At 37.6% G+C, this 143,515-nt stretch overlaps 13 protein-coding genes across 20 annotated transcripts; 6 read left to right on the top strand and 7 right to left on the bottom strand.

The window, feature by feature from the left end:
• Positions 1–35,649: 35,649 nt before the first annotated feature.
• Positions 35,650–37,913, top strand: LOC129246859 (O-phosphoseryl-tRNA(Sec) selenium transferase). Its single transcript, XM_054885542.1, has 4 exons — positions 35,650–35,969; positions 36,054–36,183; positions 36,247–37,263; positions 37,520–37,913. Exons 1-4 carry the CDS (start codon positions 35,772–35,774, stop codon positions 37,663–37,665), a joined length of 1,491 nt encoding a protein of 496 aa, XP_054741517.1. The 5' UTR covers positions 35,650–35,771; the 3' UTR covers positions 37,666–37,913.
• A 41-nt stretch (positions 37,914–37,954) lies between these two features.
• Positions 37,955–44,223, bottom strand: LOC129246857 (golgin subfamily A member 6-like protein 24). The gene is made up of 6 exons (XM_054885527.1): positions 43,988–44,223; positions 43,107–43,913; positions 41,933–43,048; positions 41,042–41,875; positions 38,273–38,398; positions 37,955–38,205 (listed from the first exon to the last, which is right to left on the bottom strand). Exons 1-6 carry the CDS (start codon positions 44,087–44,089, stop codon positions 38,131–38,133), a joined length of 3,060 nt encoding a protein of 1,019 aa, XP_054741502.1. The 5' UTR covers positions 44,090–44,223; the 3' UTR covers positions 37,955–38,130.
• Positions 44,224–46,774: 2,551 nt separating this feature from the next.
• Positions 46,775–48,585, top strand: LOC129253064 (putative nuclease HARBI1). Its single transcript, XM_054891306.1, has 2 exons — positions 46,775–47,017; positions 47,782–48,585. The coding sequence occupies exons 1-2, from the start codon at positions 46,775–46,777 to the stop codon at positions 48,583–48,585; spliced, it is 1,047 nt and encodes a 348-aa protein (XP_054747281.1).
• Positions 48,586–56,236: 7,651 nt separating this feature from the next.
• LOC129247528 (regulator of gene activity) lies at positions 56,237–67,869 on the bottom strand. 2 transcript variants are annotated; one of them, XM_054886692.1, is made up of 9 exons: positions 67,336–67,869; positions 66,965–67,272; positions 63,758–63,893; positions 62,619–62,782; positions 62,336–62,552; positions 58,815–59,123; positions 57,054–57,258; positions 56,774–56,938; positions 56,237–56,530 (listed from the first exon to the last, which is right to left on the bottom strand). In XM_054886692.1, the coding sequence occupies exons 3-9, from the start codon at positions 63,888–63,890 to the stop codon at positions 56,332–56,334; spliced, it is 1,392 nt and encodes a 463-aa protein (XP_054742667.1). In that variant the 5' UTR covers positions 63,891–63,893; positions 66,965–67,272; positions 67,336–67,869; the 3' UTR covers positions 56,237–56,331. The 2 variants fall into 2 exon arrangements, with proteins under 2 accessions (XP_054742667.1, XP_054742659.1); XM_054886684.1 differs by having other exon boundaries at positions 62,318–62,552; positions 67,336–67,866.
• Positions 67,870–69,883: 2,014 nt separating this feature from the next.
• Positions 69,884–72,764, top strand: LOC129240052 (V-type proton ATPase subunit E). 2 transcript variants are annotated; one of them, XM_054875530.1, is made up of 5 exons: positions 69,884–69,992; positions 70,103–70,220; positions 71,110–71,322; positions 71,410–71,736; positions 72,457–72,764. In XM_054875530.1, exons 2-5 carry the CDS (start codon positions 70,188–70,190, stop codon positions 72,562–72,564), a joined length of 681 nt encoding a protein of 226 aa, XP_054731505.1. In that variant the 5' UTR covers positions 69,884–69,992; positions 70,103–70,187; the 3' UTR covers positions 72,565–72,764. The 2 variants fall into 2 exon arrangements, with proteins under 2 accessions (XP_054731505.1, XP_054731499.1); XM_054875524.1 differs by having other exon boundaries at positions 69,911–69,998; positions 70,105–70,220.
• A 2,700-nt stretch (positions 72,765–75,464) lies between these two features.
• Positions 75,465–78,237, bottom strand: LOC129240036 (copper homeostasis protein cutC homolog). Its single transcript, XM_054875523.1, has one exon. It carries the CDS (start codon positions 78,130–78,132, stop codon positions 77,362–77,364), a length of 771 nt encoding a protein of 256 aa, XP_054731498.1. The 5' UTR covers positions 78,133–78,237; the 3' UTR covers positions 75,465–77,361.
• Positions 78,238–78,806: 569 nt separating this feature from the next.
• LOC129248045 (dihydroorotate dehydrogenase (quinone), mitochondrial) lies at positions 78,807–80,503 on the top strand. The gene is made up of 3 exons (XM_054887461.1): positions 78,807–78,978; positions 79,159–79,368; positions 79,428–80,503. The coding sequence occupies exons 1-3, from the start codon at positions 78,916–78,918 to the stop codon at positions 80,385–80,387; spliced, it is 1,233 nt and encodes a 410-aa protein (XP_054743436.1). The 5' UTR covers positions 78,807–78,915; the 3' UTR covers positions 80,388–80,503.
• On the bottom strand, positions 80,449–80,839 carry LOC129248059 (SRA stem-loop-interacting RNA-binding protein, mitochondrial). The gene has a single exon (XM_054887485.1). It carries the CDS (start codon positions 80,837–80,839, stop codon positions 80,579–80,581), a length of 261 nt encoding a protein of 86 aa, XP_054743460.1. The 3' UTR covers positions 80,449–80,578.
• A 52-nt stretch (positions 80,840–80,891) lies between these two features.
• LOC129248050 (histone-arginine methyltransferase METTL23) lies at positions 80,892–81,966 on the bottom strand. Its single transcript, XM_054887473.1, has 2 exons — positions 81,595–81,966; positions 80,892–81,482 (listed from the first exon to the last, which is right to left on the bottom strand). Exons 1-2 carry the CDS (start codon positions 81,832–81,834, stop codon positions 80,892–80,894), a joined length of 831 nt encoding a protein of 276 aa, XP_054743448.1. The 5' UTR covers positions 81,835–81,966.
• Positions 81,967–82,025: 59 nt separating this feature from the next.
• On the top strand, positions 82,026–101,967 carry LOC129248018 (probable ATP-dependent RNA helicase spindle-E). Its single transcript, XM_054887426.1, has 18 exons — positions 82,026–82,365; positions 82,442–82,711; positions 93,948–94,097; positions 94,159–94,398; positions 94,460–94,576; positions 94,646–94,863; positions 94,919–95,073; positions 95,146–95,312; positions 95,373–95,703; positions 95,772–95,911; positions 95,970–96,571; positions 96,635–96,785; positions 96,847–97,071; positions 97,350–97,691; positions 97,764–98,333; positions 98,424–98,545; positions 101,250–101,468; positions 101,543–101,967. Exons 1-18 carry the CDS (start codon positions 82,174–82,176, stop codon positions 101,676–101,678), a joined length of 4,347 nt encoding a protein of 1,448 aa, XP_054743401.1. The 5' UTR covers positions 82,026–82,173; the 3' UTR covers positions 101,679–101,967.
• Positions 83,082–84,962, bottom strand: LOC129248036 (snRNA-activating protein complex subunit 1). Its single transcript, XM_054887448.1, has 2 exons — positions 83,802–84,962; positions 83,082–83,744 (listed from the first exon to the last, which is right to left on the bottom strand). The coding sequence occupies exons 1-2, from the start codon at positions 84,850–84,852 to the stop codon at positions 83,581–83,583; spliced, it is 1,215 nt and encodes a 404-aa protein (XP_054743423.1). The 5' UTR covers positions 84,853–84,962; the 3' UTR covers positions 83,082–83,580.
• Positions 101,957–142,467, bottom strand: LOC129247982 (uncharacterized). 6 transcript variants are annotated; one of them, XM_054887374.1, is made up of 20 exons: positions 142,160–142,467; positions 141,783–142,026; positions 141,070–141,281; positions 128,028–128,255; positions 127,659–127,969; positions 127,064–127,590; positions 126,861–126,995; positions 125,511–125,683; positions 125,219–125,436; positions 124,013–124,232; positions 123,721–123,949; positions 123,168–123,664; positions 122,989–123,104; positions 122,796–122,922; positions 119,656–119,874; positions 108,939–109,082; positions 108,704–108,880; positions 102,839–103,088; positions 102,397–102,754; positions 101,957–102,319 (listed from the first exon to the last, which is right to left on the bottom strand). In XM_054887374.1, exons 2-20 carry the CDS (start codon positions 141,811–141,813, stop codon positions 102,136–102,138), a joined length of 4,356 nt encoding a protein of 1,451 aa, XP_054743349.1. In that variant the 5' UTR covers positions 141,814–142,026; positions 142,160–142,467; the 3' UTR covers positions 101,957–102,135. The 6 variants fall into 6 exon arrangements, with proteins under 6 accessions (XP_054743349.1, XP_054743356.1, XP_054743364.1 ...); XM_054887381.1 differs by having other exon boundaries at positions 142,268–142,467; XM_054887389.1 differs by having other exon boundaries at positions 141,783–142,279; positions 142,370–142,467.
• Positions 115,981–118,057, top strand: LOC129248026 (arginine kinase). Its single transcript, XM_054887437.1, has 4 exons — positions 115,981–116,287; positions 116,369–116,619; positions 116,682–117,418; positions 117,486–118,057. Exons 1-4 carry the CDS (start codon positions 116,279–116,281, stop codon positions 117,857–117,859), a joined length of 1,371 nt encoding a protein of 456 aa, XP_054743412.1. The 5' UTR covers positions 115,981–116,278; the 3' UTR covers positions 117,860–118,057.
• Positions 142,468–143,515: the final 1,048 nt, after the last annotated feature.

Raw genomic sequence — 143,515 nt, 5'->3', positions numbered from 1 at the left:
ACGTTGGCACAAGTGCATAATATCTCATGGGGATTACTTTGAAGTTGGCAAAATAAATATTAATGAATAAATAAATAATTTTGAAAAAAAAAAACAAAAAAAGTGTATGACAATTAAATTTTTCTTGAAATTGGTAATAATAAATGTAAAAGCATATTAAATACATACAAAGGTGGCGCAAAATTAAGCACCCTATCGGACGATTTATTTTTGCAGATGGCGTCGTATGTCAATCATATAGACAGTAGCAGTATACAGCCAGACAAACAATGGAGCGTGCAAAGTCAAAATAAAGATTTCCATCGCTCAAAATCATTTGTTATCTAGTAAAAAAGTTATTCAAATACAATAGTGGAGGATTAATTTTGCGCTAGCAGTTATAAGCACGCAAGAATCATAAATAAAGCTCCCACCTTTTACAAGTCTTACGGCTTAGCAAACTCTGTAAGCCTGCATTTCGGATTAATGAAGCGTTCACAGTTCTATGTAAAAGACAAGGGGGGAACATTTTTGTGGAATATTTTAGCTCTCTACCACCTGAATAGGTACGCCTTTTTTACCTCTTTTGTGGGGTAGGCCAAAAACTAATCCTAACCGAGGGATATAACGGGTTAAAACGTACTCCAAAGTTATTTTTCATAAAATTCAACTTAAACTCCAGGAAAAAGTCAAAATGGAAAATGCGTTTAAGGGTCAATTTACTAGGTTGTTCAATAAGTTTTGCGATTCGACAAGAGAAACACGATTTTATAGTTTGAAATTCATTTTATTATTCAGGTAAGTCTCCCTGAATATCAATGCACTTGTTCCGACGATATTTCATTATATGAATTCCATCCCTGAAGTGAGATTCTGTAAGGGCTGCAAAATACGGTTCTGCAAATGTTATGACCTCATCATTTGATGAAAAACGGTTTCCACGCATGCATTTTTTTAGGTCTGGAAACAGATGGAAGTCTCTAGGGGCAGATCTAATGAATATGGTGGATGCTCCAACAATTTGAACTTTAATTCTTGGATTTTAGCCATTGTCAAAATGCTCCTGAGACATGGTGCGTTGTGCTGATGAAAAAGAGTTTTTTCTGCATACTGGGTATTTTTTCATTTATCTTCTTCTTTCCTTCGCTTGGTCTAAAAGTTTATAATATTATAATATTCAGAATTTATTGTTTTACCCGTTCGCAAGTAATCCATAAACGAAATTCTTTTCGCATCCTAAGAAAACCTTCTTGGCCCATTTCTGGCCTCGAATTCATTTCGGTGACGAAGAATCAGGTTCACACCATTCTTTAGTCTCTTGCTTTGATTTAGGATCTTGAGACCCAAGTCTCATAGTGGTGAATCGAAGCACAAAATCCACTTTATCCTTCCGAAAACCCTCTATATGTTGCTGAAAGTCGTATCCGAATGTGTTTTTGTTCCATTGTTAGCGAATGCTTTCTGAAAGCTAATACTTCAGTTAAAATATTGCTTACACTGCCCAATGAGATGGGTAAAGCTTCCACTGAATCTCTTTTAGTCACTCGACGACTTTGCAATACGATATTCTCTATTTTTTCTACGAATTCTGGTGTTGCTACTGTTTTTGGACGTCCTTAACATGGATCATCTTCAAGACTTGTACGACCATATTTAAGACCAGCAGCCTATCTCTCTACTGTACTAATTGATGGCGAAAAGTCCATACACACTTTCAATATTCATTAATAAATTTTCTTCGCATTTAAACGTTTCAAAAATAAAAATTCAATCACTGCACGATACTTGATTTTTTCCATTGTAGAAAATACTGTGACACGTCGATACTAAATGGCTTGTAAACAAGGAATTAATTGACAGATTGAAAAGAAACTTCACATATGTTTCTATGGAGAGTGTGCCAACGTAATAAAAAAAATGTAGGCTATTAGTAACGCGTCTGCCTTATCGAACCGCTAAACTTATTGAACAACCTAGTAGATAGCATATATTGAAAAAATCGTCAGGAATTTTTGGCTAGTGTAATCCTGGATCATCTTCTATGTCACTGTTCGGCTCTCTCGAAAGCTAGACTATGCTACTTGGGTGCTCTCAATTTTGAAAGACTACAATCTCTCCCAGAACTTTAGCTTCAGAGACTCCTAAAATTCACGAGCAACAGGCGAACCTTGAGTGATGCATATTTTTACTCTAATATGGTATCGCTGTGGACCAAACTGGTCTCCGCGTAGCTTCGGCCAGCTAATATAACCTAGCCTAACTTTTGGCTAATACAAGTAAAGTTACAAAGCACTGAAAAAAGTTAGTGTTAAGTTTTTAGTAATAAAGTGAAATGGAATTGTAATGCCTTCCTTCGTTCATTGCATAATTGCCGACGTCGTAGAATCCCATGAAACTAGTCACTTGGGCGACGATTATTCTTTGCTCCTCTTTATCCTACCTTTGCTCAGCTGCCACTTCATTCTGTCAATCAAAAAATTTCAATAATTTCAAAAAATCCATAATATCCAACTGAATTCTTCATACCGAAATATGTAGGCCACATTTAGAAAAGATTCAAATTAGAATTATTTGCAAATGTAGTTGCGATTTTTTCGTACGAGAAATCTCATTGGAGCAAAATCAGCACTTATGATTTGCTGAGAATATTTTTATGCAAATTTACCTGCCGGAAACTGCAATCTTTATTATTTCGAAGCCATCTGCGCGCCAACATTCACACATACACACAAGCGCATACATACATACATATGTATGTATATATGTACATACATTTCATGTAGATAAACTAGTAGATCTTTTTGTGCCAACTTTCTTTGAAACAGAAAAGGATCCGTTTGAACAATAGGCCGGGCAAACACGTTCCATTGTATTTGCAAAATTGAGAATTTTTGTAATTTCAAATTTTGTTGTACGCAGGATTATGCTTATTCAAAAAAAAACATAAAAAGAAAAACAGTCTCCAGCTTAGCAGTCCAACTTAATTCCTGTAGAGCGAGAAATGCAAATTTTAAGCAAAATCCATACAAAGAGAGGTTCAGGCGTTCAGCATTGCCATTTCAGCGGCAGATGTGCAAACGTATCAAGATCCTTTTGTGCCATTGGCTTACTGCTGCTCCTTCATTTAACCCTCTAAGGCACAAGTACGCAGATTTTGGGCATTCGTTTAAACTGTACCAGTAATTGTAACTTTAAAAATTTTATTTTATTTTTGAAGTTCACTTCTAGTAACAAAACGAAAACAATTTGTACAATTTAGGTAAAAAATTGCGAAATTATTTTCAGTAGAGTGCCACTATGCACAAGGAAAATTGCTGAGCGAATTGTTTCTTGGTTCCAGATTTCAAAAACCATATTTCTAACAGCTGTAATTCAATATTATTTCACCGGTATTTCAATATCAATTAGTAGAAAAAAATTCAATGGGTTCAGGCTTAATTCAGGCAATCTCACTTGGCGGTTAAGCCAAATGGAGGACCTAGTTTCTTTTTCAATCAAAGTTTATTCTGAGACTGGCAGCTATTTAGCACCAACTCAGTATCTACGCTTGAAAAATGTTTCGAAATGTTAACAATTCATTTCGCAAAAACTTTTTGTACGAGGCGTCTTTTCATCTGGGTGCCTATCTTACGTCTAAAGTAAATAAAGAAATAATTGGCGCCTACACTTCTGTTAAGTGTTTGGCCGGGCTCCTCCTCCTATTTGTGGAGTGCGTCTTGATGTTGATCCACAAATGGCACCAGAATTCGCACGGAAATGTTAGGAAACCAATTCATCTGCAGAGAGTACCGGTTGATGTTCCCCGTTTGGTCCGGGAATATCTGGCTTTCCTTTCGATAGAAACTGATTGCTTTAAAATTGGGCCCACTTGGGTATCTGGTCACAGGACCGTAGCGGGAAACTGTTGGGTAGATAAACTAGGTAGGTAAGGAGACCGTAATGTGGCTTCCCCACTTGGGATCTCTTAACTACCTATGGTTTTCTCCCAGAAAGCGAGCACTGGGCAAGTACAACCACTTGTAAGGCCGCAAGTTGATCGAAGGTGCTCGAGAGAGGTCCTAAGGTTAACAAAGTCGCCGTTCACGAGTTTTGTCGGTACCCTTATCGGACATTGTTTGTATTTCGACTACGGCAGCTGTCGAGAAGATGAGTTGAAATTATGTTAGCTAGTTCTACTAAGCTGTCTAGCTCTCACGGCGCTGAGATTTAAACATATTCGCTTTCACTTCTTTGCTACGTCTATGGATATAGCAGGTCATTATATTCCCCCTTGATGGATTTCATCAGTAGCATCGCACAACCGTGATTAGTCATTGTTCGGTCTTTTGTTTTTAATAACCCGCAATCTCTACAGACTCACCCTATCCTCTTTTCTACCATTCTTTTGCTACAAGGGCTTCACAAGGGACGAGAATGAAATTTCGTCTAAGTGGGTCCGTTCATGAGCAGCCATATAAACTAACCTAACAGTTTAATGCAGCTTTTTTTTTGCGAAAATGCTGCTGGAAATACCAACTCGATTTTTACCGACTTTTTGTTGGGTGAATATGAAGACATGAATTTGAAGGACGATTTTCAATTCCTGCATAATCGTACACCCCTTCACACAGCTAATTAAGCAATCGATATTTTGGGCACTATGTCCGACCATCTTCTTTCCAATGGTTATGGCCATGCCGATCGGCCGTATCGGAGCTACGATTTGACACGGCGGAACTTTGTTTGTGTCGATAAAAATCTATATTATGCGCTTAATCTCGAAACGATGTAGACGAGATTTAGACGAATATCTGGGAGCCACTCCTGAGATAGAGCTAGAAGCCATCATCACTACCACAGGTTATCCATCTCTTCTCATAATATACCTATGTATATCGCAGATTCGAAATTCTAATTTGAATTTCTTGTGTCAGAAATAGCCAAGAAAAGAATTATTTACAGTAGTTTAAATTTGTTGTTTGCAGTTTAGAGGGTTAAACGCAGTCGTGTTGTTGTGTTACCTGTTTATTGTTCACCTTTTTGCATAGCTCGTTCGTGTTGTTATTAGTTTGACGGTTATGGCTCCATTGTGTTGATGCTTGGCCTTTGCAATCATTCATTTGAGCGAAGCAACAGTATGTAGAGTAGTGAAACCTGGCATTGATCTTGTCATGGCTGTGGAAGTGCTGCGAATTATTGAACTAACTTTGTCGGAGCAGTGAAATTTTGAAAATGTCCCGCGCACACAGCGTGTGTGCCTAGTCATGTGCTCGTATGTATGTATGTATATACATACATATACGTATGTATGTATCTAAGTATATCCAACGTTATCTATTTTCATGTAAGCTACTTTCTAATCGCCTGCGGCTCTCTTTTCCTATTAGTATGTCCTAATAGTATTCCTGCAGCTAATCTCCCATTATCCTGGCCGGTCCATTCTACCTGTACTGCTGGCAAAAACATTAAGTAAGCAATATGCGAATTTGGAGAAGCATTTTTCACACTTAGTTTTGGTTTGGATCGAAACATTACATTATAAGCATGTGTATGTGTCAATAAACCGGTTTCGAGAGCAGGACACGCTAACTAAAATTCTAAACCTGTCTGACATGAATTCTTTGAAGTTTTATGCATATTCGTTTTTTTTCTTTTTGGCAAGAAACGTGGAAACACGTTAAGTGTACAAAATTCAAAACCTCCAAACAAGGAAAACAAATGAGATGAGTTTTAAGCATCTGTGTATGAACATTTTTAATATACATACATACATATCTCACTATACATACATAAGTATGTATGTAAGTACTTGTACTTTGCCTAAACGAAAACAAAGTAAGCAAGTAGCCAAAAAAATATCGAGTTTCGAAATGAATGCCACAGGCACAGGAAGCCTATACAGAATTGATAGAGACTTGCAACTCAAAATGATACTTCTGCACACACTTACAGACATACATATACATACATACAAGTGTACATACATATATAGCAGTATGTATAAGTACAAGTACATAGTTTGGCAGGATTCATTTACTTTCGAATCGCAAGTACATTCGTCATTCACCGAGTTTTCTACAAAAATTTTTATAAGTATATACTTTATAATTTTTCTAATATAATATATAATTTATAATACCACACTGTAATATTTGCTGTATTCTTTTGCACCCAAGGTAAAAAAGGAACACCCAAAATCGGTTATATTTCACATTTACTCACAGTAACTCAATTTGTTTCATTTTATTCGTGCATCCTGTAGTTGGACTTTTGGTTTTATTCAAGACGTATGTATATAGTATATACATACCAGGTGATGGCAGTACTACAAAACCCAAGTTCGCCTGTTTTTTCACTATTTTTGTTTTTGTAATTTGTTGGCTTGAATGTCAAAATTTCAAAAAGAAATGCAGTTCACTTTGACTATCAACTAAAGGGTGTTTTTTTTAGAGGTTAGGTTTTCAAGTTGGCACTACTTTTTTCGTAGATGGTCTTTTTGACAGCTGTCACTTGATTTATGCTCAGTTTGGTTTGCCATTTCATAATGAATAGACTTACACCTGAACAACGTTTGCAAATTTATTACGAAAATAATGGTTCGGTTCGCGCGACGCATCACAAGAAAATTTTGTTCAGCGATGAAGCTCACTTTTGGTTGAATGGGTATGTCAATAAGCAAAATTGTCGCATTTGGAGTGAACATAATCCACAAGCCATTGCTGAGACGCCGTTACATCCTCAAAAAGTCACTGTTTGGTGTGCTCTATGGGCAGAGGGAATCATTGGTCCATATTTCTTTAAAAATGAAGCCGGCCATAATGTTACAGTCAATGGAGAGCGCTATAGAGCCATGATTAATGACTTTTTCGTGCCTGAATTGGACGATGTTGATGTGGACGACCTTTGGTTCCAACAAGACGGCGCTACATGCCATACAGCCAACGCAACAATCGATTTATTGAAGGAAACTTTTGGTGAGCGCATTATCTCGCGCCGTGGACCTGTGGCGTGGCCTCCAAGATCGTGCGATATAACACCGCTGGACTATTTCTTGTGGGGCTATGTGAAGTCGCTTGTCTACGCAGATAAGCCCGAGACGATTGACGTCTTGGAAGAGAATATTCGGCGCGTTATTGCTGACATACGGCCCCAATTGCTGCAAAAAGTGGTCGAAAATTGGGCCTCTCGGCTGGAATTTATTCGAGCCAGCCGCGGCGGCCACTTGCCCGAAATCATTTTTAAAACATAATGGCAAACCCTTATCTTTATAATAAAGCTAAATTCTTGGCCATAACATTAAATTATATACGTTTTATTTCATCTTGAAAACCTAACCTCTAAAAAAAACACCCTTTAGTATGCATACGCCTCGGTTTTATGTGTGTATCCAGTAGTTTGAAGCTTAGTTGGAATTTCCCAAGTATGTATATTTCGGCGGCCTATGCACAATAGTCTTTTTTTTGTACTTAACAGAATATACAGATATAAATCAGGTCGTAAATAAAGAAGCCTTCAAAAGACGCGCCTAGATATTGTTTTAAAATAAAACATGTAGAAATTTAGATTCTTTCAGGTTTTACTATTTTTACTCAAGATATAGTACACTTGATACTTAACAACTATACATACAGGGTTCAGCACTCGAAATGTAACCAATTAAAAAGATCATAAATTTAGTTTGGAAAATTACTTTTATACAATTCAAATTAAAAAATGCGTAAAAATAATACAAAATTAAGAATCAATTTACTTTTGCTCAATATGACCACCTTTTGCCTTGAGACGGTTCAGAAACGAATCGCAAGCTGCCCGAATTTAATTTGCAGGTATTTTGGCCGACTCGCGGACAACGACTTTTTTCAGCGCCTCGAGACTGGTGAATCTTTTAGTTCCGACCTTGCTCTCCAAAATGGCCCAAAGAGAATAATCCACTGGACTCGCATCTGGTGAATTTGAGAGCCATTGTGTGGACGTTATGAAGTTCGGAACGTTGTTTTTTAGACATTCTTGGTGCGCTCGAGTTTTGTGAGGCGGTGTCGAGTCCTGTTTGTCTGCCCACGGCTTCAAAAGCAACTTCCAAAATACTTTCGCGATAATATTTCCCATTCACCTTGACGCCAGGCTCGATTAAAACGATTGGAGAGCGCCCATCTGCGGTCACAGCAGTCCAAACTATTGCCTGTGCCGGGTGCTGCCTCTTGGCGGCCAATCAATGACTAAAATTCTCGGATGAAAGGTCGGTCAAATAAACTCTATCGTTTTGGGAGTTTACGAATTGCTCAATTTTAAAAATTTTTTCGTCAGAAAACACAATGTTCGGAAATTGATCGCTTTCGGCCAAGCGAAGTAATTCCTTCGCTCTCTCAAGTCTGACTTGTTGCTGCTTTGGTGTGATCATGCGCCTTTTAGATCTTGTAAGGCTTGACTTTGATATCATTTTTTAGTATGCGGCGGATGCTATGGTCAGATATATAGTATTCAGTTCTTTCACCATTTGATTGGCACTTCGTCGGGGATTTCGCTCAAGTCGTTTCTTTTCGAACCATTTCACGTGACGTTGGAGTCTTTTGATGACCACCTCCATGACGTTTCGCGATGATACCAGTATCATTGTAACGAGTAATGGTGCGAACAATAAAAACTTTATTTACTTTAAGGTGCTCGAGCTCACAAACAATCGCTGGTTGCGATTTTTCAGCCAAATATATTGCAATCACACTATCACGTTTGAAATCCATTACTGATTTTCTTTTTTCGCGTTTACTCTCGGCAAAATGCTTCCTCGGGTTTATAAACAATATTCTGGACTGTCATTTAGACAACTAACAGACAGCGTATGCACGGGCGCGAGCGGTCTGAAGTTGGTTAAAAAAAATAAAAAATAGTTTAAAAAAACTAAAAAACACGCTTTTATTGCTAATCGAACTAAAAAGTAGAAAATAAATTTTAATGACAAAGAGACTTATAATGAAGTAATAGCAAATCGAACGATCAGTCATAGTCAACTACCTCAGAACAGAATTATAAAAAAAATTAAGATACAAATAGAGTAATTCAAACTAGAGTTAAAAGCGTGGGATGCTTGATATAGTAAATATTACAATCATTCTAATGGCAACTACCTATGTACAGAGGGTTATGAAAGTGAAGCAAAGTGCATCCCACGCTTTTAACTCTAATTTGAATTACTCTATTTGTATCTTAATTTTTGTTATAATATATATTATAATTCTAATATATATATTATAATTCTGTTCTGAGGTAGTTGACTATGACTGATCGTTCGATTTGCTATTACTTCATTATAGGTCTCTTTGTCATTAAAATTTATTTTCTACTTTTTAGTTCGATTAGCAATAAAAGCGTGTTTTTTAGTTTTTTTAAACTATTTTTTATTTTAAACTAGTTTTTATTTTCTACTTTTTAGTTCGATTAGCAAAAAAGCGTGTTTTTTAGTTTCTTTAAACATTTTTTGTTTATTATGAATGAAAATTATTGTTATCATTGCAGTCAGTGAATAAATGATTCGACATATTCATGTTATATTATATTTAATTAATTAATTAATAATTCTTATCGACTGTGAGTCTAAAGCTATGCAGTTATCGGCCGTGATAAAGAAGTAATCGGGATGAAGAACTTATTTCGTGGAGGGAGCCTGAGAAACTGATTTACAAGAATAAAAAAAGATTTTTCATTTTACAACCAAATTCACCTTACTTTTTGCCCACAGGTAAAAAAAAGAAAATATTAATCCTGGCAATCCTAATAAGGATAATGGAAAACTTTTATCAAATTATTGCATTGTCATCGGTCCTTGATAGGTGTGCAAAATTTCAAGTCGATCAGATTTTTAGAAGCCAGTGAAAATTAAGCTCAAAGATTCCGTTACATGCATACATACATACGTACATACATACATACATACATACAACCCGACCTAATAAAAGTGTGTTAAAAAAGATTTTTCATTTTACAACCAAATTCACCTTACTTTTTTCCCACAGGTAAAAAAAGAAAATATTAATCCTGGCAATCCTAATAAGGATAATGGAAAACTTTTATCAAATTATTGCATTGTCATCGGTCCTTGATAGGTGTGCAAAATTTCAAGTCGATCAGATTTTTAGAAGCCAGTGAAAATTAAGCTCAAAGATTCCGTTACATACATACATACATACATACATACAACCCGACCTAATAAAAGTGTGTTAAAAAGTTATGAATCCCTGCATAAATTCTGTTACAAGTTAAATCCGTAATAGATATGAAATTATAATACTTTTTTTTTTAATGATTTTGGTTTTATTTAATCATGTCAATATAAAAAAAATTAAATTTTCGTCCGAAATGTTCACCATTTGCTTTTACACAAACCTTCTGTCAAGTCTAATTTTCTTTAAGCCCATTGTCAAAAGATGACCAGTTGACCAAAGTCCGTCGGACTTTCATGTGGAGATCATCTCTAATCACTCTTGACACGGATCTGGTCGATACATTCATTTTGCTGAATATGATTTTCTGCTTTCTAAGGGGATTTCTGTGTGTTTCTCGAACGGCGTTTATGGCTGCACTGGTTCCAACCACACGAGGATGACCACGTTTTTTTCTGTCTGTCACTTAAGACGTTTGAGAAAAACGATTGATCGTGCGGCAAACGAACATTCTCGAAATATTAATTCAATATTTTCTCATCAATTCGTAAATCTCTCTTACACTTTTACCACATTTTTGAATTGCAATCACTGCAATGCGATTTTCCTAACTCCCCACTCCAGTGTTAACATGCGCAATTTGCCACGAAACTGAGTAAAATTTATGAATACATAGACGATGCATACGAATAAAAAACCAAAAATAACGGAACTTTTTTCTGCGAATTTATTCTCGCTGTATGCATTGTAAAATTTGTCACAGAATTTATGGCAAGACTAAGTACATATATAGTATGTGAAAACTAGCATCATTTAAATGTCCACCAAAAGCATGTCTGCATATAAAATCCGCCAAACAGTCGATTCATGAATGTCTAATTGTTGAGAACGTCGAGATATCGATGTTGAAGGTTGTTCGGCAACACTTTGCGCTACAGCAGAAATATTTTCAACAAAACGTCCAGTTTTTTGGTTTGCCAGTCGTTTTTCTATCCTCGACAGAACCAGTTTCTTGAAATTTTTTCATCAACCTTTAAATTGTCGACTTATTTAGACTGGACGATGATGAATTTAGCGATATGTTGTTCTTAAAGATCGACTATTTTGATAACGTTTAAAGTTCTCATAAAGTATTTGCAAAGAGTTTCAATAATTTTACAGCGTTATTCTATTGTGTAAATTTCAAAATTTGTCCCCTTGACAAATGTCAATCACAAAGATAACATAAAAGAAGGTACCGTCTAGGAAATTACTGCCCACTGACATCTAGGCATCACTTTAAATCGACACTTTACATACAAATATTCATTTGCCCTTACTTTTGAAGCTTCCGTAAATGTTATTATTCATAATTATATACATATCGCACCATAAATACAAAAGGGTCACAACTCAAAATTTTCCACACTCGAGCTTGACTTGTTTACAGTAGCACAGAAAAAAAACTATGTGACATATCACGTTGAAATTTGCCATGTAAGCTTATAACAGTCCTACCAAAAAACAAAAAATTTATTTTTGCCATATGTCATCCGCGGACCGTTTTATTGATAACGTCTCATTCATATTTGAGCAGAAGTACATTTTGAGTTGTGACTCTTTTGTATTTAGGGTGCGATATGTATATATGTATGTTCATAAATATATGCTTCAAACATAACTCATTTTAATTATTTCTTGTAATTTCTTGCTTGTTTTGTTTTTCGCAATCTATATTTATTTTTCCACTGCTTCACTGCCGTTTATTGATTTTATTGGTTACTGTACATACTTTTTAAATTTAGGTTAAATATTTACCTCGATCATGAGTAGTGTAAAACAATAAAAACGGTCTCCTTGTAACCAACAATGGAATTTGCTTGGACACGCAGCAAACAAAACTAAGTGAATATATACAATAGTGATTAAAAAAATAGCAGTATATCAACACAACTAAGATAAAATCATGATGTTTCGTAAAAAAATTATGTAATATAATATATACATATATATAGAGGGCGAAAATAATTAATCACCCTATCAGAAGATTTATGTTTTTTGCAAATGACGTCGTACAGCAAGCGTATTTGACACTTGGAAACTAGACAGCTGCAGCATGCAAACAGACAAGTAATGGAACAATGAGGATTTCTGTCACCCAAACTAGTTTTTTTTTAGTAAAAAAAATAGGATGCAAATATTTTGCACCACATGTGAATAGCTGTAGAACTGCACAAGAATCTGGGTGTTGTTAAAAAAATTTAGTATGCAGTTTTATAGCTATAGTTTAAAGTTTCTAAAAAACACCGCTGATATTTTATTATTTTTTCCCTTGATGGTGTGGCATATTCAATTATTGGGTTACCGTACACTTTTCCCAATCCATTTTTCCCAAAAGTCATTTTTCCCAAAACTTTTCTTCCCAATAAAATAACTCCCAAACCAATTTTCCCAAAACCATTTTTCCCAATTCAATTAAAATCCTATTTTTCCCAAAGCGTATTTTTGCGTAGAACTCCTTTTCGCGTGGGCGGCCTTCGGCCGCGCCTCAAAAAAATAACCCTCATCAGTCCAACTCCGGCTACGCAATCTACCGTATTTTTGCGTAGAACTCCTCTAAAGAATTTATTTTATTGGGAACAAAAGTTTTGGGAAAAATGACTTTTGGGAAAAAAGTCTTGGGAAAAAAAGTTTGGATGAAAAAATTTGGGAACATTTGCCTTTGGGAAAAGTAAGCATTGGGAAAAAAGTTTTGGGAAAAATGGATTGGGAAAACTGGTCGGCAACGAATTGTTGTCTCCAGAGTCTTATTAGAAATTTTTGAACTTCAAATACAGTACAAAGATGGAAATCAGCTAGGGTTTCTCAAAGTACTGTATAAGTTTGGCACAAATAATACATATTTTGGAAATACGTATTTATGATTTCTACTTTGTTCGGAATGTAAGGTTTTACCAAGAAATCATCCAAGTTGTAAAAATTAGTACAAACTACAAAGCGTTGGAAATTTTGTCTTTCAAGAATCAGCAGGAAAAATATCCAAATTCATAAGCGTCATGTCTTTTTATTCTTATAAAATACTAATCGACTATTTGATGTCTGCGTGGCCCTTAGTTCCCTTCTGAATACTAAGAAATATATTAATTTAAATATTTTTAAATGCGCTACCTCGGTGGAAAAATATATTGCAGCAGCTGAACGATTAAGATGCTATGCATGTTTTTTTTTTTTTGTGGAAAAAAGGCGACGATGCTACGTAATAATACGTTCAAATATATGGTAAGTAGATGCTCTACTTTTTCGCGCTTTACTCAAAATCCGTAATTAAAAAGCGCGATTTTCCATACAAAATTTCTTTCCCAAAATCTGAGATTATAAAATAATCCTAGATAATAACGATACTTTTCGACATACAACCCTGTGTTTCTATGTTATCGATAATTATTATTACGAATGTAAGGAGAAACATCAAAATAAAAACTAAATGAAATGTATGCCGGCAAAGAAAACAGGTCTGTAAACATAATTCTAATACAATTTTTGTTAAATATTACGTGTGCCCATAATCGTTTTGTCCTCTTATTACTTATTATAAAATGTAATAAAGAATATCCCATCTGGCATAATTTTTTGCAACCTCAGTAAACGTCGCATACGGATTTCGTCCAACTGTTTATTATTAGCAGCCAATTAATTGCGCAATTAAATTAGCTATTCTTTCTCCTTGTATTTTCTTCATATCGTTAATAATAATTAAAGAAACCAAAAACACCGAAATCTTCCACCAAAACAATTTCTGTGAAGAAAAACCTCCGTTGTAAGGTGGAATGAGGTTGGGCTTATGGCGAAGTGCTGGGACACTGTCGGTTTCAAAGCAACGAACTGGCTGAAGAATTGACGAAATGCGATTCTTTAGAGGGTATTGACAAATGGAAAATGACCAAGTGTTTTCTGAAAAAGCCTGATAGGGTGGTAACAAAATTCCTTCTCAGGCAAAGGAGGAGTGAGCTGCCAGTCCTATAGCGCCAATTATGCTACATAATCGATGGATACGACATATGGTCACTATTGGCATCATCAACGATCCACTGTGTACATCTTATTTGGAGGATGAAGCGGCGTTTTCTTTGCCGCTGTTCGACTTTCGCCAGTCCTATGTATACATTTTAGGGTCTTATGTGTTGAGGATGGACGAGTTACATTCCCTTTCTCTCGATAATTTGTTAAGATTCACACAAAATCTGGAGACTTTCATGAGGAATAATGAATCCCCATCCCACTCCACCTGTGTCTCCATAATCTTTATAATCCTATCTCTTGATATAAGTGTAATGGGCAATATTATCTCAGTGCTGGGCTATACCCAATTCTATTCTATTCATGCAGAAATTAGCACGAGATGCTGTTTTATGCTGTGTGATATGTTTGTGAAAAAATGTATGACGGTATCTATTAAAATTATCCCCTTAGATAGAAATATATCTTTACTTTCTTTCACTTGGGAAGAATTGGAATAAATTGAAAGCTTTAAAGCCATTTTCGGTGTAGTTTTGAGTAGGACATGCATTCATTTAAAACACAAATTCATAACAAAAGTAAAATTGAAAACTTCTATAGTCTGGATTATTTAAAAGCAAATTTGCTTTAAGTTTTATGCCTCACAATGGGCTAAACCATTTCATTGATTTTTCTGTACATTTGTGTGTACACCTACATGCATACATAAAGCTCCTTCTGCATTATCTCCCACTCGTTCATTGAGTTCACACGCTCGTCCGAGATCACAACTTGCGTGATAAAAAAGGAAACATGCACATTTTACATTTGCTGCTGCGGCTGTCGATCGGCAGACATCCGCGTATTTTGGCAATCGTTTGTATCTCCAAAAAACAAAAATAAATAAAATGAAGAGAAACAACTTAAAACCAAGTTTATGACCAACAATGATCATTAGTTACCCAACAGAATCCTCTTTGACGACCAGTGAACTTCCGCAGACAATCAACGCAGAGCCAATGGAAAGGTAACATGTGTAGCAGATTACTGGATGCGATCGGCAGAAGCAGACGCCGGCAAAAGGACATGTACATATAAGTACAATACAGGGACACATATATACATATATACACACATACGTACTTATGTACAGCCATAATAACCCAGCAAAAAATTTACGACTTACCTTAACAGCCGAGTTCTCTTCGATTATTCGCTGTTAAGAAAATAAAAATGTCGCTTGAACGTTCTGGATTTTTGGGTGGATGGTTCGTTTTTAAAAGTGTAGTAAAATAAGCCCGACAGATACGGCTAGATGTAGACGGTTGTCCTGTGGGACACACTCAGGCTCATAGCCCATTGTGATGCCGCGTGGGGAGCTTTCCCCAGTTCTCCTAAAACCAGTGTGCTTTTCAAAAATTTTAGAATGCCTCCTATTTTTGCAGAAGATTGTCTTTTCATCTTCCTCATCAAGACAACTTCTACAGAAGTCATGTGTTTGCACACCCATCTTTTGGGCGTGTCTACCTATTATGCAGTGCCCCATTATGACTGAAATCAGTGTGCTAAGACTGGACTTATTTTGGCTTAGCCAAGATTCTGTGCCTATAGCATTGGCTCATGAAGTGTAGGCGGGAGTGCATAGTCCACCAATCCGGGAACCTCCGAAGTGCCAGCCAGGATTTTGCCGTGACCGTAGCTCTTATGACCACTTACTTAGAGTGTTCAGCCTTATTGCCGCACTACGTGCGATATTTTTTACCTGCAGATCTACCGGCAAGAAGTTTAATGTCGCATATAATGTTTTCGATGGTGTGGTTGACATCGCGCCAGTTATGAGAACAGATGCTAGTCTTTGAACCTTGTCAAGTTTTTTTAAGCTCACACTCTTCTGAAGGACATTCCACCATATTGCAATACCATAGTGGAGCATAGGCCTAGCCACTGCTGTGTACAGCCAGTATATCATTCTGGGTTCCAATCCCCATTTCTTTCCAAATAGCCTTCCGCAGGAGTACAACGCCATCATAGATTTGCGATTTTGCTAAATAGTATCAGATCCGTTTTTTCCGGATTTAAACGTCAGTTAGCCGCATAAGTAAAATATAATATCTTAAAAAATACGCGCCTAGATGTTGTTTTCAAATAAAATAGTTATGTACAAGTTTAGATTCTTTAAGGTTACAAAATGTGTATTCAGAATACATTTTATTCATTCTTAACAATTATATGTAGGAAATTGCATCATTTAAATGTCCACCAAACAGTCGATTCATGAATGCCTAATTGTTGAGAACGTCGAGATATCGATGGTGATGGTTGTTCAGCAACAATTTGCACTACAGCAGTAATATTCTCAACAGAACATACATTTATTTGACTATCCTCGACAGAACCAGTTCCTTGAAATTTTTCCACCAACCTTTGGATTATCGACTCATTCGAACGATTATTTCCACCAAAAAAAATCACGAGTAGATGGCTAAGAGTAGAAGGCATGCCTCTATCTATCTACATATTCATCTATCCAGGTCAGTGCTGGTCTGCCTCTGCGGCGGCTGCCTTGAGTCGATTGCGCTGCGCGTAATGTCGACTTGGCTGCTTCTTAACACGTACCCGAGCTAGTCCCATTTCAGGATTTCCAGGCGCATTGGGGTCTGGTTACAAGGATTCCAACGGTCAGTGTTTGAGAACGTATCGCTTATTATTAGGCCTACTCTGCTGCAGTTTGTGCTGTCAGCGTTAATTTTTTTGACATGTCTGTAGTACTGTAGGTTGTGAGAATTGTCTGAGGAGACGCTTAAACGTGGGAGTGTGCTAAACTTTCTAAATTGTCTCAAGTTGGAGATATACTATCGAAAATAATTTATTGAGAGAAGATAGTGGCGTTTTCTTGATGGTAAAAAGCGTCTCCGATATATCAAAAGCGCTGGAGTGAAAATTTAAAGTTTGATAGAAGGATCGAAATGGTTCACTTAATGACTTAACTTCGTATTTGTTTTACTTGATTTAAAAAATAAGGGGTCTAAAAATCCTTGATATATCCGAGAGGGGGCATCAATATTAACTAGAATTCGACTCTGTAAGCAGTTCAAACAATAAATACTATTCCTGTCAGTTTTCTACTACTAGCAAGAATGGCAAGATTGATCAGCTTTGGACGACTATTGTATGAGGGAATGCTTTGTATGTACGAGTTTGTCATACTTTTTGCATGGCACATATGTATATATATATAATTTTTTACGATATTATATAGATATTTTTTTAAGAGGAGCTTTTTCATGGCATAAATACACTCGGAGGTTTGTCATTGCCTGCCGAGGGGCGACCGCTATTAGAAAAAACGTTTTCTTCATTTTGGTCTTTCAACGAGATTCGAACGTACGTTCTCTTTGAATTACGATGGTAGTCACGCTCCAACCCATTCGGTTACAGCGGCCGCCATAGCACATAGAGTGCTCAAAGGTTACTCACCCGTTGATGCAATTTACTGCTGGGAAAATATTGACAAAGTAGAGTTTTGTGATCAGACACATGTTGCAAATGGTAAATCGCAATGCCGAAAATTGGCAGATGCGTTTCCTCGCTTACAAATGCAACAGAAGTGATGCAAAGATGGAGGAAATTGGAGAAATCGAAGGAAGGAAGCATTAAAGGAACGAAAATGAAGAAAAGGATTGTGATGCGTCAACGCATCAAACAACTGGCTTTTGAAGTCTTACTTATTTTACTTTTTCTGCCGAAGAATAAATTTGTGCGACAGGTGTTTAACTTATTATACTGCAGTACACATGCTCGAGTATGGGTATACTCATGCACAAGCATTTAAGCTGTTGCACGAATACCGATTTTTGGCTACAAAGTTAACAATTCGTCGAAAATCGTTGCCTTTGTAGTGATAAGAAGAAAACGATGAAAAGCTTTAAACGAAATTAATAATGCAATCGAATAAAATAAAAAAATCCCTCTAACCATATGTACGAATATACCGCTCTTACAATAAATTATAAGTATCAACGCGAAAGGGGTTGTTGGCTACCGTTTTAATAAATAAGAAGAAAATATTTTATTGAAAATGATGGATTACACAATGCGACACTAAAATGATGATACGCTCGTTGTATAGGGAAGTGAAATTTCAGTACTGTGATTGACGCTGTATTTTGGCCTCTAAGCATAATTTATCTCAACCGTCGTAATCTTTTTAAGTTTTATCAAGTAACTGGCATACACATACATACATACATACATATGTACCTTTAAGGGCTAACAGCATCTGTTCAGTTAGAAATCAGTTTCCATCCAATTAAAATTGGAGCAAAGCTGCATTGTGATAATATAGGGTGACCCGATAAAAACGATAAGAAAAAAATTTAAATAAAAAGCAATGGTGTGAGACATCAAATTGCTTTATTTTGAAACTATTATTATTACCATGAGGAGATTTAGCACTGCGATCTGAAAGATCTAGCGGAATAAGTTGTGAGCGACTGCTGTTCGGTACTGTCCGAGTTTAAACCTTTGGGCAAAACACACCAAATGAAAGAAACAGTTGTTTCTAATAGCGGTCGCCCCACAGCAGACAATGGCAAACCTCCGAGTGTATTTCTGTCATCAAAAATAAAAGTCCTCATAAAAAACCATTTGCCGTTCAGAGGCGACATAAAACTGTAGGTTCCTCCATTTGTGGAACAACACCAATGCGCAGTCTACAAATTGGAGGCGGAGCTCGGCCACACACCCAATAAAAGAGTATAAGCGGTAAGGCTAATAAGGTGATAATTCAATCAACAATGGCCTGTTAGAACTCCTGTGATGATTCCAAAACTATTCTTATTTAATTCCATACAATCTTTTAAACGGTTAAAATTTGCTATCATTGATTTTGATTGCGATAGACTCGCTAGACTGTCACAGTATGATATTCTTTGTCTTTCCTCTACTGCCCAAATAAGAGAAGAGAAGTCACCATTTCCAAGGTCAAAAAATGGTTCTGAGCCTATAAACGGGAAGGCCGTTTCTTTCCTGACTAATTTATTTGTCATTTTGTTCCTAGCGATTTCTATATGCTCTGGAACTCATACGATACATAAATGGTTATTCTGGCCTAATATTCAGCCGTAATACCGGGCGCCCTTCGGCAGGCAATAGCAAATCTCCGAGTGTGTTTCTGCCATAGAAAAGCTCCAAATAAAAACCATTTGCCATTCGGAGTCGGCTTAATTATTAATAGCCAAATTAATTATTAATAAGCTAAAGTATTAATTGCTGTCTAGATATCAGTAGGACTGGCTATTTTTCTTTTTTTATAGTTCCTTTCAACGTTAAAGTGAGTGCGTCCGAATATCTTTTCACCGGTCCACAGATACCAGCCCCTGCACCTTCCCCGGTTTAATTTGTAGACTTTAGATAACCCCCCAATGCCTTTAATTGCCCAGTTCAGTCTTGAAGCGTTTGACAAAACTGAACATCGATAGCATCGTGTTCAATAGCTCAGGGTTAGTTCAGCAAGAATATCAAACTTCTTGCGATTTTGATGAGCACCTGAGCCAGAGGTCCTCCTCGATGGAATTGAATATCATATGAAGATGTGTGCACCATAGAAGAAGCTCCATTGATGCCGTGAAATACGTACGCATGACTTCTGTTATGGGACCAGAGAGGTGGAATCTTCTAAAGATATGTATGAGCCGGCTCATATGCATTCTCGATTCATATGCAACATACCCCAGCTCGTTTTTGAGCCAAGATGCGCTAGTGCCTACGGACGAAACCCCCCTATCGCCTCTGTGTTCTGCTCTTTCGCCTCGGTACTACCAATTAAGATATTCCTTCGAGGGGGCAGGATGTGATTATCGCGCTTTTTGCCTGTGTTCATTATCATCGTGTCCCAGCCTTCGCTTAATTGGTGAGCGTAAGTTACAACCATAGTTCCATGATTCTTTGTAACTTTGTTAGTCTTTGTAATCTTGTCAGTGTGTTTATTACTGTTTTCCTGATTTGTTTTGTCGTGCAGTTCTCTCAGACTACAGTCCCGTTAGAAATCATAGGTCTTACTATAGCTGTGTAGATCCGTCACAATAATTTTCGTGTACATCTTTTCCCTGCATTCGGTTTACATGTCATGAGTACAATAATTCCCTTTCTCGCCATCTCTTCTATATGTGCCTCCATAGTAATTTTTGGTCAAATGTTATATCCAAGAATTTTAGTTCTTAGCTGAAGCTACATTCATGCGATTGATGACCTCGGTGCAATATTTGCGGTGTTATTTTAAGGTGGAGCTCCGAATGTTAGTGATTGGCAAAGGTTACACAATTCATTTTCCGCTTTTAATTTTCAATACACTCACACTTTTTCACTAACACTCTATTATTTTACTACTTGATTGAGCAACTGGCATTGAGAATTGAAACATTGAGATCCTTTCAAATGAGTTTCAATTTTGTTTTCAATTGAAGAAGAAAACAACAGCATTCTTTTCTCGAATTACATGCATCCTATAGCTTTCGATTTTGACGACTTTTGGACAATAAAAAGAGGTGAGAAAATTTAAAGGCAAAATTAATAGTGTGGGATCAACATAAAGTAAGGAATTGAAGTTTATTTAAGGAAAATAATCCAATGGAGTCAAATCACATGTTCGCGCCGGCCAATTAATGAACGATCCTTCATCAATTTCACAACTTCACACGACGCGTATGGCATGTATCGCCGTCTTGTTGAATCCTCAGATATATCGACATTGTCGAGCTCTAACTACAGTTCTATATTCTATGCAGCAATGGTGTCTCCTTCCCCATTTCGAGAAAAAAGGAAAATTCAATATTCGTTGATGTGGCCATGCTATAAACCGCACCAAAAAATTAATATTTGTGGATTCAGTTATGCTTGGTCGAATCTTATGGATACGAGGGGTGCCTTTTATTTGGCAGGATTTGGCAACCCTGGTGTTGCAATTTGGCAACTGACAGCTGTATCGTAAAGTTTGACATTTTTTGGCTTTTACGTACTCAGAACGTTTTGAAATACCAGCGCTATTTGTGTTGTTTACAGTAACTTAAAAGATTCATCTCGGTCCAAAAATGGAATTAAATCGTGAACATTTTCGTGCGATTATTTTTTACAACTTTCGACGTGGATTAACTCAGCAACATTGCATGGATGAACTTAATTCATTTTTTGGCGATGAAGCTCCATCAAGGACCAGTGTTTATCGATGGTATGGTGAATTCAATCGTGGTCGTAGTTCACTCCAAGACGAATTTCGTGAAGGTCGTCCAAAATCAGTTGTTGTTCCGAAAACCATTGATGCTGTGCGCGAACTGTTATTGGAAGATCGTCATGTGACCTATCGTGAGATTGAGACAATCTTAGGCATTAGTGGGACCAGCATACATTCAATATTACATAAACATTTGACTGTGAAAAAAATTTGTTCGCGTTGGATCCCACACAATTTGTCAATCGCTCAAAAAAAGGCTCGTGCCGATTGGTCGAAGGAAATGCTCAAAAAATACGATAGCGGGGCTTCGAAACACGTCTATGACATCGTGACAGGTGATGAATCATGGATTTACCCGTATGAGCCCGAAAGTAAGCAGCAGTCGACTGTATGGGTGTTTCAAGATGAGCCATATCCAACAAAAGTTGTTCGCGCACGAAGCACTTTCAACCAAATGGTCACCTGTTTTTTCGGAAAAACTGGACATGTCGCAACCGTACCACTAGAACAACGCAGAACAGTAAATTTTTTGTTCTCTAATCCCCTCGTAGTATTCGATCCAATATAACAGATAAACAATCTTATATGTAATTACAATCAATTATTTCTCTGTTTCTTCCAAATGCAAATGTTTCACACTTAACCCAGTACGGCCATAGGACAACAGAAAGGTTAAGGTGAGGTTTAACTGCCTATGTAATTATCAGCTGCGTTTTTGTTGTCTTGCCATACATTTATTGCATTCGATGGCTAACATTTGCTGTTACAGATGTTGTACCAGTATGTATGTGTGTATAAATAATACATTATGTATTAGGGGTGTACTTCAGTTTGATTAGAACTCCTCAGTTTTGTTGTAAACAACCCGCCGTCACATCTTCTGTTACCAATTCTCTGAGAGCCGGTTAACTGTCTGATATTGCCTTTCGAAGGCAGCATAAAACTGTAGGTCCCTCCATTCGGGAAACAACATCAAGACGCACACCACAAATTAGATTAGAAACTCGACGTTAGGACTAACCGATTTAGATAAAATGCTGTTTTCTTTAGCCAATTTTCAGTTCCTGTGAAGCCAAGTCGTTGACGATTTACTGCATTTGCTCACTAACTATAGCATCCGCTGTAAAGGATATGCGAATAACGTTGTAATCACAACAAAAGGTAAGTTCGAAAATATCCTTTGTGATAAAATGGAAAGATTACCTGAGGGATCTGGCTACCGACTCCTTTCGTTTAACCGACCAATCCCCAGAAACTCCAACACACATCTTCTTCTCAAATACGATGTTATAGCGAGAAGAAGGAGTAGACTTACCGGTCTGGTATGGCCAGAAAAAAGGCATAACATAGCTATATTTTAGGTTAGGTTAGGTTAGCCAGGTTGCTTGTCTAAGTCAAGACACTCAGTGGCCCTAAGGCATATTGCGATACTTGCATTTTATTTTCAATTGATTAAACCACTTAAACCTTTTTAAGAAGGAAACTAGTCTCTCCAGTGAGACATTTTGCAAATTTCCCAGGTCTTCAAAGAAAAAACCGACAAGATATTTGGCACAGCTTCTTTGAAGTGCAGAACATTCACAGAGGAGGTACAAAACCGACTCAATTTCTTCTTCTCCTCCACAACTACAGCAAAAGTCATTGTGCCAGCTCCACTGGGTAGGGTGCCAATAGTGCAGTGACCCGTTTTAACCCCTATGAGGATGCTGGTAGTTTGTTTAAGCAGAGATTTTGGCCCCTTAAGATTCAGTTTTGGCCAGAGCGTTTTGTAGACCCTGCAGTTAGTAGTCAGAGACCACCGTTTATTGGTCATTCGTTTAGAGGAATGCTTATGTCCTCTACCACTCGCTGAGCTCAGAGCCTTTCCTTACCCATTCATCCGCTCTCTCATTTTCCTCCACTCCAGAGGGGCCGGGGACCCAAACAAGCGTGGTTATGAGTTGTGGGATAAGCTAGAGCAACCTCCTGCATCCTTTAACATATCCGGTATTGATGCGCGTTGAAGCCAGTAACTTGATCGCAGCTAGACTATCAACAAAAATAGTAAGGCTTGTGGAAGGTAAATTAATCAGTCTTATCGTTTTTGCGGCTTTGTCTATAACGTTGATCTCAGCTTGGAACACGTTACACCAGTTTGGGAGCTTAAAGGAGCAATTTAGGAATAAGTGATCCGAAATTGCTGTTGTTGTTGATCCAGTTCGTTGTCCATCTTTGAGTCGTCAGTATATATATGCCCACTATCATCTGATATGACTGTGTTCTGCCAATCCTTTCTGTTGGGTATTCGTATTTTATAGTGTTTGTTCAGATCTATCTGGCCAACCAGATAGTCTGTTTTCGATGTATCTTGCAAGTGTTCCACAGTTAGTAGAACTGACGCATGACCATGCGTGTTTTCTCTTAAGATGCCTGTTACTTTTATCCCGGAATCAGATTTGGTCGCTATACGTTTAACATATACATCAATGCATGGAATATGTAGGATCACTTCCAGCGCCACCTAAGGCGTCGATCGGAGCGCTCCTGTTATTCTTATACAAGCTAATCGTTGGACTTTTATGATATTCTTTAGGTATAGATTTATTGAGGAACTTGAGGGAACATCAAGTGCAGTGATATGTTGAAGGCGCAAAAGATCTTTAGGTCGAAGGGCTAACCTTCTTTTGTTCTATTATATACTATAGAATGTTGTATTTGTTTACTTCCATTTTGGAATGATATAACAAACAACTGGCTTTAAACAACACAAATCTTTAAATCGCTAAAAACTTCTACCGAAAGCATTGATTGTTACTTCTATTGTATTTGTCGCCATAGTCGAATGGGTGGATACGTAACTACTATTCCAAGCCCGGGGCACGAACCTCCAATTGATAGAAAATTTTTTTATAATAGCGATCGCTCCTCGGCAGGCAATGGCAAGCCTCCGAGTATATTTCTGCCATCAAAAATAAAGGTCCTCATAAAAAACCCTCAATTTGTAGAAAACATCAAGACGCACACCACAAATGGAAGGAGGGAATGCGTCAAGCATCCAATATGCTTATATGTGTACATACTCGTATACCTATATTGTATAGGTTGTTTCTTTATCACTACTATCAATTTTGCCCCGTGTTTATGTTTTTTGACGTGATAACGTCTTATAATTCGATTTAGCCGGCTGCACGCACGAAAAAATGTGTCGTTACCTTGCTCATTAGTGTTACCTTGCTCATTAGTGTTACCTTGCTCATTAGTGTTACCTTGCTCATTTGTCGTTACCTTGCTCATTGCCGTTACCTTGAATGAACTGCAAGCGAAAGCGCGGAACGAACAAAGCAAACGAACGGCAACGTTCGACATCTTGCTCTCTCCTACTTAAGTGAGCGTATATATGTATGTATATGCGCATATGTACATATATAAATTCACGTATTTGTATTTGCATATGCCTTCTTATTGATTATTATTAATTTGATTTACTTGAAGAATTTAAAATAAAACCAAGCGTGTTAATAATACCTGTTGTTTTAATGTTATTATTTCTAATTTTTTATTATATATGAAGGAAAAAATTTATGGTAATATTTACCATATACTTATAAGATATGTTGTATGCTAATAACGCGTTTTTCAATAGGTGCACTTCAACTTTTTTTCGATAGGGAGGGCGAACGACGCAATATTTTTTATTTTTCGCTTGTCATTTGTAAACTTCATTAGTATACATTTCATCATGGAACGCTACACACTTGAGCAACGATTGCAAATCGTGCAAATTTTTTATGAAAATAATCGTGCAAATTTTTTATGAAAATTTATAAATTTTCCAAAAAATCATCTTCAGTGATGAAGCTCACTTTTGGCTCAACGGTTTTGTCAACAAGCAAAATATGCGTTACTCGGCAGAAAGCAATCCACACGTGATTCATGAGGCACCGTTGCATCCCGAAAAAATCACTATTGCGGTTTACATGCCGGCGGCGTAATTGGCCCATATATTTTCGTTGACGAGAACGATCGCCACGTTACTGTGAATGGAAATCGATACCGCGACATGATTAACGATTATTTTTGGCCGCAATTGAATGGTATGGACTTAGACGACATGTGGTTTCAACAGGACGGGGCCACAAGCCACACAGCACACGCTACAATTGATTTGTTGAGGAGTAAGTTCGATGAGCGCATTATTTCCAGAAATGGACCGTTCGAATGGCCGCCCCGCTCGTGTGATTTGACGCCTCTAGACTATTTTCTTTGGGGTTATGTGAAGTCATTGGTCTACAGTAACAAGCCGGCGACGATTTGTGAGCTCAGAGCCAATATTGAACGCGAAATTGCTGGAATTTCGGCCGATTTATGCAAAAGAGTGGTCGAAAATTGGGTTCAACGATTGGACTTCGTAAAACGTGCACGCGGTGGTCATGCAAAAGAAATCGAATTTCATTCTTAAATGTATATGTTCAAACTCGATAATAAAAAAAAAATAGTTAAAAAAGTCAAACCGTTTGTGTTTTATTCAAAAAAAAAGTTGAAGCGCTCTTACTGAAAAACGCTTTATATGTATATAAACATGCATATACATATGTATACAATTTCGCGCAATTTTCAAAAAGAACAAATCTATATGTAAAGATGCATACAAATCATATGGACATATCAAATATACGAATCTATTCCGTATGCAAGCAAATGTAAGCTAATGTGCTTGAACTGCAAGCGAGAGCGCGGAACGAACGGCAAAGAGCACAATCGGCCCCCGCGGGTGGCCACGTTCGGCATCTGGCTCTGTCCTACTTGAGTGAGCATATTTATGTATGTATATGTATGTATGTATATGCGCATTTGTATATAAATTCACATATTTGTATTTGCATATTCCTTCTTCCTGTGTGCATGGTAATGAACCATTTCTCTGTTGAGAATAGGGCGATGATAGAAAAAGTAGGAAATGAAAGGGAGTGTTTCGAGTGTAAAGTGTCTTGAAAAAGGCAAATTGATGATGGTGCCACTTAGTGTTGTTGACTTATTAACATCTGATGCACAATCGAAATTGAAGATATCTTTCATGAATTTGATAAATGTTTCATCATTTTTCACGTTTGGGTAAATGTAACTTGACCTATTCCATTGCAATTCTATTTACCTCCTCCTCTATATCCATACAAAATATCTATCAAATAAATAAAATTAAAATTTTGTTTTGAAAATTGCAACCCTTACATCAGTATTTTCTTATGACGTTGTCACGTTAAACTATCCTCAGTAAACCGACTTTACAGACAACCTCTTTTTTAGCAACATAACGCACCCATTAATAGTGGCTAAAAGCTTATCTTCACTAACCTACCTACTGTAACTTGGAATCATAAGGACCAAGAGAAATATTTATGTATGTATGTAAATGCAGCAAGTTCTTACCACTAGCACTGACCGACAGACTCTGGCACTTATTTAGTGGTTTGTTTGTTCTATTCATCTGCTCGAGTTTGACAACGCACTTTAGTTTACTTTTGTGGTTTCATTTTGCGTTGAGTTATTGGTTTAGAAAATATCCTCATTACTCATTAAATAAAATAAATTAATAAACATATTTATTTTTTCTTAATATTACAATAAGTAAATTTCAAACTTTGTATATTTTACTTTATTTGCAATAAATACTACTATTACTACTACTACAAGACAGTCGTCATAGACTTTCAGCATAAACCATCCACAAAGGCGCTGACTCCATATGCTTTGACGCGACCTGTTGCATCTGCCTTATGTGTCCTTTTTTTTTAGTCCCTTTTCTTTTTCAACCACTGAGAGTTACACATTTTTTGGCAGGTGCCTTGTCAATTAGTATAAGTTAATTTATCAATTGGTGGTCTGTGTAGCGAGCTAATATTCATTATTTCGTGTTATCTTCCATGCGACGTAAGTGTTACTATTGGAAAGCAAGTAAAGACGTGTTCAGGTTCGGGCGGAAATTTCAAAGCCAAAGTAAGGGAGTAGTGATGTAAGCCTTAGGCAAATTACAAATTTTAACCCTTTTATGTAAGTTCTGCACGATTCTGCTAAAATTAAAATCATTGGCGAAATATTGCCCGTTTATCAGAGTTTCTATAAAATAACATAATTTTATTTAAAATTTTTGAGAAGCCTCTCAAAAGTGGTGAAAATTTACCGAAATCAAGTTCTGAAATTGGTTAAATGGGCTGGTCCAACTTATTATATATAAATAAAAGTGCATTAGGCCCAAGTGCAAGCAGATTGAATAAATGTTTTTTTGCTAGTAAATACTGAAGCTTTGAAACTCGTTGGAAACCACGGTTCGGTTTTTTCGAAAAACTGTCATATTTCTTAGTTCTCATCCTCGGCTTTGTTTGTGTTTTCATTGGGAGGGGAAGGTTTTTATGTGGCGGATCGCAACCCAGCACACAACCAGCTATCCTGGGATGCTTTGCCTTCTCACGTTGGCTCGCTCCCGAACGGATGTTCGCAAGTTACCCAGAGGATACTTGGGCTAGTCAATGAAGTTGTAAGCTGCTTGAACCATATGCAGAAGAATCGTCCTGGCCACTCCCAAGTGAATGGCGATCAGTAACTTTTCCCACTTGCGTGGACTTCTACATATGGAACCATCGTCCAAAGCAAATGGGTCTGGTGGTGAACGAGGACAAAACGAAGTACCTCCTGTCATCAAACAAACAGTCGACGCACTCGCGTATCGTTATGTTATAATTATGATTTCGAGGTTGTGAAAGCCTGCGTTTATTTAGGAACCAACATTAACACCGATAACAATGTCAGCCTTGAAATCCAACGTAAAATCTTGCCCACAAATGCTACTTTGGACTAAGTAGGCAATTGAAGTCATCTCCCGATGAACAAAACTAACACTCTATAAGGATCTCATCATCCCCTTCCTAGCGTGATCGATGACAAGATCCGATGAAGCGTTGCTTGGAGTGTTTGAGAGAACGATTTTGCGCAAGATGTTTGGCAAATTGTAAGAGCTTTACGACGACATATACATAGCGCACCAAATAAAGATCCAGCGGCTACGTTGGCTGGGTCATGTCGTCCGAATGGACACAATCGCTCCGGCTATGAAAATATTCGGTGCGGTACCAGCTGGTGGTAGCAGAGGAAGAGGGAAACCTTCTCTGCGTTGGAAAGATCAGGTGGAGAAGGACTTGGCTTCCCTTGGAGTGTCCACCTGGCGCCGGTTAGCACGAGAAAGAAACGATTGGAGCGCTTTGTTAAACTCGGCCAAAATCGCGTAAGCGGTTATCGCGCCAATTAAGAAGAAGAAGATCACATTTCTTAATTATGTTATTAGGATTTGAGATATAAATGTAACTTTCTTTTACTTCAATAGAATGCCAATTTTTAAAAATCAAGTGATTTTAATTTGGAACTAGGACTATTTTGTTTCTTGGACTGTAGACTATAAAAAATTCAGGCCACTTTTTGCAACTTTTTGGACTCTTGGCTATTTAATTAAAAATCCGAAGCCAGTTTTGTTTGTCTTGTATCGCCTGCAGTTCGCCCACATCAAATATATGTAGTTTCCAAGGTCTACAACAAGAAGATAGTAATACTATTTTTGGAACCTTTTCTAATTTTTAAGTAATTTACTTTTTTAATAGATTTTTCTTAATTTTATTTATTCTTTATTTCAACTTTATACATTTTTTTAAACTCTTTTTTTACATTTTTTTTTTTTTACTTTCTTGTATGTATTTTTTTATACATTTTTTTATTATAATTTTTTTAATTTTTACTCTTTTTTTAATATTTTAGAATTTAGAAAACTAACTTCGGATTCCTAACGAGTGGCCCCAAAATCCCTATATTAGCAATTAGTAATTCTTTATTTATTTATAAATATTGCATCTTACATTTCAATAATTTATATTTACAATACTTCATTTAAATATATAAATACATAAAGAAAGAAATAATAAATTTGTGGCAATAACAATGTTGTCTGTCACAGCTCAAAAATTAATCAAAAATTAAACTCTGCAAAAAGAAATTCTCTATAGCGTATTCCTTATATACGAAGTTTAATTATTGCAAAATGCGAGTATTGTTTTTAAAATGTATATTGCTTATATTTATATTATTTATCAAATTTATATTATTTATTAAATTATTATATTTATAAATTTTTTTTATTAAATTTATTCTCCAATTTTCAGTCGTTTTTATATATTTTTCTCTTTATACATTTTTTTAAATTCTTTTTATTTTTAATTTTTGTTTTTTTTTAATTTCTTGTATATACATTTCTTTAAATATTTTAGAACTTTTAAAAACTAACTTCAAATTCGTAACAAACTACCCCAAAGTCCACCTATACGAAATTTATTTAAAGTACGATAATTATTTTTAATTAAACGGCGGCCGCCGTAGCCGAATGAGTTGGTGCGTGATTACCATTCGGAATTCACAGAGAGAACGTTGAATCTCGGTGAAACACCAAAATTAAGAAAAACATTTTTCTAATAGCGGTCGCCCCTCGGCAGGCAATGGCAAACCTCCGAGAGTATTTCTGCCATGAAAAAGCTCCTCGTGAAAATATCTGCCATTCGGAGTCGGCTTGAAACTGTAGGTCCCTCCATTAGTGGAACAACATCAAGACACACACCACAAATAGGAGGAGGAGCTCGGCCAAACACCCAGAAAAGGTGTACGCGCCAATTATATACCAAAATTTTACAAAAAATATTGAAAATTGAAACAACTTAAATGATGCAGAATTTTTGCAATCTTCTCTTCTATTCTGAATCTTTTACGCTACGATGCGGAATTGCCTACCAAAAGTTAAATGTCACCTTCCGCGAGTTTACGTCTGGTCACTCTAAACGTGAAGTAAACAGCTGTTCAAGTGTAAACAATTCAACTCGAAATGCATTATATAGATAACGGTGTGGGAACACAGATGAAAGTGTCGTACGGGAACACACCTATACCTATCAGTGTGGCCACACTGATTTCATTATTCATTATTCATTTTTATTCACTATTCAACTGAATTTAACGTCGTTATGGATTCGAAGAATTAGATCATTCGAGAAGCGTTCTTGAAAACGACAGGACATATAAAATTAGAGTTCTTTTACAAGTTTTATATTTCATCGTAATCATAGAAAATAAAGCTTGTTAATTTTAATATATAAGTATAGGTGGAGTTTTATTCCCCCACATAATTGGTGACCCCTACAATTTACCAACACGCATCATGGAAACAGGGCAAACAGACGTTGAGAAAACTGGCGATACTGACCCCGTCGTACACAGCGGAGCGTCCAACGAGGAATTTTTCGAGGCAATTAATACCTCCCAGCTACAAACACCCTTGGCCGCACACATTGACCATTTCGAACGATTGGAGCTGCCACCGTTTTGGAGCCAACAAGTCCAATTATGGTTTGCCGCAATCGAGGCGCAGTTCCAGCTCAGGAAGATCACAGCGGACGCAACGGAATACTATGCAGTAGTCGCCCGCCTTGACCAAGACGCGCTTATGATTGTGGAAAACATCGTTGCGAACCCACCCTCATCAGATAAGTATATTGCGTTAAAGGAGGCTCTGGTCAACCAAATTCCGCAGGAGCGCCGGTTCAAGATGCTGCTGTCTGGAGTTGAGTTGCGGGAACGACGCCCTACTGAACTGTTGGCAGAAATTAATAGGCTAGGAGGGAACAATCTGGACCCAGCATTCGTCCGCTCGATGTGGCTGGATCGACTTCCTCTACAGATTCAATTAGCACTCACCGCCACTGGTGAACAGGACAATGCTAAGCTCGCACAGACAGCAAACAGGCTTATGGCAATTCAGCGTGACTCCGAAAACCACTGCGTAAAGCCAATCGCCCGAGAGACTGTCGCCAGCAGTGTTATACAGAAGCAACTGGACGAGCTAGCTAAACAGATCGAGAAACTATCACAGAAACTTAGCAGATCGACAGTGCGCGAAGACAGCCAGAAACGCTTCAACAACTCGACAAACGTATCTCGCAGCACCACCGACAATACCTCAACATCCACGTGCTATTATCATCGGAGATTCGGCGAACGTGCCAAAAAGTGCACGCAGCCTTGTGCTTTTCAGGGAAACGCCAGTCGCCCCCAGTAGACACGGCGGATACTGGTGGCAAGTCAATTCCTCGTCGATTATTTGTATACGACCGTACAACAGGTACGAAATTCCTCGTCGATACCGGCGCGGATATTTCGGTTACCCCACCTTCGCGCCAAGACCAAACAACACCAACACAGTTTCGACTTCAAGCTGCAAACGGCAACAAAATAGAAACGTATGGTGAGAAGGTCATCGTGCTCAATATCGGCTTACAGCGACCGATCCGTTGGATTTTCCGCATCGCTAAGGTGCCTTATCCGATCATAGGTGCAGATCTCATTCACGCTCTCGGGCTAATAGTGGACCTCAAGCGCGGTCACTTAATAGACCCCAACTCAGACTCGCACAGCATAGGATCGTACGCTACGGCTCCGGTAACGGCCATCACAGCGCTTACTCAAACCAACAAATTTACAGCCATCCTCAAGGCTTTTCCGGAATTGCTGGGTAATCCGTCCAACCTCACGGCATCCAAGCATTCCGTCAAACACTTTATACCAACCACTGGGCCACCGTGCGTACAACGCGTCCGACAGTTATGCCCGGAGCGCCTCAAAGTGGCCAAGAGGGAATTTGAACTAATGGTCGAGTTGGGGCATGCTAGACCGTCAAACAGCCCTTGGGCTAGCCCACTGCACATGGCTAAAAAGAAGAACGGGGACTGGAGACCATGCGGCGACTACCGTAGGCTTAATGAGAAAACCATTCCCGACCGGTACCCGATAGCGCTCCTCAATGACTATTCAACGATTTTAGCAGGGAAAGTCATATTCTCCACCATCGACCTTCGGCGGGCATTCCATCATATCCCGGTAGCAGAGGAAGATATACCAAAAACCGCTGTAATAACCCCGTTTGGCTTGTTCGAATTCGTTAGCATGCCTTTCGGACTACGCAACGCAGCACAATCGTTTCAACGTTTCATTAACGAAGCGCTCACTGGACTCGACTTCGTCTATGCATACATCGACGACTTGCTCGTAGCATCGAGTGATGAACAGCAACACATACAACACCTCCGATTAGTATTTCAACGGCTCAGCAAATACGGCCTTTGCATTAATGCGGAAAAGTGTGTGTTGGGAGCTGCTGAAGTAGATTTTTTGGGTTATCGGGTAACAGCGCTCGGGTCAGCATCACTTCCGACCCGAGTCCAAGCACTACGTGACTTTCCCAAGCCTAAAACGATTATTGAACTAAGGAGATTCATCGGAGCAATAAACTTCTACAGGCGACACATTAGAAATGCCGCTACGACACAGGCGCCTCTCAACGAATTTCTGAAAAATTCAAAGAAGAATGATCGGAGGCCAGTACCATGGACAGCAGAGGCAGACAAAGCGTTCGCATCTATCAAGGATCAACTCGCAACCGCAACTTTACTGGCACACCCTTCACCATCCGCTGAACTTCGTATCACTTGCGACGCATCCAGCACCGCTTTAGGGGCGGTATTAGAGCAAAATAACAATAACGTTTGGCAGCCGCTTGGATTTTTCTCTAAGAAGTTATCACCCGCGCAGATTAACTACAGCACGTATGATAGGGAGTTGACGGCTGTGTACGAGGCCATCAAAAATTTTCGCCATTGGGTCGAAGGCCGCGAGTTCGTTGTGAGAACGGATCACAAACCCCTCATTTTCGCCTTCCGACAGCAATCAGACAAATCATCTCCTCGCCAAATCAGACAGCTGGGATTCATAAGCCAATTCACCACCAACTTCGAGTACATTTCCGGTTCAAACAACAATGTAGCAGACACGTTTTCTCGCGTGGAGACTATGCACATGCCAGCAGTGATCGACTACGACGAACTATCGCACGCCCAGGCTGCGGACGAAGAGTTACAGTACCTGTTGACTCACAATGAAACATCGCTTAAACTGCAATCACCGATTTTTGGTCCTAATAGTCAGACTGTGTTCTGTGACGTCTCAACCAACAACATCAGACCATTCGTGCCAACATCGCTACGCCGAAAGATCTTTGAAGCCTTACACAACCTCGCACACCCCAGCGGCAGGATAACAGTAAAAATCATAGCTCAACGGTATGTGTGGCCATGCATGAATAAGGATGTAACTCAGTGGGCTCGCGAGTGTGTTCCATGCCAGCGCTCCAAAGTAGGTCGCCACGTACATCCGACTCCTGCCGAATTTCCTAGCCCAGACGAGAGATTCGACCACGTCCATCTGGATTTGGTTGGACCTTTGCCGGAATCTCAGGGGTACAGATACTGCATGACTATGGTCGACCGATTCACGAAATGGCCCGAAGCAGTACCCATTAGAGACATCACGGCAAACACGGTTGCCAATACATTCTACGGTAGCTGGATTGCTCGATACGGATGCCCCAAGCTGCTCACCACTGATCAAGGCACACAATTTGAAAGTGCGCTCTTTACGGCCCTATCTCGCTTAGTGGGTGGAAAACGCATTCGTACCACGGCATACCACCCTGCAGCAAACGGGTTGGTAGAAAGATGGCACCGCACTCTTAAGGCGTCAATCATGTGCCACCAGATTCCACAGTGGACTCAGGTTCTACCATCGGTACTTTTAGGCCTAAGGACCTGCTATAAAGAAGACCTTAAAGCTTCACCCGCGGAGTACCTCTACGGAACAACCCTCCGAGTGCCAGGTGAGTTTTTTTCAGACGGAGACCCACCAGTGGATTCCCAGTTTTTCCTCGAAGATTTCCGCACACATATGAGAAGAATCAGGCCAGCTCCAACAACACACCACGGTCGACAGAAAACGTTCTATTTCAAAGAGTTGTCCGCGTGCACACACGTATTTTTGAGAGTCGATGCAAACAAACGACCTCTCGAGCCACCGTACTCAGGTCCGCATAAAGTTATCAAGAGATTGGATGAACGGGTCTTCACCATAGAAGTGAATGGCAGAGAAATAAACGTAAACATCGAACGCCTCAAGCCAGCCCATCTAGCCAGCAGCGAAGTTTTCGACTCTACATCCCACCGACGAGTTCTCATCAGACCAGGGAGTTTGCAGCCTTGCACCTCAACGAGCCTACCCGTACAACACTAGGTGGAAACCCGCTTCACGGGTTAATCATGAGCATTAAACTCAACCTTATCGGTTCCCAGATAAGGCTTTCATTTGGGGGGAGTTGTGTGGGAACACAGATGAAAGTGTCGTACGGGAACACACCTATACCTATCAGTGTGGCCACACTGATTTCATTATTCATTATTCATTTTTATTCACTATTCAACTGAATTTAACGTCGTTAAGCTAAATACACACCAGGCAACCGTTGAAGCAACGGTTGCAGCAACGTGTTGCCTTTGTTTAAGAAACACGTTGCAACCGTTGCTTCAATCTCAGTATTGTGTATAACTGTGGTGCAGGAAAGGTACAAGCGGAAGATACGTAAAATTAAATTTTTTAAATGATCGACGAAATGCGTAAAATTACTTCTCTTATTATAATTGACGAACTTTTGTACGAAAATGAGGAAGAAGAGATGCAATAAAAGAAGAGAAAAAAAATCTGGTCCAAAAATTGGCTTTTAAAAAAATCGAATTTTCGAACGAGAGGCTGCTGAAAGAACTGAAGGAAAATGAGCCAGCGGACTATAAAAATTACATGAGGATGGACGAAGCCCTGTTTAGAAAATTGTTGGACTTCGTAAAGCCCAAAATAACGATACAAGACACCATAATGAGAAAGGCAATATCAGCAGAAATTAGACTGGCAATAACTTTGCGGTATCTTGCAACAGGAAACACTTTTGCGGACTTGAAATTTTTATCAATTTTATTGTATTCATTTTTTAATTGTTCGTATGCTTTTTTTCTAAAATTTTTATTTTTATATTTTTCACTACTTATATCCCACAGCTCTCTCAAATTTTTATATTCGTTAATAAAATTAACATAATTTTCATTATTTTCAATTGCCATTTTTTCCTTTTTCACTTTATTTTACTCCACACGAACCTTCTTCTTTACTTGTGTTCAACGAACTGAACGAGTAAAAGCAGTAAACAATGATACACACGAAGCAACGGTTGCAGCAACCTATCCCAAAAATCAAATTTATTTGATATTTCAGGCAACGGTTGCAGCAACACGAAAATCATTTGGCAACACAGCTACACACGAGGCAACGGTTGCTTCAACATGGCCGAGTTGCTGCAACGGTTGCCTGGTGTGTATTTAGCTTTATGGATTCGAAGAATTAGATCATTCGAGAAGCGTTCTTGAAAACGACAGGACATATAAAATTAGAGTTCTTTTACAAGTTTTATATTTCATCGTAATCATAGAAAATAAAGCTTGTTAATTTTAATATATAAGTATATGTGGAGTTTTATTCCCCCACAACGGCATAATAGAAAAGAAACAAGCCTGGGTGCAGTAGAAAAATACCTACTGCAGTTTTCAATGGATTTAAAAAACTTAAATATCAGTGAAAAGCTAGTACCTCCAAATAACCTCCGTTTGGCGGAAGATGCTCAAAAAGTTAAGGAAAGAGAGCGGCAGGAGCTGTTCCAGAAGGTAAGATAAATAAGATTTGGAAGGTAGATATGCAATTTCTTTAATATCTAAAGTGACTCATGAAAAAACATTTATATTTAACAGCGTAAGTTGCCAGTGCACGGTTGGACGGATAAACACATCGAAGAGCTGGTGCAGCAGCTGTCAGCGCTGGACAGTAACAATTTTCCCAAGAAGGCAGGAGTGGGTGAACGCGAAGCACGCATAGTATGCCGTGAGTTAGCAACTTTTTAAATAATTGACTTTTAAAATATTTAAATAATATGCCATTACTTAGCGCTTGTGGCACGACGCCATTATAATTTCGGCCATGGCATTGGACGTTCGGGAGATTTGTTGGAAGCGCAACCAAAAGCGGCTGGATCAACACTAATGGCTAATTTAACAAACGCACTGCTTCTTGATCTCATACATGAAATGGGTGTGCGTAGCTGCCGCAGTTGTTTCCTCGCCCCGCTTGCTACTGGTATGTCACTGCTATTGTGCCTACTCACACTGGGTAAACAGCGACCAAAAGCCAAATATGTGTTATGGTCACGCATCGATCAGAAATCATGCTTTAAAAGCATAATAACAGCAGGTCTCACACCATTGATTGTCGAGCCGAAACTCCACAACGACGGTGCGCTTTCCACCGATTTGAACGCATTCGAGCAGAAAGTGGACGACGTAGGAGCAGAGAATATACTTTGTTTTTGCACAACAACCAGTTGTTTTGCACCACGTAATTGTGATGATATCATTGAAGTGGCAAAATTGGCTGCGCGCCATGCAGTGCCACATCTAGTAAATAATGCATATGGCTTGCAAAGTACATTTCTCACACATCAGCTGGAGCAAGCACAGCGCTTGGGTCGCCTGGATTTGTTTGTGCAGAGCACAGATAAAAACTTATTGGTGCCTGTTGGCGGTGCAATCATTGCTGGTTTTAATGAACAACTGGTGCGCAGTGTCGCAAAGGCCTACCCAGGACGTGCTTCATCGGCGCAAACGCTTGATGTATTGATGACACTGTTGTCACTGGGTCGTGAGGGTTATATGAAGCTAGTGAAAGAGCGAAAAATAAATTTTGGTTATCTGCGAATGTGTCTATTCGAATTTGCCGAGAGGCATGGAGAACAGGTGATTGAAACGAAAGGCAACCCAATTTCGCTGGCTTTAAGCTTAAAACAATTGCAAGACGCTGGTGCTGAACTAACCAAGTTCGGCTCAATGTTATATATACGAGGTATTTCCGGTGCACGCGTTGTAGCTGTAGGTGATAGGCGCGAAATTGAAGGGCATACATTTGTGAGTAAGTAAAATGGCTAACGAATAAGTTCTTGACTTAATAATAATAATAACTGTTGATGCTTACACCCTCTATTGGGTATTTGGCCGAGCTCTGCCTCCGGTTTGTGACGTGAATCGTGATTTTTTTCCACAAATCGAAAAACGTCAAGTTTTATGCCGCCACCGAACAGCAGATGATTTTTTATGATGAACTTTTCTATGGAAGTTCTTGGTTTACCTTTCATATTAATTTAAAACATTTTTGGTTTTTTTCGTAGATTGGGGCACACACCACTCAAATACTCCAACTGCCTACTTAACAATGGCCGCAGGTTTGGGCATTACAAAGTCAGAAATCGATGATTGCCTCGAAAAATTAAATGAGTGCTGGAAAACATTTTTGCATCAAAAATTAAAAAAATAACAAATATGCATATAAATAAGTTATTAAGTACTCAGTAGGTTGTTGTTTTAGCAGCATAAACATTCCCCATACATATACGAGGAACGCTGCTGAAGTGGCAGTCCTTGGCCGGATATAAATCCGGATCGTTCCTGTTACGTACAACCAACTGTCGTGGAAACGTATTACTTAGTAGCTCTTACGATTAAAAACGATGTTAAAGTTGAAATGAGCATAATTACAATATAAAATTCTATACTAAAAGCTGAGTCATAAAAGTTTTGCACTTATAAATTCAATAAATTGTTGATTAATTATACAAGTTTTCTTTATATTATATTTTCCTTTCTTTTCTCTAAATAAATTGCAGTCAATTTCGTAAATCTATAACAAATTAACAAACCGGTAGATTCACCTAACATACAAGTAAAATTATTAATAAACGTACGATATATGATTTTCGTATCCATTGCCTTAAAGAACAAATTAGTTTTTCCTTTTGTTTTCTTTGTCATAGCCTAATTCGTGCCGTTTCTCAATCGATGCAATAGCGTCTTTCATCTGCAAAAAAATATGTACATATATCCTATTTTGGTTAATTTAATTGATCTTCAGTAGCGGTATCTACCTCTCGACTTTTTACCTCCAATGCCTCCCTCATGCGGTTTTCGATCTTGGCCACTGAAGCATCATATTCGGATTTAAGGCGATCGTATTCGCGCAGCATGTGCGCTTCCTTGTCTTCCGCATAGCGCTGCATAGGAAGAAATAAATAAATATAATAATATATTAAAATATGAATGGCAGGTTGGCTATTACTTCGGCAGTTTGGGGGTCGAACCTAATTTATCGGTCAAGAAAAATTTAATTTTATAGAAAAATTAACCAATGCAAACCACAAAACCGAAACCAAACCACAAAACCGAAACCGAAGCTACTATACATTTTAAATTTGTGCTAAATCGGACAATAAATACGAGTTTTAGCGGCAGGCATACGAAAATTCTACGATTTTTTTTCTAATTTACAAGACAAACTTATGCGAAAAGACGCCCGAATTTTTCTATATAAGATTGCAATATTTTTTTTTTTTACAAGTTTTGCGGTTTAAAGAGAAGAATAAGGAACGTACGGCGGTGTACTAAAGATTTTGGACAAAACTGATGTTACCCATCGTGTCCGACCGTCTGTCGCAGATCCTCCTGTAATTAAGCAGAAGGGGCTGCAGGCAGATGGTTGGACTGATGACGGGTCACTTTCTATGGGCGAAGCACATGGACAAGGTAGGCATCTCAGACAGTGCACTGTACCCAGAATGTGAAGAGGAGGATGAGACAGCGGTGCACTTTCCGTGCGTCTGCTCGGCATTCACTCGAATCAGGCTTGAGGTTTGTTTGTTTGTTAACAGTAATAGTAGGCCTTTGGCACTGATGTGTTCAGAAGCAACCACCTTGGTTCCTTGGCACCACAAGATCTCCTCAGATTTCTTCGGAGGTCGGGTAGCTTTAAAGAAAATTTAAAAGGGAACCCGAGTTCAGTACGATGGACTTAATGTTGTCTGAGTGCCGAACTTGCTAGTCTGTCCCGACAAAACAACACAAAAAACCATGCACGGCGTCCGCCGTAAGCGAATAAGTGGATGCGTGACTATCATTCCGAAGAATGTAGGTTCGAATTTCCATGCGTGAAACACCAAAGTGATAGAAAACGCTTTTCTAACAGCGGTCGCCCCCCTCAGGCAATGGGAAACCTTATGTACGAAGCGCCTTTAACAGCTTACGATGGAGAGACATTATAAGGGCACTACGAGAAAGGTTTCGAATACCTGCATACCTGCTAAGGATTCTCCAGAGCTACCTGAGTGAGCGTAAACTGTTGTACGGCACACCAGATGGGCAGGAAACAAAACGGTAACGTCTGGCACTGCCCAAGGATCTATACTCGGTCCCGATCTCTGGAATCTGAGCTACGACGAGATCTAGTTAGATATTTAGTGGGACACGCTTACGATATAGCGGAGGGCATACCAGCCCGGGACGCTAGGAGGAAGCTGAACCAAGTTATGATAAGGACGCAAATATGGCTTGAGGACAAAGGGTCGGAACTCGCCAAACATAAGACCAAAGATATCGTGATGACACGAGGTTACATGCCACTCGAGGTCAGCATGCCGTTGAACGACACGTCCCTAATGACCCGAAAAGTAGTGATATATTGGGGTATTCAACTTGACTGCAGGCTTATTTTCTGGGCCCAGATACGGCATGCAGCTACCAAAGCGGCAAATCATGGGCAAAAATCGGTGGGCCAACACAGAGCAAAAGTATTCTAATCAAACTCAATTCTTCTGTGCGGCAGCAGAGTGTGGAGAGATGCGCTAAACCACAAAGCACTGGAGACTGTGCAACGAACAACGGCACTTAGAGTTGTCTCAGCGTACCGCACTGTCTCTGGCGTTGCAGTCTTTGTGATCAGCGGGAAGATACCCGTCGACCTCATGGCTCGGGAACGAATGGATGTGTGGGACTCCAAGAATAAACACGTCGTCACTAGCGTCGCGGAACAGAGATGCCAAACCATACTGCAGTGGCAAAGCCGATGAGACACTGAACCGAGTAACAGATGGACGGTAAAACTCATTTCATCAATTTGGTCCACATCATCATTTGGGTCCAAAGGAACTTCGGGGAAGTGAATTACTGCTACTGCTAAATTCAGTTCCTCCTGGAGATACCTTTACGGGATGGGCAAGGTAAGCGATCCCAAATGCATATACTGCGAAGCGCCAAGCGATGACGCTGAATACACGTTTTTTAGTTACGACAGATGGCTCGCGGAAAAGAGAAGCTCTGAGGAAGCAGATTGGCGACATCGCGCCGAGCAACATTATCAGCAAAACGCTCGAGCGCGAAGACACCTGGAACGCGGTAAAGAGATACATCGAAGACATACTACGGAAAAAAAGATAGACCTCGACACAGTACAACAAAGCGAAGCCGCACAAATAGAGACACAAGAAGACCAGCTTATAGTATGAAAGCTTGCTACAAATACGGTGGACCCAGACGTGGTCCTTTGTGGACGCCGTTCTGTGCCCTCCCGAAGTAATGCAGAAAGTAGTCCCAAAAAGAGGGATTGTTTAAATGGCCACATCACTTGACGAACACTCACCAGTACATGCTGTAACTGCGTTTCGAACTCTACCTCATCCACAAAAACAAAAACAAAAAAAGCAAACCGTTCGAAATCGACTTAAATCTGTAGATCCCCCCATTTGTTGAACAACATCAAGGCGCACACACAAATAGGAGGAGGAGCTCGGCTAAACACCCAAAAAGAGTTTAAGCGTCAATTATATATATATATTTATTTTGCTTCGTTTTTAAATCTAAATTACCTTGTAATTCGCCGCCGTATGCTTGGCCGAGTTGTATTTCTTTTGCCACGCTGCCAAAGCTTTCTCATGTGTACGCGCCAACGACTCCACTTTATCTTTCCATTCACTCTCAATAGCATCTGCATGTTTACGTTGCTCTTCCCATTGGCTCATCACCGCTTTCATAGATTTCCGCTCAGCTTCAATTTGCACTTGGCGCTCTTCCAGCTCCTTGGACAATTGTCCTACACGCTGATTCTTTGCCAATAGTTCTTCGCGACATTTATGTAATATTGCTGTTTGTTTTTCAATCATTTCGTGTGCTGCCGCATCCTTCTGCTTTAGTATTTCCTCCACATGTTCGCGCTCCGCCAAAATGGCTTGCTTCAGCAACTCCACTTCGGTTTGACTTTGCTGCAAATCATTAGTCGTAAGTTGGTATTCGCGTTGCAGGCACAGATTTTTCTCTTCAGTTTGGTGCATTTTTATTTGGAAACGCTTTATTTCGCTAGCAAACAGCTTAGCCATTTCATCACGTATACGTGATTCAATTTGTTTTACCTCGTTACTGGGTAGGCGTTTGCATTCTTCCGTATTGACACCCTTTTCATCGCTAGACGTTTGTTTTCGTGGTGACGGTTCAGACGCGCTGCTTTGACTCTTTACATATTCCTCGAAGCGTGCTGCTTTGGCTTTGAGCTCACCTATGAGTGCCTCTTGCTGTTCGGTGAGCTTCAGTTTTTCATTTAGCTCCGCAATTATAGCTTTGGACTCATTCAATTGTTGTGTGAGATCATCGATTTCCTTTTTGTTAATGGAATTAATGTTGCTTAACTTAAGATTTTGTATTTCGAACTACAAAAAAAAACATTCAAAAATTTATATAACATTTTTGTTTAATATTTTGCTTACTTTCGTTATTTCAGACATGTAATCAATGCATTTGCTGCAGTTGTTCGAGTGGTCTGCCTTTGCTGCTTGGAGGTTTGCGGCCTTTTCTTTTTCGAAGCGCTCCTTCAACTCCTTCACATCGCGCTCATGACACACTTTTTCAGTTTCAAGTATCTTCGCTAATTCGGAAGATTTCACTTCGGCCAGTTGCAGTGCTCGCTGTAGATTTGCTACCTTCTCGCGTTGCTCTTGCAGCTCTTTCATGTTATCCGTATGGCGTAATTTTTCCACCTCATACCTCAACGCCTCCTTAGCATTTGAAATTTCAATATAGAGATTTTTCAAGCGATCACATTCGGCCTGTGCGTCTTTTAGCAGAAATTTGTGCTTTTCTAAATCCAATCGCATTTTATCCGCCGTTGCGCGACTGCGCAAATTCTGATTCTCTTTCATAATTTGCTCATAATTCATTTTCATGCTTTCGTGTTCTTGCTTTAGCTCCTCCAAATCCACTTCAACATTACGCAATTGCAAATCCAACTTTTTACGCTCTATCTCGTGATTTTTACACTCCGTTTCCAAACGTTCGCACTGTTCGCGAAGCGCTTGTTTCTCGATTTTCAATTGTTGTTGCAACGCCTCAATATCTGCTCTGTGGCTGGTGTTATTTAAATTGGCCATTGATTTGTGCTGCAACTCCTCGTACTCTTGTTCAAGAAGCTTAAGCCGGTTCTCCAGTCGCGCATTTGTTTCTTTAAGCGTTGTAATTTGCACCAGCGCCTTATTCTCTTCCTCTCTCAGCGCTCGGTTTTCGGTAGTCTTTTCATCGAGGCTTTGCTGCAGACGTCGGATTTCCTCTCGCTTGCCTTTTATGTTTGCCAATGCTCGATATAGTTCTTCTTTAAGGCTGCCCAAACGGTCGGTGGTAGTCAAAGGCGTACTACCGACAACTTTACCCTGTGTCTGACTGAGTCGGCTTGGCGTATCTTCAAGATTATGATGGTGCAGCACACTATCCATCACATCCAGTTCAGCAGTAGTATACTCCAAACGCTCATTTAGTGAAGCTATAGTTTTTTCCATACTTTTAATTTGCTCTTGTAAACTGGCAATAAACTTTTGCAAACGCATATTTTCCTAAAAATGTAAAAAGTAATACTTTTCTAATTAAAATGTTTGTAATTTCCAAATCTACCTGTTCATAATCATGACGTGCCCTAAATTCTTCACACGTCCGCTGCGCCTCAGACAATGCATTATTTAAATCATTTATTTTACTGGCCTTCTCCACCAACATATTTTCGTGACTACTTTGTAATGCTTGATAGCGCGCATGCATACTTTCCAGCTCACTAACTTTCCTGTCAAACTTGCAGGACAATTGCTCCATTTGCTGTTGCATTACTTCAATTTCTGCGCGATGTCGTTCTTGCATATGTTTCCGTTGAAGCTCCGCATTGCGTTGACTATTTTTACCTAGATTCCGCTCTACCATATCATACTTTGCCTGCACATCACCCAGAAGCATTTGTGCTGTTTCCAACTTGCCCAACACTATATTATGTTCGTTCTCCAAGAATTTCTTCTCCTCACGCAATTTACTTATATTATTTTCCAGGTTCGAACATTTCTCTTTGCACTCTACCAGCAACTCGTGTGTGCTCTTCTTACTTGCCAATGCGCGATCCAACTCTGCTTCAGCTATACACAAGCGCTTTTGCAGTTCATCACGTTTATTTTGCTCCTCGCTGGCCAACTTCTTAAAATGTTCCGATTCACGGGTTTGTGACTCAAGCAACATTTTCAATCGGTGTATTTCCGCCTCGAAAGCGGCTGGCGGCAAATGTGTAGGATGTCCGTTGTTTGTTGGCATCTGATGAATCCCATGCGTTGGTTGTGGCGGATGTTCATCACTCAGATGCGTTTGAAAATTAGTAGTTGAATCAACGGTGGTCTCGTCAGCCTCCAAATCATCAAAGGCATTTTGCAACAAATTACATAACTGAAAACAATTTCCAAATTAGTATCGCTAACCGAATATGAAACTGAATTTTTGCAAGAAATGTCTGTACAAACCTCTTCCTTGTGGCGCCTTTGATCTGCTAATGCCTCCTCTTCAGCAGCACGATCAATACTTGTGTTTACTTGGATACTTTCCCCTCCTTGAAATAAACTCATTTTTGTTGATTTATATATTTATTACAGTCCTTTCTGTACATATTTTGCACTTTAAATGGGAATATTTTGAATAAATTGAATTATTAACCGACTATTGTATCTACCGCGCCGGCGCTGTTGTTTTTATTATAATTAATTTGACACTTGCTGCCTACGAATTATGGTAGCGCTACCTGGTGCTGGGTAGCTAAAGATAAAGGCGTGTATGCGGTACAAATTTTAAGGTGCCTACACAGTTTATGTCTTTATACGATAACATGTATCGATATAACAAAGGGTAAACTGAGTGATTGAATGAACTGTATATTTTTAGAGATATCATAATTTTTAAAATAATAGTAATGTATATGTTTTTTTAGGCTTAGAACTAAATACAGATATTTAAAGCAGGAGCTCCATAATATGTCATAAAAGAAAACTCATTAGAAATTATAAAAAGATTTTGGTGTTTCTCAAAACCGTTTTTTTTAATTTCTGAATAATTTTTTTTCGTAACAGGATTAAATAGTTATTTTATATATCTTCGAGGCACGAATTAAATTTAACGATTTTTTTTTTAATTTCTGAATATTTTTTTTCGTAACAGGATTAAATAATTAAATGAATAATAATGAAATACCAAAAACTTCAAAGTTACTACTAAACTTATTTGTGCTAAGCAAAAATGATGGTGAATATTATGGTTAAGGAAAGTGATTTGCGAAAATTTTAAAAAAGAAACAACAGTTTTCTACCCTTATATAATAAGTACATATTAAAACATTACTTTTTTTACATTTTAATTTCTGTACAAAGAACCACGATTCATCGAAAACCGATTTTTTGGAAACGGCGCCATCCCTAACCTCCACAAGCGTGATTTGAAAAGTTCAGAACGTTGGAAATAGTTAAATTTTATATTTTTTACTGGGGTTCGAGCCTCTAGTAACAAACAAGTGTTTCGAATATTGGTTATTTTCCGAGTGAGTTCGAAATCGATAACTCTTCCTACAATTTGCAAGAAAAATTGTTAATATGTTACTATGTACTTGAAAATGGTCTTACGATACAATAATATTATTATAATTATTTGAAATAAAGAGTTTTGTTTCTTATTTTTATTCTTTTTAACTTAACCTACTGTTATTCTCTACTACTTAGTCGATAAATTACTTGTCTGAAAATTCTTCTCTTAACTTTTGTGTTTTGGTCGTATGCATTCATTTCGGAGATTTATGCACTGTAGTACTAGATTAAATTGTCAAACAACTCTTAATTGAATGGTGAAAAAAAAACTTTGAACAAAGTTCGTCGGCAGCCAATTTTCAGTAATTCAACTTTTTTTCGTGCAACTCTGGTTTCTTTTATATTGTAGACTATAAAACAATTAGCAATAAATCCACAAAATTAATTTACTCGTCCGCATATGGCAGATTACCTGCAAAATTGGCAATACTGTTGTGAAATGTTTTTCTTCATAGAAATTATTTTGATGAAATATTTCGGTGATTTTGGTTTGTTTAATTATTACTAACAATATGAAAAAAATGCAAGGCGAATGAATAGCTAATTTAATTGTGCAATTTGCTGTTGAAATAGACAATTGAAGGAAATCCATAAACGACGTCTACTGAGGTTACAAAGAGTTTTAGCAGCAATATGCATGCGAAATTCGATATTATATTTCATAATAAGCAATAACAGTATTTAATAATACGTTCAGATATAAGTAGATGTTCTACTTTTTCGCGCTTTACTCAAAATCCGTAATTAAAAAGCGCGATTTCCCATACAAAATTTCTCTCCCAAAATCTGAGATTATAAAATAATCCTAGATAATAACGATACTTTTCGACATACAACCCTGTGTTTTCTACATATGTTATCGATAATTATTATTACGAATGTAAGGAGAAACGTCAAAATAAAAACTAAATGAAATGGATGCCGGCAAAGCAAACAGGTCTGTAAACATAATTCTAATAAAATTTTTGTTTAATATTATTATTTAGGGATTCATTTTACAGAAAAAAGAATGTGCCCATAAACGTTTTGTCCTCTTATTAGTTATTATAAAATGTAATAAAGAATATCCCATCTGGCATAATTTTTTGCAACCTCAGTAAACGTCGTTTACGGATTTCCTCCAACTGTTTATTATTAGCAGCCAATTGTGCAATTAAATTAGCTATTCCTTCTCCTTGTATTTTCTTCAGAAGAAAAACCTCTCAAAGCAGTATTGACAGCTGATTGTAGATTTTGCAGGTAATCTGCCATATGTGAACGGGTAAATTAATTTTGTGGATTTATAGGTAATTAATGCATATGTGAACGTATTATTACAAAGAATTTTGGCAGCAATATGCATGCTATATAGTTACGTACTAATTGGCCTCTGGCGACGGTCCAGCATTGCTTGACAAGCACTTTATATGTGTGCGTGTCGGGTGCTTGTCGTTTGCCCGGTAACGTTCAAAACAAAAAGCAATCAATCCACAGTTGTATTTAGAAGTAAATATGTCTTCATCGGATGTTGAATTTTTATTACTTGCAACTATTGCAGTTTTGTTAAAAAAAAAGAAGAAATGAGATAAAAAAAAAGTGTGGATGAAAAGCCTGTACGCAAAACGTAAAAAGTTTACTCATGAGCATCTTTTAAGTGAATTAAAATTATCATGTAAAGGCGAATTTAAAAATTTTATGCGAATGGACTCGGAAACATTTGAAGAGCTTTTGGGCATCGTGGCGCCATTAATAGCAAAACAAAATACATGTATGCGAGATGCAATAACACCCAACATGCGCTTATCATCAACATTAAGGTATTTGGCGACTGGAGAAAAGTTTGAAGATCTGAAGTTTTTAACTGTAATTTCTCCACGATCCCTGGGAGTGATTGTTATAGAAACTTGTGAGGCTATTATTTCATGTCTTTCAAATGCTATTAAGGTAAGTACATTTAAGCAAGTAAAAAAATTAGTTTTGAAAAAAGCAAAGAGGAATGTAAAAATTGATTAACTACTTTTTTTCTTTTTTCAAAAAAATTCAACTTTTATTCCAATATACATATGTATATATATATATAATAAAAAATGTATTTTTACCAAATTATAAATATTTAACTGAAAATAATTCAAAAATATTACTGTTTTTATGACTATTGGCCGGCTTAACATTAAAATGAGGATATGACTACTATAATATTTAAGAATCGGTAAATGTGGAGAAGAATTGTCAAATCGATTCTGAAGATTCACTGTCATTGTTTAAACTATTGCTGCTATGGCTGTGGAATTCCAGTGGTGTGGAAGTATTGCTTCTGGATGTTGGTGTTGGTGCGCCCGTGTGGCTGATTGCTGAGGGTATTGGATGGTATCCTGCATTTATTTGTAGGGAATTTCTGTGTAATGTTCCCATCTGGCCCTCAAACAGTACGTCCTCTACGAATTTTTCACAGAGAATTCTTTGATTAGGAGCCATCCGCTCTAATTTTACTGCCCATGAATCCGTAATAACTGTTGTTTTATTTCTATCATTTGATGAAAACCGCTTTGTGGCGATTTCCACCAAGGCTTCAGCAGCATCTGGCTTCCTCTTTGCTTTTTTTCTTATCGTGGCCGTTAATAGATTCTGAAATAAAAATAAAACATATACTTTGAATGAAAAGTACAATACAATAATATTTTTTTTTATTGATTTTGAAATATTTTCAGGTGCCGCAGTCTGAAATTGAATGGAAAGCTATAGCCGATGGATTTGAAGAAATTTGGAACTTCCCAAATTGCCTTGGAGCGATCGATGGCAAACATATTGCCATCAAAAGACCACCCAACTCTGGCGCACTATACTACAATTATAAAAAATTTTATAGCATTGTTCTCATGGCTACTGTGAATGCAAACTATGAGTTCATAGTAGCGGATGTTGGCACAAATGGTCGTGTATCAGATGGTGGTGTCATAAAAAATACGGAATTTGGGAAAGCTATCTACAACAAAACTTTACCACTACCTGGTCCATCGCAGTTGCCGAAAAGCGATAAAGTACTGCCGTACGTTTTTGTTGCTGACAATGCTTTCCAAATGCAGGGACATTTAATTAAACCATATCCTGGGACAAACCTAACAAACACACAAAGAATTTTCAACTATAGATTAAGTAGAGCACGCAGAATTGTTGAGAATGTTTTTGGAATTTTAGTGTCACGATTCGGAGTTCTACAAACGACTATTCAGTTGGCCCCAGAAAAGGCTCAAATAATAGTGCTGGCTTGCTGCTATTTGCACAATTTTTTACGTAAGAAAAAGTCGTATTCATTCAGCCACTTAATTGACCAAGAAGATGAAAACTCTGGAAGTATAGCTCAAGGAGCATGGCGAAGGGAATCACATCTTAATGTATTGGAAAGTGCACATTTAAGAAACTCTTCGAACAAAGCGAAAGAAATTCGGAACAATTTTGCAGAGTACTTTATAAATGAAGGAGCTGTTTCCTGGCAACAAAAGTACTTACGTTAATATGAATAATATTGCTGTACATAATTAAATAACAAACACTTTTAAATCGTAAAAATAAGCTTATGTTTCATTTGGGGAGTGTAAAGTATGAGGGAATGGGCGATAATGTTCAATTTTGTAAAAAAAATTTGTTTTCATTTTTACACAACAACAAAAACTGGCCAACTATTTCACACATGCACTAGGATTTTTTTGCACGCATTTACAAATACAAAAGGGAAATACAAAAAATTGTCGCATTCCCTTTATTAATTTTTGTATAATATATTTATGTGTATATACATACATACATATACATATGTATGTGCATTGTTCATGCAACACAATTGCAAATGTCCACTCACTTGAAAAGAAAATTGGGACATACAAACGTATATATATGCATATATATACCTATATATATATATATATATATATATATATATATATGTATATGTACATACGCATACATTTAAAAAGGCTGCTTACTGTACTTACCTTACTACCAGTGCTACTCTTTGATGAGCATGGGGTTTCCATGTCGCTTAAGAACTCCATTTCATTATAGTAAAAAAGATTTCTCTCCAGTGATTCCTCGGAACCTGCGCCATTTCTGCTTATTTCAGCAAGACGTTGTTTTTCACGCCGAAAATTTGTCCGCAAAACATACATTTTTTTTTTTACATCTTCTACTGTTGCATTCGGGTACCGCTCTTTGTATATTTCCAATAAAATTTCATACTGTTTCGCCTTTTCCTCGCGATCACAGTATGCTTCTACTTTTACATTCCATAATGCTGGTAAACATTGATAATTTTCAATGAATTTCAATATGAATTGCTTATCTTCGGTGCACTTGTCCATTTCGAATATCAACACAAACTAAATACTATAGATAATAAGATGTGAAACTTAAGCGCGCCCATGAGGACGTTTCAAAACTTGGCAGCACTCACACATTATGGGATTTTGAACAGCTGATAGGCGAAATGGCAGGCTGCCAGAAGAAACGCGCCAAAAATAACTGACGAAAACAGTTCATTTTTCCTTAATGGAGAAATGACGTGTTGAAATGTTTATAATTACATATTTATCTTAAAATTAATTCAATTGAAATGTAATGATTTGAATTGAAGTGAGTTTATAAACTTCAAAGCTCGTTATATCCTTTTCGACTTCTACTTTTAATTAGTCTTATGTACATAATGTAATTTTATTGAAAACTGTGTGTTGGCTTATGTAAATTTGTATATACGTAATTATTCTATGGCTGAAAAGCGTAGGTAAGGGAATTAAATTTGAGTTTGGGATATTTTACAAAAATTAAAGGTAATCTGCTTTAACTTATTCTGTTAGTTGTTTGAGAATTTTTTTGTTACCCATTTTCTGTGTTATATTAAAAAATCGTAATAAGTCATGTTTTTAATTATAACTTACGTTTTTCGGGTTCATAACTTTATTATTATTAAATTACTTATGTATATCAGTTTTAAATAATTTCATTTACATATAAATTTTTAAATTTTTTGCTTATTTATGTACATATTTCATACGGATTGTGCTTATTTTTAGTATATGTAGGTATTTACTAGTAATATGCTATTGGGCAACCGAACACTAAATACTAACCTCAATGCTAAATACAACCCTGCTGTTTTGTCCATCAGACTCCGACACGATCAAAAAAGTAAGCGTCAAACGAAAATATCAAAAATTTTTGATTTTCATCAAGCATCGTACGTGTAGCCGACAACAAATACGTGTGTCACGACGACACCCGACTGCACTAACACACACAAAGCGCAGGCAAGCATGCTGGACCGTCACCAGAGGCCAAATGCTCCCACTACCAACAACAAACACTTCTTTACTCATTCTCTCCTTACGTCTCGTACTTATATTCTCACATCTTTTCTTCACGTTTCTTAATTTGCTCCCTTATTAACTGATCTTTAACATTATCTAAACCAATCTCTTCTTACGCAACAACAACAACGTTTTGCACTCTCTCCCACCATTAGTTTTAAAGCTCTTCCTTTTTAACTTAGTTGTAAGAATTGTGCAATATTTGAATTAATTAATAAAGTTACCGTCAAAAGGAACGGATCATTATTATATTATAATTCATAATAAGCAATAACAGTATTTAACCCTGTCTTTTCTTTGTTATCGATAAATATTATAACAAATCTAGTTAGAGACGGCAAAGAAACAACTAAACAAAATGGACGACAGCAAAGAAAAGAGGTTTGTTAACATATTTTTAATAAATAGTTTAATAAATATTATTAATTATGCATTCATGTTGCAGGAAAAACCGATCGCAATGGCACAAAGAAGCAGTCGAATTTCTTTTGAATTTATGGCCGAAGAAGTTGCCACAACTACATGGCTGCAAAAAGAACAAGTATATGCAGACATGACAGTGGAAATGGCCACAAACGGCTTTGTGTTTTCATCAAGTGAAATCAAAGTGAAAATACACAGTTTAACTAGTAAATAAATGTAATAAATTTTCTTTCAATATCAAAATGTAGGTACTTTTCATGATTCAATTATACAAGGTTAAGTAAAGTTTGACAACTGATTTCGGATGCTACTTAATCCATTGATGCAATTTGGAAGCAAGGGAAAAAAGGGCATAAGTTTATCCCCTTTCTGAAAATGTAGTAAAAAATTGAAAAAGGTCGTTGTAAGCCATAGAATAATTTTATGTTATTTTATAAGTGTTACTTAATTATTTATATTTTTAACTTAACTATTCCCATGGGTTTGTGTCATATATGTATGTATTTTGACCATGCATCGGATTGGAATCTATATGTGCCATTTGTAAACCTACACTGAAGTAATAAATAAAACAACTTGAGAATAGTGGAAACTCTTAACGAGGAAAAACCATTTTTATTTCGTTACGTCCGCTAATCATATATTTGATTTTTTAACGAGATTACCTGCAAAGTTAGAAGTATAAAATCTGTGCTAAAAAAAGATAAATTTATATACAGTCACTCACATTCAAAGTCGGGCAGATGCATACGAAAACTTCTAGACATAATATCTATGTTTTGATGAAAGAAAACACGTTCTACCTTTTTCTGTTTTTTCACAAAAATTGTTTTATTTAAAAACAACAAAAAAAAATATATTCCAAGTTGCTTTATAAAATGTTAATGTATAAAAAACTGAAAAAGGCCACTTCTCTGTCTCACATTTAAAGTCGGGCAAACCATGTTTTGCAAATATGCATACCGTTATTTCTAAATTTTCTATACTTGTATTAAAAGTTATTGTTCATTGTTGCCTTGTCAATCATTGGGTGAGTTTATAAAAGTATTTTGCAAAATGCCGCGTAATGGTAAACGGTGTACATTGGAGGAACGCAAAATAGTAGTTCAACTGCACTTAGACGGAAAATCTGAGCGAGCAATATCGAAATTGATAAAAAAAAAGCAAGTCAACAGTGCACGATATTATTGCTAGATACAATGAAAATGGTTTCATTGCAAATAAGCATCGTGGAACCCGCCCAAAGTAGCTTTCCTCCAAAGATGATAGCATGGTGCTAAGGGAAGTGAAGAAAAATCCATTCATTTCTGCTCCAAAATTAACTGCGATGGTTAAAGAAGCTTCTGGGGTGGAGGTAAATCCCGAAACAATAAGAAGACTTCTTCGAAAAAATGATTTTCACGGCCGAGTTGCGCGGAAGAAGCCCCTAATAAGCAAGAAAAACCAAAATGACCGGCTTGTTTTTGCTCGCCAATATATGGCTAAGGATTTCGATTTTTGGAGCACTGTAAGTGGGGGAAAAAATAACAATTTCATGATTTTAATATTCATTCTTTAGGTATTATTTACTGACTTTCGTCAGTCAATTTAATTTATTTGGATGTGATGGAAGGGGTAAAGTGTGGCGCAAACCGAACAAGGAGCTGGAAGGCAAGAATTTAAGAAAAACGGTTAAACACGGTGGTGGATCTGTAATGGTTTGGGGATGCATGGCGGCGTCAGGAGTTGGAAAATTGCATTTCATTGATGGAATAATGAATAAACACGTTTATTTAACAATTTTGAAACAAAATTTGAAAGAAAGCGTGAGAAAACTAGGCATCGAAAGTAATTTTCAATTCTACCAGGACAACGATCCCAAACATTCCTCATATGACGTCAAGAGCTGGTTGTTATATAACTATCCAAAGGTAATAAAAACCCCTGCACAAAGTCCCGACCTCAATGCCATTGAGCATTTGTGGGATGAATTAGGTCGCCGGATGCAGGAAAGGCAGTGTACATCAATTCAACTCTTGAAAATTGCTCTGCAGGAAGAATGGAATAAAATAAGCCCTGATGTTTGCAAAAAGTTAGTGGAATCGATGCCAAGCCGGCTACAAGCTGTTGAAAAGCAAAAAGGTGGAGCAACGAAGTATTAATTTTGCGTTGTGTACAAATTTTTTCACACCTGTGTATGTAAATTTTAAGCAGTTATTAACAAAAAATCAGATTGATAATCTGCAACAAAAGACTTACCTAAATGTGGCTATTTAGCAGCTATTTATCAATGTAATTTTCACAGAACTTTCAATAGAATTGAAAGATGCGAAAGTCTAAGCAAAATGGAATAGGCAAAACAATATTGCCTGCTAACTTTTTCAGCAAAAATTTTAATTTCTACGCTTTTGAGTACTTTTTCTTTAGAATTTGCTCTGAAATAAAAAGTAGCTTTTCCAAGAGGACAACACGGATTTATTAAGAAGCTTCAAGATGGCTAACACAGGGTGAAAATTAGGCTACTTACATCACCTTTAATTATTGCTTCATGGGTACTTTTAAAATAGGGTTCTTGTTTCTCGTCCATCTATGTGGGAGTAGTATAATAAAGTCCACCAGGTCCTCGACGAGTACAAATCTTTTAATTTGGAAGCAATGGCAGAGGAGAGTGTACGCCGTAAGACTATAATCGTATGCCCACATTTACTGTTCATCATTTTCTGATTTATTACAGCTAAGCAATCGCATTAAGTTTATCTAAAGGGATCCATTTTCTAAACCTTGCAATTCGTTCGTAAAAGGGCAAAGCATTGCTGGCGCAACATAAAGCCCTGCTTAAGAACTGGTCGGTGCTTCGCCTACAATACTCTGATATGTTGCGTTGATGAAAATATGATTTTTATAATTATGCAAAATATCCATTTCTTTTAGTTCAGTTCAGTTCTATTTCTTCATTTTTTTTATTATCTGATCGGATTATAGGCCACTGCGATTATTGTTGGCATTGGTTATGATTCGAGTGTTAAGCAGGTCACAGACGGGCAAGCAAATCGAAACAATCGACTGAAACTCATTTCGCCACACACGTGTGAAAAAGAAATTATATGCGGATACTCATCTCATCTTTTTAACCATACATGGCAATCATTTTTTTCGCGTTCCATGTTCCCTTAAAAACTAACAACGGGAAACTAAAGTCGTCAACAAATCCACACGTGAGGAATCAACAGATTGTTTTGATTTGTTTACCCTCTGTGGCCTGCGTTATTTTGTTCTTTTTCAAGTTTGTTTTTCTTCTTCTTCTCTAATGAAGCTTACCTAAAGTAGGGTACAGATGACGAACATGCTCGCTGTCGTTTGCCACAAACGGCGAGCGGCTCAAATGTGATTTTACCTATTTATACCTGTTTAAAAAAAGTGGCAGAAAGCAAAACGCAGAAAAGTAAAGAAAAAAAAAAGCTATTAAATCGTTTTTAATTGTCGGATTCTAGATTATAAAAACTTATAACTAAGTTTTCGAATTGGTAACGCCTGCAATTGTTAAAAAAAAAATTAAATTTTTATGCGAGGCGCGATTACGCCAAACGAGAGGTTATCCGCTTTGCTTAGATTCCTTGCCTCAGGGTTGCCTGAGGACTTCAAATTCTGGAGTTCAGTTCTTTGGCTTAATAGTAGTATAAACATGTCCAGCAATTATTTCTGCACTAAAACCTTTTAATCTTATCCCATGTTCAAGTTTTTTCGATTTTTTTTTAATATTTTTATTATTAATTTTTTATTTGCCATAAGTGCCTAGTTCGTTTTTTAGGCACTCAATTAACTGCACTTTTAATTGTTGGCTCAAGCTCATTTTGTTTACCACCGATGTGCACATTTCAAACGTCAATACAAAATTAAATAGTTTTTTTTTTTTGTTTTCAAATGTTTGCGCACCTCATCACACCACAAATAATGAACATGTGCGCGAGCAGCTCGCTGAAAATCAATTTTATTTTTATTTTTGGCGAACATGGAGCGGGGCGTGAGAAGAATTTTATTCGAGAATTACTCGTACTACTTTCAATAACTCTGCAACTCAAATTGTTCTAAAATTAAAACAAAATTCGACTCGAGGAAACTCCAAATATTTAAAATAAGTCACTTGAAAAAAAAAACGTTAACCCTCCTATTATAACTAACGACTTGAGCTTCAAGTTAAGTTCCTAAAATTTAATTTTCTATCAATTTATAGTCATTACCTTTTAAAAAGGATCCTCGACAAGGGCGAAAAAGGCCAGACCCGAGTGCCCAGCCGAAGGTTTTTAAAAAGGTATCCAAAGGAGGGTTAAAAACTTGAGGAATCCAATGCTAGATTTAGTGGCATCTTCTGCGCATTTTATTATAGAACTATGTATACTAAGTAGAAGCAAATGCCCAAAGCACTTCACTAAGTATTCTCTCATGCCTCATGGATACCAACAATTCAAGTAGAAATAAAAAGTGGGTGTAGCGTAGTACACATAACAGAAGTGAAACTTTCAAGGCAGACAAAGAAAGAGGGAGAGACCCGAGAGAACGAAAGAATATATATCTAAATAAATTCACAACATTTGCAGAGAATACAGACAAAATTTATAAAAAAAACGGAGAAGGGTCGACCGTGGCAAAAACGCGCACTACTCCGAGCGTTTATCACCCGCACAAACGCAGCGATTCCAGAACCGCAGCAACGGCACAAATTACCGCAAGGCAATACCAATAAATCCGACGCCGGAATGGATAGCACTTTATAGTACGCACAAGCACTAGCCAGGAAACGGAAATGGGCGCCAAAAAGTAGGCACCAAAAAAAAAAACGCCAAAAAAATTGGGACCAAAAACTCGCCAAACAGTAGGCAAGGAAATATAACGCCAAAAAGTAGGCACCAAAAATATATTTCCTACAAGTTTGCACCAACAAAGAAGCGCCAAAAAGTAGGCAGTGTTATTCGCCACTAGCAATTAGCAACCACAAGGGAAAACTCAGTAAAAATAGCCTAAAGTGTATCCAAGATTTATATAAGATATAGCTCTCTCTCTCCTTTTCCTCAACGTTATATGTTTTTCCTCTCTCGCGGAACGAAAATGCCCAAAACGTTGCATGGCCTTGAAATTTTACTCTCCATTCTCGCTCGTTCATCGACGTCTAAGAAGTTTCACTTCAAAAATATATGTGTAAAATTACACTTCAAAATCTAACCTATAGCAAGTTATTTACTTTTTACATAAAAAATAAGTAGCAAATTGTGGCAGTTTTATAAATGACGCGATTATTTTCGGTCCCTCGTTTTAATATCGGCGAAGCTGTTGATTATATGTTTGAACAAAAAAAATTATTGTCATCCCATTTTAACAAAAGTAATGTAAGCATAACTCAACGAATAACTTAAATTTCTTAATATGTTCTTTTATTTTTCATTGTGATTTTTACCTTATTCTCAAAAAAAGATTTTTTCGTTTTTTTTGTATATTTTATTAATATTATACAGACTGTCCATTCATGTTCACTAACGCAGATATATTGGGACATTTATCTAATTTCTCGGCGTCGATTTGGAAATCCTTGGACATACGTTTCCAACTTTGCGCATCGAAGTAGTAGAATTTTCCTTGATTATTTCCAGGAATTCGAGTAATCCATATTTTCTCTTCTATGTGAAATCTCCAATCGCGGCCATAACTATAAAACATAACAAATAAATAAATAAAAGAATTAATATTTTCGAATAGGTCGAATTGTGTCGAAATACAATTGAGTAAAATATGGCTAAATTTTTCAACAAAAATTTCATTTTTTTAATTATAAAATTAAGCTCTTCTAAAATTTGTATTTATTATTTTTAGCTCAAAACTTTTTAGCACTCCACACTTTTGAACTCAATTATATTTCTTCATTAAATTGTGGTCATTAAATTATTCTTACAGTTCCGCAGCGGCCATCATTTGCCAAATGTCGCCGATATTCGTGTAAAACAAGAAAAATAGCAGATCTTCTTGCAGCTTATTCAGTAACGGTGCGGACAGTTTATCCTTTATCGCATAATTGATCAGATATTCGGTTGGCACGTTGCATTCAACGTCTTGTACTCTGCAAATAAATCAAATATTCACGATTAGTAAAAAACATACATACATACATGGCATCGGAAATTAGTTTCTGGTTTACTACCAAGGATGGTATTTGGTTTATTATAGGTACATACCTGCAGGGGTGATCCGCAAACGGTCCAGCGAATGTAGGATGTAAACTTTCCTGTGAATTCAAATTCAGACCGAGGCCGGTAAGATCATTTCCTAACGCTAACGTCACCAAATTTGGATCCGATTCCGCCGCTCGTATGAATGTAAGGAGACCCACCATGCCGAATTGGTTATTCACCATACTCGCTGGGATGTTTGTGACCTTGCCTAAAGGTGGAAAAGTGGTAAATAGTAAAAATTCAATGTTAATAATGAGGAATAATTTAACGTTAATACAATTGCCTCATATATGTATGTACATACGTAGATACTTTGATGTGCATGGGTACTGTAGAGATGGGAATAGAGAAAGCAGCAATGTACTTATGAATAACAATTTTTTGAAACAAAAACAACGATAAATGAGGTAATTTTACACATTAAAATTGCAAAAGAAAATTTATTATTTAATGGAACGATGCTGTTGCATGTAAACTTCGATTTGATTTGAAATGAAATGAATTTTTGCGTTAAACTTTAAAAGTTAATTGTTTTTATACGCTACATTTATATTCTATCAAACGATACAAAAAACGCGCTTCGGAGGCAGGCTCGATGAATAAACTAATCAAATAAATCGATAACTTACAATAAAATAATAATTTTCTACTTTCATTGTCGTTAGTAAGAGAGAGTTCTCGTAAAATGGAAATACATAACTCATGACACACTATTAACTATCAATACATAAATATCGATAAATAGAAATCGAGCAATAGAGCATTGAACAATTTATTGTTGGTTAGGTAGGTAGGTGAAATGGCTGAAGTACCACACTGGCTGATTGTTGGTTCTTCTTTTCAAGAAATTATTAAGTTCCCATAATTTTCCCGCACGGCTTGTATAATATTATGTTCGTTAAAGGCTTGCAATAATATATTAGGGGTATTCGTTTAAACGCTAAAATTCCTCGTACATCGTTCATAAATTTACCAGCTCGTAAAATCTCGTCAAAGTCTGTCAAAACTTGTATGGAAACTTCTTTACGCAGTCGTGGATTTTGGCTCGTAAACGGGTTGGTAAACTGACGAGCCAGGCAATACAACCATGCCAATTGTAAATTGTTATTGTCAAACAGCTGGTAAGCAAAGTTTAGACAGATATTTGGCAGATGCGTTCATATAACAGCACTTGTAAATATACAAGTAAAGCCGTTTTCGAACAGACACGACTATCGCCTACTCAAAAACAAGACATTAGTGTAAATTTTGTCGTTTTTTCATAGACTTTTTCCAAGAAAACTATCTATCTTCATAATTGAGGTGAATAGGCTTTTTGATTTTTACATATTTCGAAATACTAAAGTTTCTCGGGGAAAATGTGACGACTTAATTTAGTACGAGAACTAAACTCTAGCTAAACTGGTAGGTTCACTAATCCGGCTTATTTTTTTAGTAGTTTTTTCCGTTTTTTAGGCAGGTCACGGTTGATTCGATTAAATAATTTTGTAAAGCTATAGCAAACAAATATCATAAAATATGATTAAATAAAAATATCTGTTGCTGATTCAGGTATTTTTTTTTTCAATTTGTTATAATGCATACACAAAAAATAATAAATGACAAAATACACTGAAACGTTCTCATCACTCCCATCTCCAACATTTTTTTACAAGTTATTTTCTTTTTAAGCAAGTATTTGTGTGCGTGAGTGCATTTTGCGAGAACCAAAACAATTGAAAAACAAAAAAAAAAATCAAATATGAGAGACGCTTAAAAATTTACCATCAGGTGAAGTTTGCACTCCGCTTTTCACAAGCTTATCATTGCTGGAATTATCGTGCTGATGGTCGATTCCTCTACCACTACTGCCGCCACCACTACTACCGCTAACGCCAACGCCACTCCCAACGGCACCTAACCCACTGCCGCCCACAATTGAGTTCATCGCCTTCTCCGCACCGTCCAAATTGTTCTCCGTGATGCCCGAGTTCGTTGTACCGTCGGAGATTTGAGTACCCGGTAACGCAGGGAAATCTTCATTCGACATGGTGAATTCCGATTGTTCCGACGTTGGTTGTTTCACCATGCCGACTGTATAATGTACATCCATACAAGTATACAGATATATATATGATGTGTGCATCAGGGTGTAGAATGACGGATTGATCGGTTTTACGTACGGGAACGACGTACATAAATCGAGACGAAAACGAGAACAAGAAAACAGAAACGGAAAACCCCATTATGAGGAGAGCGTTGCCACATAACATTGACTATTGTCTATATAATATTGTATCTAAATAGTTACTTGGTATTTTTTTGTTTTGTTTTTTGTTATGCATGACACTTTGGATTAATTATTGCTGTGTTTTTATGATATTATTTACGAATACAGAGAATGTTATCCAGTTACATATGCCCTGGAGTTGGCTACGCCACAACCACAATGTGTTTTTGCGCTAACAGGATCCCCTCTACACATAGAGCATATTTGTATGTATGTATGTAAATGAGTTTAATGTTTGATTAGAAAATCCAAACATACATCAGTATTAAGTATACGAATGTATTGAAAAAAGTCAAAAGAAAATATGTATTAATACAACAGTATATAATTTTGTTTTTGTGTTCATAATAATAGCAACGCCTATGTATTACATGGATAATTTCGAATCAACTTATGTTTACATATAAATAATTACCGCAAGTACATTCCGACAATCAATCTATCCGTTCATAAAATTAGATTTAATGCAATATAGATAATAAGCTGACAAGATTTTTTGTCTTTTTATTGGTACTGAACTGAGTTAAATATAAATAATGGCATGAAAAAATATTAAAACAAGCAGTAATTAATTTTATTGCACATTAACGCCCGCAGTTATCAAGGAATATTCATTAACTATTCTATTGGAGCACATTTCCAATATCGTCTCCTAGCCGAAGTTCATTTTTGGAAAGAGGAAAATTTTCAAGATTCTGCTATAAATAAATAAAAAAAAATTATAATAATAATTGTCGCGTACCCTTATGTTAGGTGTTTGCCCGAGCTCCCCCTATTTATGGCGTGCATCTTGGAGGGATTTTTGTGAGTTTCTCCTATACTTCGCTAAAATAATCGACAAAAAAGGATTGTACATAGAAAATTATCACTATCATCCTAGGTAAAATTGTGGCCCTAAATAACCGAGGAACAATTCTGTACAAACTGCACTTATCGTCATACTACATAACAGTGCGTTTATATTTTTCTTTTACGTTTTCCGACAAACAAAAAAATGTAGTTACACTTTTGAAGAATATGTATGTGTGTACGTAACAGTACGGAGAAATATTCAAAGTTTATTGTTTCAGTCAAATGTATTTTAAAGCCGATAGTGTCAATGGCCTTTGGTATACGCTTAACTACCGTTAAACAAACAGCGTATTTAAATGCTCAAATTCCGATGCAGTTAAGCTCGTACTCTCTTTCAAAACGGAGCTGAGTAAACTTTTCTGACTTAACAGAATATGTTATGTTAACAGTACAGTCATATCCCTTTTTTCAGATACAGGTAGACCCGTAACTATTCCAACAAAAGAGGGATTATTAATAAAGTTTTGTGTAGTAGAATATTCATAGAAGAGAAATTGTTTTTATTTAATTTTTAGCATAAATATAGATTTTACCTAGGTAATAGAAATGACAAATGTTAAGCAAGTAAAGCAACAATATGAAACTTGCAAAATAACCTCTTCACCCGCTGGTAGCCAAAAAGTCAATAAACCGCAAATGTAAACAAAAATAAGCTGGTCATCACAAAAAAAAAAAACAAAAAAATTAAATCTTAACTGCAGTTAAATTTGTGGAAATTGATGGAAATAGGTTATTAATTCGATCTAAATTGAAATCAAACGGTATTCCCGATAATGTGCTTCACAATCTATTTTAATAAGTAAAACGATTTTTTTATAAAAAATCCTTTCTAATTTATATAAATATTTTTTACAAAGGTAAATGTTGAATATTTTTTTTTAATAAAATCTGTATATTAACCACAAATCGTTTATAAATGGCGCGATAAAATTGTATAACAAAATTAAAGATAACAACCGAATACTGCTACAACAACAACAACAACAACATAACAACCGAAAAGTCTTCCTTAATTTTTTTGTGTTACATATTAGTATTTTTTGCAACACATATTTGGCTTGCATCTGTCTATATTTCTCATGATTCCATTAGAGTGTACAAACAAATATTATGTAACAAAACTGTTATGTAGTAAAGTAAAAAAAAGGCAATTCTATATTGTCGTTTCACGCCGCATCGCACAAAAATCGTTGCATTAAAAAATTGTTCCGCTATTTTTGCATACTTTTAGGAGGGCATAGGTTGGAGCAAAACACTCATGTGGAGTTTTTCCAAAACCCATTAGTTTGTATATTTAAATTTGATTTTATTTTTAAATAGGTGAAACAAAAAAATGTGTTAATGAATTAAGCGTCACTATTGTTATGAACACAACTAAATGAGTATCAATAGAAAAAACAAGAGATATGACTAATTGTATACGAAAGAGGAACAGAAGCAGCGGCCAAACGTGCGCATGCGCCTTTAAAATATCTAAAAAAAAAATTTTTTTAACCTACTAATATTGCTCCAGCACCGCCACCTTAATGAATAAACAGAATGCTCAATGTATACGATATTCGGTATGTGCATAATAACTACATACATATTGTTTTTTTTAAATAATAGCACTCAAACTCTCTACATCAATGAAGATTAGTGAGGCAACTGTATGTATGTATATCTGATATTTTATTAATTTGATTTACCTTTTTCTTAAATGCGTACATTTTAAGGAAACAAAATTAGACAAACGATTAAACAATTTATTGGTTTGTTGAATTTCTATCAATATTTAATTATGTTCAACGGTGTAATAGATTTGTACCGACTGAAAATGATTTTTTTTTACTTAAAAAGGAGTAACTTTTCTTTGGTAAGTTATAGTGAAAACATATTCGTAACAGAAGAACAATTTTTAATGGCACAGATATGTGCATAATTAATAAAATTGGAAATTTCATATTAAATGTTTATTGTTTTACTATTTTTGTAGTTTCCAATTATTTGATATTAAATGCGTTTCGATGTTGTAAATAATGTAAAAATAGTTTTTGTTATTGTACACAACTTTTCATACACATAGAGCAAACTTGTATCACTTAAATTAAATTGATTTAAGTATAATAAAGAAAAATTGTTGAAAGGATATCGTTGAAGAACTCACAAGAGGTAAAGAAATTACCATAAGGTTTGCTTCCCGGTGGCTGGAGGGGATTCGTCTGAGGCAGTGATTGATCATTCTGGCCACGCACATTCGTCAACGATGGAAATTCCGTTGGATCGAGCAGCGCGGGCGTTGCCGTATCTCCACTGCCACCAAAAACAGTGGGAAAACCACTTGCACCGCCTCCACTACCATAGCCACCCCGTCCCGATTGCATGAAGCTGCCCATGTTTGACTGAAATACAAATTAGTTTATTTATGAGCCACAGATTTCATTGATAAAGAGTATTTTTCAACTTACCATAGGGCCGCCACCTAACGCCTGCATTGCTCGCCGCTCGAAGGTTTGTTGACCAAATATATTCGCGCGACCGCCTCTCGATAACGCCGGACCGCCCACCGACAATTGTGCATTGCGATTCGGTGAGAGTTGAGGTTGTTGCGTTTGTCCATAATTTGCACCGCCTAAAGAAATGCGATAAATGATATATATATTATTGGAATATTTAAATAAAATGCAATGAAGTGGACTTGGTATAATGAAAGTTTGCAATTTATTGCGCTGCATGAGTGGCAGAAAGGTTTTTTAAGTAACACATCTACTGTTGAGCACTTTCCCTGCAAATGTCCGGCTCTGGCGGCTAGGCGCTTAAGATTCCTTAGCGTGCCCTTTGGGGATCCCTCAGTCGGGATCCCCTCTGGATGGCTGTAGACGGCTTTGTCTTCCCTAAATTTTTTCGCAGGTAGTGGTCCACATTACGGCACGTAAGTGCTATTTGTAGTGTACATGGGGTACTCTTGCCATCTAACCTACCTACCTAACACATCTGCTACGGATTTTTGTTCTACAACATTACAAGGATCAATGCTAATATAATACTAATATTAGGAGTAATATCAAATGAACTTCTCCATATTGATTTGATGGAAAGTAATTCTTTTACCCATACTTGCTAACCATTGGCCACAAACGCAACCGAAATGATACTGTGATGTGTAAGAATGTGGAAAGCGAATAACGCGAAACCCCATTCGCCCATTTCTTACAGCTCTCGTATACCCGTATGGCTTATTCAAACACATTTCCTGGATATAAACTTATCGGTTCATTAGTCGTAGTTTGGATCTGTGAGCAATTTGCACCTGTATCGCCAATACTTGCAGAAAAGGCATCTGACTAATGTTAAGTTCGAATGAAACTTGCGCTAGCAAACGCAGACGAAATTATCTGTTGATCCAGGGTTAGGCTCAACGCAAGCTCGCATCCGATAAATACGAAAGTACGATATTCCATTAATCGTGTGACGAAAACCTATCGTTAAATCGCTGAAACGACCGTCATAATTTATTTTGATATATAGCAACGATCGCTTTGAAAGTGTTCAATATGTTACTAGGACTTCTGTGAGCAACTTTAAAACAACATAAAAACAAACTTACCCGTTGGAAACATGCCAGACGTAGGTGTTATATGACCGGAAAGTGAACTACCACCAAATCCAGCTGTAGTTCGCCCCGTCATTGAGGCGTTTGCTAAACTTCTCGGAGGTTGTTGAAAATTTAAATTCGCCATGGTCTGTAATATACATATATTTTTATTAAATGCTTATTTTTTGTATATGTATTTATGTACATAAGTATATAGTAATACTTTTTATTGTATGAAAAAATTGTTTGCCCTGCAAGATCAGAGAATGGCAGATTTTTATACCACAAAATGCTTTATACTCAAAAAAAAGTGTAATAGTACATACACGCCTGCGCGTATATGGGAATTCGCGAACACTTCGGAACACTAATATTCTTCCAGTAAAGAGCAGTCTCACTGGTTCAAAACGGATTCAAAGAGCAATAGTGAACTCGCAATACCTATCAGCGGATATGTTGTCGACTAAGTTTAATATATCGCACTTGTTAGGTTAAAGCGTAACAACTCAAAATTTCCAAATTTTAGTTTTTTGCAAGAAAACAATGTACAGTGGTCATCTCTACCCACTGTAAAAATCGTTCAGTAGTTTGTCTAGTCTTTAGTTAAAAAACCGTTATGACTCTCTCTTTGTTTTCAGAATGGCTTCTTTTGTCTCAACTAAAGAGTTACATTTTTAGTTGTCTCCAAGTGTTTGAACAAATTTGTGTCACATAAAGTGTAACATTTTGAATTGTGCCTGTTTACAAGCAAACGGTTTGTTTAAGTTTGTTTAAGTTAAACAGAGACAACTCAAAATAACACCACTAAGTGTATAAAAAAATTTCAGGAAAAGAGTAACAACTCAAAAATTTGTTATTTTAGCGCAACTACTAAACAAATAAGAATGAAACAACCGTTATATTGTTTTTAATGATATTTTCGTGCAATTACATATTTTTTTCCTTGTAATATATTATTAATATTTACGGAAACAGTTTTACGTCTCTACTGAAAATGTTCAGATTTTTAGTTGTTACGCTTTAACGTAACAAGTGCGATATGGTAGTTAAAGTAATGAGCATGAACCAACTTATAATCAACTAATAAAATTATTATCGCTTACACAGAAAATCAAGAATTTGTAAAGTTCGCCCTAGTATTGCTCCAGTCCGATTTTCTACAGGTATCTTATTGCAAACCTTGCAGACATAAAAATGTACACTCACTCTCACACCTACCAATAACATTAACAACAAAATGCAAGCGAATATCGTAAGTGGCAACGAAACTGCAAAACAAAATGGTTTAGAATGAAAGAAGCAACGAAATGAAAAGCTAACTGCTATTCAGCAAGCTCAATACATAGATGGATGTTACATACATAGAAAATAAAGGAAGTGAAGACGTTTGGACGCTCTTTTTTTTTTTTTGTTGTTTGATTCAATTTTGTTCCAATACATTAAATATTTTGAAAATGGTAATTTTCCAATTAAAAAAAGGTACTTGAAAATGTTTTATACCAGTTCTCTTATAAGTGGGGCAAGTTTATATTTTGTACGTAGACATCACATATACATAGCTGTACTAATTCCACTCACATAACCAAAATTGTACAAATCTCACTATGCTAAAAGCATTCCTGGACAAGCTTTTACAATCGAACCGTTTTTGTTTTTAGCCTACACTCTTATAATCGATCTTTGTGGACAAACATTTAATCATTCTTATAAATATTTTATCCATCTTCCTGGTTGTGCACGGATTACGAGCCAAAAAAAGTATTCTCTTAACTATTAGTATTATTATTTAAACTTTTCACAAGGATGTAAACCACTTTTACGTTTATACCCTCTTTCCATCAATGATCGGCTCAAACAGATGTATGCGTACCGCAGGTGTTGTTGTTGTCGTAATAGCATAAGCATTCACCATTAATGGTTGGGGAATGCTGCTAAAGTTCCTGATCGTTCCGGTAACGAACCGGCTGTCGAGGAAACTTTGTATTCGATAGTGAACGCCTTTGATAGTTTTAACACGTAATGTAATACGCCTAGCTGATTCTTCCAAATTAGTTTCGACCTAAGAATATTTGGCTTTCACGTCACCTTAGATTATCGTCAGACATCGAGAATGGAAATATTTGTTGGTGTTACAACAGCTGCAATAATAATAATATTATAACCAATAACAAGAACAAGACATATTGGTAGTTTTGATTCACTCAAGAAGGTGCAGCCGTCCTAGTAGCTCCCTATCGATACCGGATTTTAGCTTGAAGTAACTAATCGTATGCTCTTACGAAACGACAACACTAATAACAAAATTTCCCTCGAAAGTCAGATCTACGTTACCGGAGCGACCGAGATTTAATTACGGCAAATCGAATCCGACTACGTCTAGGCGGATGTTATACTAACACGAATTGAAATACTCTGTTCGTTAATCAGAACGGCAAGCCAAGAATGGCAACAAAATTACAGCCAACGGTTCTAATTCAGAATCAACAAAACACTATCTTAACAACACTAGTTTACATATGTACATACGTGCATGTGTTAGCACAAACAAAAGCATGTTAACCACAACGGGAAGTTAAGAATCAGTCAGTCAGCTGCGCTTAAATATAAAACCCTTGAGCATTCAGTCAGCTAACCAGCTAGCCAACTTGCCACCATATAACAAAAGATTCTGTATTACTTCGTATTAAACTGTGCCTATACCAACACCTCCCTTTTAGCGAAGGTGTGCGTGCTTTTATGGTACACATACACATGTTTATCTCTGTATTGACAGTGTATAAACCTGTACAGATACGGTGAGCGTAAAATAAAAGGGGGCTTGCACAAAGGATAGCATCGAAGTCAAAAATAGAACCAAGAAGAAAAACATTAACTGCACGATAGCGAGGTAGAATTAAAATATGAAGCGTAATATTATATATGTTCCCTTATAAACGTCTTTTGTTTTTATATATAAACTTAGGTAAACCGAAAGTGGTATAAGAAGTAATTAAGTTTTCGTAAGAGTAGAGTATTGTCACTGTGATTAAGCAATCAAAGAGAACCCACTTTTAATTTTAGGCACCGTTAATGAATGTTGACTTTCTATGCTGAAAAAAAACGAGATCACTCGGAAGTCTTTTCCCGCTCTTTTCTACATTAATTTTTTGTCAGCTTTTTTATAATCCTTTCCCGCTATAAACCCATATTTAAATTTATGCACTTCCTGCATGAACTTACCCAGGCTTTTCCCTTTCTCCTCTGTTCTCTGCTGCTGTTTTTCACACGATCGACACACTGTAGTTGTTGCGTTCACCGCATCTAACATTCCAACTGACCTGTTTTTCGCAGGAGTTCGCGCGTACGCCAAAACGTCGCTACTTCTGCCGCGCTGCGTCTAAATTCCTTAACTTAATCAGTGCCGCGAATTGCGTTTCTAATCCGCGTACTGACTTTGATTTTAGAGCACAAATTTCTTAATATAACAATGTTGAGAATATCTCCGAAAGTATGGTGGATTACTCAGCTAATCCTGCCACAATCGTTGCCTGTACGACAAATGTTAAATCTGATAAATTCAAACATACACAACAGGAGATTTTTAAGCTTACGATAGCTGTCGTAGATTAGTAAGCGAATTCCAATCAGATGCTACAATTGGTTTAATATTGAATAGCAAAAACCAACTTAATGCAATAGCATACAGCTGGTATCGGTTTATTAGCCGATCCAAGGCGACGTTGGCTCATAGGCTTTTCAATTTGTATTCTTCTTTTCCTATACAGTTCCTGTTTCTTTGTTCTTCGGAAAGAAACACTTTGCGAGCGCCTCTTGTAATGCCTTGGTAAGACGAAACGAAGAAAATTTTCCACTTCCCTATTGGCGCTTTGGAATAGCCTGTTCACGGCCGAATTTGAGTCCTTTTACTTATGCTTCACAATCTCCACAGAGAGAAATTGAAATTCCACTAGCTACTTGCACATAAAATGCGCTTTTGGTTTCTTTGCACTTGCACTTTTAACACTTTTTTGTTCACCAAAAATTGATTTCAATTTTTCACACAATTTTTCTAACACTCTGCGATACGACAATGGCGACACGAACACCACGAACGAGTCGACGAGCGAGTAGCTGAATTAGCGCTGAATAAACACCAAGGCTGAAGTTGCGCAGAGTCGTATCTGAATTAAAAAAAACTCTTCTAAATACTGAAGATAATATTTAATTTATTAAATAATTCATATAATATGATATTTCAAAAACTTAAAATTCAGAAAAATATTTTGATATGGAAAAAATAAAAGAAAATGTTGGAAATGGGGTTGTTTATGTTATATGACAAAATAACGACACACAAATAACAAAAAAGTGCGTGTAGCGTAGTACACATAACAGAAGTGAAACTTTCAAGGCAGACAAAGAAAGAGGGAGAATGAGAGAGAGAAAGAGATAAAGAATATATATCTAAATAAATTCACAACATTTGCAGAGAATACAAATAGACAAAATTTATAAAAAACGGAGAAGGGTCGACCGGTGTAGGTAAACGCTGGGCAAAACGCGCACTACTCCGAGCGTTTATCACCCGCACTAACGCAGCGATTCCAGGACCGCAGTAACGGCACAAATTAGCGCAAGGCAATACAAAAGTGTACGCCTGTTTGCGAATTCATTTAAGGTACAACTGGAATGATAGAATGCAAGTTAGTGCTACAACAACAACAGCAATGCAAGGTTATACCTTCCGAACTCGCTGTGACGTCATCTCATCAAATAAATAAACAAAACGAAGAGAAATTACTTGGTTGTGAAGAGGAGTAGTAAGCGAAAGTAATTATTTACACACTTCCCTTGAAACTACAGCTGAAATACACTTGGAGCTAGAAGCATCGACGGTGGGGCGAATTAAACGGCTTTTCATTGTTCGTTCAATTTTATGCTGACATCCTAATGTACACGACGAAAGAAAAAAAAAACAAATTAGCGGATCTCCTGCTATTTGCGTTTTAATAAATTCGCGTTGCGCTCAACGCCTTGAAGTCGTCACCAATGTTAGCTTCGATTAAATTTAAACTGCAGAGCCCAAGCGAATCCACACAAGGTGAGTTCACTGTAACAGCTGATTGGTTTATTCTCCTTGCGATTTACTTTGTGATTTTCATAATATATATCAATATAATATTTGATATATTTGATTCTGATAATATATATGTAATATATGATAATATGTACATATGTATGTATATGGTCGGAGTTTGTTTTGGAGCAACCTATTTGTGGCGTGCGTCTAGATGTTATTTCACAAATCGAAACTGAACGGCATGAATCAGAACCTTACTTAATTAAAATTTTTTGCTTACGAAATCAGTTTGATATTTACATGCGAGCAGCCTTTAATTTCGGATAAATTTTTGGCGCATATACAATGGAAGTAAGAGCGTATTTCCCTATAAAGCTGTAATGGTCCATATTACAACCGAGGCTTAAGTTGAAGTTAAGGTGGTAGCTAAATACAACTTAAGACTTTTTGAAAATTTGCGATTCGCAATACATACGTAAGGATAGAAAATATTTGGCTCTTGAAAATAGTAGTTGAGTGAGAAATCTAAAATCTCTGAATATATAATAACCCATCTAATTGGAAAAATTACAATTTCCACGGCATGTGGAAATCAATTTACCGATTACAAATTTTTTCGATCATGCAATCAATTTTGCATTTAAATTTGCTCACACCTATTGTTTGTCAAATATAAAAACTGAAAGTTATTACGAAGGCTGCATTAAATTTGAGAAGCCGTCTCCAAGAAAACAACAATATATTGAAAGGAAATGAACTCATTTGAAAGGAAACATTGGAAGCCAACTGCCCATTCAAGTAGTAAAATAAGAGTGTGTTAATGATGAAGTGTTAGTGTATTGATAATTGAAAACCTAAAATTAATTGTGTAACTTCCCAGTTAACCAGAAATTTTATAAATACAAAATACACGATAAAGTTAAAAAACAAGAAATAAAGCTTGAATGACTTGATGTGAAAACCATTAATATAAAAAAAAATCAAATGACAATTCGAAATTGAGGAATTCCTAAGTTGATTACAACCCTGTATTACTTTAAAAGGTATTTGGAAGGGACATTATTTCGAAGTGAGATATTCCCCAATCATATGATCGAAAAAAGGTAGTCGTCAATCGAAAATTTTTACACGACGGACTGAGTTTGAGTGATACACACGGACACGCACACCTTTTTACCTACTGCTTTTCTGCAAGTAAAATTTTTGTTTCAAATTAGCTATTTTGCCAATTATTTAAATAATATATAATTGGGAAACGAGCGTTAATATCAATTTAATGTGTATCAATTTGAATTTACAGGTATCGTGAAATAGTGAAACTTATATTCCCTCGGCTAAATCTGAAAATATTGTGTGAAAAGTAAAAAAAGAAAATTTGCAAAGATGGCACTTAGCGACGCTGATGTACAAAAACAGGTGAGTAGAATTTTGAAACATTGCTGAAAATGTATGTAGCATCTTTTACCAATTGGCGTAGTTTATCTGGGTGTAGTTCATTAGCAAATATTCTAACTAGAAATTTAAATGCAGTTGCAGAAAATCGAACAATGGCTGCGAAGCTGGCAGCCATCATGTCATGGGATGTATGTCATGTGAATACGGTAGAGGTGTGATAAGTAGTTGTAAATACTTCTGTTAGAGGCGTTTTACCGTTCTATAAAGTACTATTTTTATGGATTGCAATTAATAGAATGACAATTTACATAATTTTCTATAACGTTTTCTAAAAAGTTAGTGGTTTTTTGTTGGCAGTTGGGAGAATTTGATTAAAATAATAGTCGGGGTAGTCATGTGACACACTGAAGGTTGTGCCGTTGGTGTGAATGAAATAACATGAGTGTCGAGCATGAATAAAGGCGCATGAATGGCAATTATCTCATTTTAATCAACTGTCAAGTGCTAATGAATATAAAGAAAGCAGTAGTAATAAATAATGGTGGGTTAAAAATGGTTAGTGGGTTGAATGAGTGGTGAAGGATTTCTTAAGGGAGAACGTAGTATTCGGGGAAAACAAACGTGCTATCACATATAAACAAGAATTTATACTATTTAGACATTTATTGATAACACAACTGGGATCCTTCATTTAATCTGGGCGGTGGATGATTTTAGTTTGTTTACATATCTACCCATTCGTTGTTTTAAATGCGTTTTGATAACAGAAGTGTTGAAAAACCTGTATGTCAAACGAATTTAATAATTTTTTGAAACGTAAGATGTAAAAACTATAAAATACTTATGTAAGATATAAAAACGTTTATTGATCAATGTATTACAATGATTTTCTCATGTTCCTTTCATACAGATTAAGCATATGATGGCTTTCATTGAGCAAGAAGCCAATGAAAAGGCCGAAGAAATCGATGCTAAAGCCGAAGAGGAATTCAACATTGAGAAGGGTCGTCTGGTGCAACAACAGCGTCTCAAGATCATGGAGTACTATGAAAAGAAGGAGAAGCAAGTTGAACTGCAAAAAAAGATTCAGTCTTCGAATATGCTGAATCAGGCCCGTTTGAAGGTAAACGAATTAGTTCATAGTGTTATTATTCTACAAAAAATCATTAAGTACATATTTTTATATTTGTTCTATTTTGTTAACTTTTAGGTTCTGAAAGTGCGTGAAGATCATGTACGAAATGTCCTCGATGAAGCCCGCCGTCGCCTTGGTGAAGTCACCAAGAATCCTGGGGAATACAAAGAGGTCTTGCAGAAACTTATTTTGCAAGCGCTGTTCCAGGCTATGGAGTCCAGTGTCACTTTACGTTGCCGTCAGGCCGATGTTAGTCTCATTAATGAAGTGCTGCCCGCCATTCTAGAGGAGTACAAACTCAAAATTGGCAAAGATGTCAATGTTCATATTGATACGGAAAATCATCTATCGGCGGATACTTGCGGTGGAATTGAGTTGATTGCCCTCAATGGACGCCTAAAGGTAATTGGTGATATTTACGGTTTACATATTTTAGTACCCCCTATGTATGCCGATATTATTGACCATTATATAGCCACTGTTTAGTTAACAGCATTTCCCAAAAAAAAAAAAAAATGTTATGAAAAGTTGTTTGCTATTACAACAACAGTAATAATAACAACAACAAGAACAAGTTATTTTGGTAGTGCCCAGAGATCATTTTCACTGAAGAAGGCGCCTTTTCGAGACTGCGTGCCGGCGTGGTGTCAAAGCCCACACGACATTGATATGCCATTCAAAAATGGCAACTCTAATATCGAAAAATCTCCCGACAGACGGTTCTACGCTACCGCAACGCACATTACTGGTGCATATAATCCATTTTTCGTCTTTCGACTTTTCGACTTCGCTAAGTTTCTGCAACGTATCGCAGATAGATATTCGACTTATTATTTACTGTTAATTCATGTGACCCTAACACATCGAGCTTTTTTGTTCAAAACTTAACGCTGCCGTGTTGTTGTTGTAACATCATAAACATTCCGCAAAAGTGTCTGGGATGATGCGGTGTCGATCTTGACAATTTATTTATCAGTTTTCGTCTTATCTTTATTGCAATACGTACATCATACGGTAATTTGTTACTGAACTCTTTCGAGAAACCAATATAAAACACTTCTTAAGGGTGTTTTTATGTATGCAATTTCGATTTGTAATCAATTTTTCTTTTCATATTTTAAGGTACCAAACACCCTGGAGTCCAGATTAGAACTGATTGCGCACCAACTTGTGCCAGAGATACGTAACGCTTTGTTCGGCCGTAACATCAATCGTAAATTCACCGATTAAATATTTTAGGTGTAAACACTATGTAACACACAAAACCAACATACATATAAATCCTACATACATAGTTTAAAGACGGAAACAAGAAGAAACACAAAAGCAAAAAAGGTAGTTGAATGCGAGTTTATAATATAATTTTAAAATGCAAATAAGAGTTAATTTACCGAAATTAAATTGTTAGCTAATAAAATTGTCAAGTTATATATGGATGGTAGTAAATGAGCAATGCAGAATTAAGGTACTATTGCAGTAGCAAGAAATCAGAGTTTGAAACAAAGTGAGCTTTTTAGGAGTGAAAGCGCGAAAGAAGAGAAGACAAACGGAGCCACTTCCCTATAATTATTATGAATATAATTTAGATGTTAACAGTATAATATAATCAAAAACACTGCATTCCATTCAAAGATTTGCTGCCGTTATAGAACACAAACCATCGTGTATGTATATTTGTAGGCATAAAATAACTTGCCGATATGATAACGAATTCGTATTAAAATATATACAGAGTTATCGAAAATACAAACTATTAATGCAGGGAAAATTGGAGGAATGGAATAGGCTTCGATAAGTAGACAACAAATTAATGGAACACAAAATATTTTCTGATTTTCAGTTGTTCAATTAAATACTTAAATCCATAATATACATAAACCAATGCATGCATAAACTGTATAAATTTAATACATAATCACACATTTATATACATTCCTGTACAAAAAAAAAAAAAAAATTCTGCTCACTGTTGAATTTGAGAAATTGTTTTGTTCGAAAACCGAGGCAGATAATTTAGAGACATATATGTGTGTCAATAAATTAATCCATATAATTTTTGTTTAATTAACTCGACATGCATGTTCCGCGTTTGGATTTAATTTTTTGTTAAAATCTTCTGAATGTACAATCAAATTGTTCCCTTTATTTAGTTAATTATGAATTATAACAATGCACTATTAATAATCGTTTGTTGCCTAATATTAAGCAAATTATATAATTATATTCTAGCTTGATTAGAAATAACAAGAAAATTATACAACATATTATGGCACAGCAACCAGCTTTCCAAGTCATTTGCACGCCAGAAATAGCGAATGGGAGGAAGATAAATGCTACAAGCAGAACTGCGGGCAGTCATATGCAACTGGTGCTCGATGCGCCTCGAATTATTCAACTGTGTGCATGCGCCGTCAGAAAGGAGCAGTGAAAATCTTTGGTAATAATACGCTGGCAGTTATAAGTGTGTGGCATGCAATAGTGAATTACATGAAATTTGTGCTCACGACGCGTGCCTAAATGGTGGACTAAAAATTCTCAGCATCGCCACATTTCAAACACTGAAATAAGTGCTCTTTATGTCACATTATTAGCGTGACAGAATTGAGTTGATTTCACTGTGCGTAATGTAGCACCCACCGATGGGATGCGTTTTGATAACAAATTTTTATCGAGTCGAAAAAACGTTATCGACATAGTTGTTTGTTTGTTGGTTGAAAATGTAAGCAAAATGTAAGCAAAATGCGGGATTTTGCAATTTAAAAAAAAAAAATAGTACTCAATGTTGGTTCTTCTTTGCGCAGGCGTGTTACTAAAAGTTTTTAAGTGCTGAATTGTTTCTATTTTAAAGGTATTTTCAAGTACTTAAGAGTTTTCTTTTTCACAAGACTGTAATAAATGTGTGTTGTTGCTTCTTTGATGGTTTCTCACTAATGTTTATTATAATCAAGTGTGTATATGTTTGCCACAATTCTTTTAGTGATCTAAATGTTATAAATAATTAAAAAAAAATACATAAAAAATTTGCATAAAAATGTTGGAAATTTCGGCTGCTGCACGATAAATAAATAGCTATGCGTGTCTAAAAAAAACAATACTAAAATAAAAAAAGAACTCCAACTGCTGCTTTCTACGCGCAATTTGATTGCTATAAAAGTCGCAGGTTTCCTCGTTGCTGTTGCTGCCTGCCACATTGCTGTTCATATCAATCATATGTGTAAAGGAATGCTTATAAATTATGAAATGGTTTTGTTCAATTTACCATTTTAGATTTGTTTTTCTCTTCTTTCGACTTTTGTTAAGTTTTGAAATATTTCATTTGTAAATGTATGTATAAATTAGTTTATTTTCGGCCATATATTAAAAAAAAGAACTTCTTAAACGAAAATTGCTTTGTCTTTTTTTTTGCTTTAATTGTATATGTAAAGTTGTTAGCTTATAAATAATGCAATATTTTAGAACTAACACAAACACACAGATATAACTAATTTATCTAAATAGCCAATGATAGGACGCTGCATAAGATTTGTTGTCTTAATTGTTCCAAAAAAGTATACATATACATACATACCTACATACATATAAAATGATATTTAATATGAATAAAACAGTATTTGATTGCAACAAAGCGTACGGAAACGGAAAACGAAAAATTTGAGTCTTGATTTTTGTTGGGGGTGCGTGTGGCGTTTGACGACTTGACTTCGTTGGCATTAATAAATAACGTTAATACGTATATATTGGTTGCCAGTTGGCCAGTGATGATAGCCTGCTCAGTGTCTGTGTGTAAGTCTCAGATACGATGACAGAGTAATACATTATTTATTACTGAACACATTTCATAATGGCTGTGTTTAAGCAAAAGGCTGTTTCGCTTCATTTTTACTTTAATTATGAAATGTGGCTATCACGTGGACGCTACTGCTTACATACGTGTAATATGCGTTCTCCTATCGTAATATTTTGAGACATATTTTCATGGTTAAGACAACGGTCAAAAGACACTAATTCAATAAATGAAGTTCTAAAAAACCAAATAATTCATTCAAACCAATTTATTTTACAATAATTATTCGTTTGAGTCTTTGACGTTGTTGTAATTACTTTTTATTATTTTTATGAAATACATACATAGGTTAAATGTGAATAAAATACTTGTTTTGGCGTTTAATTTTCCATATTTTAATAGATAAATTTATCTGTATATTATATGTACATATATCTGTCGCTGTGTTCCCAGATACAATAAAACAAATATGTTAATATTCTTATTCTTGATCGATTTACTCTTGCTATACAAGTAAATTACATTTATTAAATACACACGTACATATTGATGTAAATGTTTATACATAAGTATCAAGATTATAAAAAATATAAATCAACTGCAGTGATTATCGTCTCGTTCAATTTTTTGTAAAAAGTTATTGCAAAGAATATTTACGAAATAGCATATATAAATAAATACTATTGCATTGATATAAAAAGTGCAATTTATTATTAAAAATTCATGTGAGTTTTTGGGTCAAGTTTTTTCGATCAAAAATAAAAGTTGAATTTTCATTTATATTATTCAGTCAAAAGTAAAAGTTAAAAGAACGATGTGTAAAATCGAAGAGAATATAAGCAAAATATGTGTCATTTGTTATATGAAGGAAATATCGAATGTATTTTTTTCTTTCAGCATCACCGCTATGATTAAATGTGAAATGGTTGGAGTACCACTCTGGCACTCTTCAAGTAGCATTAAAGCGCCGTTTTGATATGACTGAGTGTAAAAGCATAAAAAATATGCTTATTCCATTCATTAATGTCTCATTTGCTTTTGCTTGGCTTGCCACTACACTGTTATTTTCAACCGAAAAAATAAAAGTAAAATTTTTATTTTATGTTTGACGAAAATAATTATAAATTATAACTTTTATATCTGAGCGAAAAAATATAAATCAAATTTTAGCTTTTATTTTTAACTGCAAAGATAAATAGTTTTATTTTAATTTTTAATTGGAAAAATTTAATTTGAAAATTAACTCTTATTACTGATTAAAAAAAAATGGTAAAAAAAGCGCAAAAGAATTTAAATCATATCGGATGTGTTTTTAGCTTCATGAGATCTATCGATATCGGTAGCTATGGTTCGATTGTTGAGAATGGCAAACTTCTGTCCAGCAAGTCATCCAAGAAGCTTTTAACGCCAGAACAACGCGTCCAAATTGTGGGAATTTACTTCTTAAGAAATCTGTTCGTGAAGCTCATAGAGCGCTGATGGCATTATCGGATTTTGTTTTCTTCGTTGCATGGCGAGCGCCATCGAATTTTTCTTTCCAAAAATAAATCAGCTAAACATCGACGACATTTGGTTCCAGCAAGACAGCTCAACTTGCCATACAGCGCGCGATATTCAAGTTACTACTGAAGCCATACGATCAGATATATTGGAAAAAGTAGTCAAAAATTGGACTGATCGAATGGGCTATGTAACTTCATGTAACCATGAAAATATCTACCAGATTATAATAAAAAAATTCATTCCAACAATATGTATGTTTTGCTCTATCATTTTAAGTTCTTAAGCTCCTAAAAAACATCCAATATAAGATTAAAATTCCTTGGCTAACAAGCACCATATTGTAACATATGTATGTATATACAAATATTTAATACCCAATTTCTCTCCGACTGACTTTTAAATTTAAATTTTGAAAATAATTCCTTGTATTTTTTAGGACAAGATGAGGAAATTTTACTACGAGAAAAGAAAAAAATAACTTACGAGTTGGTTTCCAGTGCCCAAAGTGTTGTATTCATTATTATGAAAAAGTGTTCACATTTGCTTCGATGTAAGTGCTTATTTATTGAAAATGTAAGAAACTATGCTATTCAAATATTTTAACTATTCAAGAGGGAAATATGCTAGTGCAAAATGGCGATGTACTAACTTACATAATAAATAACATACATAATACATTTTAATTTAAACATTTAGTAAAATTGTATGCAATTAGCTTTTGCCTTCTTTTGATACCATTTTCATTTTGCCGCCATAGCAATGTTTACCATTCTGCGGACGACATTCACATCAGTGGTAGTATATAGCTCAACGTCTTGCTTACCCATGGTGACATCACAATCCATACACGCCAAACCGCCATTTGTTGATATAGCGCCTGCTGCAGCCTGCGCTGAAGCATGAAATTCTATGCACTTTGTAATCGTTAGCAATTCATCCAAATTGCTTACGCTAATACCCGCACCTGGCATTATAACTATGTCACGATGTTTAGCAATCAACTGTGCCAGATTTTCACTGCCTTCAATAGCAGTGGCACGAAAACCGCTACTGAGTAAACGCTTAAAACCCAACTCCTTAATAGTGGTCACAGTTTCATGCATCAATTGAGGATTACTGAGATCGAATGCTCGATGAAAGGTAAGTGGCATTCCCGCAGCGCGTTCCATAACACGTTGGCATTTTTCTATATCGATGGTACGTTGCTCGGTGAGCGCACCAAAGACAAAGCCATCAGCACCATGCGCGCGAAGTACTTCCAAATCCAAAAGCACCGATTCCATTTCCGCTATTGAATAAACGAAATCATTGCCGCGCCTTGGCCGTAGCATACAATAAATGGGTATGTTAATTAGCTCCTTGAGTGTCTTGAGAGTTCCTGGAGAAGGCGTTAGGCCACCTTCGGTCAGAGCGGAGCACAATTCAATCCGAGCCGCACCACCCTCAGCGGCAGCTAATGCAGAGGCGATCGAATCTACACAAACTTCCAATTTTATATCATTTGAGGACATTGTGACCTTTTTATTTTATGTTTATTATTTCAAAACCGTGTTCTTTCTCCTACGAATATCAACTGTGAAAATGTAAGCAAAACAAATTCATGAATGAAATTTTTGCAGGCTGCCAAGTTGACAGAATTCAATTTATTAAAATTACGTTGCCAGAAAATAACAATATATTCACTGCAATTTTTATTTTTATTTACATAAATAAATGATTAAAAAAAATTTGATTTCAAGTTAACATTAATTTGAATTTTCGTTAGTCGGTTATTTGTTTGTAATTCGTTTCGTATAAATTTTTACGATAGCGACGGGGAATTAGATAAAATTATCAGCACCACAGATTCATCCACACATAAAAGTTTTTTTATTTTCTGTACTGACGTTGCTCTATTGTCACATTCGGTAATGAAGGTTAAAATAGAAAAGCGTCAAGAGAACTCGATCGCATTGAAAATTAAGATGTTGCCTATGCATTTAAAAAAGTGCAATCAGCATTATATGAAAAGTTACCAGAGTTACCATAAGTTCATCCCTCGGAAATGCTTATTCAATTAAAATATGATGTGGATAATTAACACTGAAAAGTTAAAATTACAATAAGTTTCATGTAAATAAATTTAGAGGTACGAAAGAGAAATCTTAGTGAATATGTCATGCCCTTGAGGGTAAACTGCTTCAATAACATGGCAGTACTGTTCGAAACAACTCAGCTGATCCATGCAAGCTGGGTTCTGCGATTATTTTGAATATAATTTTTATGAGATATTAAATGAGTTTTTAAATTAAAAAATGCGTTTATCAAGTACGTTAAGTGCAATACCCGTCAGGGAGCCAGTATACCCAAAACGAACTGTAAGTACATCTGTACATAAATTGTTGCTATCACCGCACTACTACAGCATTAAAAAAATGGTCCCGATTCGTCTGGGCACTGTCTCATTGGGAATCATATTTCAAATTATACGAATTTCCAGTGAAATATGCTTTACAAAACCTTATCAAATAATTTATTAATGTTCCATTGCTTTGCAGAGCAAAATCAAATCTTTGGCTATTGTGACCACTGGCGCGGTTATCTTTCATGCCGGCTTTTGCATTTACAAGGGCAACGAGAAATTCTATAAAAATACATTAATGCCCTTGACGCGTTACTTACCGGCAGAGATGAGTCACAATTTGGCGGTGCTAGCTTGTAAGTATAAGGTGTTCCCGCAACCACCACAACCGGACTCACAAAATTTGGTACGTAAGCACCGAGCATATAATTTGAAAAGTCTTTTAAAAACAAAATTATCTTCCAGTCTGTTGGATTCTTTAACAAACAAATAACGAACCCTATTGGAATTGCTGCTGGATTCGATAAGCAAGGTGAAGCTGTCGAAGGTTTATCAAAACTCGGATTTGGTTTTGTTGAAATTGGCTCAGTAACGCCTGAACCTCAGCCCGGTAATCCGACTCCCCGCGTTTTTCGCTTACTTAATGATAAGGCTATTATAAATCGCTATGGGTTTAACAGTGAAGGCCATCGGGTGGTTTTTGAGCGTTTGAATGAGCTGAAAAATGTTCGCGGTTTTGATGGTGTGCTGGGTGTAAATCTAGGAAAAAATAAAACCTCAGGTTCCCCAATAGCAGATTATGTGAATGGCGTGAAAATGTTTGGACCCATTGCCGACTATTTGGTGGTTAATGTGAGCAGCCCAAACACACCGGGACTACGAGATTTACAAGGCAAGAAAGAGCTCGAAGAATTATTGACGCAAATTGTTGAAGCACGCAATTCTTTACCGGTTAACAGTAAAGTACCTATACTATTGAAAATTTCTCCGGACATTAGCAAACAAGATATAAAAGACATTGTTGGAGTTATAAATAAGAAAAAGTGCGGGGTTGAAGGCTTGATAGTGTCCAATACTACAATAGCACGCGATAGTTTAAACGAAGTTGAACTGGCTAATGAAGCTGGAGGACTGAGTGGTGCGCCCCTACGTTCTAAGTCCACACAACTAATTGCCGACATTTATGCACAAATCGGCGGTAAGATTCCCATTGTGGGTGTTGGCGGCATTTCATCGGGGCAAGATGCCCTAGAAAAGTTGGAAGCTGGTGCCTCGTATTTACAGTTATACACTGCCTTTATATATGAAGGACCACCTGTGGTGACGCGTATTAAAAAGGAGCTATCACAACTGTTAGAAGAGCGAGGCTACCAAAACGTACAGGATGCTGTAGGGAAAAACTATAAGAACTATTTGAGTAAATAATAAATAATGTAATTTCAAATAATATACATCTATACAGTGTAGTGAAGTAGAAAATTGTGAATTTTATAGTTTAACTAAATGCTTTTAATAAATGATTTTTGAATACAAATATCTTATTGGACATTGTTCAATTACAAATTAATTATATTTGCTGAGCACTTATATATTTCGTAGATTATGCTGCAATCGCGTTATGAGTTGGCTGGCTGGACGTTGAGTACACGTCCTTCGATGAAATGGGTATTTTTATTAGAGGCACTATTGAAACCATCGCGGTTGCTAAACGACACAAATCCATAGCCTTTAGAGAAGCCAAGCTGCTTATCAAATACAACAGCGGCGTTTGCAACATGACCAAAATTTGAAAAGTAGGACTGCAGCTCCTTTTGGCCAATTGTCCAAGGCAGATTGCCAACAAATAGTTTGTATGAATTACGTACTGCTCCAGACATTGTAAGTTTATTTCTGCTTAAAGAAAAATAGTTGCTTAAAAATAAACCACTCTCAGCGCTCTTTTGTTATTTCAATCAAGTGTATGGTATGGCCGCCCATTAATTCCACCAGATCAATACCAGAGCTTTTGCCAACGTTATCAAGAGTTATCGGCACAGCATGCAATTTCCACTTCTTTAACAATGCTTCAATAGACCAATCTGCACTGCGCTCTTGATACGTACAAAGAAATTTTGCACCCGTATTACGTTCCAGTAGAAATGAAATGCTTACTAGTATATCTTCGAATACGCTTGGGTCGTAAAAGCAATCAGCACCAATTATTAAATCAAGTGGTCCTATATTGAAAACGCTATTCAATAGTAGGCCCCAACTGAGGCCAATTACTTCTATATCCTTCCCTGGGACGAGATTATTAGTCAAACAAGACTTTCGTATGTGTGCTAATGATTTGGGTAGTATGCAATTGTCGCTAAGTATAACTCGTGCACCACACTTTGCAGCCAAAATGCCAGGAAGCGCTGTGCCCGCACCCAATTCAAGTACACGTTTGCCGACAAGATTCCGCCGCCTCTCCCATAAAAACCAAGCCAACACGGGGGCACAAGGCCAAGTGTAGAAAGAGTAACCGCTTTGTAGAAGCTTTGGAAATAAAAACATATATTCTCATTAAAGCATTGCGGCATGGTTAGATAATACAGATGTAAAACAGCTGTTAATTATTTAATAATAACAATGTTTGCTACATGTATACCTCAGGTATTTTAATCTCCAATTTTTCTAAAGGTTCCGCTGTTGCACCTGATTCAGCAACACTTGCGCTTTGATTGGTAAAAATAAACTTCCTGATATGCTCCGCAATATCTCCACTGCTTCCACTGCATGCACTGTCGATTTGCGTATTGGCCGAACTTGTTGTTGCTGTCACTGTTGTTGTCGAAGCTGTTGTTTGTTCGTTATCAGTTCCTTCATTCTGTTGATAACCGCTAGTCATTTTTGGAAAAACTCAAAATTAAACAATGCTTTGTAGTAACGTAAAATGAAAATTTCTTATGTTTCGACAGAAATTAAAACCCAACCGGATTAAAACTAGCGGGGCTTTAAAACTTCAAGCCGATACCATAAATAATCCGATAACGAAATTGAAATTTCCCAATTGGTACATACAAGTAGTAAACATAATTGGCAGCACTTTTCAGGGAAATAACGGAGAGAAATATTTACAGAAGAACCTTCTTTTGCGATAATTGTGTAAATTGTAAAATTTTTAGAGGCTTGTTGGCAAACGTACAGTATTTTTTTTTTATAAACTTAATTGTTTATTGCAACGAAAATGAATGAAATAGAAGAATTCTTCAATTTCACGAAAGACTTCAAACGCGAGCCTGCACTTCGTGGTTACATTTCAGGAGACCTCGCCGCAACTGCGGGGAAATTTGATAATGGAAAACCCATTAAACGCGAATATTTTGGTGATCAGTATTCAAAGCCTGTTGCTGAAAAGGAACGGAGGAGAATGCTGGATGCAAGTTTATAGCAATTAAGAGTCAATTAAAGATTGGGCAAATAATGCTATCTGTTTTCTCTTTTTATTATAATAGGAAGATGTTTCGATGGAAGACATTCATTCTTCACGGCAAGGTGCGACTTCGTCTACTTGTATGGATGAACTTGAAGATTTGAGTGAAGAAGAAGATGCTAAGCCAAAAATACTCCGAGTCGACGATGGTGTATACTCCAAATATAATTTCAATCTGAAGCGCGATGAATCGTTGCCTATACATGACAACAAAGATCAAATATTAAATGCCATACGTAAGAATCCTGTTGTAGTGCTTGAGGGTGATACTGGCTGTGGCAAAACAACGCAGGTAAGTTAGAAAATTAAACTACTAGAAATGGTTTCAAGATTACACAAGTGTAAAAAGCTATTGAACTTCTAAAAATTGTATGTTGTAAAGTTTTCTAAAACAAACGAAACGGGGCTACCCATTTAATTTAATTTTTTTAATTTAATTTGTGGATTTATTTGTTTATATAAATAGAAATAGTAAGACCAAGGTCTTTTAATAGTACTTCAACAATATTACATAGATCTGGAATATTTTTAACATACAAGTTTCTTAATCTAAATTTTACACCAGTTCATTTACAAATCAATCCAATATATTTAGCTTAACTATAATAATAAGAAGAAAAGAAGCAGAAGGAAAAGAAAAGAAGGATTTAGAAAAGAAAAAAAACAAAAGTAGTAGAGAGAAATTTAATGCCCTAATTCTTCATAAGGAACATATAACTTGAAAACTGTAGGATTGCATAGCTGAAATAGTGTATTTGGACAGGGTCTCCCTTCCAGCTTTCCAACGGTATCCCTTTTATTCCCCAAAATCGATTGTCCTCACTTTAAAGCCAACTCCAGCTTTCTCACCAGTATCCTTTTTATTCCCCAAAATCGGTAGTCCTCATTTCAAAGTCAACCCGAGTTTTACCCGGGTTACTTGAGTGTATCGTTTTTGTTGTCGAGATACACATGTAAAACCCAGATTTTGTTTTAATATAACCGAGTAACTTTAATCCAAATAGATATATTTCAGATAATCCATAATTTATTTAATTTTCTACATCTTATCTTCTAAAGTCTTTGTTAAATCTTATTTTTCTGTTATTATTATACATACATATGCACATATACATTTATCCGGAAATTTTACAGATTTTACAGGCTATTAATTTGGTGCAATCAATTAGCAGTTGAGTTAGTTGTTTTTTTTGCGGGGATCGTTATAAACTCTTCGGTTAATTCTGCTTGTAATAAATCATTTAATTGTTGTTCAATCGCTTTTTGTTCTTTTCCATGAGGATTTTCCCGCATTTCTTCAGTTTGCTGTTTATTTTCGTGTGAATCTGTTAATTTTACATTTATTATCTCTAATGCGTTATCTTCAATTACTTCGGTTTCACCTGATTCCATTGTTCCCTGCTCTTCTAAGCTGTCTGTAGATTCTTGCTCTTCCAAATCTTCCAACAAATCCGCAGGTAACTCATCAGTGAATACCGTACGAGCTGACATTCGCCTCAATGTTTTATATTTATTTGACTTCTCCTCGTTAACTACTCCGTCGTCATTTTCGTTTGCATCATGAGTGTTACTAAAACCTTTGCGCTTCAAATTCCTCCTTTTATTTTCTATTTGCATTAATTTTTGTTTTTTTACTCCACCCTCCCTATCGTCAATTATAGACTGTATATTATGAAAGCACTGTTCAATGCTCTTGAAAATCGTAGTGCATGGCAGTGATTGTTTATGCATGCCATTTGTGTTAGTTTTAATCAACATTTCTTTCATCTCATTATAACCATCTTCAAGTACTGATAATGCCGGTAGTATACGCCGAGTAGCAGGGAAGTCTTGTAATTGCTGTCCAAGTTCCTTGCCTCTATTTTTGGACCAAAATTCTGTGTTTTCTTTATCAGTAAGTTTATCAAAGTCCACCAAATCTTCCAAACCGACGCAATAGTTTAGGGCGGTAAATCGGAATGCACCCGCTTCTAATAAACGCCAAAATACGTAACGAGCTGCATCCATATCTGCTGTCATGGGCAATGAATCTACGAAGTTTTTTAACACTCGCCAAGTTTCGAGGTTTACTTCAATTTTGATAAAATGCTCCGTAGGCTGCTTGAAGTAAATGGCATATAGTAGATATAAGCAACCGATTTTTCGTAGCATCTTTTCTTCCGTCAAGTGCTGTGCTGTCGTATTTTTTGTGTTATCCTCTGCTGGGACATTTTTGTGATTGTCATATTCCTGATGATAGCACAAGTCACGCTTTGCACAGTGTATGATAGTCGTAGTCGTTTGCATTATTTCTATATATGAAGTTTGCGCAAAGTAAATGTGTTGGAATTGCAGCGCCTTCCATTGTTTACAAAATGAAGGGAAATCGTTATTGCCGGCGTGAACAAACATATCTATTAGTTTCCCGCAGTCTTCGAAGACGGCAGATTCCATGGTTAATCGTTGTTTGCAGGTGCCACAAAAAGTCTACGAAGTGTATTAAAAACAAAGCCGTTTGTGTGCGCATAAAATGTCACAACCTCGGGCAGTGTGGCCCATCGAACCACTTTATTTTTATTTGTGTAATGTGGGGAAATTTCAGATGTTTACGTAGAAAATTGCAATATTTAGAATTAGGGTGGTTTTTTATTATTATATTGTATTATTATTATTATATTATTATTATTATTATATTATTATTATTATTATATTATTATTATTATTATTATATTATTATTATTATTATATTATTATTATTATTATATTATTATTATTATTATATTATTATTATTATTATTATATTATTATTATTATTTATTAGTATTTACAATATTTTACATTACATTTTTTTGCTTAAATACTTTATTTTATATTCTTTGCATTCTCGTTTTTTGCTTCCATCGGTAATGTATTATACAATTTCAAACCTATATAAAACATTGACTTTTGTGTTTTATTGCTTTGATTATACCTAATTCTAAAATTTCTATTATTTATTTATTCTTATTTTTGCACTTTTGCGTATTCAATCCTATCCGTTCAAAATAATGGTGCATTTTTATCTTTGATTTTGTGTACTGTCATAAGTGTGTTTAGTTCAAATCGTTCTTTCATGTTAAGCCACCTTAAAGTCTCTAACATAACCTTTATTTATGTGTATCTAATACATTTTAATATGTGCATGCCCTTTTCATTAAATTTAAGCTGGGCCATCTTTGAGATATATGCATATATTATATTATCAAGTAATTAAATCCGAAGCACGATATTCTTTGTATTTTTCAATATAATCCTCAATAATGTTTTGAAAATAAATTACAAACCATCATCAAAGCAAATTCTTACGCCTTAGAAATACTCAGCTTGCTTTGACAATCTGAAAACGAAAAGCGAAAACAAAATACATGTGAGATTTGTTTTTGCATTTTGCTCTTAAGCTTTTATAAAATGTTGACATATAACTAGATTATCTACTTTTCCGAGCTTAACTCCCAATTCCTAAATAAAAAGCGAGATTACCCATACAAAATTTTCTCTTGAAATCCGAGATTATAAAATAATCTGAGATTATAAATATACTTTCTGCTGTGCAACCCTGTGTTATCGAGAATTATAGTTACTAAAGAGAAACGTAGAAGTAAAAACTAAATAAAATAATTACCGGCAAAGAAAAGAGGTGTGTATACATAATTCTAATACAATTTTTGTTAGATATTATTAATTAAGCATTCAGATAATAGAAAAAAGCCTGTGTCCATAGACGCTTTAACCTGTTATTGTTTATTATAAAATATAATAATTGACGCGTACACCCTTTTTAAGTGTTTGGCCGAGCTCCTCCTATTTGTGGTGTGCGTCTTGATGTTGTCCCACAAATGGAGGAACCTACAGTTTCAAGCCGATTCGAACGGCAGATATTTTTATGAGGAGCTTTTTCATGGCAAAAATACACTCGGAGGTTTGCCATTGTCTGCCGAGGGGCGACCGCTATTAGAAAAATGTTTTTTCTTAATTTTGGTATTTCACCGAGGTTCGAACCTACAATGTATTACTAGCAGCAAATTGCACAATTAAATTAATTATTGCTTCTACTTACTGTTATATTCTTCAATCAAAAACAATAAAATATTCCACCAAACCAATATCTATTAAGAAAAACCTTTACAGCTGATTGTTAATTTTGCTCCGCTAATCCGCCAAGGATGTTTTTTGTATTCCAATTTCTTACTAAGTTTAATCCTTTGTCCATTTGCATGTTTTTAGATGTATTTTGTTTTAACATTTTTTCTTTGCGAACTGTTAAAACAAAACAGTTAAGTCCTGCCCAAGCCACATTAAACAGGTAGTCGCAGTAGAACAAAAACAAGAGCAATGCATTTTGTTTCTTCAGCAGCAACATGTATGGGGAATGTTTATGCTCCTACAACAACAATAAAATCAAAGTTGCAACTCTAGTGCTACGTGTACAACGTCTTTAATGTGCATGTGCATTGAAACCTACCGAATTATATGCAACGTAGGATTCAAGGGAAATTTTGTTCACTTGTTAACTACTGGTTGGTGAGCCGAAATCACTTTATGTTAAAGCAACAATAATTATTACACTGTACAAAATAATATTGGAAGTCTCGTCGTATTATCTGTAGTTTAGTTTCAGTAACGATTGAAGGTGTCGAAAAACAAGGAAATTCGATCCATTACTTACCACTAAGGCCAAAGTGAAAAGTCAGAGCAGGTGTGCTGTTTATAGACCCAATACAATATTGAATGCAACAGCAAGTCTTGAGAGCACTTATTCCCATGGCAGCCGGTTCTACGTTACCGGAATGACTCGGGGTTTTCCCGACCAAGGGCTGCCGCCCCAATATACTAGCCCTGTCTAGTGAACCGTATATCACCCCACCCCTTACGTCACAGGAGCAAATCCTCGCAGCAATCCTGCTCCAAATGCTTCTCCTCAGGGTTGGAATCGAATCCAACCCTGGGCCAGAAATATTCTATTGCTGCGTCTGCCACAAACGGCTTCACCCGAACTCCACCTCAGTTAGGTGTAACAAGTGCAACGAGTGGAGCCACCTTAAGACCTGTTCAGGCCTTAAGTCACACAGGGAGTGGTCCACACGGTATGTGGCCACGTGTTGCTCCCGCCAGCAGGCGTCTGATGCTTCCACGGCTACTATTCCCCCTGATAGGCCGGCACTACCAACCGCCACCACAACCCACACCTCCACGGTGAAGAGCCTAGCGGAGCAACACAATTCCCCCTCAACCCCTCCCCTTCCTTCCTGCTCCAACCCCAGTGCGGGGACAAACCAGCAGCTCCTGGTCCCCCGCACAGTCTGTTCCGTGTGTCAGGCCGTAATACCTCGGAATCTGGTATCAGTCCAATGCAATTCTTGCAATGGCTGGTGCCATTTTCGGAGATGTTCCGGCCTGCACACTACCCGTGAGTGGACAACTGCCTACGTTGCCCCCTGCTGCAGAGCTCTGCACCCACTACCGCCCCCGGAGGCGCGGCCGCCCACCACCATCAGGCCGTAACAACCACAGTGGATTGCGTAGCAGGTCCAACGTAGACAACCCCACGCGTCCCTCACCCCCCGAGTTACACAGACTTTACCGAGAAGCTTCAAGCTTCTACAATTTAACTGCAACGGACTCACGAGGAAGGTCGACGAGATAGTTGACTTTATGAGCCGGCACAGTATTAAAATAGCTGCGGTCCAAGAAACCAAGCTGCACGCTAGGCCATTTCTGATCACCAGGGATGGCTGTAACGTGCACAGACACGATCGCGAGGGAGACAATGAAGGTAGCCTACCGTTTATAGTCCACCACACAGTGCAGTATCGTCTCATCGATGAAGGAATCGACCGCAGGGACAGCACCTTAGAATGTCAAGGCATAGCTGTCCGGACAGGCGATTCCGAGCTCGAAATATTTAACGTATATATACCCCCTGTCACCTGCTGCCCGGCAGGATATCGCCCTGATATAGGTGCGCTCATCAGAAGTGAAAACCGATTGGTAGTAGGTGACGCCAATGCGCATCACGATCTTTGGCATTCAAGCCTGCCAAATGATCGTAGGGGACAGCAACTGGCAGAGCAGATAGACGATTCGACATTCAGCACTGTGAACGACGACGCCCCCACCAGGGTAGTGGGCAATTGCAGCAGCTCGCCCGACCTAACAATAGCTAGCGCGGGTCTGATAAATGGCATAACATGGCAACCTATGCTATCGCTTGCATCAGACCACTTGCCCATTATCGTCTCGATTGAGAGACCTGCCGACTTTGTTTCCGCGAATCACCGGTCATACATAAACTTTAACAAAGCTCATTGGACCGGCTTCACGGAATTTACCGAGGACACCTTCGCCGCTCTTCCCATCCCCACTGAAGTGCGCGTAGGCGAACGCGCATTCCGCAAGGTGCTCACAGCTGCTGCGGCTCGCTTCATTCCAGCTGGAAGTTTTAAGGACATTCGTCCCCATTTCCCAGCCGAAGCAGCCAGCTTAGCAAACGAGCGTGAACACCTACACCAGGCCGATCCCGGGGATCGCCGCATACGGGATCTCAATTTGGGGATCGGCAACTGGTAAATCAACATAAGCGGACCAAATGGGTTGAGCACCTGAAGACCTGTAACCTCACCTCTGGGGTGAGTAAGCTCTGGTCCACCGTTAGGCCTCTGTCGAACCCGACGAAGCACAACGACAAGGTGGCTATCGCCTTCAACGGTTGCACTTCGTCGGACCCGAAGTGATGCGCGAGCTATTTTAGCCGGCTTTTTATACTGCATCATCCGGTCGACAGAACCAAACGTCGTGCTACCAGAGGGCTGCACAAACTGACGAACGACAGTGCGCCACTTACTTTTTCCGGTGATGAGGTTCAGGGGGCCATCAACAAATCAAAATCATCAAAAGCCATTGGCTCTGACAGATTAAACGCGCTGATGCTGAAGCATCTGGAACCTCTGGGAGTAGGATTCCTCACATGGGTCTTCAATCTGTCCCTGGCCACTCTCATCATCCCTGACAAGTGGAAAACAGGGAGAGTTGTCCCACTACTGAAACCTGGGAAACCCGCCAACCAAGGGGAATCTTATCGGCCGATAACTCTCCTTTCCCCAGTAGTGAAGACACTTGAAGCCCTCCTACTCCCACTCTTCACGAAACACCTGCCCCCCAGCCCCTCATCAGCACGGATTCCGACGAGTGCATAGCACCACCACTGCCCTCACCGCCATAAACGCTCAGATAAACCGCGGGCTTAACCAAAACCGCCCCTGCGAGAGGACTGTCCTAGTAGCGTTGGACCTGAAGAAGGCTTTCGATACAGTCAGCCATCCCACGCTACTAGATGATATTTATCAGTCGACACTCCCGCCAGGGCTGAAGAGGTGGCCCGCAAACTACCTGAGCGGTGGGCACTCGTCAGTGATTTTTCGAGATCAAACATCAAAGCAGAGGAAGATTAAGCAAGGTTTACCGCAGGGTGGTGTCCTTTCTCCCTTGCTGTTCAACTTCTACATCTTGAAGCTCCCCCAACCACCAGCGGGAGTTTCCCTGATCTCATACGCTGACGACTGCACGATAATGGCGTCGGGCAATGACATTGATGGCCTGTGTTCCAAAGTGAACAACTACCTCACCGACCTTTTTCGCTTTTTCACTGCGAGGAATCTCCAACTTTCCCCCACCAAGTCCACGGCGACCCTCTTTACCACCTGGACAAAGGAGGTCAAGCTGTCCCTTAAGGTAAAAGTCGACGACACACCAATTCCGGCGGTAAACAACCCCAAAATTTTGGGCGTAACCTTTGACAGCTTGCTCTCCTTCTCTGCGCACACAATCGCAATTGCCACTAAAGTCCAAAATCGCAACAAGGTCCTCAAATCGCTTGCCGGCAGCACTTGGGGCAAAGACAAAGAACTGTTGCTTTCGACATTCAAGGCAATTGGTCGACCGGTTCTGAACTATGCTGCGCCTGTCTGGTCGCCTGGTACTAGTGATTCGCAGTGGATAAAGCTTCAGACATGTCAGAATACCGCCATTCGGACAGCGACCGGGTGCCTCCTGATGTCACCCATACAACACCTGCACAACGAGGCACAAATGCTCCCAGTCGCGGAGCACAACAAATTGCTCAGCAAGCAGTTCCTGCTGGGGTGTTACCGCAGGTTTCCCAGGCACGTCAGGAGACACCTCCTCGACTACGCTGACGAACTCCAGGACAAAACTGACCGAGACCTACTGGACCGGACAGTATTCAGACAGTCAATAAACTACATTCACCGGGAGACCGTCACCACCTTTATGAACTCCCGTCCCGTGAATGCCGTAATCGGAGTCCAACCACCACCTATTGCAGACGAAGAGCTCCAGCTTCCCCGTGGACTCGTGTAACACTGGCACAACTACGTTCTGGATACTGTAGCAAGTTCAACTCCTACATATCCAGAATCGACCCCGACATTCCAAACACATGTCCGGCATGTGAAGGTACCCCGCACGACACTAACCACCTCTTCACATGCCTCCTAAAACCAACTCATCTAACACCCCTCTTCCTCTGTACTCAACCTGTCGAAACAGCATGTTTCCTGGGCCTACCCCTAGATGAGCTAGACGAAGATGATCGGTGATATGCCTTGCACTGACAGGGCTACCATTACTGTTAAAACAACAACAACAACAGCACTTATTATCTCATTGTTCCGAAATTGAAGATTAGTCAGAAAACTGTTATGAAAGGTGCCCATCTTCCTATACCTACAACTTTTTACCATATACTATTTTTGAGATCGTGGCCGAATGGGTTGGTGCGTTACTACCATTCGGAATTCACAGAGAGCACGTAGTTTCGAACCTCGGTGAAATACCAAAATTAAGAAAAACATTTTTCTAATAGCGGTCGCCCCTCGGCAGACAATGGCAAACCTCCGAGTGTATTTTTGCCATGAAAAAGCTCCTCATAAAAATATTTGCCGTTCGGAGTCGGCTTGAAACTGTAGGCCCCTCCATTTGTGGAACAACCAATTATATATATATATATTTGAGATCGTGCCAAGTTTCAGTTCCCTAGTTTAATTGGTTTTAGAGATATATTGGTTATCACATTTTGGTCCATATGTCAAATGCTCTATATTAACGTCCTCGAGATTAAACCTTCTAAAGGAAGTTATTTAGTTCAAATCGATGTAGGTTTCAAAAAAGGGGTTTAAATATTTTGGTGCGGTGTATTTATAACACATGGGCTGAAAAGTCTCGGGCCGAACAAAGAAAACCGTTTTTTTTTGTGCTAAAAATTAGCTTTATTCATCAACATAATTTCCATCAAGAACAATGCAATCTTTCCAGCGCCGCTCTAAAATTTCAATACCACGTTTCCACGACAGTCGGTTCTACGTTACCGAAACGACCCGGATTTATATCCGGCCAAGGACTGCCACTCCAGCAGCATTCCCCGTATGTAAGCTCCCCATGTTTATGCTGCTACAACAACAACATTTCGATACCACTTTTGTAGCAGGATTTACTACTGTGTCCAAAAAATAAGGTGTCATTTGATTTTAAACTGCGCGCTTTGAAGGATTAGGAGAATTCTTTTTTTTTTTAGGTTGGTAGTACTGTGAGTGACATCTATGTCAAATTTCATGTGAAATATTCATTTACTGTTTGAGATACGCGTCGTTTTGTGAGCTGCTAAAAGTGAGTTTCTCGTTTTTTGCAATGTCGAAATTTGTTGAGCAAAGAATTTGCATTAAATTTTGTTTGCGGAATCAATTTTCGGATACGTTGAGGATGGTGCAGAAAGCCTTTGGTGATGAGGCTATGTCTAAAAAAAATGTTTACAAGTGGTATAGTGAGTTCCAAGCCGGTCGTGAACGTGTCGAAGACGAAGAGCGTCCTGGGCGACCATCAACCTCAACTGACGAAGCTCACGTCCAACAAATCAAAGATTTGGTGTTGAAAAACCGTCGATTAACGATTAGAGACCTTGCTGATGATGTTGGCATATCGAAAGGCTCAGTCAATACCATTTTGAAGGATGTTTTGGGCCTCAAGCGCGTCAAATCTCGACTGGTACCGAAAACATTGAATTTTTTGGACTCGTAATTCGTGATCATTTCATCAAAAACTCAACCCATATCGTTCCGCAACCACCGTATTCACCTGATCTGGCACCGTGCGACTTCTGGCTGTTCAGCAGGCTCAAAAGACCGCTCCGGGGACACCGTTTTGACACGATAGAGGAGATTCAAGCCGCAACGAAGACGGAACTGAAGGCCATCCCGGAAAGTGACTACAACCAGTGTTTCGAAAATTGGAAAAAACGTTGGCATAAGTGCATTGTGTCGGGAGGGGATTACTTTGAAGGGGATGAAATTGATTTGGAAGAATAAATAAAGAATTTTCAAAATAAATACAATGTCACCTTATTTTTTGGACACAGTAGTATCTGCGAACAGACAGTAGTCGCTGGCGAATACGGTGGATGTGGCAGCATTTCGAAGTTCAATTCATGTAGATGTGCCATTGTTTTGATTGATTTGTGACAAGGTGCGTTATCTAGAAAGTGTGCAAACGCGGCACCCACTCTGAACAGAGCTTCGCTTTAACGGCATTTTTAAAGCACGAAATTCTTTTTGATCCATTGTTTTGAAAATAACAAAAGTAGCGTCACCTTAACACTTATTTCAACTCACGAAACAATAAATAGAATATCATGAAATTTTTGCTGTCTTTTTAAGGTTAGTACAGACCGAGAACGAGGTGAATGCAATAAAACTAGTGTCATCTATGGTATGCATTAGGCACGGGACTTTTCAGCCCAAGTGTTATAATGATGTTAATTTCATTGTCGAAATAAAGCGAAAAAATTTTGAGAATTTCTTATTTCACAAAACATAGTTTGCAGCGAGTTGCGCCTGTGGGTGCGCTAACATATTCCCGAGCTATAAAATAAAATAAATAAAAAATCCTTAACAAAACATTTTTCAGGCTCTCTTGTCGTTTCGACAGGTTGCGTCCAGAGGGAGACGGGTGTTATATGAGTTGGTTTTAGGGGGCATGTGAAAAGGTTAATGTCATGTCGGTGTGCCTTAACATGCTGGACATATGTTATATATATGGATATGTCGGGGTCGATTCTAGATAAGTAGGAGTTTTACCTGCTTTACGCGGGGTTATCGGGGTAGCTAGAGCTCTTCGACTGTTATGGGTGATGGTTGGGCACCGATAACGGCATTCGGAGATAGGGAGCTTAAGAAGGTGGTAAGTGTCTCCCGTTCCTGGAGTTTATAGTCTGTCTGTACACTGTCCGGTCCAGTAATTGTCGATCTGTTTTGGCCTGTATCTCGTCATCTCGTAATTGTAGAGGTGCTCCCGCTGGCCTCTCTATCTTCGGTCTGCCAATCTCTTTAAGTTAATTTTAGATAGAAATGAAGTATTAGTTTTGAGCTGTGGGAGTCATTCTTCCATATTTTATAGCGCTTATTTTTCCACATAATAAATTTCGATAATAATCTAATTTGCAGGTGCCTCAATATATACTTGACGAGGCCTATGAGAATCGAGACTACTGCAAAATTGTCTGCACACAACCACGCCGTATTGCGGCAATATCAATTGCTAGACGCGTCTGCCAAGAAAGAAAATGGGAAGAAGGTTCTGTGGTCGGTTTTCAGGTAAGCTGGTGGTAATCAATTCACTTAAAAACAATTTCTAATTGCTTTGTTTATTTTATAGGTTGGCCTGCATGCCAATATTAGCGAAGATACACGCTTGATTTACTGCACGACTGGTGTGCTGCTACAGAAACTGATTAAAGAAAAATCACTCAAACAATTCACACATATAATTCTTGATGAGGTGCACGAACGTGATCAGGAAATGGATTTCCTACTTATAGTTATAAGAAAGTTGCTAACTACAAATTCACGTGATGTAAAAATCGTACTAATGTCAGCCACCATTAATGCAGGAGAGGTAGAAGTGTTGAGAGTATTTTTGTGTTTATTTAAGAATTAAATATACGATTTTATTCTAGTTCTCCGACTACTTTACTATACGTCGCAAACCAGCGCCAGTGCTGCGTGTGGACTCGCGTCGACTTTTTCAAGTACGCGAATTCTACTTATCCGATTTGGGCCGTATAAATAGTGCAGTAAGTGCCAAGTATTTCGTTTATATTGTAAATTGATAAATTGATTTTCTATGTTTTATTATTTTGTAGAACATCGACGTAGACATTTCTGATCCTGGCATCTCTAAAGAAATGTTTAATATCGCACTTAAATTGATTATTGTTATAGACAATATAGAAAAACAGGAAGCCGCTGTGGCAATAGATAATGGCCCTTTACAGCAAACTTCGATACTCATCTTTTTGCCGGGTATCAACGAAATTGAACAAATGTCCAGCAAGTTAAAATTACTAAGCGAATCTGATGAGTACGAATGGATGAGTTCATTACATTAAGCAGAAATAATTGATTTATCGTTACAGCAACAATGTAAAACTCTATCCTATACGTTTACATTCTTTAATCTCGCCGGATGAACAGAACAAAGTATTTAACAACCCACCTGGGGGATTTCGAAAAGTAATATTGTCTACAAATATTGCAGAGAGTTCTATCACCGTGCCCGATGTTAAATATGGTCGGTGAAAGAAATAAAAGCTAGTTTTCATTGAAAATTGAAAACATTGACATTTGTACTTTCTATTTACAGTCATTGATTTTTGTTTGACGAAATCGCTAATTACTGATACTGCAACAAATTTCTCTTCACTGCAATTGCATTGGGCGTCGCGCGCAAATTGCCGTCAACGTGCCGGCCGTGCAGGTCGTGTCATGAATGGCCGCGTCTATCGTATGGTCTCAAAGAATTTTTATGATGTATGCCAAGAAAACACTCGGTCAACTAATTTCTTTTTAATAACTATTCGATAATTTCAGCATTACATGGAAGAGTTTAGCACCGCGGAAATGCTGCGTTGTCCGCTGGAGAATGCTGTGCTGAAAGCCAAACTGCTCGATATGGGTCCACCGCCTGATATACTCGGCTTGGCAATGACACCGCCAAATCTTTCCGATATACACAACACCATATTGACGCTGAAGGAGGTGGGCGCACTTTTCACAACTGTCAATGGCGTTTACTCAATACAAGATGGTGATTTGACCTTTATGGGGCGTGTGATGGCCGGCATGCCATTGGATATACGTTTAACACGTCTCATATTGCTGGGCTATATCTTTAGTGCTCTGGATGAGACGATTATAATAGGTAGATTTCTAATTGTAATATTTCGCACTTTCTTCTTTGCTAATGTATGCTGATAATTTTTTGTTTAGCTGCCGGCTTAAGCGTGCGTTCAATTTTCAAGTCGAGCGTCGATCGTCGTGGTCAGGGTGAAGCAGATGCATATATACAAAAACTTGTCTGGGCAGATGGTTCTGGGTCTGATTTATTTGCCATTTTGAGTGCTTATCGCGTAAGTTTAGAACACTGTAATATTTCATATACCACATCTAACCTCTTGATTGTTTCAGGTTTGGAGTTCAATGCGCGAACAACAAAATATCCACGAGGAAGGACCCGAATACAATTGGGCCAAACGTTTCTTCATTAATTTGCGATCAATGAAGGAGATGCATTTGTTGGTTACAGAGTTGCGTAGCCGTCTAAAATCCTATGGCATACGTGAACAACAGGCTTATCAACGCGTTTGTTGGATTGATCGGGAGATGACAATTATATTGAAAATAATCATAGCTGGCGCATTTTATCCCAATTATTTCACACGTTCCAATTTGAATGACACGGAGCGTGAACGTGGCATTTATCACACACTTTGTGGCAATGATCCTTGCAACACAGTCTACTTTACTGGTTTCAATACACGTCACATTGGTCAGCTGTATGCGGGCTCAATTAAAGATCTGTTTCGTGCTGTGCGCATACATCCTAAAAATATCGAGGTACGTTTTCAACCGGGCGCCGAGCGTGTGTTTGTCACATTCAAAAATGATCGGGATGACGATTCTGAAGGTGGAGCCTATAGGCTGGTTGTCCCAGGACGTGTATGTCCTGAGGTATACAAGGCCGTGCGCATGCGTATGCTCGGCATGCGCACCACCATGCGTGTTATGGAGTAAGTGTTTGCCATTTAATGGAACTTTTTTGATAGAATTTTGTATAATCTATTTCTTTTAAGCCCACGCAACGAGGTGAAATATGCGGAGGAGCGCCATATTGGCAGGATGGTTGAAGGCATTTGGCAGCCGACTAAGAAACAAATAAAAAATCCCGAGTTGATTGTATTGCCATCGGTTTTCCAGAAAATGATACGTGGCTACATTACACATGTGAGAAGCTCTTGCTTATTGTTATGTATTTTATATACAAAAAATATATATTTCCTTTCAGATTGAAAGTTGCAGGAAATTTTATTTCCAACCGCTATCTGAAATGGAGCGCCTACGCGAAATTAATGCCTTGTTAAATAACCCAGAAGACCTGGAGTGTGGTCGTTTCAGAAACCCTGCGGCCATATCTAAAGGCATGATGGTGGCGGCACCGTTTGAAAATAAATATCATCGCGCCACAGTCTTGAAAGTGTTGACTGCGGCTCGGCAGCATTGTCAGTTTAAGGTATTTGATATTATACATTTTTAATGTTTGACTTTTCCATTCAAAATCCAGATTTTTGTAGAAACATTTAATATTAAATTGAATGGTTTTTGGTATAAATATTGCGTTAAATTTAGCAATTTTATGCTAAAAAAGTCCAAAGTGTTGGGCTGATTTGAATTTTGTAATGTTTGTAAATGATTTTCTTACTGATGCAAGCTGGTCTTCAAAGAAAATCCGTTTTTTTTTTTCATAAAATTCATATATCCTTTTTTTTATCCAAACAATTAACTTCTTAGGTATTCTTCGTCGACTATGGTAACACTGATGTTATAGATTTCGAACAATTGCGCCGTTTGCCCTATCGCTGTGAGTCCCTCGTTGACATACCGCCACGTATGTTTGAGTGCCGCTTAGTTATGGTGGAGCCATCATCGGTGAAGTCGCCAAGCGGAAAATGGCCCGAGGAGGCTATGGAATTTATGCAGCAGACAGCCGATGCTGGTGTAGTCGAAATAGAAGTTTACTCCGTGGTTGCCGGTGTTTCGAATGTCATTATAAAAACCGCCACAGGCACGCTGAATGACATACTGGTGGAGAAGGGACTTGCACACAAGTCAGATGAGAATTACATGTCCAAGGTTCACTATTATTTGTGATATTCATTTTGTGAAATATTTTAATTTTCATATTTTATACCCGCTAATTTACAGGCCGATCATGATTTTCGTTTGCGTAAACAATCAGTTGCTACACGTTTCCTAGATGAAGACCATTCCAAACAAAATGAAGAGTATATGCGTTCAATACAACAAGAAACCGACTTGGAAGTCGATCCACCACCACGCGAGTATTGCACCAAAGCTATTAATTTGCGCGGTCCATATAGTGCGCTAGAAACAAAGATTTGTTCAGCTGTCCGCATAGGTACCTGGAAGAGTGTGAATGTCGAACGTGACTCTGTGAATTCGGTGTTGATCGATACAGATCCGCAAGATGTGCATGAGCGTCTCATTGTCGCGGCGAGTATAACGGAAGCTCAAAGTGCGGAAACGCTTACTGCTCGCTCTACTACGTTAATGCCAAATATACACGGTTTTGGTGCGTTAATGACGCTGCTCTTCTGTCCTACTATGCAGATAAAACGGAATAGTAATAAGACCAAATATGTTACGGTACTTGCGGGATTGGGTTACAACGAAGAAACATATAAGCCACTCTATGAGGAGCATGATATCGTGCTAAATTTGGATTCAGAAATTTTGAAGGATGATATAGAATTGGTGAGATGTTAAAAATTTCAAAAATATAAATTCTAAAATGTACCTAAAAAATTTTAAAATTATACAAATGGAATTGCCTTTTTTACTTAGATCAATCAGCTACGATATTGCATGGACACAATGTTGTATACCGATCCAGGTTGTGAGACTTTACCGATATTGCCAAATACGCGCGCAGATTTGTCAGCCAAAATTAAAAACTTAATTATAAGGTAAGCAACTTAAATTGTGTTATTTTTTATTTTTTTATACTTTTTTTTGTATTTATCTAAATATAAAGGGTTTTTCAATTGGCGCGGGTCGATTTTGGCGCCCTGTGGCAGCCATTTTGTTTTGGTGACATCTGTCAAATCTTTTGTTTATTATTCAGTTGTTTATGCCAAATCATCATGGCAAGTTACACGATTGAACAGCACGTTCAAATAATAAAACTTTATTATCAAAATGAGTGTTCATTAACGCAAAAGTTGCGCGCATTGCGCCCATTTTTCGGTAGACGTGGTGGCCCTTCCAATTTCTTATGGCCCATATTGAACCATATGGACCTAGACGACATGTGGTTCCAGCAGGACGGCGCTACATGCCACACAGCAAACGCCATTTTATTCCATTTCAACATCTACCCGTCCTTATTGAAAAACCCTTTATTTGTTTTTAGTATATTCGAGTTATTATATTTGTTTTAAATTTATTTAATTATATTTGAATTGTTAGATTGGGGAATAAGTTCGTAGCGTTTTACCGAAGACTTTTATTCAAACAAAAAACAATAATTATATCAGAAAGTTCATCAATCATATATCCGCTGTTGCTGTTTAAAACATCTCTCCAACTCTCGACTAAAGAATTTAATGAGCCAGTTTCTAAGGACCTCTTTGTTATCGAAGGTAACATATGGTTCATATGGTTTTACAGGGAGCGGAAAAGATGGTAATCGGTCGGTGCAAGGTCCGGAGAATATGGCGGATGCTGAAGGACCTCTCATTCGAGCACTTGGAATGCGGCTTTGACGACTTGTGCAAGATGGGGCCTGGCGTTATCGTGAAGGAGTATGGTTTAATCATGTCGGTCAGGTCTTTTCAGTCGAATAGCTGCATTCAAGCGGTGTATCTGGGCAATGTAGAGCTCCTTGTCGACCGTGGTATTCTTTTCGAGTATTTCCCCAGTGCACCATGTCCTCCCAGTCTCACCAAAGGCATATCATGATCTTCATTGGATGAAGATCCGTCTTGATTCTCGCCTTTGGCGTATCTCCTGGAACCACCCACTCCTTTTTCCCGTTACGATTCGGTACAAAAAATGCTGTTTATGACCGCGTGTTGCTTGATGGCGGGCAAGATGCTGAGTGCAATTTGAAGGTGACTTTCTTTGCTTTTTTCGTTGAGCTCGTGAGGCACCGAGGCTCCCAATTTTTCAGTAAATCACATTGAACGAAGGTGATTTAGAACCGTTTTATGATCACAGTTTATTTTCTCCCAATTAACAACTGGTTTGGTGACTGTTCTCCTTCAAAATTGACTTGAGACGTTCTTTATCGGAAGAAGGCCTTCCGCTGCGGGACGTGTCATCAACATCAAAGTCATTATTTTTGAACTTTGCAAGTCACTTTCGTTCTGTAGACTCGCCTATAACACCTTCTCCACACAGGTGTCGCAGGTGTCGAAAATGTTGATTTTTGCCTCCTCGATACCCCATTTCTAAGCCTCAAAACTAATAAAAAATTAAATAACTGAGAAATACAATTAACATAGTTTTGTAAAGCAGAAAGAGTTCTATCGAATGAATACTTACCTATGCCAAGCAAACCAAATGCCAGACAATATATGAAACCGCTATGAACCTATTCCCCAATCCAATAATATATTTTTTTACGCGGTTTAGTTGTATTTATTTTTATATATTTGAATAATTATTTTTTTTCTATTAGCTGTTGCCCCTCGGCAGGCAATGACAAACCTCCAAGTGTATTTCTGCCATGAAAAAGCTCCTCATAAAAACCATTTGCCGTTCGGAGTCGGCTTAAAACTGTTGGTCCCTCCATTTGTGTGAGCAAATCAAAACGCATACCACAAATAGGAGGAGGAGCTCGGCCAAATATCTAACAGAAGTGAACGCGCCAATTATTTATTTATATTTGAATTATGCAATATTCTCTTTTTGTTGTTTTGCTTAAAAAATCGAAAGTTGTTTCTCATACACCAGACTTGGTTACGACGGGCATGAACGTGAAATCACTTACCATTTATCTTTTATCATTTATCATTTATCATTTATCATTTATCATTTATCATTTATCATTTATCATTTATCATTTATCATTTATCATTTATCATTTATCATTTATCATTTATCATTTATCATTTATCATTTATCATTTATCATTTATCATTTATCATTTATCATTTATCATTTATCATTTATCATTTATCATTTATCATTTATCATTTATCATTTATCATTTATCATTTATCATTTATCATTTATCATTTATCATTTATCATTTATCATTTATCATTTATCATTTATCATTTATCATTTATCATTTATCATTTATCATTTATCATTTATCATTTATCATTTATCATTTATCATTTATCATTTATCATTTATCATTTATCATTTATCATTTATCATTTATCATTTATCATTTATCATTTATCATTTATCATTTATCATTTATCATTTATCATTTATCATTTATCATTTATCACTTATCACTTATCACTTATCATTTATCATTTATCGTTCTTCATTTCACTTCTTAATTTATTTTAATTTTTATAACCGTAAACTTGTGTCTAGGGGTATCATAATTTTTTTACTGTTCTTTAATTTGCTTTCCCTTTTTATATATCATGTTTTTTCTACTTTTATATATTTTAATTTAATAATTTTCTGTGTTTCATTTTCCAACAGACTCTTAAATAAAAATCGCAAATATATTGAGACCCACGTAGATAGCCTCGACAATGTCTGGCAACGTTACGATCCGGAAGAAGTGATCGAGACAGAACCCATCTATGGTAAACGTTCAATATTTCCCTTACACGCTGCACTCAAGTTGTACGATGAGAAATTCGATCGCATACACGCTTTGGGTGTACACTGTCAGGAGCTGCATCGTTTGCGTCAATTGTAAGTAAATTTATAATACAATAACCTTAATTGCATTAAATTTTGTTAATTTTTAATGTTGTTGCAATTTTTAGTGATGGCTCCATTCAACCGATCACTTGTCAGCTATGTAATCAATCACTGGAGAATATCGTACAACTACGCATACATTTGCTCTCACAGTTGCATCGTGATCGCGAATATCAGATACGTTTCAAAATGCCACGTTAAATGGCATAGCTTTTAATTTAGAATTTGCAAAGACTTTAATTTGCAATTACTGTAACTTTTAACGAAGTTTATGATCTTTAAAAATTGAATTGTATGTTTTAGTTTTGTTTTCTATGAAGAAAATATCCACAAATTTTCTAGATGTACGACCTTTCTTTATGTAAATTAAATGGACAGAGAATTCTCAAATTTTCAAGATTTATGACACTTTTTTATGTAAATTGTACACCCCTCGAATTAATTGAAAAGGCTTTTATGTTTCATTAAATAACACAGAATTGTCATTAGATCTCAGTTGATTTTATTGTATCTCCTCATTAATTTGTGTTTCAATTTTTACGCTATGAATAAAAGTGCAATTCTACAATCATATATGCATATGCAGTTATACGTAGGATAGTGGATAGTGCAGCTGCATTCGCCTGCTTGCTATCCGCGCTACCGGACTTATAACTTCTTAATTCTGCATGCAGAGCGTGTAATTTTGCATTGTATTTAATGGTTTGCTGCAGAGACCACACATTTTGCTCTTGTAGAGGCCGTAAATTTCGAAATTCAGCACATTGGATAAGTCGAATTGTATGTTCGAGTGCATTTGCGCATTATCAACGATTAAAATATTATGTTCGGTTAATTCCACGCTGTAATATTTCATATAAGTAAAAATAGTTAAAATATCGAATCAATCATTTGTGTAAATGTTGGTTGTTATACTCACTGGAAATCGTAGTCGGTCTCATTCTCTGGATACCGATACGGAGTTTCACGCAAATTTATCAATGCCTCATTACTATTGACAGTTATATATATGGGCGCATCGTCCTGCAGCTTAGTGTGATTGTCCACCGGCCTAAAGGTAAAGTAATTCTGTCCAATATAAACACGCAAACCATAATTTGCGCTCAAACCACTTTCGGGTGAGGGCAACAAGAATATGGCCATCTCTGGTAACGCTGAACAATCGGCTGCCAATAGTGTTTGACAGTGATTCGCCACCGTCACTTTTGTGTATTCGCTCAAATTGATTAGGTAATCATCGAAGGTATTAATCATGCCATTTATTACCGAGCAGGAACCTGCAAAAATTAAAAATTAAAAATTTTAATTTACTTAGTTTCATTTAACGAGAGCGCTTATGTGAGCTCTCTCTCTTAACTCACGTTTAAGACCCGAATCGTAGGATATCTCGTGGGAAGCATCGTACTTTGAGTCCAATTTTTGTAGGAAGGGTATATGATAGATGCGCCAATTGACGCCATTCACTTCCACTGTCAACCAGAAATAATCGTTTGGTGCATGCAGCGAAAATTTGATCTCTTCATCCAGATTAAGGCTTTCCACTTTCTTCTCTGACAAGGCAGAAACAAAATGATCAAGTCGCGTGGACCACAAGTCAAACCAGGCCGGCATCTGTGTTGGGGGGAAAGTTGTGAAGTTATTGTAATATCAATAGAAAAACTTAGATAAGTGAAACTCTAAGGTGTTGTTGTTCTCGTACGCGTAGTAGCAAATAAGTAAGTTTTATTAAGACCCGCGCAAGTTGGGGGAATTGTTAAGTTTTGCCTTGTCCTGAAGACGGACTTATTTAGAATCAAAAGGAAAGACATGGTGATTTTGGTGGGAACACCTCCTCCCATTTTTGGTGTGCGTCTTGTTGTTGTTCCACAGACGGAGGGACTTACAGTTTTAAGTTGACTCCGTACGGAAAATGGTTTCTATGAGGAGCTTTTTCATGGCAGAAATACACTCGGAGGCTTGCCATTGATGATTTTGATTTTGTTTTATTTTTGTAGCCTAAAATGTGAAACCCTGTCTGAATCGTAAAACTTTTAATTATTGATATCGATGTGATTAGTAAAGGCGTTGCAGCTAAGAGACGGTCTTTAGATGAGTTGATTTAAGTGTTGCTATTACTTTCTTCTTTTTGAGTGACGAGATAACCGTTTGCGCGATTTTGGCCGAGCTTAAGGGGTAACACCACTGTAGAAATTTCAAAAAATTGATTTTTTTTTTATAAGCTTAAAAAATTCTTTGAACCTTTTAAAATACAGAACAAAAAGTTTTATACGTTACCGAAGTCTATTTCATAAATATTTTAAGCTTTTAACCAAGCGTTAGTGACTGCTACCTAACGACCAAATTTCCAAACTTTAAACGCGTTTTTCTCAAAACACGTTTTCTGAAATTGGCACGCAGCATAACTCAAACAATTTTAAATATTTTTAATCAGGTTTTTTACCACGTCTGTATAATAACCTTCTCAAGAGAAGAGCGTAGGGGATTTTCGATAGATTAATTTAAACGATTGTTATAATTATTTAAGTGCCGTTTTTTTAGTCCAAAATAGAGTTTTTTCCTTCAAATGGTTGCTAATTCCACAAAAATAAATATTTTTTAAATCCCCTACGTGTTTCTCTAGCTATTCTTATTTAGATTAAGAAAAAAAATGTTTCTTTGTTCCAGATTAAAATTTGCACCCTCTGTGCTGCGTGCCGCGGAACTCCTTCAAGAGAAACCACATTACAAAAATGTCTCCAATGCCGCCATTTTGTAACATTTTTCGATCAAACTTTGTAGTTTTGTATTTTAGTATATAAGTAATAACTTCCCAAATCAGAGTGATTGTTTCCCCTTTCCTTCTATACAAAAAAATTCTTTAAAAATCGTGTTTATTTTACGCGTGTACAGTTGTGTTACCCCTTAACAAAGCGCGCAGAGGTTTCTTGTGCTAATCGGCGTCAGTTGAACACACCAAGCGAAGCCAAGTCCTTCTCCACCTGCTCTTTCGAACTTAGAGGAGGACTTTCCCTTTCTCAGCTACAACCAACTAGTACCGCATCGAATACTTTGAGAGCCGGAACGTTTCTATCCATTTGGACGATATGACCCAGCCAGCTTAACCGCTGGATCTTTATACGCTGCACTAAGACTATGTCGTCGTAAAACTCATACAACTCATCGTTTCAGCGCCTGCGATACTCGCCGTCACCAACGTGCAAAGGTCTAAAATCTTCCGCAGAATCTTTTTCTCAAACACTTCAAGTACCGCCTTATCAGATATTGTCATCATCCAGACTTCTGCGTCATACGTTAGGACTGGCATGATGAGAACCTTACGGGATGTTAGTTTTGTTCGTCGAGAGAGGACTTTACTACTTAATTGCCTGCTTAGTCCAAAGTAGCACTTAACATCATTAAATATATTCTCAGCGTATTTTCTGCATAATGGGTCCGCCTGAGCCAATTCTGAGCGGTTAATTCGCTGCATTCTGGATCTGCTGCGGCTTTTGCAGTAGTAACGCCATATACTCCCATATTCTCTTAAATGTTTGGGGAATGCTGCTGGAGTGGCAGTCCTGGGTTGGATATAAGTTCGGGTCGTTCCAATAAAGTAGAATCGACTGTCGTGGGCACGTACGGCAGCAGCAGCCACTTGCAGACTTGGAATATACATAAATGCTAAGCTATGCAGATATTGAAGGCATTCCATTTACGGTCATCTTGACGCTCATCTCGGCCCGACGCTTGTGTGGAGGACTTTGTTATGATTTTGTTGACTTGCTTTGGATTTCATAATATTTGTAATGAGAGAAAGAAAGAAAGAGAGATGGAGAGTATCACTACTCTATTTCCTACTCCGTCCAAACGATGTTAATCTTAGCTCCTAAATAAACGAATTCCTCTACTACTTCGAAATTACAATTGCCTACACCTTGAGCACCAGTCATCAGTCCAGTCAGAGCACCAGTGATCAGTGCAGGGCGCCATAATTATGTAGACATCAGTATATGACACCAGAAACAGATTTTAGGTTTTGATATTAAATTCTTCTGATTCGCGGAGGAAGCGAAACGTTATCTCACATAACCGGCTATTCTGTAGTTAGGATCATAATTTATTTGGATGTTTATGGTGATGTGCTCGTAAGCTTAATAAAAGCCCTCTTAATCAGCTATTGGGATAATGCGGTTTGAAAGCAGGGGGACTATCATATTTCATCAGTAAAAAATATATGGATTTGGTAAGTTGGTGGAGTTCCATTAGTGAAAGTGCCATACTTTCCACATTTCCGGGAGAACATCGTGGATGTTCAAAATCTGGCAAAGATTTTGATAGTTGGTCTTACTTAATCACGACTTTATAAATTGAATGGTGTTGTGTCAGATTGGCTTCAGTTTTGAAGGTAAAGGTATAGGAAAAATTTGATTGGGAGCTAAATGGTAATGCAATCCAGCATAGACATCAGCGTATAAAGATCCAGCTGCTCCGTTGGCTGGGCCATGTCTTCAGAATGAATAGAAACGCTACGGCTCTCAAAGTATTCGATGCGGTGGCAGCTGGTTGTAGCAGAGGAAGAGGAAGGCCTCCTCGTCGTTAAACAGATCAGGTGGAGAAGACTTGGTTTCAATTCGTGTGTCCAACTGGTGCCGGTTAGCACAAGAAAGAAAGAAATGACTGGCGCCCTTTTTAAGCACTGACAAAATCGCGTAAACGGTTATCGCGCCAATCAAGAAGAAGAAGAAGATTCAATATTGATGATTTACGGAAATATCTGAAGTTATATTAAAAAATCGTCTTTTATAAAATATTTTATTTTTTTACTTAAAAAAATGTTGAAATTTAAGTATAGGGTGATCAATTAAGAGGAGTTTTTTTCATTTGCGTTTTTTTTACAGATCGCGCGCGAGTTGTGGCAAACTGTCATCGTGGATTTGTTGAACAGCGTTTGGCATTTCATCATGGAAAGACTCACACCGCAACAACGTCTACAAATTGTTCAACTGTATTATGAAAATCAGCGTTCTGTGACAAATGTTTTGCCATACAGCTCGTGAAACAATGACTTTATTGAGAAGTCATTTCGGAGAGCAGCTGATTTCACGTTTAGGACCTGTGAGTTGGCCACCAAGATCTTGTGATATCACACCTTTGGACTTTTTTCTTTGGGGATTCGTGAAGTCCAAGGTCTATGCTGATAAACCAGCTACGATTGAAGCTCTGGAAGCCAGCATTACGCGTGTTATTCACGACATACCAGTCGAATGATTGAAAATTGGACCTTCAGAATGGACCACCTTAAGCGTAGTTGCGGCCAACATTTGAATGAAGTCATATTCAAAAAGTAAATGTCAAAGAATGTCCTTTCAAATGATAAATAAAGGTTTTGAACATAATTTACATTTCTGTTTTTTTTAACTATTGAAAAAAGCACCTCATGATTGATCACCCTATATATTTAGTTAAAAAAATGAATATGAATCCACGATGGAAGGTTGTTTCTAAATGAGCTCTTAGCGCTCCAAAGGAAATGTTTAAGTACCGTTATATCGAAAACTACAGCCAATCTGTTAAACTGTGGCCATTATTGAATTTATAAGGCCCCAATTAAGTGCATAGGAGGCCGCCGTAGCCGAATGGGTTGCGTAGGTGCGTAAGTTCGAATCTCCGAGCATGAAATACCAAAATTATACAATAGAAAACGTTTTTTCTAATAGCTATCCGCCCACGACAGGTAATGGCAATCCTCCGAGTAAATTTCTGCAAAAGCTCTTCATAAGAAATATTTGCCATTCGGAGTCGGCTTAAAATTGTGGGTTCCACCATTTGTGGAATAACATCAAGATGCACGTCTCCTCGAATAGGAGCTCGGCCAAACACCCAAAAGGGGTTAGACGCGGGGGCAAACGATGTAAAAAATTGGGAATTCGTAACTGCGATGCAAAAGCTCAATATCGACCGCTTTGAAGGAGCATTCTGAAGGAAGCTTTGACACACCCCGCGTTGTAGGGCTATAAATGATGATGATGAATTAAGCACAGTACCAGAACCAAGTGGACATTTGAGAGTGTTCTCCGAGACAAAGTCGCAGAAGCGCTTGCTGACTTAGGTGTCAGCGGAAAACTCATTCAGTCGGTAACGACAACTCTGACTAACACTACTGGAAATTCTGTCTTTACTCTCCTTCTGCACTATGCGATAAGAAATGAAGTGAAGTTGGTAACCTTCTTAGTCGCTCAGGCATAACAATCGCGTGTGTGGATGATATCGCAATAGTGGCATGATATCCTTTTCCTACATTGAAAGACGTCCTATAGCAGTAGGCCTTAGAATAAATGAAGGAAAAACTAAATATCTGAAGATATGGCGCAGCGAAGGGAGACGAAATTATGAAAACGTCGAAATCGGGAGGGACTTCAACACTTCAAATATTTCGTAGTGTTAATAAAAAGTGACAACAATAGTCACAACGCAATACAAGACAAAATATTGGCAGCAAACAAAGCATATTACGCCCACACAAAATTGCTGAAGTGTAAACTGCTAACACGTGAAGTAAAATCCTCCTCCACCAGTCAATAATACTGCCGGGCCTGTCGTACGAGTCTGGACAATGACAAGCAAAGACGAAAGAAGCTTAAGATTGTTCGAGTAAAAAGGGCTTCGTAAGGTGTTTGGCCCTATACGCTGCAACGATGAGTTGCTGAACTTATGACCGGGAGAAAAAATCGTTAAACACATTAAGTCCCAAAGGCTTCGATGGTTAGGACACACATGGAGGACAGCCGCCCTCAAAAGTCCTTTTTAGCAACAAACTCCCTAACAACCCTGCCCCGAGGACATCCAAGGTTAACCTGGCTTGAGCAAGTCATAGGCGACCTGAAAAAGCTACGAGTCAGGAGCTGGAAGTCTATTGCTATGAACCGGGCAGATTGGAAGAGAATTGTGGACGAAGCTAAAGCTCACCCTGAGCTGTAATCACTACTTTATGATGATGATGATGATGAGGACCAGGACCAAAAAGTACCAAAGCTGTAGCCAAAAAAATTGAAAGTCTGAGCACAGAGTAATTACTCTCAGCTTCCTGACGATCAAATGGAACTTGTGGCTATTATTTGGGCCGTAGTAATCTGCAAAATCATTAAGACTTCGTGGAATAATTTTTGTTTGTTTGCATGTTGGAACCCTGCGTGATGCATAATTTTGTAAAACTACAAACATTTTTTTTTGTCTTGTGATTAACTTACGTTATTGAATTTTAAATCCATATCGTATTTGGTGATCGATGTGAAATTTTCAAAATTACTTCGCTTGCAATATTTTGATGTTGGTATGGGACTGAACTTAAGTACTTCCTTCGGGCAGAAGTCAGTGTCGGTGAGTGGATTGTCTGAGAGCAGGAAATCTCGCGCGTAGTCTGATGGCTGAAGAATTAGAATTACAGTAATTTTAATAAATTTTTTCATACGCCATTCAACTTACACCCGCCCTTCCGGAAAAGTGCACTTTTGATGTATTATGTGGGTTTTCGTTGGTTTTGCTGGCATTGCCGAATACAACATCTAAATAGAAGGTGTGTGGCCGCTTCGTAAACACGAGTGGAGCATAAGTTGCGTTGATTTGTGCCTGAAAGAATTGAAAGTATTACAGGAATGTTTTAAAATTCATATGTAGATGTGCAGAAAAGGATATTTTAAGAAATTAATTAATGTAAAATTTTTAAAAATAATCTTATTTTCGTCGCAGGGGGCCTAGTACGGTAAATGCGGTGATGGAGGTATGATAACGGTGCTGTTTTTGGCAAAAAAAAAACCACGAACCAGCAAATACGAGTGAGTTGGTGTATTATCGTGATGCCATATTCCCTATAGAAAAAAATTACCCCACACACCGAAACATATCGGATCTTTATACATACAGTCACTCACACCTTATTTGATACAAATACGTTTTTTTGTAAAGTGTTCTATATTTCGCAATATTTTGCGAAAATGCAAAAACAGAGTATGCAGATATTTTATTTATTTTATTTTATTTCATTTCGCAACATAAAATACAAAAAAAAGTGTTCACATATTTCATTGCAATGCAAAGAAATCAAAAATATACAGAGAATTCACGCTGCAGCTTAATTGATGCAGTTAAAGTACCGTTATTCCCGGCGCAAGCTAAAGCAATATTAAATTGTATGTACACTTTTTTCAACCATGCAACCGCGTACTTCGAGGGACGACAGACTCCAAATAAGACTTTCATAGAGAAAGAGTGTCAGTGGTTAGTGTGACAAGGGGAAAAAATCCAGCAACAAGCGTTCCAAAGTTAACTGAAATGGCCAAGAAGAATTTAGGTAAGACTTGCCAGCCAGAAACTGTTCGAAGAGCAATAAAAGTAATAGATTGCAGTTTGCGTGATCATCTAAACAACCAGTATGGAACATCTGGACGACCTTAACTACGCCGATGACATCGCTCCCTTATCACAGAATAGCGGCCACATGCAGAGCAAACTTAATGACTTAAGCTTCCAAGGCAAAAATATAGGAAACAAAGCCCATAGAAATCAACACTTTGCTCCAAAACAAGTTCATAATTTATGGAGAATGCATTGAAAACGTCAACAGCTTCACCTATCTAGGAAGCCAAATCACACTGGATTGTGTAGCAATAGACAATATTGATGCTGGAACCAAAAAAGCCAAGGCACCTTTGCAAGCCTCATAAAATATCTGTCAAACATTTGTAAACCGAACCATTCTCCGTATCTGTTTACCCGACAACTGGATTTAAAACGAACAACTTCTTGATCGAAACAGACAACAACCAATATGCATTAAAATACGGCAGAGAAAATGGGAACGGATTGGCCATACACTCCGCAAGCCAGCGACCGACATATGTAAGTAGAATGACGCTGGATTGTAATCCACAAGGATCGCGCCGCAGGGGATGCCCTAAAGGATCTTGGCGACGTAGCCTTAATGAGAAATTTTCGAATTTAACAAATCTCTTTCATGGACTCAAATTAAGCCAAAAGCGAGAAGTAGCCAACATTGGCAAAGCAAGGCCTTTCGGCACTATGAGTGCAAAGTCGGCGCAACAGCAACTAATAATAATAATATACATACATATATTCGACGCGTACATCATTTTATGGGTGTTGGGCCTAGCTGCTCTTCCAATTTGTGGTGTGCGCCTTGATGTTGCTCGACAAATAGAGGGAGGGAGCTACAGCTTTAAGCCGATTCCGAAGGGCAGATGGTTTTTATGAGGATCTCTTTCATGGCAGCAATACACTCAGAGGTTTGTCATTATCAACCGAGAGGCGATCGCTATTAGAAACCTTTTTATTATTGGTGGCTCATGCCAGCAAACCCTAGGCCTACCATTCCATTCATGCCAACTATGAATTCCGAACTCAAGCCCTTTCCACTTTGATGGAATGTGAGCATATATTCGACGAGAAAATATATACTTTTTAACAATGTGTTTACATACATATGTATGCATATATCTACATATATCTAAGTAAAATAACAAATACATATTTAGAAAAATGCATAAGTCATAAGTTGAATGAAAACCATAACACAAAAGCCTCTCGCGTGAATTACAACGAAAATAGCTGTACATTAAGGATATGAGCACAAGTACGCTTCGTATAGCATATATGTATGTGTGTAGCTATGTACATATGTATACTTATTTGCACTGTAGGGAATTCCACTGACTCCATACTGGTGCGCTTCTAGTGAATCTGTAACTATAGCTAATTCGGAACTCGATTTATGCGGCGTGTCCTATGAAGTGCCAATAGTCCTTCATTTTTGCAAGCCTTCGTCGGTAGTGTTGAATTTTGCAATTAGAAAATATGTATATTTAGAAAGAACTGTAGTTTCATATTAAACATAGGTAGGTAGGCAGATGGGTGAAATGTGGAAGTACCATTCTGGCACTCCCCAAGTAGCACTAACGCGCCGTTTTGATACCATTTCGAGACTTCCAACGAGAAGATATCTATAGCTAACCAGAGCTGTTGATGTAATGGAGAAGGTTGATGGGATTTAGGTTGGAGCGCGACCGCAGGCTGTCTAAAAAAGGAGCACCCAGTGATCTTAATCGTCTAGCTGCCAAACCCGAACATTTACAGAGAAAGTGCTCAACAGTTTCCTTCTTCGAAAGGTCTCCATAGCTTTTGCAATGGGAGTTCAATGGTAAACCTAGCTTTCCCGCGTGCGTGCCGATCGTCCAATGACCGGTAAACACAGCTAGAAGTTTGGAAATTGAATGGCATGGAACCCCCAGGATTTTCTGAGTTCTCTATCTATTGCACAGGGGCCACAGGGCTTACGAAATAGCACATGAAGAAAAAGAGCTTCATTTTTTCCGCGCCTTCCTGAGAAATAAGTTGTAGAATTTCCCTTTAACAGCAGTCAGGGGGATGCCGGTGACCGGGCAGGAGACAAAAAGTACTGAGGCATCGTCTGAAATATTCGTCTTCCCCAATATATATATATATATATATATATATATATATATAATTGGCGCGTGCACCCTTTAGGTGAGCTCCTCCTCCTATTTGTGGCGTGTGTCTTTATGTTGTTCCACAAATGGAGGGACCTACAGTTTTAAGCCGTCTCCGAAGGGCGACCGCTATTTGAAAAATCTTTTTCTTCATTTTGGTGTTTCACCGAGATTCGAACCTACGTTCTCTCTGAATTCCGAATGGTAGTCACGCACCAACCCATTCGGCTACGGCGGCCGCCAATACCCCAATACGTTAAGATAATTAGTCTTGTACTACTTGCTCACCCCAGACCAATTCGTTTAGTTTCTTTAGTTCAGTTTAGTTAGCAGTTCGTTTGAGGCAAAACTTGCAGCAGGTCTTATAACAGCAGTTTTGTTTTGCAGCTCGCACAATCCTCTCTAAAATTGGATTGCTCTTGAGTCATTTCTCAGACCTGGTATGGAATTAAACGTTTCGGAGAGGTCGTTCATAATCCATTGAAGTTGGCCGTTTTGATCTACTTAATTTTACACAGCCGTATTAGTTTTGCAAGAACAATAAATTCAGACCTGGCACCACATAGGCAATTCCCCTTCGTGCTGTCGAAAGCGGCGACCTTTTCTCGGATATTACGAATATCTGGTGGATGGTAGATTTGAGAAGTTTAAAGCTGCGCAGGCAATGTCCATTTAGTTCATGATTGAATATTTGTACGTATGTACCTGTCTCACAGCTCACTGAAATTGTAAAGGGCAGGCATGCAATTATCCGACTATATTCTGCATAGGATTTGATGGATGAACCTCACTAGTTTTTCGCCACCGTGGTTTTGTAACTTAGCCGGCAGTTCAGATTAGATTTTATTATTCCTTGCTTCTAAGCTAAGCAGCTTTGGTAATTTCTGGACTATCAATAACTAACACCACCCCCCTGGTTATAATTTTCCCTTGAATATTGATTTTCCCATTAAAAAAAGTACAGTAAAGAAGTAAAATACAAAAAAAAAAAAAGTAGTATTGACAGAGCTAGAGATTTGTTTTCCTGTAGGGTAGCCTTACCTGTGAATAGACAGACAAAACAATTTAAAGAGTTGTTGTACTGAAGTGTAAAGACATGCCACAAATCAAAAATGCCACAAATGACAAGCATAGATGCGAAGAAATGAGCTGAATTAGGGATGAAGAATATGAGGGTATGTCATATGTAGGTGGAGGCATATAGAGTTGAAGGTATTAAAGGCTGTTTAGATGCGCTACGTCTCGGAAAAAATTTATGTTTAACCTGGGATTCAATTTACGTGTATCATTAATTATTTATGTATGTAAATATTAGTTGACCACAATAATCAAAAACTGGCAGTACATAGGGAAATTCAGTGTCAAAAATCCATGTTTCTCTGTGTAATAAATGACACTTTGGTAGGTGGCAGGCTGAAATTAGGACACTAATATTAAAATAAGTACAAACTCTTTGGAAGCGCACATGCTTCAAATAAGCCAATTTTCGGGCTTAACAAAGAAATGGAATAGTTGTCTATTGTGGCGCTACCCCATCAGTCGGTTCTACGTTACTAGAATGATCAGGATTACTAACCGACCATGTACTGTCACTTCAGCCGTATTCCACAAAAGTGCAGAGTTGTGACCATAATGGCTTGAACAACATGAAGGCTTAGACAATCATTGAATTGTCTCTGATTTGCTATGAAAAAAAAAACAGTTACTTTCTTTTACGCTGAGCGCTGAATTGAATTTTTCGTTTTAAAATTGGGGTTTTTAATTTATTCATTAATAAAATACATATATATGTAAATAAATACATAAAAAGGTTTAACTTTACGTTTAGCTGAAATATTAACGCACATTTCCCAGTCAGAAGCGTAACCGTTCGCAACCTTTATACGCATAGACTAAATTCCGCATTCATTATTCTTTAAAAAAAAAAAAAAAACAAAAAAAAAAAATGAATTGAATTATTTAGATTATATCGCTATAAGCCTGATACAACTTCGGTAAAGCCGAGCCCAAGCTAAACGCATAGCTTAGACGATACGACGTTTATAACGACTAGCTGAAATGATTTAAAGGCGCTATAGATGGTTGTTCAACCGACAGAAGTTGTTGTAAATAAGCTAAATAAATAAGTTTTTCGGTTAGTTAATCCACGTTCGTCAATTTGGTCGCTAAGTTGAAGAAAAATCAATTTTTTGCGGTTTTTTTGTACAGGCTGACAAACTTTTTGCGTTGTGGGCACGGAAGTTGACAACCTTAGTAAGCGATTTTATTTTATTTTTATAAATCTCGTCTTGTCGTTGGCATTTTTCTTTGTTGGTTCATTTTTGAGTAAAAATACTTAGAATTCATGAACTGACAGCGGTAGCAATAATTATTCAGATTATATGATAATACTCGTTATGAAAATTTCATCATTGGCCACCTTCCCCAATCAAAAACTTTAACGTTAAAGAAATGTCTATGTATCAGGGCCCATGAAACAGGTGTAGGGTTGTAATTTTCATTTTTTTCTTTCTAGTTGATCTTTAAATTGCAAAATTTTGTTTAAGTTACTCTAAACTGTCAGTCATTGTTTATAGGCTTTGACTTCTTGGGGCAAAAAGCAAGAAAAAAAACTGTTTTAGCTTTTCTGCTACTGCCTTATTAATGTGTCTTGGCCTGTACCGAATTCCAGCTGAACGATAAATCGGTCCGTCTATCCGGCCTATTAAAAACGATCGATTCACAGTTTCGCTTGTAGTCTATATTAGTACATATATATTTTGTAAGCCGTTTCCTTCTGTTCCAATTTAGTTGAAATTTGGTTATGGATTCTGAATAGGTTGCTATTTGTCCTAGGCAAACGTTTTTTTAATATTTAGGGGGTGTGGCACTTCTCAAACTAACTTAAATTTCCATACTGCATATCTCTGGTAGTATTTGGCATAAACTCATATGTTATCAATCCCATGCCCATACTTCTTATCTTTGGAAGTATTTGTGGTAGAGTACTGAAATTTCGTATGGAGACATACGTTATTAATCGCATACTGATGGAGAAAAATTGTGGTTGTAGGAAAAAGGGGGTGATACTTCCCATACAAACAGAGGTAGAGGTAGAGTATTGAATTTTGTAGAGTACCTGCTGCTGGGTATGTTATTGATCTCGGACCCAAGGAGAAAAATTGTGGTTATGGAACTTCCCTGTGGTTATTGGACACTTCCCATAAAAATTGAGATTTTCTTACTATCATACATAATTGAGGAGTGCCAGACCGGCACTTCAACCATTGCACCTACTTGTTTATGAGATGTGGTATGGAGGCATATTTTATCAATGCTACGTTAGCGAATCATAGCTGGAATCATTAAACCCGCGAATATAAGATATTTTTTTATGATTTCCAAATATTGCTTGTGCGTGAACTTCACCTTAATAAAAGTGTACGCCTTGAATGGCATAATAAAATGAATGAAATAGTAAAAAACCGTTATGCCCCTATTAAAACATTTTATACTTGAATTTTCATGCGAGTTAACACTGGGACAGTTATAGGTAAAGCTATTGCATTGGGCTGTCATAGCTATGCCAACATCGGCTTATAAGCGTTTGAAATTCTTTTACAATAACTTTTCTTGCATTCATTTTTCACACTATCCACTACAGTGCAATGTAGCTCATTCATTTCCATGGCGGCGGCTTGTTAGCGTCTACAGTTGCCACAACAAAACGAAAGCTTTAACAATGCATAATTTTCCTTACATCTTTGCTGCATTATGACTACCTTGTCGTGTTGTTAAATCCTTCAACAGTTCGTTGACAGCGTTGGGTGTAGGGTTGTATTAGCCTACTTCTAGCTGCACAACCCACTATCTAAAAATATTCTTCATTGCCCAGACATGTTAGCTGTGTCTCCATTTCCACCTCATAGCCTCCAATCTGCAGCTTTGTATATACTTTGCACGTCGCTTGCACTCAGTCCGTACTGTTTGATCAATAGAGTAGTGTGTTTATGGTTTACGTTTTCGATTTACGTCAGATTTTGAAATCTTTTGAAAAACGAATACAAGTGAAAGTTTGGTTTTTAGGCAGCTTAAATTTCCGTACTTCGTATGAAAGTTGCAACGGTCGTAATTCGCTAGCGTGTCAGAATTGAATTGGTTGGAAATTTAAAATTAAATTAAATACGAGTTTAATACGCAAGTTAAATTCAATACTCAACTGGCATTGGTAAACAAGTTTAGCTACTATTTTAGTGGTTATAATTGGAAAAAAAGAAAACTTCCCTTTATTTGCTAAGCCAAAACAATTAATCAGCACGCATAATGACTTCGGTATGTTCCGTAATGTGTTAGCCTCCCCCTGCGGAAGCTAAAGGTACGTTGAAGCTTTACGTATTGTCTTTTTTTCAATAGATTGAATCTAAACGCGTGCAGTATCGTAAATACCTGGAGCGCGCCGGTGTCATTGACGCACTCAGTAAGGCGCTAATCAAACTCTATGAAGAGCAGAATAAACCGGATGATGCCATACGTTTTGTGCGCAAGTTCATGTGTGAGTCTTGCCCGGATGATGACCAATTCGACATGATGAAGTCTGATCTTGAAGAGGCCAACAAGACTATTGCACGGCTTGAACAGGAGTTAGAACGTTTGCGTAGCCAAATGTAAGTGTATTCCGTTTATTTATACTCATCCATTTCACTCACACCTCATTGTGCGCGTGCAGCAAGAAAACTCCTGAAGAGATTGCAGAGCTGTTGGAGGATGGTTTTAAGAGTCTCACAGAGGATGAAGAGTTCAATAACTCACTACTGCGTAAGTATTTGACGCGTGAAATATTGGACGAGTATTTAATGACAACCACTGCGCCGCCCACCGAGGCTAACCTGTTCGATTGCATCCAATCGGGCACAATGCATCACAACTCCAGGTGTGGTGTCTATGCAGCCGATGCCGAGTCTTACGATGTCTTCACTAAGCTCTTCGATCCGATCATTAGGGACCGTCATGGTCAATTGGAGAATGAGAGTGATATTTTGCAGAAGGATACAGATTGGGGTAATGTGGATGAGATTGAAAATTTGGATCCGGAACGCAAATATATTTTGTCTGCAAGAATTCGTATTGCACGCAATCTCGAAGGGTATCCGTATTTTCCGAAGTTACGCGAAAATCAATATATTGAAATTGAAGAGAAGGTCCGCTCGGCAGTTGAGGCATTGGATGGCGAACATACGGGCGCTTATTATAGCATGGGTGACCTTGAGCCAGATATTCAACATGAAATGGTCGCGCGTCATGTACTTTTCAAGCGTGGTGACGAGTTTTTGACTACAGCAGGCTGCTATCGTTTCTGGCCAACTGGTCGTGGTATATTTCACAATCCAGCTGAAACGTTTTTGATTTGGGTAAATGAAGAGGACCATTTGCGTATTATCTCAATGGCTAAGTGTGGTGATTTAGGTAAAGGATAAACTACTGTTTGAAATGTTTAACAATCAGTTAATAATTTTTCTTTGTAATTTCTAAGGTGATGTTTACAGTCGCTTAGTTACTGGTATATCTGAATTGGAGAAGATGTTGCAATTTGCACACCATCCACGCTATGGCAACTTGACCGCCTGCCCCACTAATCTTGGCACCACGCTCCGTGCATCGATGCACATTCGCTTGCCATTGCTGTCGCAACAAGAAGACAAACTCCAGGCCATGGCTGATGAGCTAAATTTGCAGATACGTGGCACTGATGGTGAAAATAGCCCAATAGAGGATGGTGTAATGGATGTTTCCAATCGACATCGCTTGGGTTTCACTGAATTTGAGTTGGTTAAGACGCTGCAAGAGGGTATAGTTGCGTTAATAGCCGCCGAAGAGGAACTCGAGGCCGGTGGTGGTGATGACTAAACACATGCAGGGTGGGCGTTGCAAGGAGTGGGTGTGGTGTCGGCAGGAGGTACAAAGATGCGAAGAATCAAGTAAAAAAAATATTTGAAATTATCCGTAATGTATAATTGGCTTTATGTTTTTACACTGTACCTTGTTATTCATTGAAGTTTTACCCATCGGGGTGTTAATAAACTTTAAAATCACTTGTTTTCTGAACCGAGTGCATTTTCACTATTAGGAGAAGTCAAGATTCGATGGTTAAATTATTATATGCAGTTTTGTAGGACTTAGAAGAGAACTCTGTGAAAAGAACTTAGGTATGCAGGGAAACCTTTCAAGGAAGTCAAGGTCATCGTGAGGGCTCGTGATCGTTGGAAGTGTTTTGTAGAGGCCCTATGTCCCATCAGGCAGAACATTAATTAAGAGAGAGTTTTGTAGGTTTATAAGTAGGGACATAACCATGTTGTACTTAAGTACTAAAACAACCCTACAGTAATTACAAGTTAACGAACGAGAAAGGTTTGGAAAATATTAAAAATTTCTGCCGAGGTTCTGAGTCGGTGGTCGAAACTTTAAAGTAACATAAGTATGAATTGTCCCATCTCACGGACTATCTGTGGATACTGGAGTGAATAAATTCAAGTCGATATATTAGCTATTCAATGCTCCTAGACGAGTGATATAACGCACCGGTGGAAGTACCGAAAATATTGTGAGGTCGGTCGGCGTCATGGCTTCAATGCGTAAGTAATTCATTGCGCCGCGGAAAAGTTTAACGTTAGAACACTCTTTTGGATCTTAGGCCACCAACCAGGAGAAGTAGAGAAAACGTAGCTGCCGTAACTGTTATACTAAAGAAAATCCAGATATATCGAATCGGCGACGTCCAGCTGAATTGATCATCAGAGAGTAACACGGTCTTATTTTGCGGTTGCATAATGGCTGACATCCCTATAAGATTGTGCTGATGCAATAATGGCTTTCGTATGGTGAAAAGATTTTTAGAGGTGTGCTATTTAGCAGACCGTTATTCGGCTCTGAGCGAATTTGACCGAATCAGCTGATGAGCCGATGTCACTTGGAATGTGTTTACAAGAAAACTGAGATCGTGTTGATGATATACGAAAAAAATAAACCAATGACACTTCGTTGCCGTCTGAGCAACGACTGATTGGACGAGTATGTGAATATATACGAAAAGATTGTGCAATTGTGTTAGTGATATACGGAAAAAATCAACACAATCTCCACTTATGTATGCCGCTCTGTTGTTATCTGAACAACGGCTAGTTGGACGAGTGGGTGTGAAATGATCGTGAAAAATTCGGCTGAATCTCCTAAGTGACGTGGCCGCCGAAGTTCTCCTCACAATTTTCTTTTTCACCATACTTAAAGAGCAAACCTGGTAATCTATCATTCTTGAATTCCTCGCACTCCTCAATAGCAACTAACCTCTCTCTCCACCAAGCCAAGTCACGTTAAGGCCGCTAGATTTCTAATGATGTGCATCAAAGCGAGGTGGATGCGTGCTTTTAGTGAACCTATTGAATTCTTAGTATCTAAAATATTCCTTATATCGTTAAGTCTTCAATTAAGTAATTGAGTGCTTTAGGTACGCGATTATTTGGTTGGACTTAAACTGAAATTTGAAATAAAGCTCCACCACTCCGCAAATTATCTAAAAATAATAAATTTAAAAACTCCTCTGAGGAAGCCTCGTGGCTAGTGTCGCTTATATAATTTTTACTGTAATCTATTGTATTATTATATGAATTGTTATAAATAAATAAAAATAAAAACTCCTCTCAGCTCACCTTCCAATCACGGGTGTCAATTTTCGATGTTCGCTCCAAAGTGCCAATAACGTTAAACCAATTATTCTTGGTCGAGGAATATACATCCATTGTAACATTCCAGCTATGCAAAGCTTCGTTGACATCTAAATTACTCGAGTGCTCCATCGTTAAACTGAACTGTTGCCCAATTTTATTGGCTGTGTTAAGTAGATCTTGTTTACAAATCGAGCCATCGATCTAAAAAAGAGAAGTTTGATGTTTTAGCGAGTTATACATATGTATGGAGCCAGAGGCCACAGTGCGTTGTGACCAAATAATAATAATAACAAATGGAGCTTAAATAGAGGAATTGAAGGCAGCAGCAGCAACCCTCAAAAATAACAAAGCGCCAGGTCCTGACGGAATCCCATCGGAGGTGCTGAAAGTCATCGCAAACGAACGTCCGCAAGTACTGCTAAACATGTATAAGGCCTGCTTATGTGAAGGAATCTTTCCAAAAATCTGGAAGAGGCAAAAGCTAGTTCTCATAAGCAAAGGTAAAGGAGACACGGAAGCCCCATCAGCGTACCGCCCCTTGTGCATGCTCGACACGACAGGGAAACTGTTAGAAAGACTGCTGAAGCCACGAATAGCAGCAGCGATAAGCAAATCGGGTGGCCTCTCAGATAGGCAACACGGTTTTAGGCAACGCAGGGCGACAACCGGAGCAATTGAGGATGTAGTGAAGAGTGTAGAAAAAGCTCGGAGCAGAAATCACTTCTCCCGACCGATCGTGCTCTTAGCCACGATTGACGTGAGAAACGCCTTCAACAGCGCAAGATGGGAGGATATGATTGACGCACTTGAGAACCGTTACAAAGTACCTCAAAGATCGTGTACTCATTTACGACACAAGTAGAGGACAACGGACAAAAGTGCTAACTGCAGGTGCGGCCCAAGGTTCAATCTTAGGCCCTGATCTCTGGAACGTCAGCTACGACGGCATCTTCAACATCGATATGCCCGACGAGTGTTATCTAGTAGGATATGCGGATGATGTTGCAGCAGTAATTACCGCACGCGATTTAGACGCGGCAAGACGGAAACTCTCACAGACGCTGATAAGAATCAAGACATGGCTCGACTCGCACGACCTTAGCTTGGCTCCGGAAAAGACGGAACTAATTCTACTTACGAGGGCGCGCATACCTCTAGAAGTAATAATGCCGGTCTACACGGAGAATATAAGGACTTCAAAAGTGGTGAATTACCTGGGCATCAGACTTGACAACAAGCTGACTTACTGGGCACAAATCCAACACGCTGCTGAAAAATCTGCCAAAATAATCACAAACTTATCACGATTAATGGCTAATATCGGAGGCCCCATCGCAAGCAGGCGGAAGCTGCTCATGGACACAACGACATCCATTTTACTATACGGCTGTGAAGTATGGGCGGACACACTCAAATCAGAATGTCGTCGGAAGATTCTTGCCAAGGCCCAAAGAACTGCTGCCCTCCGTGTTGCCTCAGCTTACCGCACGGTATCGGAAGCAGCAGTACTTATCATCAGCGGTACGATACCCATAGATCTCCTAGCGAGGGAACGAAAAGAACTATGGGACCTCAAAAAGAGCGAGACAAATGACACAGACGACCACACACGCGACCGCACAAATACCAGAAGGCAACAAGCTCGAGCACGCACACTCCAAATATGGCAAGAGCGCTGGGCGTCAGAGGCGAAAGGAAAATGGACAAAGAGACTGATACCAAACATAGATAAATGGTATGACAGGAAATTCGGTGAGGTGAACTATTACATCACCAAGATGCTATCTGGACATGGGTACTTTTATAAATACCTCAACAAAATAGGGAAAGCAGAAACTGCTGAATGCATCTACGGAGATGCACCCATTGACGATGCTGATCACACATTTTTCAAATGTGAGAGGTGGACAGCAGAGCGCAAAGCAATAGAAGATAGGCTAGGCCCCTTAAAAGCAGACAACATCATCCAAAAAATGGTCGAAAGTGCAGAAAGCTGGCAACTTATTGACACGTACGTGGAGCGCATCCTACTTGCCAAGAAATTTGACATGGATAGAGATGATCAATATACATACATCCATCCTACCTGAGTAGAAGATGAGCCGATAGCGTGATGCTGGCTCCAAAATTGGCGACCCTGGACGCAGGGGGAGTAGAAAAGGCTTCTTTCTGAACAGAATGCCTACTTGGATCTCCTCTGCCTACGATGAAATACTACCGGAGTCCCGGGGCAGAGGAAACATCCGGGAAGGAGTGGGGAGGGATTGTTTTAGTGGTTACACCATTCGACGCAGTAGACGACGGTTACTGTAAGTGCGAAGGCATTTTAAACCCTACCTCACCGCAAAAAAAAAAAAAAAAAAAAAAAAAAAAAAAAATAGAGGTTGTTCCATTGTGACTACGTATTTTGAAAAGAGTGAAATTTTTTTGCGGTCGTCTAGCGTAGGTTTCTGACAGCTCGCATGAGCGCATACTTACGCATTGAGCATTTAGGCATTGCGGGCAATGCAATTGCATTAACATTCTCTGGTGCGGGTTATGCGGAGACGGTTCGCGACGCAGAGCTTTGAATTGCAACCAAAGGCAATCGATTTGACTTGGCTGTATTTCTCTTAAAGGTAAGTATATGATAATAATCTAAGAAGTATTTCTAATCTGAAAAGCCAAAATGTCGTCCAAAATTTTGACAAAAGACTAAAGAATGCCTTCAACCACTATACATACATAACCCCTATGTCTAATTGTCGCGTACTTGCTTTCTTAGACGAGTTTCTTCCATTTGTGGTGTATGCCTTAGTATTGTCCAGCAAATGGAATGACCCATAGTTGTATGTCCGCCGAGGGATCAAGAGACGAATAGTAGACACGCACAAATCACTCGGCTACTACATTCGGCGGTCTACAATCTTTATAACGTCAGCGTTTTTTGAAAAATGCTGCGTTTTTCTTTCTAATTTTAAACTTAACAAAACATCCGTTAGAAAATGTTACAGTAGTAGTAGCTCTCGCTATGGCAATTCTAAAAAATTATGGAAAAGTTTGAAAATAACAGTTTAAAGGCATTGGTGGCTCAAATACAATTAAAGCTAAAAATACTTTGGGGCGAGTCATTTGTTACTAACCTTCGTTGGTTTCTCATTCTGTACAAGCATTGTAAAGTTTCGATCATGTCCAAGATGAATAGAACTCAACTGCGCCACACCAAAGGCATACATCAAAAAGTTTATGACCACATTCCGTGAAAAACCGCTGCGAAATAATATAGACGATATTAAAAAAAAAATGACTAAACAAACTATGCAAATATAAACTCACTTTTCCATAAATTCCGACTTGAGCAGCATGCCGCGATATTTATTTAATTCGTTGAGATTCGTTTTGATGGACATTGAAATGCCCAAATCCTCCGTATCGTATTTGAACAATTGAAACTGTAGGGAAATTTTACTTAATATGAATGAATTCTGCCACTAAAATTGTGTACTGCAACTTACCACATCTACAAGACGATCCGGGTACATAACTTCCTCGAACGGCTGAGTTGCCTTTGTTATCTGACCACGAGTCGAAGTAATCGAACGTGATTTAAAGGAAAGCCCACTTGTCATATTCTCCGGACGCTGGAAGGAGTAACGCAAACATTTGCTAGTGATATTCATATTCAGATCAGTATTGAACGGCACATAGATGAGAAAACCCTGTTCGCGATTAATTTCATGATCCAAGTTCAAGAATGGATTATAACTGCGACTGCGACACGATGCATACGAGGAGTATCGCGCATCAATCTCCAGAGCTGATTTCATTAAATCGTTGGTGCGATGCTGTGTAATGTTGCCACGCAGTGAAGTGAGTACCGTGGTTTGTAGTAGCACATCCGAGGCAGTGCCCAATACAGTGGGTACCGAATACTTATTCATGAAAGGCCAGCGAACAGTCTGCATATTGATGTGGCTGTCGGCGCGTATGATGAAGCTAACGCGACTAATGACTGAAAAATGCAAAATCAGTAAATGAGAAACAGTGCAACTAGCAAATGATGCTTACGATCTGTATAGGTTAGTTTTTGAAAAGTTTTCTGATTCAAGTAATACGACAACACTGTTTTGCCCTCCATTTGTAAAATGAACTCAAGATGCAATGGTTTCGATTCTATAATTGGCGCCTTCATTGCGTGAAGTAATTCCTTGATGTGTTCGAATTTTAATGGAGTTGCAGCATTTTTAAGGAATTTGTGGAATATTGCATCGGGAAGACCGCGTGCTTTAATGTAGAGCTGTGGAGGAGAGCAATAAATTTGAGTATAAAAGAATTAAACATTTCCCCTCAAAACACTTACCGCCAATTGTCCGGTAAATTTGCCCAATGCTTCTGTATCGAATTTTAAATATGCAACCACGGGCAAATCTGATTTCGAATCGCCCACCAAAAATACCTGTAACATTGCGCCAATACCGAATTTCGAATCGCGATAATCGAATATATAATTTCCAGTGACCCAATAACGTGATTCTGGTTTTTGCGGCAAATGTCGATGCATATACGAAAGCAAACGGCGTCTAAGAGAGTTTGAGGGATAAATATAGAGAGGGATGGAGATTAATGCAGGAAAATTAAATATTGAATCAAATTATAGCATTCGCAAACGAGATTAATGATTTGATTCACAATAAGTGGAAAGAGAGGCTGCAGATGGACAAAACTGATGTTACCTGTCATGTCCGACCGACTGTCGCAGATCCTCCTGTCATTAAACAGAAGAGACTGTGGGCAGCTGGTTGGACTGATGACGTACCAATATTTGCCACTTCCCATGGGCGAAGCACATGGAAAAGGTAGGCATCTCAGACAGTACACTCTCTCCAGCATGTGGAGAGGGGGATGAGACGGCGTACCCCTTTATGTGCGTTTGCTCGGCCTTCACTCTAATCAGGCTTGAGGTCTTTGGCACTGATGTGTTAAAAAGCGGCAATCTTGGCTCTTTGGCACCACAAGATCACAAGATAATCTGAGTAATCTCGGTAAGATAACCTTAAAAAAAAAAATACAGATCCTCTGCGCCTGTACAATCTTCGGCAAAGTTTCTGATTCTGGAAACACGATCTTTCGTAATTATTTGCGCTTGTTCGAATTGAATAACCAGAGAGTTGGACAGTGCTATTACGATATGCAAATAATTCCGATGGAAATGTCTAGTTGGGCAGTGAACTCGCGCAAAAGTTATAATAGTTTGGTGCGTGACTACCATTTTGGAGGATCTGGGTTCAAAACCCAATGTGGGCACAAAGCACCAAATGATAAAAACGCCTTTTTCTAATAGGGGCCACCCTGTGGCAGCCAATGGTAAACCTCCAGGTGCATTTCTATTGAAAAAAACATCTGCTATTCGAAGGCGGCATAAAACTGTAGGTCACTCCATTTGTGGAACAACATCAAGATGCACGCCACAAATTGGAGAGGAGCTTAGCTAATCTTCAAGCAAAGGATGTATGCGACAATTATAGTTAAAAAAAATAAAGGCAAAAAAATCTTTGTCGTCACTTACAGATATTGGTAACAAGGATAAGTCGTCTCAGATATACTCGTGATGGTTGTGCGATAGAAGTTAATCATATGCGGATCTGTTTCGCTCTGTATAATGCGATGAATACTGATAAGGCGTGCTGCTGTAGGATTTGAAATCAGCAGTAGGGTAACGGCGGTGACACGCAACTCCAAGCTGGCGTTGCGTGATTCAAAAATAGGCCAATATATTTCATAGATCTGTAAAAACAAAAAGAAAAATGGAAACAATTTACTACAGTTTATGCTATAATTGTGAGACCAGCAAACTATACTCGTTCTGCCCGTTCGGTGGCTAGTGATAAAGTTGCCCAGGCGGCTAGAAATTTGATATCTTCATTTTCATTCGGATCTCTAACAATGGGATCCAGGTAGTTGGCTACATTGCCCACTTGCAGATTGCTCAGACCTTGTAGATACAGCATTTTCAGTTCATAATCGCGGCTGTCTGTGAATAATGACCAAAAGTATGTAAGATTAATTTGTTTAAGAATGTTTATGATTATTCAAGCATTTAAGTTTAAGCGACCAATCTTAACACACTCAATATATTGCGCCTCAAGCGCATGTTAACGGTCGATGTTTTCACAAAATCTGAAGTTTGAGTTTGGGAATAAGTTCATAGCGGTTTCATATTTTGTAAAAAGGGTTAGTATTCAGTCCATAGAAATCTTTCTGCTCTGCAAAACTACTTCAAAACCTGCTTCTCTTTGCTTTTCATCGAGGTCAAAAAGCTGCCGAAGCAGCCCGGTATATTTCTGACGTGTATGGAGAAGGTGTCATAGGCGAGTCTACAGCACGGAAATGATTTGCAAAGCTCAAAACTGGCGTCTTTGATGTCAATGATACGTCCCGAAACGAAAGGCCTTCAGAATTCGATGAAGAACGTCTTAAATCACTTTTGAAGGAGAACGGTCGCCAAACCAGTCGTGAATTGGCGGAAAAAATGAGCTGCGATCATAAAATGATTCGCAATGGGATTTACCGAAAATTGAGAGCTTCGGTGCCTCACGAGCTCAACGAAAAACAAAAACAAAGAAAGTCGGGATTCAAATTGCTTCTCAGTATATCGCCTGCCATCGAGCAACACGCGGTCATAAACAGCGTTCTTTGTACCGAATCGTAACAGGAGATGAGAAATGATGCCTGTACATCAATATGAAGCAAAGAAAAGAGTGGGTGGCTCCAGAAGATACGCCAAAGAAAGCACGGTCAATAAGGAGCTCTACATTGCCCAGGTACACAGCAAGAATGTGGCTATTCAACTGAAAAGACCTGATCGACATGGCCAAACCATACTCATTCACGACCACGCCAGGCCCCATTTTGCACAAGTCGTCAAAACCAGACTCCAAAAGCTCGCCGTATTAAACTTAAAAACTTAAATACTTAAAAACTGGCTCAACAACTTCTTTGGCACAAGAGCAGGCGATTTTTGGCGAAACGGCATCAACAAATTTGTCGAGAAGTGGGAAAAGGTTGTAAACAGCAACGGCGAATATATAATTGATTAAATTATTGATATAATTATTGTTTTTGTTTAAATAAAAATCTTCGGTAAAATCGCTACGAACTTATTCCCCAATCCAATATTATACTCATTGGCTCTCATCCTATTTACTTACTCAAATAGAGGTTAAAGTACTTTTGTACATATTCCTCGAATACGTCCTTATTGATGCGCCCAGCCATGAAAACATTGTGCACCAGTGTGGCAAAACTCAAAATTGCTGCTTGGTGCACATCTGGGCGATCAGGTCCTATAAGACAAAAATAATACTTTAGCTTTAAAAGTGTTCTAAGCCGCTCTTGTCATTTCACAAATTACCTAATGTCAAAAAGACCTCGCAGACTTTCACCAATTCCAACGACAGCTCGAATATATGAAACGGTATTGATATTAAGAGTTGTACCGCAATCGTAGACTTCAGATCCTTTTCCAGTACCAAATCTTTGGTTAAAAATACCGATGCCTTTGTGCCGATGCGCGGTATAATCTCGTGAAAGATATTGCGTATTGTCTCTTGCCGATAAGAGGTACCGATATCCACATCTCTATAGAGTTTATTCAACGAATCATAGTCCATTTCGGACAGAACTTTTATCAAATCCGAAACGGCAGTATCATAAGGCTCACCAAACTCTAGTTCGGAATTTTCTAGCCCCTCTGCAAGGCTATTGAGCATGCTGGAAGCAGCTGTGATTAGTGATTCCTGTAATTGGGGATTGCGTCCACCCGTTGGGTCGCTAAGTTCGTTCGGTAATAACTCCAGGCCGGAAATTTCTGTGCACATGGACGTCTCAATGTCAATGGGATTGTCTATGGAGGTCTCATTCAAAAAATTGAGTAACAACCTGGTAATAGGAAAGATAAAACCAGCTTAAATCATATTTGGACAATTTAAATTTTCGACAATACTTACTCTGAGTTGATGTATTGCGCCTCGCCAGTCGACTCAAAGGTGTGTATCAAAGTTGTGCCTTTTACGTGGGCCATGCTAAGAAAGTAGCCAGTGACTGGATGTGGTAGCATGCCATAAATGGCCTCATTGCCTATAATCACATTCTTCTGAAAGTCGAACTCGCACGTGTTCGAGGGCACATTGCTACGTGTGACATGTATGGCTTCCGAGAAAGGTGTGCAATTCTTCAATTCTGGTGTTTTACGTATGGAAATGTAATTGGTTTTGTTCGAGACAAAATACTCCGTCGAACATTTGCCGTGTATGCCGATCTAGGGTGGAAAATTTATAAGTGCCGAAATTGAAAGAAAGTTTAGACTGAATGCGTACCTCATCCACTACAAAAGCACCTGTAGATTCAACTTGAAATTGGAGTATAGATGCAATGGCACGCTTGAAATTTGTCGACCAAATAGGATCTGCTTCTTTGAAGAAGAGATGTGAGACTGTGCCTTCTGGTGTGAGCACGATTTTGAAGGGCTTGTATGGCGGATACATTTCCTTATTCTGCAGAAATTTTTCACCGGAATTATTAAGTGTTATGTCATCGATGACGAGCTGGAAAAGAAAATAAAAGGTTATTATAAATTAATAAAAAATAGGGCAAAATACTTAACGGCTATAAATATACCCATTTTTTTAGTAGAAACGTCCATAGATTACAGATTACAGTTCTTATTTCCTATATGAACCACTATTATTTTATAATTGTTTATGAAACGTTAAAGAAAATTTAGTTTTTAAGACATGGAGCAAGAGTTTGAATAGCTTATAAAAACAATGTTATTATATCTTGTGTAAGAAGGATGATTTCGCGGGCAGATGTCAATATTAATTGAAAAAATTATTAACTGACATTTACTAACACATGTTTCTGGAAGTTCACATCTTGTCATTTCGGTCGTGCTTCCTCGAGAGGGAAGAGAGAAGGCGATTTATAATGGGGTCCACCAGACGTAACCTACTTAAGGGGCCTGCAATGTCTGCTCACCAGTACGGTTATCATATAAGCTTGCCACTAAATAAATCCGTTTCAGGATATGGCTGTGTAATACGCTGGTAAGCCTCTGTGTAAAAAACTTCCAAATAATACAACAAAGCCTCGAAGATGAGTCTGCCTGGTTGGTTGATGTTCTCGTAAGAGTAAACTTATCACCCCATCCCAAGATATGTGAAGGATGCCTCAAGGCAAGAACACCATCGGACCGTACATAGGCGTCGCATTGGTGTAGGAGAAAAACTGTATAACCAAATAGTCCCATTCACGCCGGCAGGCAGCCATTTCGCCACAATACGTATTGAATCTGAGTTTCTTTAACATTTCGCTTATCTGCATCGACATCTCGATTGAAGGAAAGATGACGCAGCCCAAGATTGTTTTTATAGGTGTTATCTCTTTTGCGACATAAGAATCGTGCTTGGTGATGAGCCGCACCGCGACGTAAGCTTATTGAAAGAAATGAAACTGAAGTAGTGCTACTGGCTAGGTCATGTCGTGTGATTAAATACAAACGTTTCAGCTCTGAAGGTATTCGAAAGACTACATAGTATAGAGATTTACCTTATGGTCGGCAATTCAACTACGTACATATATACTGAAATATGTAGAATGTTTTCAGAAATTTCATTTTAATATCAGTTTTCCAGTTTACCATTATTTTGCAATCATCTACTGGTAGAGAAAGACGATTAGAAATCTTAAGTCCATATTTTGAAATGCTCAAAATGTTGAATAGACCTCGCCTTAGTCATTATCGAACAAATAACCGAGGTGCAGGAATATCTTGTCTTCGTTGATTATGAAAAAGATTTTGATTGACTTAAGCACCCTCGGGGGAGTTTGTTATCCCTTGAGGGCGGACCCACCCTACAGAAATGGGTGGTAGGACAGAAGTGAAATATCTCCCGCCGATCACACGGAGATGTAAATTTCGTTAAAAAACTAACTTTCCTCAACGTCTGTTTCATTATGTGAGATGCGGTTGAAAGCGGGTGTGTACTTGTGTACTTGGAGCCAGTAAGATTACAAAGAAAAGGAGTTCCTGACAAAACTATAGAGCTAATTAAAGTACGAGGTACGAGGCTTTCGAGTGCCGAGTCTTATATGATGGAATCTTATAGGAAGCCATCCAAACTGACGCTGGTGTAAGACAAGGCTGCATTTTGTCGTCGCTTCTTTTCCTTGTCGTCATTGATGAGATATTAGTTACATCAATCGACCATGCTCGTAAAAGTGGATTGCTATGGCAACCGATTTCAATGGCGCATCTTGAAGACCTAGGTATTGCCGATGACATCGTACTACTCTCTCAAGGCAAATCGGATGTGCAAAGCAAGTTGAATGACCTTGTGGATCACTCTAATGCTGCTGGATTTAAAGTCAATGTTAAGAAAACGAAACCTATGGTAGTACACGCGAACGATACATTCTTCAATATTGCAGAGGAAAGTATTGAAAATGTAAATGTTTTTCAATATCTTAGAAGCCATTGAAATCAGCAAACAAGTACTGGACTGGAACCCTCAAGGACAGACTAAGAGATACTTGGTGACGCTGTATAGAAGAGAAATTTATAGCCGTAAAATTCTTATAGAATGAAAAGAAAATTGAAAAATGGAAGATTATAGTTAGGCAAGAGGAATTTCTGATAAGCTCAACAGAGTACACTTAAGACTTTTAACTACTGGTTACTTTACAGGCCATTGTAGCCTGAGATACCATTTAAATAAAATTGGTATCTCTGAGACCATCATCTGCCGATTGTGGACACTGAAAATTCAGAACACATCTTTGTAAATCTTCTGCACTAGGCAGAAAACGGTTACACCTCCTTGGGGGTATTGCCTTGTGCCCATATAAATAATGGAACAATAAACCCCAAACTTGCTAAAATTTTTAATAAGCCTTAGGATATAGGGCGGCCGTTGTAGCCGAATGGGTTGGTGCGTGACTACCATTCGGAATTTACAGAGAGAACGGTGGTTCGAATCTCGGTGAAACACCAAAATTAAGAAAAACATTTTTCTAATAGCGGTCGCCCCTCGGCAGGCAATGGCAAACCTCAGAGTGTATTTGTGCCACGAAAAAGCTCCTCATAAAAATATCTGTCGTTCGGAGTCGGCTTGAAACCTCCATTTGTGGAACAACATCAAGACGCACACCACAAATAGGAGGAGGAGCTCGGCCAAAACCCACGGTTGTGGATAAGCTGTAAGTACAAAGTTAGAGATGCCTGTACAAAGTTCGAAAGCCTGTCTAAGTGAGTAGAAGATAATTTATTTTATTAAAAAATTGTATAAATACTATTATTAAAGAACGATGAACCGTTTTTGAAGTTTTCTTCATAGCTTCAAAGTATCTTCTAAATAGTGGGATGCATTCATTTGTAGATCGATGAGTTTAAGTGCGATGGAAGGGTTGGGGATGGTCTTTGTTTAGTATTACAGTATTTTTTATTGAGAGCTAATGACTATTTCAAAGGCTGCATCATTCGTACAGTGTAATATAAATCTGTATCATGAAATCGAAATTTCAACTAACAGGCAGGTGACCACAAAACCCTGGAAAAATCTTGGCAGGCCTCAAAAAGGCTGTTAAATACCGTCAATCTCTTAATGATATGGCAAAAAATAGAGAGAACTACAAAGCTGATGAGTTAGGTTGTTATTGGCATCAGAGTTGCACCAGATATCTATATATATAAAAATTCAGCCGTTTTTCGCGTTGTGATGAACTTTACGGAGAATGGCTCAACCGATTTTAACCAAACTTTGCCACATTGAAGAGACACATGTGGATGGTTTGTGTTTTGAAATTTTAAGAATCGGATACCAGGGTCTCGAGAAACAGGCCAAAACGTGGACCCGAGTAACCCTAGGATGTGTTTGTACAATATGGGTAGCAAATGGAAGCTGTTGATGATTTCTATAGTATAGAGTATTTTTCATACCGTTCCGTGACTAGGGTCGCGAGATATAGGCCAAAACGTGGACCCGGGTAACCCTGGATGTGTTTGTACAATATGGATATCAAATGGAAGCTGTTGGTGAATGCTTTAGTACAGAGTATTTTTCATGCCGCTCCGTGACTGGTCTCGAGATATAGGTCAAAACGTGGACCCGGGTAACCTTTGGTTGTGTATGTACAATATGAGTATCAAATGAAAGCTGTTGATAAGTGCTTTAATACGGGGTAATTTTCATACCTATTGATGACTAGGGTCTCGAAATATATGCCAAAACGTATCTTTGCACCGAATTAAACCAAACTTACACACATTGTTAAGTAGATAAGTATTGAAAATGGGTTTCGTAAAGTTTGGTTGTAATTCGGAACACCGGCAACGCGTACAGCGTTCTTTTGAACCAGCCATAATGTCGTTTACTTTTTTAACGCTTGGGGCGGAACTGAACTGTCAAATTGACAGTGTGAGTTACAATGTGTCAATATTTCTTTCTGATTTGGACGCCATAAGAGCAAAGTGTGAATTTTGTGAATTTTTTTGGAGTGGATTTTGGAACAGTGAATAATTTCTTACGAAATTTGAGAATTTAATGTGAAATCCGAATGTTCAAATGAAATTATGTTTTGTGGATTTATTTTTTCGGTTTATATGCGATATGCTACGATACGCCATGAGTGAAAAAAATGGTAAAAAAAAAATGAAAAAAAAAACAAAAGAAATTGTTAAAGGATGCAAAAGAAGAGCACGAAAAATGCGTAACTTTGATGAAAAAATTAATAGTCTTATCATGCAAATTGTCAACAATTTTCAGAAGAAAAGAGATGGTTTAAGAAAATCACAACAAAATAAAATAATCCTGACCATGTGGACTTGGGCTTTTAAACACATATGCATCGAAAATATAATCCACAAAATTCAAAAAAAAACATGTTTTAAAATCTCAGAATACCATAATTACAATCATGTTTATTACAGTACAAATGCCAAGACAATCACGTAATCATATTGGTCGTTCGACAAATACTAATAGGCGCATGAGAAATGCCCGGAATAACGCGACATCAGAAGAACGTCAAGAACAAAATGAAGTAGTCAAACGATTGATGAATAATGTTATCCAAGCAACTATTTTAATTGGAAAATTCAAGAATGAAGACGTTCTAATACCAAGAATTCCAATGATTCCACCTGAATTGCCATTTGAATTCAAGCGTTTGCAATTGCCCATTCGTTTAGCATTTGCAATAAGGGGGCGTCCATAAATTACGTGACATATTTAAGGGGGGAGGGGGTCGAGTCAAATTTCATCTAATCTTACGTTGGAGAGAGGGGGCGGTCTCGGCAAATATCACGCAATTTTTTTTCTGATTGAAACAAAAAAAAATTATACTATTTTAGTCCATTATCCAGATTGTACATGCTTAAGATTTAATCTTAAGCGTAATCATAGTATGATTAAGATCATTCACTAATTCGTTTTACACCATATTTGTTTAACACCAAATAGATCAATTTAACCTGAATTTACGGTACAGTATAGCCCGTCGTTTGTTTTCGCGCCACTATCAGCCGATCGTGCGACTCGATGAACAAGAGCGTACGAGCTGAGTGGCAGCGACACACGGACAGGTTCCAACCTTCTTTGTTTAGAGAGAGCCAATATTTACTCCAGGTACATTGCAGTTGATTCATATAAAATCTTTATGCGTGCCTATTTTATTTTTTTTTTTTTTTAGTTTTTTAACGAGCGCGAATGTCAACAAATTTTTATTAAGAGTTACAAGGGGAAATTGTATTCAATTTTTTTTAGGTTGTGAAATGCGATGATCAGAACTGCTGCAGCCCACGCCGGAGTGATCTGCATATTATTCTTCACGACCGTTTTCTGCCACCTCCATACCCCATCACTTAGGTTAATTAACTTTAGACAATTCCGGACTTTAAAGAACATGACGGAAAGTCATTTGCTCCATTTCTAATACGCCTACCGATTCAACCGCTGAATGCCTTTATCAGCACGCCTAATGATCTCTATGGCCCAAGATTTTTTGCCCAATAAGAATACATGGCGGTAACTATAGAATCTGGTATAACTCGGAACTAAACGACGTTACTCAGAACGAGATAACGATGCGATTTTTTATGGCACAGCGCTTAAGATAGCCAGGTTACGTTACTCGTATGCCTGCTGACCGTATCTTGAAGAAAGCTATGACAGGGAAGCCAAGCCAAAGGCAGACCGAGGAACCAATGGATAGACGCAGTAGAAAATGATCCCGAAGCTTTGGGAATAAGTACTACGAAGCAAAAGCTCAAGACCGATCGCTTTGGAGGAGCCTTGTGAGGGAAGCTTTTGTGATGATGATTGATTATATTACTACTGACGAGAAGAGGCTCAGCATAGCAACTATGTCCCGATACATGCAATTCTTTCTCTTTCATCGCCGAAACTATGCATTTTTTGAACCCTAAAGAAAACGATTCTGAACAAGCAACAATATGGGGTTAAGTCGTAAATATTCGTCAATTGTAAATATGCTGAAAGTTATGTATTTTTTAAATCTGAAATTAACGTTTCACATGACGTCAGTGATAAGACCAAAGCCTAGCATATGTATGCGTACTATGTAAGTGTGTATAGGCACGTATACTACATACGCCATGTATGTATGTACATGCATATCTACTAAATAACATACACATTTTTATTTACGTTCCTTAAGTGTTGAATGGTCATCAGAGGTAATCAGCTGTTTGTCTGATAAGACTGTTTTTTTGCTTTATGTTGCTCGACATGAGCATTTGTTGTGCATATCTACAAGTACGTGTACGTACTCGTATTCATGTATGCACAGATGTATGCTGGCCGGCCGTTGTTAAACATAAGAATACGTTTGGAGTTATTCTCAGATTAATCATTGTGGGCTTGTGCGAGTATGCGATGAGTAGGGTTGTGGGAATATTTTTTTTTCTTTTTGAATATTACACACATACATACATATATACCTATGTGTGGGGCTGCTTGGGTTATGAAACGTGACACCGTTTGCCACGATTCACCGACTAGCTGGCGATAGTTGGCAGTCGGCTGAGTTCCCACAATCCCTACGCCAATCTGTAAAATATCCCAGTCATTGCCGAGTGTGAGTGCGTGCAGTTTGATGGCAATACCCTGCAGGAAAAAATTAGCTTGTAATATAAATTATAAAAACAGCTCTAGCGTTATTTATTTCTCCAAATTAGAAGCAATTAGGTGCTGATTAACTATTATTTTTTTGCTTTTTCTACAGCTACCTGTTATAGCCCAAAGAAAGTATGCAACAGAGGGAGACAATTTGGTGGTATCAAATTTGTATTTGAGTACTAAAATATGGATATGGAATGAAAGGCATTCAACAATCTATGTTTAACTGGTTTTGCCACCTATTTTTTGTGTAAAGTAATAAATTGATTGCAAAAATATATCAATAGATACTACCAAAGAATACTACTGAAGCAAATATTTTGCGGGTTGCGGTAAAGTAGAACCTATTTTAATTCGCCGAGTTCCAAAAAATTTTATTTAATTCTTTAACATCATTTTATTTTCCTATTTTTTCTTAATAGGTCGACCGGAGCGAGGTGCATCTTTCACAACGAAATTTCCAGAACGGAAGTGAGCGAATCATTGTTGTGCTACACGAACTGATACAGCATCGTATCCGTAAACTTCACAAATTTCATTAGTGGCTTGCGTGGCATTCTTCCCTTTTTTATACAAAAATTTCAAAATATAGCGAATTTCTTCATTATTTTCACTCATTTTTGAACAGCTATAGCTTTTTTTCAACTTCTCCGAATTAAATTTTTTTTTTGGTTAAATGAAGCTTAAAATGTCACCTTTACATTGGTAGCACTGGAGATAGATGACTCCAACGACATCTATTGACAAAATACGAAAAGACTTTTTCGACTACCCAATATTTTCTGCATTTTACTACACTTTTTTTACATATTAAAAAAATAAAAGTTGCATTCATTCATGGCACCACATTTCTTTTGAATCGGATCGTCACTAGTTCCATATATTTTTTAAAATGCCATGTTTTTTTTCTGCAGGGTAGCTGCTCGAGCCGGTTATTGCTGCTTTTTTTGCAGTGTCTGTGTCCATAGTTAGTCAAAGCAATTAAAAGTGATTACACGTTCATGACAGTGAGGCTCACAATAGGCATTCAGGCGACAAGTGTTGGTGAATATCGGTTCGTCGAGGTTCAACACTGCTCGCTTGAAAAAGGTTAAATTGTTTAACATCGTCATAAACAACAACAACCACACAGTAAACTAGCGAGCAAAGACAATAGTCTTTGCGTATTTAATTGATGTTTGCCTTTTTGTTATTTAATTTAATTTTATTTTATTTCTCACTTTTTTGCTGATTAATTTGCTTTCTACTTTACGTTGACTTTTTGGTTTTCATTGAAATGGAAATTTTTTGTTGAGTGAAAAATAATAGGGGTTAAGGAGTAAAAGAGGCCACTGCCAAAATAAAAATAAAATTAAATTAATTAAATTCAAATTAAAAGGACTTTGTTGCTTGAAAGGCAAAAGGTTCACACATTTGTGCTTTCTAATAGATGCAAATAGATACATGGATAATGCACACATGCACATACATTTGTATGTATTTAGATATATAAAATACATTGTTTGGGATTCTAAAAATACATATTTTGTTCACAAATATGTTCGAAAAAAAATTGTCAACTAAAAGCTGTTAGTGTATCACACAACTCGTTTCAAAAGAAGACTATTCAAAAATCATTTCTATGAGTTTCTGGCGCATCTTTACGGATGTTACCTGAGATACTATACTGCAATCGAGGTTAGCGCATACCTCTAATCGGGTTGAGAGAGTTCAGAAAGTTATGCTACGATTTGTGCTCTGATCTTTAACCTTCTGCGGTCGTATGTCTACTCTCAGCCACCACAGCACGGAACCAGTTGAAAGCTAAAGCGACACCAAGTCCAATCAAACGAAGCAAGAGGACGATCGCTTGGCTTAGGCTAGAGAGAAAATCAAAAATGGGCGGGCTTTCTACGCAACAAAATCCCAATTTGCTGCCTCTGATCCGAAGTATGCGAATCGGATCGAGGAAGAAATAGCCATCAAAAGACAGCGTCTTGCCGATAGGGAAGCCTCAGTGCCATATAAAAAGCATAATCACAAATCTCGTCTCGGCAAAGTCGGGAAATCGCGATAGGCAGAAACCGACGATGTCAGAAGTAGCGGCAGCGGTCAGTGAAATTGCCAAAAAAACATTTAATAGTGGCACTCATTGACGGTAGTGACAAGCTGGGGCGATGTAAGGGGGTGAAGATGAAGCTACTGGAAAACCTATTAGCGAAAATGTACGCAGAGCCGAATCCACCCATGACAGGACTTGACGGAGCAGTATGGTTTAGCGGCGTCATAATAATAAAATACATGAACGACTCTACGCTCACTTGGATAAAGGAAGTAGTAAAAACGTTTCAAGGACTGTGGGAGGGGGCTTCGCTCGACCTAGTTGACCTGCAGCTGTCAACAACAAAGACAAAAGAGAGTTTAATGTTTGTGTTGTTGCTAAGAACACGAGATCAGTCCAAGACAGTATGCATGTAACAGTTCATCATTAGTGCATTCATATTGGAGAATGAATTGAATGCCTACGAAGGCTAAGAGTAAGAGTCTGTTTTTATTGCCACTAGTAAAATACCTAAGTCTATCTCGACTCCTTCACGATGCTATATACAACAGTTAGGTGCACAAAAATAATCACTGCTGGAAAAAACGCCAGCTTAACCGACCCTTTACTGTTGAAATAGAAAAGTTCCAGCAATCGTCTTGCACATGGGCTGAAAAGTCCCGCGCTTAACAAAGAAAACACGTATTTTTTTGTTCAAAATTTGCTTTATTTATCAACGTGATTTTCATCAACAACAACGCAATCATTCCAGCGCCGCTTTAACATTTCAATACCACTTTTGCGGAACGATTTATCGTTTGCCACAAAATACGCTGAAACTGCGTAACCTCTTCATTCGAGTGAAATTTCTTACCGGCGCGAATTTTTTAGGTCTGTCGTCACTGGGAGCCAAATCTGGCGAATATGGTGGGAGCAATTCGAAGTTCAATTCATGTATATAAATATATAATATATAGGTATAACACTGTGTGATAAAAAAAAAAAAAGAAAATTAAGTATACTATTATGGAGACCTAGCACAACTTGTGGGTATAGAAAAGCTAAAAAAATGGTATAGGAGAAATTTCCAATACACCCCCAAAATCTCATTTTATGGCCATAAAACCGTTTTTCAGTAGGTTGATGTGAAGAATCACTCCAAACTTCACCAATTTCCATCCGATTTCGAATTTGTTTTTTTATTTCGAAAGAACAAAAATAAGCCGTTTTGACAGTGTAATGACAATTTTTCTGAAATGACAACTGACGAGACTGTAGACGGAAGTATTTGGAATTTTTTTTTATTTTTTCTCTATTTTTTCAACTTTGACATAATTTTTACGATATTATCCGTTATTGAGGATTTTTTTTAGTACACTACTGTTATAGAAAATTTAATTTTGCGTCGAATGAGCTATATTTGACTGTAATTGAATTAAAATTAATAGATTTGTGTGAGTTTTAAGATTTTATTTTTTTTTTACTAATTTGGTATGTAGGTAAAACTTACGCTAAATGGGAATAAGGACGCGTAATAATATTTATTGGAGTATTGTGCGGTGCAGCACTGTACGGTATGGTACGGTACGGTACGGTGCAGTACACAACGGAACTGGTTCCAAACTTAAAAATGCATTGGAAACGGCCCTTTGGAGTTTAGTACGGTACGGTACATTTGTCATTCTCTTCATCAATTTTGAAGACTTCTTTGTAAGAAATTCGATCATCATCATTCATCTGAAGTCGTCATCAACTAAATTCCATTGTTTAAATCGAGAAGCGAGCGTTTCAGATTGTCTTCCCGATAGAAGTAAATCACGAGAAAGATCCTGAAAATCTGAATTTGATACAATGTGTCATTCTGAAGACTTAGAACCAGACGGAAAGTACTCTTCATCATCAGGTTTATTGTTATCAGTTTGATCATCATCAGCAATGAGTTGAACTTCCTTCAGTTCCTGCAGTTGAGTCAAACATATCGTCCAAGACTACGGGGTTCTTAACAGTTGCAACAGCAGCATACTTTGTGTGCTTTCGAGCTTTATAATGATGACCGTTTACGTCCGTTTTATAAAAATAACAATCATCTGGTTTTCGATAATTCTGATGATGCCACACCATCGGAGAATATTGAGAAATTCGACTTTTCTGGCAACGTTTTGATTTATATCTCTTGAATTTCAATGAAACAAACAATAAAACGTTGACGTTTTAATAAGGTTAAATTATAATAACAAACTTCTTTTGTTAATCAATGTACAGTGTGAACTTTGGTACACTTGGGAGCTTTTCCATATTTCTATTGAAAAAAAATGTGCTATAACATGTCAGATATTTTCGTAAGTTCTAACCAGTTCTGTTGTATGCAGTACAGTGTACTCTTATGTATACATATATCCTCCAATAAATATTACGTATCTATAATAACGCATCAAAACACGTCCTTACACCCATTTAGCGTAAGTTATACCTACATACCAAATTAGTAAAAAAAAAAAAAAAAATCTTAAAACTCACACAACTCTATTAATTTTAATTCAATTACAGTCCAATATAGCTCATTCGACGCAAAATTAAATTTTCTATAACAGTAGTGTACTAAAAAAAATCCTCAATAACGGATAATATCGTAAAAATTATGTCAAAGTTGAAAAAAATAGAGAAAAAATAAAAAAATTCCAAATACTTCCGTCTACAGTCTCGTCAGTTGTCATTTCAGAAAAATTATCATTACACTGTCAAAAAGGTTTGTTTTTGTTCTTTCGAAATAAAAAAACAAATTCGAAATCGGATGGAAATTGGTGAAGTTAGGAGTGATTCTTCACATCAACCTACTGAAAAACGGTTTTATGGCCATAAAATGAGATTTTGGGGGTGAATTGGAAATTTCTCCTATACCATTTTTCTTAGCTATACTATACCTACAAGTTGTGCTAGATCTCCATAAAAGAATAATATCACTGTCGCACAGTGTAATTGGCGCGTACACCCTTTTTAGGTGTTTGGCCGAGCTCCTCCTCTTATTTGTGACATGTGTCTTGATGTTGTTTCACAAATGCAGGGACCTATAGGTTTAAGCCAACTCCGAACGCCAGATATTTTTTATGAGGAACTTTTTCATGGTAGAAAAACACTCGGAGGTTTTCCATTGTCTGCCGAGGGGCGACCGCTCTTAGAAAAACTTTTCAATTCATGTAGTTTTTGCCATTATTTTGATTGACTTGTGACGCGGTGCGTTGTCTTGAAGAAAGACAATTTTTTTTCTTTGCCATATGCGGACGTTTCTTTGTAAGTTCGGTCTTCAAACGCTCCAATAACGCTATATACTTTAATATTCGCCGTTGATGGTATTTCCCTTCTCAAGATAGCAGATGAATATTACACCACGCACAACCCAAAATACCGAGGCCATAAACTTTCCAGGCGATTTTGGTGCTTTCGGGTGCTTTGTACGAGGTTCTACTCGACAGATGACGATCGTTCTTATTCCGGAGTGAAGTGATGAATCCATGTTTCATCCGTTGTCACATATCGATTCAAAAATTCCGGTTTATTACGTTTAAACATGGCCAAACACTGCTCAGAATCAATAACAAGTTCTGGTTTTTGGTCAACAGTTGAACAGAGCTTTCTCATAGACAAATACCAATGCAATATAAAGCCCACACGTTTTTTTGATATCTCTACGATGTCAGTTAACTTACAAAACTTCACTTTTCGATCATTCAAAACGATTTTGTGGATTTTTTATTGTTTTCTGGTGTTACCGCCTAATTTGAACGCCCACTGCGTTGTGCAAAATCGGTGTCTCCATGACCAAGTTTGAAGTCAGCAAGCCATAGTTCTATTGTTGTTTCGTATGAAGCGGAGAGTCCCTATAACACTTCTCAAGCCATTGCTTCGCTTTAATGGTATTTTTGCCATCAAGAAGCAGTGGAAAATTAAAACACGAAATTTTTTCTAACCCATTGTTTTGAAAATAAGCACTGTTAGCACAATAACTCACGAGTTAATGAATATAATATCATGAAATTTTAACAGCTGAATTTTTAAGGTTAGCATCATACTAACTGAAAAGAGGTGAATGCAATAAAACAAGTGCAATCTATGTGTTAGGCCCGAGACTTTTCAGCCCATGCGTTACTACACTTTCATTGTAAATGTCGTCATTAATGTAATATTTTTCTTTTTGTTTTTACTTACCGCTGCGGCTAAAACGTTAGCCGTCTGCCGTTGTAGCGTCAACTTGCCGCGCACAATCCAACCGGAAGTCGGCGGAGCCGGATGTTCATCTTCTTGTGGTGCCTTTGCACCCACCACCACCGTACCGACATACTCATATTCGTATTGGCGATTCAAAGCGATGATATGAAAAGCGCCCACACTCGTACTGAGAACGGCCAACAACAAGAATACTGACGAAGATATTGGAGTTTGAGAGATTAGAGAAATTTTAATATTTCAATGTTTCTTTTTTCGTTTTATGCTGAGCTTATTTATTATTTTTAGATGTATAAAATATTATTTTAATATTTTGCAAAAATATGCGCCTATGTACGTACATATGTATATATGCATGTATGTAAAAGAAATTATTAAAACTTTTTCTCTGCTTGTTTTTTATTTACAAAAAATTTTATTTTGCACTTTCTCACTTGTTGAATTTCAAGCTATAATCAAAATAATCATTTCCTGGTATTGCAGTATCAAATATTTTAATAAAATTACGTCATCGCTGCTATTTATTTACAAAAAAATATTCACAAATGAAATCAAATCTCGTTGCATATGCAATCAATAGAAAAATTTTTACACAAAAATTTCTAGGTATGTAACTTGTGGATGTATTATTTTATACATATGTACATACATATATGTGTGTGTATGTATGTGTATAAATCGGATTTTCTACGTACACACTAAACTTGAACACCTGTTGCGCTTCATTGTGGTGAAAATACTCGATTCGAAGGTTTTTTTGTTTTTTAATTTCCTCCCAGATCCTTTTTTTAATTTTCTGCTTAGATTCTTTAAATTAATTTTGGTTGAATATTGCACTTTTTCGTTTGATGATTATAAACGCTTAAGTATATTTTTAACGATTACGTTTACTATGCGCGCAATTCATTGGTGGTTCAAAGATTTTATATCTCACAGGCGCTTCATTCAATTTTTGTTTAAATACAAACAAATATAATTTTTTTCGGAACTGATAACAGGCGTTTCTACATATGTATATATATACGTATGTATTTATAAAATTGTATGTAGAAATGATGTTCAGGGCACATACACATACATGTGTGCACTCTACATATGTATATAAATATATATATGTATATAAAAAAAGTATTTTTTTTAACGATGATTTTAAAATATATAGGTCGTTTCAAATTCCCACGTTCCACAGATTCTATGTATGAATATATATGTAAATATCCGGTATCAAATATGACTTCGCATATTTATAGTTATAAAATTTCCTTTCAATTCGAACACGCACATACACCCGGAAACTCGAAATCGCTAAACTTCAAAATAGTTCGAATGTCCTTTCTTTTGTAAATTTTCCTCTTCGATTGGTGAGCTTCGTACGCGACGCGTTCAAAACCCCTACTAAAGCGTTGCTTGACCGCAAGCTGGAACTATGGGTGCTCGACTTGATGCTCGTGGTCGTGTCACTGTAGTTAGCCATTGGGTTCGGCATATTTCGCTTTTCAGTCTTGTTGATAAGGCTGCAAGAGAAATGAGCGTATATATGTGTGCATACGTGCATGTATGTGGGTGTGTATTAAATTTTTTTACATATATATATATATACATTCACATGCATAAGTACATACAGACATATGCATGTTTTGGGACGATGAAGGCGCTGAATGCGGTTGTGTAAAATATGGTATTTGTGAGAAGCATTTGGTGAAAGTAAGTGTTGGGGGCAAGATTTGTGTTTAGTAACATACGAATGTATGTATGTATTACAAGGAGTTGCAAGAATTATGAATGGAACGCATGTACGAGTATATGCATGCGAATCCATGTGTAGTTGTAGGCGCGTATCCCTGCAGGAAAGTTCTGGTGCTACTGGACTAGTACCAAACTGTTGACGTGCGAGTGCTTTTGTAGTCTGGAATGATATTCATCTCTTGCAACAGAACTTAAATAATCTTGTCGAATGGAATCGCTGGCATAAGTGATAAATTATCAAAGCATTTTACGTTCAACAATGATACAATTTAGATCCTTCTAAAAGTTTACAGTTATTTAGCATTTTTCCGCCGATACTCAAAGGTCCGTATACGAGGAAGTCTTTAGAACTCTTTACTTTGTTGAAAATTGACGTATGCCATGTTACTAAAATCGCATCCTTTTTATAAATGTTTATAACAAAATCTAAAAAAAAAAAAAATAAACATTGGTTTTTCATATCCGATGTCTACTTTTAAATCCACCTTTGACGCTCTGAACTGTTAGCTTATATTGGAATGACAGGAGGTATTTAATAAAATAAACCCAGCCAACGTAGCCGTCGTGGCCGAATGAGTTGGTGCATGACTGCCATTTGGAATTCATAGAGAGAACGTCGGTTCGAATCTCGGTGAAAGATCAAAATTAAGAAAAAGTTTTTTCTAATATCGATCGTCCCGCG

The sequence above is a fragment of the Anastrepha obliqua genome, chromosome 1 (assembly GCF_027943255.1).
Source record: "Anastrepha obliqua isolate idAnaObli1 chromosome 1, idAnaObli1_1.0, whole genome shotgun sequence".
NCBI lineage: Eukaryota > Metazoa > Arthropoda > Insecta > Diptera > Tephritidae > Anastrepha > Anastrepha obliqua.
The sequence above is the reverse complement of the archived record's forward strand: the minus strand, read 5'-3'. Positions and strand labels throughout refer to the sequence as shown.

Excerpts from the sequence above, each read along its gene's own strand:
- LOC129247982 (XM_054887374.1), bottom strand. The coding sequence starts at position 141,813 with ATGAAGCGCAACAGGTGTTCAAGTTTAGTGT. Across the intron at positions 141,282-141,782 it reads CAGGTGTTCAAGTTTAGTGT|TATTCTTGTTGTTGGCCGTT; the intron begins GTACGTAGAAAA and ends TATCTTCGTCAG. Across the intron at positions 123,950-124,012 it reads AATTTACCGGACAATTGGCG|CTCTACATTAAAGCACGCGG; the intron begins GTAAGTGTTTTG and ends TCTCCTCCACAG.
- LOC129248059 (XM_054887485.1), bottom strand. The coding sequence starts at position 80,839 with ATGTCTGGAGCAGTACGTAATTCATACAAACTATTTGTTGGCAATCTG.
- LOC129248026 (XM_054887437.1), top strand. Across the intron at positions 116,620-116,681 it reads GAACGTTTGCGTAGCCAAAT|CAAGAAAACTCCTGAAGAGA; the intron begins GTAAGTGTATTC and ends GTGCGCGTGCAG. Across the intron at positions 117,419-117,485 it reads GGCTAAGTGTGGTGATTTAG|GTGATGTTTACAGTCGCTTA; the intron begins GTAAAGGATAAA and ends GTAATTTCTAAG.
- LOC129246859 (XM_054885542.1), top strand. The coding sequence starts at position 35,772 with ATGTGGAGTTTTATTCCCCCACAACGGCATAATAGAAAAGAAACAAGC. Across the intron at positions 36,184-36,246 it reads CGAAGCACGCATAGTATGCC|CGCTTGTGGCACGACGCCAT; the intron begins GTGAGTTAGCAA and ends GCCATTACTTAG. Across the intron at positions 37,264-37,519 it reads TGAAGGGCATACATTTGTGA|ATTGGGGCACACACCACTCA; the intron begins GTAAGTAAAATG and ends TTTTTTTCGTAG.
- LOC129248045 (XM_054887461.1), top strand. The coding sequence starts at position 78,916 with ATGCGTTTATCAAGTACGTTAAGTGCAATACCCGTCAGGGAGCCAGTA. Across the intron at positions 78,979-79,158 it reads CAGTATACCCAAAACGAACT|AGCAAAATCAAATCTTTGGC; the intron begins GTAAGTACATCT and ends ATTGCTTTGCAG. Across the intron at positions 79,369-79,427 it reads AACCGGACTCACAAAATTTG|TCTGTTGGATTCTTTAACAA; the intron begins GTACGTAAGCAC and ends ATTATCTTCCAG.
- LOC129248050 (XM_054887473.1), bottom strand. The coding sequence starts at position 81,834 with ATGACTAGCGGTTATCAACAGAATGAAGGAACTGATAACGAACAAACA. Across the intron at positions 81,483-81,594 it reads TGGAGATTAAAATACCTGAG|CTTCTACAAAGCGGTTACTC; the intron begins GTATACATGTAG and ends TTATTTCCAAAG.
- LOC129240036 (XM_054875523.1), bottom strand. The coding sequence starts at position 78,132 with ATGTCCTCAAATGATATAAAATTGGAAGTTTGTGTAGATTCGATCGCC.
- LOC129247528 (XM_054886684.1), bottom strand. The coding sequence starts at position 63,890 with ATGGCGAATTTAAATTTTCAACAACCTCCGAGAAGTTTAGCAAACGCC. Across the intron at positions 57,259-58,814 it reads AGTGCAAACTTCACCTGATG|GCAAGGTCACAAACATCCCA; the intron begins GTAAATTTTTAA and ends TTCCACCTTTAG. Across the intron at positions 56,939-57,053 it reads TTTGCGGATCACCCCTGCAG|AGTACAAGACGTTGAATGCA; the intron begins GTATGTACCTAT and ends ATTTATTTGCAG.
- LOC129240052 (XM_054875530.1), top strand. The coding sequence starts at position 70,188 with ATGGCACTTAGCGACGCTGATGTACAAAAACAG. Across the intron at positions 71,323-71,409 it reads TGAATCAGGCCCGTTTGAAG|GTTCTGAAAGTGCGTGAAGA; the intron begins GTAAACGAATTA and ends GTTAACTTTTAG. Across the intron at positions 71,737-72,456 it reads CCCTCAATGGACGCCTAAAG|GTACCAAACACCCTGGAGTC; the intron begins GTAATTGGTGAT and ends TCATATTTTAAG.
- LOC129248036 (XM_054887448.1), bottom strand. The coding sequence starts at position 84,852 with ATGGAATCTGCCGTCTTCGAAGACTGCGGGAAACTAATAGATATGTTT. Across the intron at positions 83,745-83,801 it reads GCAGGGAACAATGGAATCAG|ATTCACACGAAAATAAACAG; the intron begins GTGAAACCGAAG and ends TAAAATTAACAG.
- LOC129246857 (XM_054885527.1), bottom strand. The coding sequence starts at position 44,089 with ATGAGTTTATTTCAAGGAGGGGAAAGTATCCAAGTAAACACAAGTATT. Across the intron at positions 43,049-43,106 it reads CACGTCATGATTATGAACAG|GAAAATATGCGTTTGCAAAA; the intron begins GTAGATTTGGAA and ends TTACATTTTTAG. Across the intron at positions 38,206-38,272 it reads TGGAGGTAAAAAGTCGAGAG|ATGAAAGACGCTATTGCATC; the intron begins GTAGATACCGCT and ends ATTTTTTTGCAG.
- LOC129248018 (XM_054887426.1), top strand. The coding sequence starts at position 82,174 with ATGAATGAAATAGAAGAATTCTTCAATTTCACGAAAGACTTCAAACGC. Across the intron at positions 82,366-82,441 it reads AACGGAGGAGAATGCTGGAT|GAAGATGTTTCGATGGAAGA; the intron begins GCAAGTTTATAG and ends TTATTATAATAG. Across the intron at positions 96,786-96,846 it reads TACGTGGCTACATTACACAT|ATTGAAAGTTGCAGGAAATT; the intron begins GTGAGAAGCTCT and ends ATTTCCTTTCAG.
- LOC129253064 (XM_054891306.1), top strand. The coding sequence starts at position 46,775 with ATGGACTCGGAAACATTTGAAGAGCTTTTGGGCATCGTGGCGCCATTA. Across the intron at positions 47,018-47,781 it reads GTCTTTCAAATGCTATTAAG|GTGCCGCAGTCTGAAATTGA; the intron begins GTAAGTACATTT and ends AAATATTTTCAG.